The sequence below is a fragment of the Saccopteryx leptura genome, chromosome 1, assembly GCF_036850995.1.
Source record: "Saccopteryx leptura isolate mSacLep1 chromosome 1, mSacLep1_pri_phased_curated, whole genome shotgun sequence".
NCBI classification, from domain to species: Eukaryota; Metazoa; Chordata; class Mammalia; order Chiroptera; family Emballonuridae; genus Saccopteryx; species Saccopteryx leptura.
Window position 1 is genome coordinate 292,274,127 of NC_089503.1, and position 144,179 is coordinate 292,418,305.

General features: G+C 45.4%; 1 protein-coding gene across 2 annotated transcripts; it reads left to right on the forward strand.

The window, feature by feature from the left end:
• Nucleotides 1-38,090: 38,090 nt before the first annotated feature.
• NUAK1 (NUAK family kinase 1) lies at nt 38,091-115,566 on the forward strand. 2 transcript variants are annotated; one of them, XM_066356101.1, is made up of 8 exons: nt 38,091-38,338; nt 38,680-39,819; nt 74,670-74,790; nt 92,029-92,180; nt 95,055-95,120; nt 105,360-105,479; nt 107,425-107,557; nt 111,127-115,566. In XM_066356101.1, exons 2-8 carry the CDS (start codon nt 39,565-39,567, stop codon nt 112,278-112,280), a joined length of 2,001 nt encoding a protein of 666 aa, XP_066212198.1. In that variant the 5' UTR covers nt 38,091-38,338; nt 38,680-39,564; the 3' UTR covers nt 112,281-115,566. The 2 variants fall into 2 exon arrangements, with proteins under 2 accessions (XP_066212198.1, XP_066212193.1); XM_066356096.1 differs by having other exon boundaries at nt 38,091-39,819.
• The last annotated feature ends 28,613 nt before the right edge of the window (nt 115,567-144,179 follow it).

The window sequence follows — 144,179 nt, forward strand, 5'->3', positions numbered from 1 at the left end:
TAGATAAAATGGCTATCTACCACAAAATCCCATAATACAGTGAAAAATAGATGATACAAAATTAGATGTATACAATTTAAAAATCTACAATACAGTGTGACTGTGAAAAGTGAACCGCAATATGGCTATGAACGACTGTACTTTGAAAGTTAACTTGTCAGGTATCCTGAGCCAAAGGGATGATTGTTATGTGTGTCACACAAAGTTTCATGGGGGATACAACCAGCATTTATTGAATGAGTGCTTACTATGTGCTGGTTACTCTATACATGTAATCCTATTTATTTCTTACAAAAGTCATGTGTGATTTTACTGACTGAGAAACTGAGGCTCAGAGAGCTCAAATAGTCAAGGCCAGGTAGTGATGGCCCTTCTGGGCTTAACACTCAACTTGAGGCTGACTCCAAAATCCATACACTTGGAGTAGGGGGATGAGCATCAACTTTAAGGATGTCAGAAAATGAAAAGTAATGTAGGAAAGAAATAAGCAGCTCCTTGGGCAATAAAATGGGGGTAAAGGAGCCGCATGTGAGTTAGCTGGGCCCCGTGCGAGTTAGCTGGTCTCCACTCTCACCTCTGGCTGGAGCACGAGGGCTGGGGAGATACCTGAATAAACGAAAAACAGTTTAACTTTCCTAAAGATTGACAAGCCAATAAAATGACAGTCTTTGTCTAGATTAGAGGATGGAAAATGGGGGTAATTGAAAGAAACTGGCTATTTCTGCCGCCTTCAGCTGAGCCCTGGCAGACCTTCCATGTGTTCCATTAGGATCAATTGTGATTTTCCTGCCCTATTTCTAGTCTTTATTTTGTTTTTTTCTAATTTCTGAAAAACGACTTTGAATCCATTTTCTGAGAAATGACTTTTTTTCATTTTATATGAGGTTGCTTTAATAACTTAATATTACTTCTTATTTGTGGTAATTCCCTAAATATTGGAAAGAAAATCTTTAGGGGACAGAAAAACTTTCCTCTCTCGCATTTGGGACAAATAGTTCTTTTTTCATAAAAGAATGAAATGGAACTTGAGAGAATGAAGAAAGAGAGGGAAAATGGAAAGTGGGCTTGAAGTCAAAGCATTTGGGTTCTGGTCCTTGCAGAACTAGGATGAGAGGCACCACCTGCTGTGTGACCTTGGGCGAGTTTATTAACTTTTCTGGGTATCAATCTTCTCATTTGTCAGACTGAACTAGGTCATCTCTCAGACGTCTTCCAACTCTAATATTCCATAACTATGAGTTTTTGAGTGGGTACAGCACAAGTAAATAGACAATAAAAACTCAGGAATGCTGGTGAGATCAGGCTTGGACTGGTGGGCTCAGGGAGTATTGAGGGGGTGCCTTTGGGTAGGCGAGATCTCCTTCCTGACACCAACCTTGAGGCGTAGAGGGACTCTCCAAACTCTGGGTCCTATACCATAGCCTGCAAAGTGGTTAGGTTTGTGTCTCAGCTTAGCCATTTTGCTAGCTGAGGGACCTGGTCAAATGACATTTCCATATTTTAAAAAGCATCCCTAAGTTTGTGATACACTGTTAGTTCTGGAAATCTCTGATATCAATGAACTCACAGGTGTTTTCCACCTCTAAACTGGTTTCATAGCAGTTTTTTTTATCAACTTGTAAAACTGAAACAGTAAAATGTACAGACTCGCAATAAGGGTGAAGTGAGATAATATGTGAATAGTCCTGAACATAGAAAACAGTAGGTGGGTGCTCAAGAAATAACTGTCTACAGCAGTGGTAGTCAACCTGGTCCCTACCGCCCACTAGGGGGCATTCCAGCTTTCATCATGGGTGGTAGCAGAGCAACCAAAGTATAAATAAAAAGATAGATTTAACTATACTAAGTTGTTTTATAAAGATTTATTCTGCCAAACTTAGCACAGATCTGACATAAAGAACTTGGTAAGTAATTATTATTATGTGCTTTAACTTGCTGTAACTCTGCTTTATAAATTTTATAAAGTAAAGTTACTTCCCTACTTTATAAATCACCATTACTGTAGAACCAACCGGTGGGCGGTTAGGAAATTTTACTACTAACAGAGATACAAAAGTGGGCAGTAGGTATAAAAGGTTGACTACCGCTGCCCTACAGACTCCATGTGTGCTCCTGGTTTGCCTGCTCCTATCGCATCTTAGGTCCTTTCTGCAGCACCCCCACCCCCAAAACATCCTTCTCCCTTGCAGATCTTCCTGTTGTCCACCCTGCTTTTTCCTTTGAGCCTTTGTCCCGGAGTAGCTGGCCCTTTCCCTGGCACCTGCCTATTGGGCTGGCCCGTGGGCAGGGTCCATTTTCCAGTTTTCCCAGCACGTTCTAGTTCCATGTCCTCCTTGTCTGCAGCTGGAATTCTGAAATTCAGGGTTTCTTTTAAATAAAACCAAGTGTTTCCTTTTTATTATAGAAGTGATCCATACTTATAAGTGCAAATCTGGAAAATGGAAAGAAAAAACATTAAATTCGTATTAGTCTAAAACTAACAGCCAAATACAGTGACTGCAAGCTCTGAAGTCATATTTTCTTGCATTCTTTTTGTCCAGTGATCATTATATATATGTAATGGTGTACTTGGCATTTTCCTATAAATTATAACAATTACTTATTATCACAAACTCTTCTTAATTGTACTTAGAAAAGGACATTTAATACTACTCCAAGTTTAAGATTATCTTCTTGGGCAAGGTTTCCAGACACTGGAGGCAGTTGACTAAGGTTAATAGAAAGATCATAGGTCTTCGAGTTGGACAACTAGCTCCACCTTTCTGTAGCTGGTTGACCCTGGATAAGTCATGTATCCTCCTCTACCTTTGCTTTGTTAGTTTTAGCCTCCTCCCAGCATTCAGGGAAGGATTCAGTGGTAAGTGCTGGAATGAGGCATGGTACATAGCGATGAACAGCAACCACCACAACAGAATATATTACATTATTGAGTTTGCGTGTATGAACACTTCAGATATTCTACAGGCTTTTTCTCAATCATAGGTCAAGGCATGTCTTGATTGGTGGTCCTCTCATTTCAGCTCCCTGAGGGCCTGAAAAGGTCTCAGTGAACCTCTTCTCTCTGTTCATTTGCCCAGGAAGGTCTCTCCATGAGGCCATAGGAAAGGAAGTGGGCTATGAGATATAAAGAGAACCAGTTATCTGCCCTTGTAAACTGCCTCCCCAGCTGGCCTCCCTTGGTACCCAATATCTTCCCCAATGGGGGCTTCTCTGGCCCAGAGAGGAGCTCTGGACTTATTATCAAAGGGTGCAGTTTGAAATCTGTCTCTGCCCTGGAGCACCCTGGGTTGGAACCTCTCTGGCCCCTCTGACTGGAGGGGCAGCGTGCTCTTCCCTGCAAAGCTGAGAGCAACCAAAGGGGCCTGTGAAGGCCCCAGCCCAGTTGAAACTGATGACATCTGGTGGCAGGGTCCCTTCACCTGACACTTTCTCCTCTGCTCAGGCACAGCGGCCCTGCACTGAGGCCAGCCGGCTCTCTCCCAGTATTGCCAGATCATCTGACTTTTTGAAAGATAAACCAATGTATCTGGATTTTAAAAAACATAGAATAATCTCCCAAGTTTTAATTAGCAATCTCTTTTCCTTCAAGACTTTTTCCAGCTATCATCTCTTCTGGGGGGGTTGTCCAAGACCCCCCGTTTCCTTGGTGCCCTCCGCATACCTCCGCTTCGCTCCATCATCACACCTCATCACCTTGCGTAACCTATCATGGCTGCTTACTTGTCCATCTCTCGCATTTGTCCCTCAGTTACTTGAGAATGGCCACCTGGCCCAAGTCATGTACCTAGCACAGGGCCAGGTACTTAGAGATGCTCTACAGACATCTGGAATGAGTGGATACATCAATGACTGGTGAGCTAAAGCAGGAAGATGTGATGTTATGATGTGTCGTTTGCAAACTCAAGGACCAGGCTGTTGAAAAAGAACATTCCTAAGCTGGCCATATTTGAGATAATAGGTGCCAGACTGTTTGTAATGTGAACAATCCAGTTTCTGCCCTATCATGTGGGTTAAGCAAAGTGCCCAACAAAACGCCCCTGGGGCTGGTATGTTGCTGTCCTTGCATATGCCTAAGTGGCAATGGATTGCACACTTACTCTGTGAAATAGCTATGCGCATGTGTAAACACAAGAAAAAAAAAAAAGAAACAGGATATCAATGATATCAATTGTTAGGGCAGCAGGATATGGTGAAGTTCTTTCCATTAAAAATTTTTATTGTGGTTATAATAAATAATTTACTTAGATGGAAATCATTTTGGTTGTGAAAATACAGAAAGGTACAAAGAATACCGTAACAAACATCCCTATACCCCCATATGAAATTGCTGCTAACATTTTATCTTATTTCCCACAAATATTTTTATATGGCTGAACTTTTAAAATTACAGATAAAGTTCGAATTCTCTTTCTCTTTTTTCTTAGTCTGCTTCCCCCTCCCTCCTTCTTTCCATGTTACCCCCCTCACACGCCACAGGCACTGCGACCCTGTGTTTAGTGGGGCCCCTTCCCAGCTTTCTCTTACACTCAGCAGTTTTCTGAATATAAGAATAAGAAAACAAAAACATTTTATCTTTCTATATCCAATCCTTATTCTTTCAGATACCAAGATAAGAGGCCTAAAAACTCAGTTTTTTTTTTTTTTTTGTATTTTTCTGAAGTTGGAAATGGGGAGAGACAGTCAGACAGACTCCCGCATGCGCCCGACCGGGATCCACCCGGCACGCCCACCAGGGGGCGACGCTCTGCCCACCAGGGGGCGATGCTCTGCCCCTCCGGGGGGTCACTCTGTTGCAACCAGAGCCACTCCAGCGCCTGGGGCAGAGGCCAAGGAGCCATCCCCAGCGCCGGGGCCATCTTTGCTCCAATGGAGCCTTGGCTGCGGGAGGGGAAGAGAGAGACAGAGAGGAAGGAGGCGGGGGGTGGAGAAGCAGATGGGCGCTTCTCCTGTGTGCCCTGGCTGGGAATCGAACCCGGGACTTCTGCACGCCAGGCCAACGCTCTACCACTGAGCCAACCGGCCAGGGCTAAAACTCAGTTTTGGCACCTAGAATATTCTAGTAGGCATCCCTAGGAATAGAGTGGTTCTGAGACCAAGGTGATGCTTCACAGGGCAGTGGTTTATGTTCCGTGGGATTATACATGCCCCGCGCAACCGGAGAAATGACGATGCATCTAAAGGTTATCATATGGTGGGTACTTTCAATACACACTCTCATTTAAGCTTTCCAGAAGTTATCCCTATTTTACAGATGAGGAAACAGGTCTGGAGTAGTGACGAGGTATCCCAGGCTACTCAGCCAACAGTCACAGCTGCATTTGAACCCTAGTCTGTCTGACTTCAATGTTCATACAGATGAGAGACAGCTGAACGACACAGGCTGCAAATGGAGTCAGACCTACTGGCCAAGGTTCTTGTTCTCATTAAATAGGGCTTCTATTCGGTGCACTGTTTTATGGTTTTTTTTTTCACTCACTCATAATTTTTCTGAAAATTTCTCTCCTTAAGGGATCATTTTCCATCACCAAAGGTGATTTGTTTTGGAAAAGTTTGAGTAAAAACAGCTCTATATTTCTTGCTTTCGAGAGAATGGAAAAACACATGCTGTTCAGTTGGGTTTTTAATAGCTCCTTTAAGAAGCAACACACAGACACTCTCATAAATTATTTCTTATTTGTTAGTCATTTCAAATGCCATCCACAGTGTTTTCAAAAAACAGTTGGGAACGTGAGTGAAGAAAGAGTGTAATTTTAAAAGACATATTTATTTTCCTTATAAAGTCTGTATCATCTGCTTTAGAAAAATATATGTGCTGTGATCTCTCAACTTGAAATATTTTAACATTTTCCAAGGACCAGCAGGCTTCCAGGGAAGTTTCTGGGCATTTAAGTAGACACAGTCCCAATCTATGGGATTTTCACTAAAAATCTCCTAAGATGATCAAAGATATACAAAGATACATAAATGAATAATGGCTAGTATTTGTATCATATAATGCTTTACAGTTTAAAAGGTAGGTTCACAGATAGTATTTCACCGATGACCCTGGAGAGTGAGGTAAGAAACATTGCTATTCCCATTTTACAGAATAAGTAAGTGGGGCACTCAAGTGATTGAGAGACTCGACCAAGTCACATGGCTGGGAGTGGCAGGACTGCCCCTCCAACTAGGGTCTTCTGACTCCTGCTCCGTGCTCATTCCACAGGGAGACAGATGACCAGGGTCTGAGTTCTGACTTGGAGGCTTACCAGATGTGTGCCCTTGACGGGACACTCAACCTTTCTAAATGTCACATCTTCATCTGTCAAAGAAGGAACCAGAATACATAAAATCTGAGGGACAGGAGAAGAATTAGTAAGTCGAGGAAACACCTGGAAGAACAGATGTCTTAGATCCGGCTCACCGGGTAGCTTCAGCGAGAGGGGGGAGCCAATGGGAGGATCCTGGGGTTTCTTTTTTTCTTTTGTTCTTTTTTTGCATTGGTCCTTTTAATTCTTATTTCTTTAACTTAAAATTCTTTTTCTTTTTTTTTTTTTTTTTTTTTTTTTTTTTTCTTTTTCATTTTTCTGAAGCTGGAAACAGGGAGTGACAGTCAGACAGACCCCCGCATGCGCCCCCGACCGGGATCCACCCGGCACGCCCACCAGGGGCGGTGCTCTGCCCCCCAGGGGGCGATGCTCTGCCCATCCTGGGCGTCGCCATATTGCGACCAGAGCCACTCTAGCGCTTGAGGCAGAGGCCACAGAGCCATGCCCAGCGCCCGGGCCATCTTTGCTCCAATGGAGCCTTGGCTGCAGGAGGGGAAGAGAGAGACAGAGAGGAAAGCGCGGCGGAGGGGTGGAGAAGCAAATGGGCGCTTCTCCTATGTGCCCTGGCCGGGAATCGAACCCGGGTCCTCCTCACGCTAGGCCGACGCTCTACCGCTGAGCCAACCGGCCAGGGCTTAAAATTCTTTTTCAATTACACTTTACATTTAATATTATTTTGTATTAGTTTCAGGTGTACAGTATAGTGGTTAGACAATCATATACTTTACACAGTGTTCCCCTGATATTTCTTGCACCCACTTGGCATTGTACATAGTTACTACAATATTATTGACTATACTTTCCACTTGGTAACTACCAATCTGTTCATCTCAATCCCTTCACCTTTTTCATCCAGTCCTCCAACCCCCTCTCCTCTGGCAGCCACCAGTCTGTTCTCTGTATCTGTGAGTCTGTTTCTGTGTGGTTTGTTTATAATGTTCTTTAGATTCCACAAAAGAGTGAAATTGTATGGCACTTCTCTTTCTCTGACTGACTTATTTCACTTAGCATAATGCCTTGTAGGTCTATCCATGCTGTCACAAAGGGTAAGATTTAATTATTTTTTTATCGCTGAGAAATATTACACTGTATATATGTACCACAGTGTTTTTATCCACTCATCTGTTGATAGGCACTTGGGTTACTTCTACAGCGTGGCTGTTGTAAATGATGCTGCAGTGAACATAGGGGTGCAGAGATTTTTTCGAATTAGTGTCTTGGGTTTCTTCAGATGTATTTCCAGAAGCGGAGTCACTGGGTCAAAGGGCAGTTCCATTTTTAATTTTTTGAGGAATCTCCCTACTGATTTTCACAGTGGCTGCAACCAATCTCCATTGGATCCTGGGGTTTCTTATGAAAACCAAGTGTGCTTTCTTTTTTCCTTCTCCCTCCTTTACTTTCCCCTCAGTTCCTTCCTCTGCTACCCTCCTCCCTACTCACACCCCAATGTCTTCTCATCTTTTCCACTCTGCCTGCCCATCTTCCCCCCACCAGGCTTTCTCTGCTTTTCTGGATACAGGACATATGATGGCCATCTCAGTTTTTGCTTGTCATCTTGGTTCAAGCACCAACAGAGAAGAACCAACATTTCTGAGTAGTAATTACAAATTTTAGAAAGACAAAACCCCACTGGCCCATTTGGGTCAGGGTTCTTGGAGAGGGGCCGTGGGGGCAAAGGTCAAGTAGTCAACAGGCATTAAGTAAGTTCTTACATACCAGGCAATGTGCTTGCTGCCATGACCCGATCAGGTGTTTTTTTTTTTTTTTTTTTTTTGTATTTTTCTGAAGCTGGAAACGGGAAGAGACAGTCAGACAGACTCCCGCATGCATCCAACCGGGATCCACCCGGCACGCCCACCAGGGGGCGATGCTCTGCCCCTCCGGGGCGTCGCTCTGCTGTGACCAGAGCCACTCTAGTGCCTGGGGCAGAGGCCAAGGAGCCATCCCCAGCGCCCGGGCCATCTTTGCTCCAATAGAGCCTTAGCTGCGGGAGGGGAAGAGAGAGACAGAGAGGAAGGGGGGGGTGGAGAAGCAAATGGGTGCTTCTCCTGTGTGCCCTGGCCAGGAATCGAACCCGGGTCCCCCATACGCCAGGCCGATGCTCTACCGCTGAGCCAACCGGCCAGGGCTCGATCAGGTGTTTTATACTACTGTTAAGTGAGTGTTTCTGTAAGCCATGCACCCGTGACATTATTTCATCCTCACAGCAAAGTTTTGAAAGAGGCATTATTACCCCCACTTCCTTACCTATGAGGAAACTGAGGCTCAGAAAGATTGAACCACTTGCCTAAGACACGTAGGTGAGACAGAGACAAGAGTCAAACTCAGGGCTTCTGACTCTGCAGTGGGCACAATGTAACCACAAGGCATGAGTGCCTAGAAGACACATACTGCTTCCCTGAATGTGCAGGAGCGAATGAAGGAATGGGGGACTTAATCACCGTGATTTGAAAGATGTAAGAACAGGTGAGGGTCAGGTTTCCTCCCAAAACTTTCCCAAAGCCTCATATGCTCTACCTCATGTAACTGTCATTCCTGAGTCCTCATTTAAAGTATTTTTTGAGCCTGTCTTGGTATGTCACCTGCTGGCTCTCCAACTCCCTCCTACTTCAATTCCAGCCCCAACTCAAATGATAACCAGAGCCCCAAAAGCACCCTGCTCTCCAGCCTGCACTGAAGTCCCAGCTTGTGTCTTTGCACCCTTCAACCAAGATAAATGACAAAATAGGACTTTAACCAAACATAACTGTGCCTTTTTCAGACACTTGCATTAGGGGTAAGGGAGAAGTCTGTTCATTGACCACAGAATGATCTAAGTAACCCATGATATTCATGGTTTCAGCTACTGAGCCATGCTAGACCCCTTTAGAGAGCCATGCTTGGGGCAGTGGAGGTGACCTAGTTAAGGTGGTAATAAAACCATGGAGAACACTGTTGTCTTAGCAGCTGATAAGAATTCCTTTTGGGGAGCACACTGTTTATTTGTGAAAACATTGATGAAACTGATTGGGGTGTGATCCCTTGGAGCTCATACCAGGAGTATTAGGGACTCGCCAAAAGCCAGGGTGGATCCTTTTTCTAGGCTGGGGACAACTTTGAAATCTTTTGAAATAAGTAACTAGGAAGAAGCATCTATCCACTAGGGGAGGCAGCAGCCACCCCAAGATTGTTCTCAGTGTTAACTCAGACTAACATCTGGCTATTACCACATCACCTCAGTCCTCGGCCTGGGACATGTGTTCTTGTTTTAATCTGTCTGGAGAGATTTCCTAGTTTGGGTGGGGGAAGACCCAGAGAGTTCTTTCCTACTCACCACCCCACAAATGGTTGTCTGCTTTGAGAAGGGGATGGCATTTTTATAAAATCTTGGGGAAAAATATTATTAGCAGGATGATATTAGATTGTAACTCCACATATTCAATTGAGGTGGCTTTAATGGGTCCCCCTTGGCTTTTTTTATTTAGTGAGAGGAGGAGAGGCAGGAACAGACTCCTGCATGCACCCCAACCAGGATCCACCTGGCAAGCCCACTAGGGGTGATGCTCTGCCATCTGGGGCCCTTGCTGCATTGCAACAGGAGCCATTTTTTAGCACCTGAGGTGGAGGCCATGGAGCCATCCTCAGTGCCCAGGGCCAACTCACTCCAGTTGAACCATGGCTGTAGGAGGAGAGGATAAGAGAGAGATAGAGAGAGGGAGGAATGAAGAGAGAGAGAGAGAGAGAGAGAGAGAGCAAGGAGTAGAGAAGCAGATGGTTGCTTCTCCTGTGTGCCCTGACCAGGAATCGAACCTGGTACATTCATACACTGGGCCGACGCTCTACCTCTAAGCCAACTGGCCAGGGCTCCCCTTGGCTTTTAAAAGTTCTAACCTAATTATTGAATAATTACTACTTATAAGAATGTTCCTATATGTTATGTTTAATTTGCTTTAATAATGGAAAACTTATCTTTCTGAGAAAGATGCACACAGATCTTAGTGCTCCTCACTGGAAGCAGAGGGAAATATTAAATCTATTCTCACCCTTTTCCTGAAAGAGGAAAACATATATTGAGTTTGAAGCATTTCAGTCAGAAAATTCAAAAAAAACCATAGTAGGTATTTCAAACAGAGGGTATTTAATAAAGGACATTGTTATAAAGATGTTAGAAGGGCTGAAAAACAAAAATGAGAAGTGGGAAGGGACCAGGAAGAACAGAAGGGAAGACACCTGGGCACCCAGAGCTGCTGGTGTCACTGCACTGTTGGGGAAGTTGCAGTGACATCTGGGTCCTTTGGAGAGGTGCTGTGATGCCGGTGGCCAAGGCCAGGCAGGTCCACACTGGATTCGGGCAGACAGTAGAAAAACTGTGGAGCCGGAAAGGGTTGGGCCATTCGGTTTCATAAAGTCTCACAACTGCAGACAAGCACACAGACGGGAAACAGACCCTCAGGCAAATAAACAGCAAAAATGGCCCCTCACAGTGGCAGACAGGCAATCCGTGCATCCGCAATCCCTAATCTCCCGTGAGCACCCGTAGTTTTATATAGGCCATACACATGTGGTGCAGCCATGCACTCATGTATCAATCAGGCAAAGTGTTTGCAGCTGGTAATCCCAGCCCTCCACCCCTCACCCCCACTCCGAGCAAGCCTAACACAGCTGCCCCACAGGTGACTCCTTAGGTTAGGCTGGGGCTGCTAACATGGGGTTGTTCCTGCCACAGTGTCTGGAATCCAAAATCACCCAATCTCTGCTGTCACCAGAGCAAGCCCCAGCAATTCCACCTGTCTGAGCGTCCAAACCAGAAGCCTCTCATGTGGCCCCATCACTGGCTCATCTCCCGCCAGTGCCTCCCATTGGTGGAACTAACCAGGAAGCCAGCTGGTAAGGGAGCCTGGGAAGTGTAGTTTGCATACTACCTAGCTCCAGGTGTACAGACCAGAGCAGAGAAAGGCGGCTGCAATCCTGCAAATCAGTAGGCAAATTATGGGCCCAGGCCTATCAAAGGTCTCCTGGATCATCAGGGCTTCAAAGAAGGTGGTGGAACTTGGAAGGGAGCCGGGTAATGAGACTATTGAGATGGTCATTCAGGAGAGGTATGGTCCCTCCTTACTACCTCTCTTAGATAAACATTTTACTTACTTCTTTAGGAAACAAGTGAAGAGTTTTATATCCAATTTGATGTCAGGGTGTGCCAAGACAGCTCCTGAAGGCCCAGGATTCTCGAAGCAGAGACAGGATAGCATGGATAAATGAGTCCTTGGGAATGTGCCCACATTTTGGAAAAGACTAGTGTCCTTTAGCTGTATCTGTGACCTAATGGCAGTCCTATATAGGTCTCAAGATTTAGGGTCCCCAATTTATTTCTAGGTTACAAAGAGAGCCTTTGCTTGGACTCAGAAGACCTAATTTGTGCCTCTGCTCTGCCTCTTACTAGGTCTGTGACCTTTGACAGAAACTTGTTTAAGTTACTTAACCTCTCTATTTAGCCTCTCAGACTCTGCCTCTCTGAAATGGAGATAATTATGATTGCTTTGCAGGGTTGTTCTGAGGATGAAATGAGATAATGAATGTAAAGCTCTGAATGCTGCTCACTGAGCATGCTTTTTTCCTTTCCTGAAATTCCCTCCTCTTCTGTCTACTTTGGAAATGTCTCTTCTGTTCCTTAAGACCCAGATCCTGTGTCACCTCATCCAGGAAGTCTGCCCAGCTCTCAGGCAGAGTGAGAATGATTTTTTTCTGTGCTCCTACTGTCCTTTATGCTTTTCTTTCTTGGCGACCTCCTGACAAGGTGTTCTAAGTGAAGTCTTTGCTTTTATGACTGACCCCTGAGCTCACTTGAACTCATTGAAAGGATTAACTTCACTTTAGTGAGAGGCTTTTTTCTTCTTTCATAACAGTAAAGTGACCAACTTTTTTTACAATGGAAAGAAAAACATAAAGAAATTGAAAAAAAAATATCATAAGTAAAAGAAACATATTATTCATTGCAACAATAGTATACTATAATATAATAATGCATAATAAAAACATTTGTAATATTTTATATTGTAATTATGCTTACAAGCTTATTAATTTTTAATAATTGTAAGAAAAAAGTACTAATTAGATAATACTATCTAAATGAATACTTTTCCACTGAATGAATATTTTTGTCAATGTATCATCTTGTAACAATATATTGGAAATATCTGAATAAGAAATATCCTTCATATTGAATTTTACGGCAAGTGCTGCAGCTAGACTATAAACATTCAATCTCGATTTCTCACTTGTCCAAAAATCATTAGCAATTGAAAGAACACTTTCCACCGCTGCATTGGTTCCAGGGCAGCGCAATGTACATTGAACAAGAATAAATATAAATCTTCACATGCAAAATGTTCATTTTTGAAATGGCTGAATATTTCCACCCATCTTTTATCAATTTCGATGTGTTCATTTTCCCATTGTATTAATTTTTCAGAATTTAAATATACATTCAGTCTTCTAATTTTTTCAAAGAGACAATTGTCTATTTTGATGTCTGGCATTTCTTTAGATAAAAACTCAAGACAAGATTCAATATCTGTCCAATATACTTGTGATGAAGTCAAAAAACACCATTGAAAACTGTTATTTCCTGTGATGTTTGTTTCAGACCATTCTTCGATATGTTGAAAACATGTCTAGTAAAAATTCCGCACTTCTTTGATAAACTTTTCTGTTATGCCCAGATTTGACTCCTCTAAGTCTGACAATTTTTTTCATAATTAAAGAAATAAATTTTTTCTTCAAAACGAGCTTTATATAGAAGGATAAAGTCATTCAAAAGAAGACTAACTTCCGTAGCTGAAATGTGTTAGCCTTCAATCTTTTGAATCATTTTGTGAAAAATAGATGCTTGATTATGTACAAAATATATTAATATCTCAGATATTTTATTATTGAAAAATGATTCCATGATTTTAGGACATTTGTCTAAACTTTAAAAATATGAACAGAGAGGCTCAAATAATTGTAGAACATGCTCTATAGCAGGTGTTAGAGCAAGCCATCTAACTTTTGAATATCTTAGAAGTTTTTTGTATTCAACATTTGCTTCTTCACAAAATTGTTTTAAAGTAGCAACACAAATGGTAAAACGACTAAAATGCAAATAAATTGTAGTTATGATTACTTCTACATCAATTGGCATGGCACATGACGCTGTGTGATTGCATTTGACAAAATATGTGCATTACAACCCATTCCTAGTATTTCCTTTTGGAGTAACTCTTGTAATTTTACATACATGTTATTCACCCCTTTGCGTCTTCACCCACCAAAATTTGTATTTGTATTATCAGCTATTAGTGCAACAACTTTGGATTTCAAATTGTTTTCATTTATTACTCTGTATAGATGGTTTGACAAAATTTCAAAAGTTTCACCCTCAATGGATTCTAAATTTAAAATTTCTACTTGAATGCCCTTGTAACATTAAAATATCTTACTATTATTAGGTATAATTTAATTTCATTATGATTTGATATGTCAGACAAAATTGTTACAAATGCTGCAGTTTCCAAGTCCTCTGTAAGTATTTTGTCACAGTAATTTTTAAATACTGATTTCAAAATAGCCTCACATTTTGTCCTGGCACATGAAAATTTTGCATTGTGAAACTTTTCCAATAATTTAGTTGTACAATCCATACTATGAAAACTTTGATTGTGAATTATGGTATGAAATGCAAATGTTCCTTCCATTGCAGCCAACTGTTTTTCATCTTCAGAATAATTTGAAGTTTTACTTTTTTTTTTGTATTTTTCTGAAGCTGGAAACGGGGAGAGACAGTCAGACAGACTCCCGCATGCGCCCGACCGGGATCCACCTGGCACGCCCACCAGGGGCGACGCTCTGCCCACCAGGGGGCGTCGCTCTGCCACGACCAGAGCCACTCTAGCGCCTGAGGCAGAGGCCAAGGAGCCATCCCCAGCGCCCGGGCCATCTTTGCTCCAATGGAGCCTTGGCTGCGGGAGGGGAAGAGAGAGACAGAGAGGAAGGAGGGGGGTGGGGGTGGAGAAGCCAATTGGCGCTTCTCCTATGTGCCCTGGCTGGGAATCGAGCCCGGGTCCCCCACATGCCAGGCCGACGCTCTACCGCTGAGCCAACCGGCCAGGGCCTAATTTGAAGTTTTAAAAAAACTTGTTACTTTACAACTGGAAGCTGATATATCTAATAATTGCTTATGTTTGTTGGTGGTCAAGTGTTTCATTATCACTGCTCTGCCCCCAACTGCAATACAAAATTCTCTGCTGCAAATATTGCAGAAAACAGTGGTATCTTTTTTCGATATGAAGAATGGAAATTTCTTTTTCAACTTATCATTGAAATGGCATTCTCTCTTTTTTTTGAGTTTTCCATCCCTTAAATAAAATTAAAAATTAAAAATAAAATATAGAGCTACACGAGCAATGCAAACACATTAGGAACTGAAAACATTACATCATTGTAAGTGAATTTTCCGGAAGCTAAATTAACAAAACTAAATATCAAACAAAACCACTAATTTGAAGTGATATTCAGGTATATTTATCATTTTTTAATTAAAAAAACATCTGTTTGCCTGACTAGGTGGTGACGCAGTGGATAGAGCATTGGACTGGGATGTGGAAGACCCAGATTCAAGACCCTGAGGTCGCCAGCTTGAGCACAGGCTCATCTGGCTTGAGCAAAAACCTCACCAGCTTGGACCCAAGGTCGCTGGCTCGAGCAAGGGGTTACTCAGTCTGCTGAAGGCCCGCGGTCAAGGCACATATGAGAAAGCAATCAATGAACAACTAAGGTGTCGCAACGAAAAACTGATAATTGATGTTTTTCATCTCTCTTCGTTCCTGTCTGTCTGTCCCTATCTATCCCTCTCTCTGACTTTCTCTCTGTTTCTGTAAAACAAACAAAAAAACAAACAAAAAAACAAAAAAATCAATGTTTTATGCAACTATTTAATCAAAATGCGTTATTAATAGATATGGTTTGAGGTTAGATTTCCACTTTAAAACTCAAGTTTCAGGAAAATACTTGTAAATAAAATTATACGTATTTGGAAATTATTAAATAGATAATGAATTAATAAAATGTGAATTGTGCTTACCTGTCTATGATTGGATATTCACTGAGAAAGAAACAATCATGAGTCTACAATGTCGTATTGTGTTTCAGTAAGAAGTACACAAAGCCATTTGCGCTCTCGGTATAACACACGCTCTCTCAAGGTCTCCCATGCGGAGCGCATGCATCTCATAATTGCATCTCGCCTCACTGTACTGATCCTTGATGAATCATCATGTCAAATACAAATATGTCACATCACACGCAATGGATCAATTCTGCATCTATCAAATATGGACATTTACAGATTAGTCTTCCAATATAAAAAAGGAGGACATGTCAGAGGACACTTTTTGAGGGAAGACGGAACTTACAAAAAAAGAATTGTCCTCCCTAAGGGAGGACAATTGGTCACCTTAATAACAGTCCTTAACTGGGCACATGGCTGTCACAATGGAGACTTTATTTCCCAGCATCCTGTAGCAAATGCCACATGATCAAGTTGTGACCAATGGGCTGATGTGAGGGAAGAGGTCTGTCCTCCTTCCTCTTCCTTTTTTCTCCTTTCCAATGGCTGGCACGTGACATGGCAGTAAACCATTTTGGACCATGTGGTTAAAGGTGACATGTTTAGTCGCCTAGTTTTCTTGGGCTGCCGTAACAAAGTCCCACAAACTTAGTAGCTTAAACAACAGAAACTTATTGTCTCAGAGATCTGGTGGGCTAAAGTCCAAGATCTAGGTGTCAGCAGAGTCAGTTTCTTCTGAGGGTTGGGGAGAGAGCCTTCCACGCGTCCTGCCTAGCTTCTGGTGGCTTGCCGTCAATCTGACATTTCTTAGATTGTAGCAGTGTCACCCTAATCTCTTCCTTCATACCATTCTCTCTGTGTGCATTTTCATACTAAACTTTCCTTCGTGTAAGGACGCAAATCATATTGGATTAGGGACCCACCCTACTCCAGTGTGACCTCATCTAAACATAACTAATTACGTCTACAACCACCCTAGTTCCAAATAAGATCACACTGTGATGCACTGGGGGTAGAACTTCCATATATGCATTTGTGAAGAAGACACAATCCAATCCCTACCATCCTCACAATGAACACTGTGCTGGACTGCTCAGATCCCTTTTCATGACCAAAAGATTTATTCCTACAGCTGCCAGCCCTCAGCAATCAGCCCTCGTGGAGAACTGCTCTCGGTTGAAGAGAGTCTTCTAGTCCAAGGTCACATCCCTTTCTGGGGTCAGCCAGCATCCAACAACCAGTCTCTCTGCATGTGAATAAGGCTTTGCCTCAACTTGGACAACTCTTAACAGCTTCAGGGCTCCCCTAAGGGACAGCTGAGTCTTTGGCTGTGACCGCATCACAGCCCAACTCCCCACTCTGCTTCATCCAGCAGGTACCCTTTTCCATAAGTATGGACCCTGCATGCTAACCTCCATTTCAGAATCTGCCTTCTGGGGGCCCAAACAGCAATACTCCCCAAAGATCCCAGAGCAGAGAGGAGTCCTGTGTCCCCGGCCCCAGGGAGCTTCCCTATTAGCCTGTACCATTTACATCTGGAAGATGATACAGGAAAGAAATTGACCCTCCATTCAAGGTGTTACTATTTGTGGTCTCTGTCACTACAGCAGAACCTCTGTCCTAAGCACCCGGGGAAGCTGCAGACCGGTGATTTGTGCTGAGCTGTTGATTACACTCAATGAGCTCAGATAGTCCTCGTAGCCTGGAGTTTCCAGGATTCCAAGATATTGTGGACACAGCATAGTGTGCTTCCAAACATGTGCATCACTAGGGAAACTAACAAATACTTCTTTGGAGTTACATCCAAGTCTTCTAACATCAGTGTAGTGGTTGTGCTGGTTGACACAGCCAGCCGGGCAGCAGCTGCCGATGGTATTTGGGATGTACTGGTGTGGGGAGAACTCACTGGATTATGCTTAGGGGACTTAGGTCCAGGTTGGAATGTCTCTCTTCTCACCTCTGTTATTTTTGGGCTTCAATTTCATCATCTCTAACACAGGACTAAGGTATTTGAAAGTTCCTTGCTCCTCCTTCAGAAAGTTGCACAAGGCCAAATTGAGCCCAGATGAAGGGCTTCGAAAGGTCAGCAGCGCTGTCTAAACACACGAGGTGTGATTATCATGATTGGTATTGACATTAAAAGGCTGTTTTGGTCACAGGTTGTGCGAAGCGATGCTTGACAGATGGTATTCCCATAATGCTCCCAGCGGCCTTGTTACTGGGGGATTTTCCACTGAGCGCAGTTCTCTTTCAAAGTTTTGTTTTGAAACCAGAGAGCCAGTGAGGATCCTTGGTTAATCCTGGATGCAGGCTGAACAACTCAGCTAGCTGAGCGTGGGGCAGGCCTTTTATCTAGGCCAGGACCTTTTGTTGACATGGGGAGAGATGCTCTTTCAGTCCCTAAGACAGCTGGACATGGTTGACCAAATGTGAACTGCAGGCTTATTGCGGTTCCCAGAAGTCTCTGGGCTGAGTTGAGCCAAACTCTCTGCCTTTGTCTTGATGTGCATTATTTGGAGCAGGTGTGTGTGTTTGTGTGTGTGTGTGTGTGTGTGTGTGTCTGTGTGTTTGCATGTCTTGGGGAGTGGGAAGAAGGTGGAGGGGGAGAAGATTATAGCACACTGGAGCTGGAGGGGTCCTTACAACCATCTAATCCAGACTCTTCATGTTGCCAGTTATAACACAAGGTTCAGAGAGGTTTAGTATTTTGCCTAACACCACACAGCTAATTAGGAGATAGCTAGGTGCAGAGCACAGGATTTTTTAAACTTCTAGGCCAGGGGCTGTCCCCCACTTCCACACACACACACATCGCCCCCTTCTACCCTATGCAGGTGCTGCTGACCGCAGCTATCTCATGGACTTAATGCAGCTGGGAAATGGGGTGGAAGGATTGCACTTATTGATTTGGACCCAGTTTTACTTCTGAATAACTGGTTCCTACCCCCCCTGAGGCTGGATCCTTGAAAGGTTAGCAGTGGCTAAGAAGCTGCCAAGGGCACTGACCTAGCTAATCGCGGTTGAACCTACTTTGAAATGCAGTGGGAAGTTGATTGTGGTCTGGTGCAAGGGCAGCACGATGCCCTCTGCTCCTCAACAGACTGTGCCCACCGCTGCTGGAATTCCTCCATTAAAGGCCCTTTTTGGGGTCGCTTTTCTGTGATTCCTTGATTTCAGATGTAAATACCCCTGGGAGAAGCAACACTTTTCCTTCTGGCCTGCTATTATTGTCTGAGCGGGTCTGAGATCTCAGGGCTGGTCCTGACAGAACTGAACTGAGCGCGTGGGGAATGTGGTGGGGTGGCAGGGACAGGAGGAAGCAAGGACCCGGGTCGTGGGAAACACATTGTTCTCATGTACAGTTGTAGTGAGGGCTGGGGGCTCTGTTGGCCCAGCCCCTACTGGGTCAGGGGCATTTGACCTTCTTGCTTGATAATCTTCACCTGATCCTAGTTTTATGTAGCCTGTCTGGAAGTCCAGTCTGTCCTCAGATGTGGCTCCTTCTCAGCTGGGGAGCAGGGAGCTGGGGGGGGGGCGTGCCTCACACCTGAGAGTAGAGGATCCCGGGGGCAGGGGCCCAGGCATATGTCTAGCTGACACTTTTGGGCATTTGGGGAGAATGAAGAGCTCTTGAGGCCTCAGGGTGGCCTTGGTGAGAGCAAAGACAGGTCAGTGGTCCCCATGGGAGGGCTGGGGGGGGCGGACTGATGCATAGGCGGGGCGGCCACTCTTCCTACTATGATCTTAGGGGAATGAGAATCTTCTGACCTCTCAACATATCCCCCCCCATGCATCTCCATTGGCTTTGCCTTCTCACCCGTGAATCAGCATTTCTTTGGGGAAAAAATAACATTAACAGAAATAAAGTCATAGAAAATACAAACCTGCATAAAGAAAAAAAAAACCAATCACCAAAATCCTACTGCCCAGAGAAAATCACTGATGGCATTTTGGCTTGCGCTCTCCCTGTATTTGGTATGTGTGTGTATACACGTGTATACATGTGTATCTATGTGTAAGTGCATGTATATATGCATGTGCATGTGTATATGTGTGTGCACATATATACGTGTGTCTGTGTATATGTGAGTGTGTATTGTGTGTAGGGTCCAACAAAAACAGCCCTTCTTTGCTGTCTGATATCTGAACCTTCTGAGAGAGTCTGCAGAGCCTGTAAGGGGTCCCCAAACTTTTTACACAGGGGGCCAGTTCACTGTCCCTCAGACCGTTGGGGGGCCACCACATACAGTGCCCCTCTCACTGACCACCAGTGAAAGAGGTGCCCCTTTCCGGAAGTGCGGCGGGAGCTGTATAAATGGTTTCAGGGGAACACATGTGGCCCGCGGGCCGTAGTTTGGGGATGCCTGATGGAGCTTTACAGAGGTGCAGGCAGAGATAAGGAATAGACACCCTGAGGTATGGCACCCTAAGGCTAGCTAGCAACTGGAAGGACTACCTCCCCTAAGGATGCCAGGGAAGCAGAGGTTTTCAGTTTGGAGATGCTGTACCACGGAGGGGGCTACAGGGCAGTCTCCCCGGCCCCGGAAGGATGGATCAAAAACTGCCAGCAGTGGGACACTTTTCACGTTATGTCCCTTGCTACTGCCTCTCATTGGCTGTGCCCAACTGGAAGCCAGAGGTCAAGGGGGCCTTGGTGTGGCCCATAGCAGTTAGCCTCCCCAGGCCAGAGAAAGAAGAGAATGGATTGGTGTTGGGGGGAAGAGCAAACAAATAGACAACATGAACTTCTTTCTCTAGTTCAGGGGTCGGGAACCCATGGCTTGCGAGCCAGATGTGGCTCTTTTGATGGCTGCATCTGACTCGCAGACAAATCTTTAATAAAAAAATAATAACGTTAAAAATATAAAACATTCTCATGTATTACAATCCATTCATTTCCTACCGCTCATGTTCATGGTTGCAGGTAGCTAGAGCCATTCACAGCTGTCCTCCCGGAAAACACCAAATTTTTATTGGATAATGCATAACGTACACGGGTCGTTGTATAGTTCTCATGGAATTACATTTTAAAATATGTGGCATTCATGGCTCTCTCAGCCAAAAAGTTTCCCGACCCCTGCTCTAGGAGATGTGAATGAGGAGCCACAGTGAGGCTCATTTTGATAGTAGAGCTATTCCACAAGGGAGTAAAATCAGGCAGGATGGAGAAAAAGCCCTTCCATTGCCTTCCCCTATCTGTTTCCTATCTATCTATCTATCTATCTATCTATCTATCTATCATCATCGTCCATCCCTCCATCTCCATCACGTATTCCTGTCTCTAAATTCTTCTAGGAGAAAATTGGGGGCAGCATGAAGTAGCAGTTAAGTGCAGGCTTTGGAACCAGACACTGAGTTGGATTGCCGGCTGGACCACTGACCAGTGGTGGGAGTATTTCAGCTCTCAGAGGATCAGTTTTCTTATCTCTCAGTGGGACCAGTAGTGGTTGGGAGGATTAGGTGAGTGAATACCTATGTGTGAAGTGTTTAGAACAGTGCCTGGCACATGGTAGGCACTCAGTTACTTTATAGCTATGCCCACAATTCATTGCAGTAGGAGATAATGAATAGTTGGTAACACTTTCTGGTCACCAGGTCATGTGGGTGAGGCTGGAACCATCTTGCCCCCCTCTTCTCTGATCTTCTCACCCCAGGTTAGATTGAGCTTTCCCAGTTGGGACCCCCGGGGTGAACCTCCAAAAGGTATTTCTGGGTACCTCTCTTCTAGTTCATGTCTCTGAAAACAAAAATCCTCCTGGGGAGGGAGCCATTTTCACTGAGGGGCTAAGAATTGATCATATTTTGGCCAGAATGGAGTAGATATCGAGTGGCTCAGACCTGAAAGGAGAGAAGAAGAGAAGGAAAGGAAGACAGAAGAGGAGCAAAGTGCTGCAAAAGGCACAAAAGGGAATGCCTTAGACCCAAAGACCACCCCCAACCACCACCACCACCCTGTGTGCATTTCTGGCCGTCTTTCCTCAGGTCTCCACTGCCTGTCTGACATGGAGTGAGGCCAATGTGGTCAGCCAGGCCAGCCTCAGATCCCTCTCCGTTCCTTACTAGGCTGTAAGTTGCAAGAAGAACCTCAGTTTCTTCACCTGTAAAATGGGAACAGTAACCTCTCAATTCAGGGAAATTAAATGCAATACAAACATGCATCTGTGGAGCTTGCTTGAGTACCTGGCAAAAAACAATGCAATGCAGCATATGCTCATGAAAAGCAAAACCAAGGGACATGAATGGACATTTCTCCAAGGAAGACTTATAAATGACCAATAAACACACGAGAAGATGTCCCACATCACTAGTCATTAGGAAAATGCAAATCTCACACCCATTAGGATGGCTATTATATAAAAACCAGAAAATAGTAAGTGTTGGTGAGAATGTGGATAAAATGGATCCCTTGTGCTCTGCTGGTGGGAATGTAAAATGATTCAGCCACTGTGGAAAACAGTATAGTGGTTCCTCCAAAAATTAAATGAAGAATTAGCATATGATCCAGCAATTCCATTTGGCTGGATCATACCCAAAAGAAATGAGAACAGGAACATGAAGAGATATTTGCACACTCATGCTCATAGAAACATTATTCACAGTAGCCTCCTTAGAGAGGAATGCTATTCTGACAAAAGCTATAATAGGGATGAACCTTGAAGATATTATGTAAGTGAAATAAGCAGTCAAAATCATAAAAGTAGAATGCAGGATGCCAGAGGCTTTGGAGAGAGGGAAGTGGGGTATTGGTGTTTAATGAGTTCGAAGCTTCAGTTGGGAAGATGAAAAACTACTGGAGACTGGTCACAGAACACTGTGAATGCAGTTAATGCCACTGAACTAAACACTGAGAAATAATCAAAATGGTCAATTTTATACAATATATATTTTTTCACAAAAAAGTAACAAACAAAATGAAACCAAGGACACTATAACAACATCATTTTAAAACACAATTACTATTATCTTTCTGAAAGTGGATTCTGTTTATATGCTTAACTCTACCCCAGGCTGGTTGGCTCAGCAGTAGAGCATCAGCTGGTATGTGGCTGTCCCAGGTTTGATTCCCAATCAGGGTACACAGGAGAAGTGACCATCTGCTCCACTCCTCCCCTTCTTCCTTCTCTCTCTCTATCTCTTTCTTCCTCTCCCACAGCCATGGCTCAGTTGGAGCAAGTTGGCCCTGGGTGCTGAGGATGGCTCCATGGCCTTGCCTCAGGTGCTAAAAATAGCTTGGTTGCTGAGCAACAGAGCAATAGACCCAAACGAGCAGAACATCACCCCATAGGGGGCTTGCTAGGTGGATCCCAGTTGGGGCTCATGCAGGACTCTATCTCTCTGCCTCCTTGCTTCTCACTTAAAAAAAACCAAACTCTTTTCTCCTCAAGCCTGGTGCAGTGCCAGACTCTCAATACACAAAAACTTCAAACAGAACAAATCAAACACACCAACCGGAGAAACAAAACCCACACTGCTTAGAAGATCTCTGCATTGCATCTTTGTTTTCCTTTTCCATTTCCTTCTTCTTCTGGAAGGCAGGTCCTGTGTCTTTTCCCCATTTTATTTCTACAGCCTAGCACAGTGCCAGCTTACTGGGACTAAACGAGTAAGGCTGGGAAAAGCTTGTCCTTGTCCTCTTGTATTACACTGCTAGGAATGCATCTTGAGGCTATGAACTTGGGTTATATTAATGCAGCTGAGCAATTAAGAAGCTAATTGAAAAGACAGCTCCTCTCTCCTAGGGGATCAGAGTCATCTCCATTTACTGAGATAGAGCCCATTAAGTGAAAATTGACAGCTTTGGGGTGGAGGAGCCAAGACTTGGTGAGAGATCAGCAAGGTTCTCATCCCTTTCTAGAAATGCTGAGTCCTTGTTCACTAACCAAAAAACAGACAGGTGTCCTCTCCAAGATCCAAGTCACTTCCAAAGGGACTGATTTAATTTCCTTTGAGTTACATAAGAGGGTTTCCTGGCACTTTGTTTTATTCATTGAGCATTCCTTTGAAATGTTCTAATTCTGGGATACACAATACTCACTTCTTGGTAGAGCAAGATTTATGTCAGGGTTTGAGAGCCAGTGTGTTAAAACCCTTGGGGGCTGGAATGAAAGACCTGTTTGCCTGTTTGGCTTATTTTCAGAGTATTTGGAAACACTGTGGTTCTTTATCATCTTGCAGGCCATGTGACTTATCTTTGGAGTGACAGCAAAAAGGAAGAGGCAGAACTGTGGTCTTTGACCTAATTGACCAGGAAAGCAGGTAAGCTGGTTGTTGCCTAACTTCATCTTCAAGAGGGTCTGTGCATGGTCATTGCAATTGTCACTACCACCCTATGTACACCAGTATTGCTAATTGTATTAGTTAGCTTTTGCTGTGTAACAACAACAACAAAAAAAACTTTGAAAATTGCTGGCTTAAAACAATAGCCATTTATTTAGCTCTTGAGACTCTGTGTGACTGGTTATTTCTCTTATCTGGGCCAGGTGGGACTTATGGCTGCTGGCTTCATGCATCTGTGGTCAGCTGCTAGATGGCTTGAAGGCTGGCTGGTCTAGGATGGCCTCAGCTGGGTTGGCTCACCTCTGGTGCATGTGGCTTCCTATCCTGCAACAGGCTTGCCCAATCCAGACTTTTTCTGGTGGCAGTGCCTCAAGGCCTCGAGAAAAAGTAGAAGTGAATAAGATCCCGTGAGGTCCAGGCTTCACCTCCATAATATATATATATATTTTTGTATTTTTCTGAAGCTGGAAACGGGGAGGCAGTCAGACAGACTCCCACATGCACCCGACCGGGATCCACCCAGCACGCCCACCAGGGGGTGATGCTCTGCCCATCTGGGGCATTGCTCTGTTGCAACCAGAGCCATTCTAGCGCCTGAGGCAAAGGCCATAGAGCCATCCCCAGTGCCCGGGCCATCTTTGCTCCAATAGAGCCTCAGCTGCGGGAGGGGAAGAAAGAGACAGAGAGGAAGGAGGGGGGAGGGGTGGAGAAGCAGATGGGCGCCTCTCCTGTGTGCCCTGGCCGGGAATCGAACCCGGGACTTCTGCACGCCAGGCTGATGCTCTACCACTGAGCCAACCGGCCAGGGCCTCCATAATATTTTATTGGCCAAGTAAGTCATGAAGCCATCCTAGATTCAGGGAGTGGGGAAATTGACTCAAGCAAGAGAAAGACTGTGGCACTGCCATTGCTCATCTGTAAATTGAACCCAGTAATGCAATGGCATGACTCTTCTAGATGTTATCAGGCAGAATAAAGTCTGTTGCTCTTGTGCTTGTCAGTTCATTCATTCACTCATTAATTCACCATTATCCAGTTATTTTTAGCAGTTCTGATCTGAGAGACAAAGGGCTACCAAAATGCCTAAGGAGAAATTACTGCCCCAACAGTAAAAAATAACACTATCCACTTTTAGTTGAGCAGTTATATGTGCCAGACACAAGGCTACTTTAATATAATCCTCACCAAATTATATTTGTTAGATATTGTCCCCATTTTACAGATTCAGAAACCGAGGCCCAGAAAAATTTAGCTATTTGCCCAATGTCACACAGCTAGCAATGGAAAGAGTAGGATTTGACCCAGAACAGGCTTCAGAGCCTCCGTTCTCAATACCCATGGCCTCACCTATATTGGACTTTCTCTGTGCTTTATTCCTTTCAACTTTGGCTTGACTTGTTCTAGGCAGATGTTGCCAGATGTTAGAGCCACACTGTGAAAGGAGAACTGACAGCAAGTAGGCTCATGACCCAAGCAATATGGTGAGAGCTGCTGGGACATTTTGGGTAAAGGTAGTGGGGGCCCAAACTCTGTGGGTAACTGCTGTGTCTCAGAACTGGGCTGATCACTGTCTCCTGCCTCAGCAGCAGATCCTTACCTCTCTTTACCAACTGCCTGGGTGACTGTCCCTGTCCATTCCTTGTCAGTGTAGGGATCTAGACTCTTGGGCCAGAGACCACTCATCACCTGTTGCCTGTCTGATTTGGAGGAAGCCCGATAGTAACCTGAGAAGGCCAGAGGTGAGAAGCAGAGTACAAGACTGGAAGGAGACTGCTAGATGGAAATATCCCAAGGACACATTAATTTCCCTAAATGTCCTTCTGGCAAATAAAGGCGCCCAGAACCCAATCAACTGCCCTTTTGAAAGAAGACTGAGGCTGCTGCTCTTTTTGAAAGTACAGGAGGCCAGGCTGAAGCCAGGCTGGGGTTCTTTGTCCTGTTCTTTTTCTGGCTCTTGGTTTTGGCTTGCAGTACTCTTCCAATCGGCAGGCTGAAAATGCCATGCTTCCTGTTACAAAAAGGAGACCGAGACCCTGCAACTAGCTACATATGAAGATTGTACATATGGCTTTCATGTACGTACCTTTTAAAAAAATTTAACCATATCCCTACGTTGGAGGGTATCATTATCCCCATGTAATAGATGGGGAAACCGAGGCCCAGAGAGATGGCATGATGAGGGTGGGAGGAAGTATTCAAGATGAAGGGTTGGGAGATTGAGACCAGAACATCAGTTTTTCCATCTATAAAAAGGAAGGGTTGTGGGGGGATGGGGTTCTGGGGTCTGGCTGAAAGAGCAGAAGCGCAGTTTGGTAGTTACCAAATAGTCATGGGGATGTAAGTCCAGCATAGGGATACAGTCAATAATATTATGATAACTGTTTGGCGCCAGGTGGGTACTGGAAATATGGCTAACCTCTATGCTGGACATCTGAAACTAAATACAAAATAATACCGAATATAAACTGTAATTGAGATAAAAAAAAACTTTTTTTAAAGGAAGGGTTGGCCACTTGCAGCCCTAATAGTCAATGAATTGCTGCCACATTGCTTCTTCATAAACAGATTTGGCTGCTTGCCTTCTGCCTGTCCACACCTCCTAAATCTCCCCTGAATTTCTCCACCCCACCTCCCCTTTGCCAAGTTCTTTTTCTTGGTATTTGTGCCTTGGCTCGTCCTGTAGCGAACTAGACTTCTTCAGACTGTTTCATGGTGTTTTTAGCAGGCAGAGACTCAGCCACTTGGTGGCGCTGTGGGAGGGTGTTTGTTCTCATAGAGCCGCCTGGAAGTTTTTCTTCGGAGAACTTCAGGTTTAAAGGCAGGGACTCCAAAAATGGAGCTTCGTGGGGGAAGGAGATGTGGTTCATACTTGCGCATGAGTTTCCAGCATTTGTCCACATCCTGTTAATTGGGGAAGTTGGGGCTTTGAGTTCAGAGGTTTCAGGAATCCTGAGTGAGGTGTTTGTATTGGAGAGGCCAGGGAAAGACAGATCTGGGGAAGGGCCCCATTCATCCCTGTTCCTGAGGGGACAGAGTCGGTCTTTCTCCTCTTTATGTATAACATGCAATTTATTTTTGGAGCTTTTAGATATACAGTCAAATGGCCATTATTTATCCCTCCCTCCCTCCATTTCTTTCTTTCTTTCTCTTTCTTTCTTTCTTTCTTTCTTTCTTTCTTTCTTTCTTTCTTTCTTTCTTTCTTTCTTTCTTTCTCTCTCTCTCTCTCTCTCTTTCTCTCTCTTTCTCTCCTTCTCTCCCTCCCTCCCTTCTTCCCTCCTTTCCCCCCTTTCTTCTTTTTTCCCATTCCATTGATTTGAGAGAGAGAGAGGAAGAGGGAGAGATAGAGAGAGTAAGAGAGAAGTATCAGCTTATCATTCCACTTAGTTGTGTACCCACTGGTTGCTTCTCGCTTTTGCCCTAACTGGGAATCGAACCCATGATCTTAACATGCTGGGACAATGCTCTATCCACTGAGCAACCCAGTGGAGGCTGCTTTTATCTTTCAAATTTCTGACTTTCTGTGACTTTTAAAGAACTGCTGTTTATGAGATGTGGTGTTGCCTGGATATAAGCTCTGTTGTAACCGGAAAACCTGACTTTGAGTCCTGGCTCCCTATTCGTGAACTGCAAGATCTCAGGTAAGGCATTCAATTTCTTTTCTTTTTCTTTTTTTTTTGTATTTTTCTGAAGCTGGAAATGGGGAGAGACAGTCAGACAGACTCCTGCATGCGCCCGACCGGGATCCACCCGGCACGCCCACCAGGGGCGATGCTCTGCCCACCAGAGGGCGATGCTCTGCCCCTCTGGGGCGTCGCTCTGTTGCGACCAGAGCCACTCTAGCGCCTGGGGCAGAGGCCAAGGAGCCATCCCCAGCACCCGGGCCATCTTTGCTCCAATGGAGCCTTGGCTGTGGGAGGGGAAGAGAGAGACAGAGAGAAAGGAGAGGGGGAGGGGTGGAGAAGCAGATGGGCGCTTCTCCTGTGTGCCCTGGCCGGGAATCGAACCTGGGACTTCTGCACGCCAGGCCGACGCTCTACCACTGAGCCAACCGGCCAGGGCCAAGGCACTCAATTTCTTAACACATCAAATGAAATGCGGGGAACATAAAAATATCTAATTCCAAGTAAGATATCATTATGAGAGTTAAAAGAGACCCTTCAGGTGAAAACTGTAAAGCATGGTACTGACAGAAGGTATAGGAAAGTTCCCAAGGGCAGAGGACTGTCTTATCTAACGCTTTGTCTATCCCCAGTCCTTGCACAATAACTGTATCTTGGAGATGCTTAAGTAACATTTGTTGGATGAATGAATGAACAGGTGGACGCCGAGATCATGAAGTGAAGAGCAGATTGAAAATGTGCCTGTTAAAAAAGGGTTTCAAAGGATGAGGCTGCAGAGGGAGCTGGGGAATCAGGCCCTTGAGAGGAACTTGGAGCACGTGCCTCATCTGCCAGGAAGGCAGCTCACTGTCCCTCCCCAGCTGGTTGCCTGGGCAGCCTGGCTCGGCTCACACTCGGCTGCCAAGCCCTGGGCCATTTAAGGTCCATGTGACTATTCCAGAGCAGGTGGGTCAAGAGCTTCTGCCGTCAAGGATAGGCTGGTGACGTGCCTGAAATGCTCACCCTCTCATGCTTGCTCTTAGAGCCTAAGTCCCTGGTGACAGTAAACATAATGAATGCAGAGCCGGACACTGAGCTGCCCTGGGTCTTGGCAGGGTGGGGAGGAGGGACCTGTATCCCATGGTTAGAAATACAAATAAAAGCAGGGCAGGTAAATATAGGCATTATGTAGGCAATCTAGATTGCAAGACTATTTTCCCCTGACCTAGTATTTTTGTTTGTTTGTTTGTTTGTTTGGGACAGAATTACCATACTTGGGAAATTGTATTTGCTTTGCATTATTATTGACCTGATATTGTTTACATATTATAGACCTGGTAGATTAAATCTAATGATATTATTATTTAAACAGTAATAATAACAGTTACCATTTTATCAGTGCTTATCACATACCCATGTAGGTACTATGCTAAACACTTCATAGAGATGATCTTCTTTAGTCTGATAAGGTAAGCATTGACCCTATAGGGTTATATCACTCAGCTCTATAACATAAGTAGAATACCCATATTACAGATGAGGAAACTGAGATTTAATCTTTAATTACTTACTGGGGTTTTAGAGATAATAGATAAAAGAGCTGGAACTCAAACTATTCATGCAACCATTTATTCATTCACAAATAATTAATGAGAACCTATTATATACCAGGTTCTGAGCATTCATAAGTGAACAATGTAGAGAGAAATCCCTGCTTTGTTCAGAAAAATCAAGAAGTAAGTAGATTATATAATATATTACATGCTGGTAAATGCAACAGTGAAGAATAAGGCAGGGAAGGCGGTTAAGGAACAGCAGTGCTGGAAGGAGGGGGGAGAGGTGGGCTGCAATTTTAAACAGGATGGTCAGGACAGACCGCACTGATGGTAGCATCTGAGCAAGGAGTAGTGGTGCCGCATGAGTCAGAGAGTAGGACTTTGATGCACTTGGACTTTGTCCAGTGGAACAAACTGAAAAGTTGGGAGGACAAGGATGATTTCTATGGAATCACCTTTCTCTAAAGTTTATTCTCTCTTTCCTGAACAGGGTAAGAAATCAGAAAGTAAACTAGGGAGGAAGTAAAGGTGGTAAAATTCATCCATCCACCATCCACCCATCCATCCATCCATCCATCCATCCACCCATCCATCCATCCATCCATCCATCCATCCATCCATCCATCCATTTAATGTTTATCTGGCGCCCATTACAAACCAGATCTATACTTAGAGTAAGTTTTAGACTTGTGCTGCTGGATTCAGTAGCCACTAGCTACATGTGGCTATTGAGGACTTAAAATATGACTGGGGAACAAAAACTTTAATTTTATGCAATTAACTAAATTTTAAATTAAGAAACCCTGGAGCAGTGAAAAATATTTTTCTTTTAACTACAATTTCATTGTTTTACTAGGGTTGCATTTCAGTTTAATCATTAACTTAACTATGAGGTTATTTTAAGGGTAAAATACACAATACATTTCAAAGACAGTACAAAAAGAAGAATGTAAAATATCTCCTCAACAGATTTTTATATTGATTACATATTGATTACGTATTGAAATGGTAATATTTTAGACATATTAGGTTAAATAAGATACATTATTAAAATTAATTTATTTTTTACTTGTTCTTAATGTGGCTGCTAGAAAAGTTAAAGTAATATAAGTAGCTCACATTATATTCTTATTGGACAGTAATGTTGTAGACCTGACCATTCTGAAGCTCCCAGGCAACTGAGTAGAGCTGGGCACATGGTTGAATAATTGTAATACTATGAGGTTAGTGCTTTAATAGACTCAGAAACTGAGTGATTTGGGAACAGAGAACTGAGTCAGTTCTGTCTAATGCAGATCAGAGGAGAGGTGACGTCTTAAGCTAGGTCTCCACAATGGGTAGGAAGGAGTTTGTCATCTGGAGGATAGGAAACAAGGCATCCTAGACATTGGGCACGGTGTGCGCAAAGGCGGAGAGGCATGAAACAGTGAGAAGTGCGCCTGGAACGCAGGGTGTTTGGTGGGAAGAAGTGCAGATACGAACCGAGAGTCCTGTTAGGGTCAGACCGTGCAGGGAGACAGCAACAAGTATTACTCAGCAAGAGAAAGTCACATTTGCTGGGCAACTGTGTGCCAGTCACTGTGCCCAAAGCTTTTTCCTACATTAGCTCTTTCATTGTTTCCACACATACTTGTTGAGTGCCTACTAAGTGCCAGGCATTGTTCTGGGCACTGAATATATGATGTTTCTCAATGTATGTGCTAGGCATTGTTCTGGGCAGGAAACAATACAAAGTCCCTGCTCTCAGGAAACTGACATATACGTCAGGACAAATAGGAAAGAGAACAAATCCAGGTCAGAGAGGTCCAGTGACTTGAGCAAAGTCTCATACCTGATGACCAGTCAGCACAGGGTTCTAATCAGGATCTTTCTGATGCTAATATCAATGCTCTCATTGTCCTGTCAAGCTGTGTCAGGCTAAGGAGTTTGGACTCTGACCTGAAGGCCACAGGAGATCAGCAGAATCTTGGAGGAGGGAGACACAGGGTCAGATGTATGTTTTAGGAACAACCTATGGTGACCGTATGGAGGAGGGACAGCACAGAGGAGGCTGACTAAAGTGCTGTAGTTCTTGCTTTATAGTTCTTATAGGTGCCTCTCCTTAGCATTTGCATAGCCCCCTTCCCCAATCACATTCTTCTCTTCCCAAGTCTATTTTCAACACAGTGGATAGAGAGAGACTTTCCAAACTCAAGTCTGATTATGTCACTGCTATAATCAGAGTTGGCCAATAGCTCCTGCCTGACTCAACATAAACCCAAAGTTCTTACATCATTACACATAGCCCTACAGGATTTGGTCTTTTGTTAACTCTCTGGCTTATACTCCTTGTATTCTTCTATTTCACTTCACTCACAATGACCGCCTCACTGTTTCGGGAACATGCTAAGGATATTTCTGCCTCAGGGCCTTTGCATTTACTATGCCCTGTGCCTAGGAGGCTCTTCCCCAGGTATTCACATTGTCCCCCAGATATCCAGATTGTACACTCCCTCGCTTTCTTGGAGGCCTCTGCTCAAATGTCACCTTATCATCAGAAAGTCTTTTCTTTTTTTTTTTTTTTTGAGTTTTTTTTGTTGTTTTTTTTTGTATTTTTCTGAAGCTGGAAATGAGGAGAGATAGTCAGACAGACTCCCGCATGCGCCCAACCGGGATCCACCCGGCATGCCCACCAGGGGCGACGCTCTGCCCACCAGGGGGCGATGCCCTGCCCTTCCGGGGCGTCGCTCTGCCGCGACCAGAGCCACTCCAGCACCTGGGGCAGAGGCCAAGGAGCCATCCCCAGCGCCCGGGCCATCTTTGCTCCAATGGAGCCCTGGCTGCGGGAGGGGAAGAGAGAGACAGAGAGGAAGGAGGGGGTGTGGGGGGTGGAGAAGTAAATGGGCGCTTCTCCTATGTGCCCTGGCCGGGAATCGAACCCGGGTCCCCCGCACGCCAGGCCGACGCTCTACCGCTGAGCCAACCGGCCAGGGCCAGAAAGTCTTTTCTTTACCACCATCACCATCATTCCCTACCTCCTATTATTTTGTTCTTCATACCAGCCTTACCATTACCTGACATTTAATATGTTTATTTGTCCATAGTAAATTATCTATCTATACACAGGGTCTTCATTTTTGATCACTTGTGTCCCCAGTAACTAGATTCACGATGGGCCCATGGTAAGAACTTAGATAATGTGGCTGAATGTATCCGCCCATTCAGGTAGCAAGATGCAGAGAGGAGCTCTTTATATCTCCCCCTGCCCTGCCCAGAATCCCTCATTGAATCTCAATGGAACACATAGTCTCTTCCATTGTAGCCAATCAGAGGTGTTTTCCCCACCTGACCCTAGTACGTTCCTGCATGTGACTGATTTACTTTCTGGTGGCTGCTCTATCCAGGGTGGTATGGTGTTGTTTTCTGCTCCCAGAGTGCTTTCCCTGTTGATGGGGAATTTATCACATTTCAGTTTCTTTTCTCCATAATAAAGCCTTCTAACGAATCCCTGCTGTGTCCTTTTTCCCCCTTCAGGAAGAAGCTATCTTATTTCTTAGTCTAAAGTTTAGGACAGAGAAAACAAAGCAAATGAAACTGCTGCCAGTTGTCCTCTTGCCCCATCGTCTGCACAGTGCACAAAGAAGGTAGGAAAATAAGGACTGTAAAACCGAAATCTGCTGAAGGCTCAAAGTTGTAAGCACTGGAGTGTCATCATACGTCACCTCACCTGATAACATCATTCCACAGAGAGGCATCTGCCCAAGGTAGCACCTGCCCAAGGTGGCACCACCGGGTACCCCAAAGGTCTGAAGTCCTGTCCTTGTCCCTATACTATGGTGGATGCTCAAATTTATGCCTTTCCCAAACAGGATCCTTCTGCCCTCTTAATCACCAAATGGATGAGAAAACAAAAAATAAGATCTCAGTCTGGCTTATTTCAGTGGAATATCCACTGGTTCTATTAATAAATCTGTTTCCTGATGCCATCTGTCAACCCCATGAAAGGCCATGGTAAATTGTCCTTTTAAACACAAAATATAATACCAGTGGGAAGGTGAAGGTGGCAAAATAATATAAACAGTAATATTTATTGGGTTCTAATGCCCACCTCATGCCCATCTCATGCTGTTTTCTTTATTTTTTAAAAAAGATTTTATTTATTGATTTTACATAAGGGGGTAGTGAGAACCATCAAGTCATAGTTGCTTCACTCTAGTTGTTCATTGATTGCTTGACATATGTGCCTTGACCAGGCAAGCCCAGGGTTTTGAACCTGCGACCTCAGCATTCCAGGTTGATGCTCTATCCACTGTGCTACCACAGGCCAGGCCTCATGCTGTTTCTAGTTTTGTTTTCGTTTTTTGCATTAACACAATTGGTATTCAAAAAAAACCCCTTTGAACTAGGTACTGTTAATATCCCCATTTTAAAGATGAGGAAACTGAGAAAACAAAGAGAAAGTTGCCCAAGATGCACAGCTTAAAAATTGTAGAGCCAGGCTTGACCAGGCCGTGGCACAGTGGATAGAGCGTCGGACTGAGATGTGGAGGACCTAGGTTTGAGACCCCGAGGTTGCCAGCTTGAGCGCGGGCTCATCTGGTTTGAGCAAGGTTCACTACCTTGAGCCCAAGGTCGCTAGCTCGAGCAAGGGATTACTCAGTCTGCTGAACCCCACCCCCACCCCCCGGCAAGGCACATATGAGAAATCAATCAATGGACAACTAAGGAACTGCAATGAAGAATTGATGTTTTTCATCTCTCTCCCTTCCTGTCTGTCTGTCCCTCTCTTTGATTCTCTCTCTCTGCCACACAAAAAATATATAATTAAAAAAAAAATTGTAGAGCCAGGATCTGAACTCCGTGGTTTTGATTCTAGAACCTATGCTCTTAACTACTATTCTTACTGTTTTTCTAGCTACTCAGCAGGGAGAAAAACACAGCTTTCTGTTTTTATCTGTGAATAAATTTTCATTTTTATTTTAGCAAGCTATTTCATATTCAAATAGCCTGAATGCTCCCAAGAAGTATGGTGGCCAGAGGTCAGCTGAATGCTGTGAATTGTGTTTATTACCCACAGACTAGAAGTGTCATGAAGATGAGACCATTCCTGTCTTGTCCCAGCACATCCTCAAGTATTCAAATGACTGTTATAATCTTCAGTCTTGCTTTTTATATGCAAATATGGCTTAGTATAAACTGTATGCATTAGTGAGGGCCATACTTGCTGCTGTAACAAAAACACCCTATAATTTTGGGGGCTTAACACAAAACAAGTTTATATTTCACTCATGTACCAGTGCAATGTCCTGATCAGATGGTGGCTTCATTCCTTAAGGTGAGGCAGGGACCCAGGCATCTTTTATCTAGCAGGTCCAACATCTACTGGGGCTTTGGAATCCTCTGCGTCCAGGGAGGCAAAGTGGAGAAGGCACAACCAATTTTTTAACATCCTGGCCTGGAAGTAATGACCATCCCTTTGTTCATATTTCATTAGAGAGAATTAGTCACATGGCCATGCTTGGATGCAAGGGAGGATGGGAAATAAAGCCCCAGCTGAGCAGCTGTCCATCAGCTCCCCTGTAAAAGGAGAAGCATGAATTTTTGGTGGGTAGCTAGCAATCTTCTGCCACAGTGAAGGATAAGCATCTTCTTAGGTTGCTCTTTAATACAAGATGTCTACCAGACAACATGCTTAAATTAGAAATGTCACAATTTTATGTAACTTTTCAAAACTTCGTCTAGAAAAAAATAGAAGACTAGTGTCAATCAAAGCACAGGCATTCACTAATGTGAACTGGGATGTCAGGCATCTTGGAATATGGGTCTGAGCAGAACTTTAAAAGTCACGAATTTGGGTTCAAATCCTGATTCAGGCAGTTACTCGCAGCTGGAACACAAGCAACTTGACTTCTTTGAGACTCAGTGTTCTTAACAGCCAAACAGGGATCATAACACCCAAATGGCAATTTTTTTATTTTATTTTTTTGTATTTTTCTGAAGCTGGAAACGGGGAGAGACAGTCAGACAGACTCCTGCATGCGCCCGACCGGGATCCACCTGGCACGCCCACCAGGGGCGACGCTCTGCCCACCAGAGGGCGATGCTCTGCCCCTCCGGGTCATCGCTCTGCCGCGACCAGAGCCACTCTAGCGCCTGGGGCAGAGGCCAAGGAGCCATCCCCAGCGCCTGGGCCATCTTTGCTCCAATGTAGCCTTGGCTGCGGGAGGGGAAGAGAGAGACAGAGAGGAAGGGGGGGGGTGGAGAAGCAAATGGGCGCTTCTCCTATGTGCCCTGGCCGGGAATCGAACCTGGGTCCCCCGCACGCCAGGCTGACGCTCTACCGCTGAGCCAACCGGCCAGGGCCCCAAATGGTAATTTTATGATGATTAGAAGTAATACATACCAAGGTCATGGAAGACAGTAGATAGTAGATAAATGGTAACTAGTATTACTATGTTTTCTGAACAAAGATTTCTTAAGAAAGGAAAGATACCTTCTTTCTGGCCCTGGCTGGTTAGCTCAGCGGTAGAGCGTTGGCCTGGTGTGTGAATGTCCTGGGTTTGATTCCAGGTCAGGGCACACAGGAGAAGTGACCATCTGCTTCTCTATCCCTCCCCCTCTCCCTTCTATCTTTCTCTCTTCTCCTCCTGTAGCTATGGCTTGGCTAGAGCAAGTTGGCCCTGGGCACTGAAGATGGTTCCATGGCCTTACCTCAGGTACTAAAATAGCTTGGTTGCCAAGCAATGGAGCAACGGCCCCAAATGAACAGAGCATCACCCCATAGGGGGCTAGCCAGGTGGATCCGGGTTGGAGCATATGTGGAAGTCTGTCTTTCTGCTTCCCTGCTTTTCACTTAAGAAAAAAAAAAAGAGAAAAGATACCTTCTTTCTTTTAAATTTTTTTGGAAATAGAAAGTGTAATAAAGAACAAGTAATGAGCCTATGTAAATATATGTTATGCTTCCAACTTCAGATGTTCCAAACTGTCCTCTATCCAGAATGAAGCCAGAAATCAGTCTAAACAAGTAGTATGATTGAACTGCTTGTAATTGCAATTCTAGTAGGAGCCATGAAAATAAAAAATAAGTGTATTAACAGCCATGATTTATTGAGTGTATATATTATATTCCTTAACCCTCACACCAACCCCATGGTACATATTTTTGTTACCACTGCCAGTATCACCTATATTATTACCATCACCATTTTGCAGATGAGAGAACTGAGGCACAGAGAGGGAAAAGAATTGCCCAAGACTACCAATTACTAGTGGTGGAACAGGACTTTGAACCCAGGCAGTCTGACTCCAGAATGCAAACTCTATCTAAAAACCAGGAGTGTGGGATCTTTTTGGAGGAAAAGCTTTATCTATGGAAAACACTTGAATACAATGCATGATAACATTGTGCTGAAGTGTGGTTCAAATTATAAATGCTATAGGAATTCAGTCTGGAGAGGAACACCCAGTGCTTGGACAGGACTGTGTGCCAGGCATTGTATTGGGTGTTTCCATCCTTCCCATTTAAGGAGAAGCAGCACAGCATCTGTGGAAGAGGAAGAGTACAAGGTTTGGGACTGGACAGGTAGAGTTTAAATCCAGGCACTATTTACAGCCTCTATAATCTCAGGCAAATTACTTAACCTTTCTGGTATGGTTTCCTCAACTGAAAATAGGGATTGGCCCTGGCCAGTTGGCTCAGTAGTAGAGCGTCAGCCTGGTGTGCAGGAGTCCTGGGTTCAATTCCCGGCCAGGGCACACAGGAGAAGTGCCCATCTGCTTCTCCACCCCTCCCCCTCTCCTTCCTCTTGGTCTCTCTCTTCCCCTCCCAAGCCAAGGCTCCATTGGAGCAAAGTTGGCCCCGGGGGCTGAGGATGGCTCTGTGGCCTCTGCCTCAGGTGCTAGAATGGCTCTGGTTGCAACAGAGTGATGCCCCAGATGGGCAGAGCATCGCCCCCTGGTGGGCGTGCCGGGTGGATCCCGGTTGGGCGCATGCGGGAGTCTGTCTGCCTCCCTGTTGCCAACTTCAGAAAAATACAGAAAAAAAAAAAGAAAAAAGAAAAAAAAAGAAAATAGGGATTATAACCACTGTAAAGGGTTTACTGTCCTAAAATGGCACCAGCCTATGGTAGGTGCTATTCACTCAACAAATTCTGATAAAGTCCCAGGCACTTGTGGGCAATAACATCAGCCAGAATAAGCAAAGTTATGCTGCTGTAACAAACAACTCCCCTGAATCTCACTCACATTACTTTTCCAATGCAGGTTAGCTAGGACTACTCTGCCATCTTTATAGAAACCCAGCCTGGCTGGGGGAGGCTCAATCTTTGTACTTCCAGGGTTGTCAAGAGAGAATTGTCAAGACTGTACTTTCAGAATTGCCAAGACCTGGGGATTTCCCCATTGGATCTTAACAGTTTCTACTTAAAAGCAATGCTCTCATCCCATCGCCCTAAGCAAGGCATATGGCCACATCTAATTTCAAGAGGTTGGGGTAGTGGACTCCTACCACATCCCTGGGAAGGAAAAGAACCAGAAAATACCTGGTGAACAGTTTTAATTACATAACTGTTTACCTGTAAAACAGATTCGTAATCCATATTTTAAGAAGAGGAAAGTGAAGCTCTGAGAGGTTAAGTCATTTATTTGACCAAGGTCACACAGCCTATTCACTGGGGAGCCAGGCTCAGCCTTTATGTTACTTACTCTCTTTATTTTACATGCACAATGTCTGCAGACTTTGTATCAATGCAGAATACAGTTTCAGGATGGGGGTAGGGAGGTACTGCAAGTGTGGAGGACAGAATAGGAATTGAATAAACATGGCCTTTGTGTTTGTATTATGCAATAACTAGTGTGCTCCTGGGGAAGGCAGGAAGGGTCAAAGGGGTTAATTTGAAGCCTCAGTAGAGGGGAAGTGTGGACAGATAAGACCAAGCACTGGACTGTGGCAGAGGGGCAGGCATGGAGGACGGGATGACTGCTGTGTGTTAGGCCATTACTCTGACAGCAGGGAGGGGGTTTATGGAGAGGACATGCCATTGCAGGAGTCCAGGGTAAGGTGATAGGGGGAGACAGGAGTGTAGACAGCAGGAATGCAGAAGGGATGAACCTGAGAGCTGCAGAGGAAGGCTGAGCCAGCTTGCTGGTGAAAAAGTGAAGAACCACCAGGCGATCTGCAACGCACCAGACGTTCTACATACCTTACTCTTCCTATCCCCGTCTGCTATACCGCACCATTTATAAAAAAAATTCCCTAAGGCCTCTTTTTCTCTTTCCTTATTCTTTATTTTTTCTTGCCTCTTCAAGGTGGGGTGGAGGAGGCAGCGTTGCTGCAGTCGGAGGCCCTCCCAGCCTGACCCTCAGCTTTGGGGGTACTGTCGCAGTTACCATCTCAGGATGGTACTTTCAGTTAAAGTGTAAGTCAAGGCCCAAAGGGCCAAGAGGCCTGCAAGTTGCCTCCTGATGAGTAGGCCCTGGGCTCGGTTCCATCAGAGGTCCCTGGCTTTCCCACCTCCGAAGGCAGTCTTGGCGGACGGGGTAGGCGCCCAGCTCCGTCCTGGAGCCTCTAGCGCTCCAGCTCTTCCACGTCCCTAACCCTCTTCTCCCAGGCGGCTGACCCGGCCGTAGTCTTAGATGGTGACGTAGAACCGGCAGTCCAGCAGCGGGCCCTAGGTTCAACCTCCGAGCCTCCCATTCTCCTTTCTTTGGGGAGAGCGCAGGGCCCGGTCAGTGCACCCATTTGGGGTTCTCTGGAGCGCGCAGCTGCCCAGGCGGGCCTGCGGGACGGGAGGGGTGCGCATGCGGCGCGAGGGGGGCCGTGACTCATTGCCTGTAACCCAACACCCGCTCTGCTTCCCCTCCCCCAACCTCTCCCCCAGCTCCGGCTTGGCGGCCACGGCGACACCTAAAAGAATGAAGGGGCGCCCGAGCCCGTGGCGCCCCCGGCCGGATCGCGAGCGGGCCCAGGCGGCCCCCGGCTCGGAGCGCTCTCAGTTGCCTGGATCCCGGGCTCGGCGAGCAGCCGCCGCCGCCCGGGCGCGAGAAAGAAGGGAGGCCGAGCGGCCGGAGCAGGAGACGGCGGCGGCGGCGGCGGCGGCGGCGGAGGGTCCGCGGTAGCTGCGGCGGGCGAGCCCAGGGAGGGGGCGCCCGGGCTTGGAAACCCTCGGTCCCCATCTCGGCCGAGTGAGGACAAAGCTCCCTTGCCACTACTGCGGCCTACGTCGCGCGGCCCTTACACCGCGCGGCACAAAGGGCAAGTCACGACAGGCACCCGGCCCCCTCCCAGCTCAGGGTAGCCCCGGGCCCTGGGAGGCTGCAGTGAGGTGGGGGAAGCCCCGGCCGTCCCGCCTCTCGCTCCCCCTCCCCCGGGACCGGCGAGCGCGCCGCCCCGCCCCCGTCCCGTCTGCCCGTCCTACCGGGGAGGGGTCGGGGGGCGCGGCGCCCACATAACACTCCCTGTCCTGCGCTCGGAGCCACCCCTCTCCCCTCCCTCTTGCAAACACCACCGCCGCCACCTCGCCGACGCTCCGCAGCTCGCCGCGGCCGGTGGGCGGTGCGCGAACCGTGGGCGCCGGGGGCGCCAGATGTGTAGTCCCAGCTGCTGCCGCCAGTGACCCAGCCGCAGCCCTAGAGGGATCCCGCTGTCTCCCCAATGCTGCGGGGTCGACCTTGAGCGCATTCTGACTTCCCTGGGCAGGGACCCCGACACCCAGAGCGCTGTGCCGGGTCCTGCCCTTTCCATCACTCTCTCCCTGAGTTTGGACATGGAGGGGGCCGCTGCGCCCACGGCCCGGGACGGTCCCGACTTGGGGCCGGGGACGCCGAGCTCTCACCCGGAGGCGGTGGCGGGGGCGACTGCAGCCCCCGCAGCAGTGGTCGCGGAGCCAAAGAAGCCGCACGGGGTGAAGCGTCATCACCACAAGCACAACTTAAAGCACCGCTATGAGCTGCAGGAGACCCTAGGGAAAGGCACCTACGGCAAAGTCAAGAGGGCCACCGAGAGGTTTTCGGGCCGTGTGGTGAGTGGGGGAAATCCGGGGACGCGGCTGGTACCGAGGGGGATGGGGGTTTTGGACGCTGAGGCTCTGTCGTATGAGAGGGTCTTCCTGGGAGCCCCCAGACAGATTCCACTCTCATCCCAACTCCCCGTGACTCAGGCATATTTTTCTGAAACACTTGTTACATCCTGTCCGCGCATATTTTTTTTTATCCTAGCAGCAAAGTAGTGTTTATGATTTGCAAACAGTTTGCAACGTTGGGACCATCAGGGTCTCCCCTCGCGAGCACTCTTGCAGACCATGCCCTGGAATGCCTTATTGCTCTAATTTCAAACCAGACCCACGTCCTCAGTTCAGACCTGGTCCCCCAAGTCCCGTGTCCTGCAGATGAATGCGACCCCTCCACTCATACTCCCTGTCACCCTGATGTTGCTGTCGCTGCAAGGGAGGAAGAACTCCTGCCTGTTTTGCAGAGAGAAGGTTAGGTAGCAAGAGTAAAGGCTGCTGCAGGCATGAGGGTTGTGACAGTTTGGCCTGACTTCAGGGAGGACTGAAATGCCCAGGGCATGAATAGCCACACAGATGCTGAGTTGCAGCAGACTCAATTACATTTCAGGTCCTGGCTGCAGGGCCACTAAATTGCTTTAGGGGTCTGGCCTAGTTGCCCCATTCTTTGTGACTGCTGAAACCCTGTCCGGGTCCCAGCACCATTTGTATAACCCTAAAGAGTGCGTTGGGGTCTAGATTGTCACCTACTTGGTTTATTATCATTTTCCTTTCTGCAGAACGGGCCCCTGAAATTCACACTGCTTATGACTAGAGACTTGGATTCAAAGTGATTTACTATTACAGAAAGATTTTGTGAGGTGTGTGGCAGAAAATTAACAGGTTCTTTGATTTGAGGCCTATTGAATAATATTTTAATCAATTTAGTGCCAAAGTCAGGAACTAATTTTGGGACTCCTTGTGTGCACTATTGGGGGTGTTTTGCTTATGAACTTAACAAATGACCAAAGAAGAGGGAGGATGAATCGTTGAATGAATTTGTAGGTTGATGTTAGTATTTTCCTTTTGCATATGTGCAGGGACTATTCTGTAAAAAAAGAAAAAGAAAAGACATCAATCAAAGTTCAGCTCCTCAATTCTTGTATTTGGGTACCTGGATAACTGTCTCATTATAAGATTCACTATTGGATTGATACAACTTTATCCTATAGCTTTAGAAAAAGCAACTTTATCCTATAGCTTTAAAAAAACTCTGTTGTAGGTTAATTGGAATTTGAAACATTCTACAGTACGTATTTAAGCTTTCTCCAGTAAACATTCTATAGCAAGCAAGCAAGTAGTTGAGAATTCACTCTGTGCAGGTGCCATTTTTGAAGGCTGAAAATTTTAGAGGAGGTGGTGGTAAAGATGTGCTTTGAGGAACACACTTCCAGGTTTGTGGGAGAAGAGGCTGAGAAATGTGCACTTCATTCATGCTTGTCTTCTGAAGTGATATTCCCCAGGCTGGATTTTGAATAAGCAAAAACTAAGCTTAGCTCCTTGCTCGTGTTGTCTTAATAGCTGTTGAAGAATCGCACTGAGAAGTTGGAAAGTGGAATAATGAAAAACAGACGCGGTCGGATCGGCAGGTTGAGGATGTGAGTTTGTGAGGGGTTGAGTGGTAAAGGGTGTGTCTGCCGGATCTGTGAGGCGACACAGAAGCCTGAATGCTGGAGAGCTGCTTCAAAGTGAAAGAATGAAACCTTGTATTATGGTAGTCACCTTTATGAGCTTCAGTGGAGCTTCCTGTCAGACGTTCTGTCTCTCTGTCTGATCCACAGAGTAGAGTGAAAGGGACTGCATCAGAAGAGGGGAGCCTGCCCTTCTCTTTCGGTGGGTGTCTCCCTTTATTTGCAGAAACTGAACATTCCGGCGGGATTTAGTCGAATGCCCACTAGGGGGCACCCTGAGAACAGAAGAGGCTCATTTTTCAGCGGCAAGCCATCATTCGTCTTGCTGTTATTGTCCAGCCCTAGTTCAGTTTCCCATTGTACAATTTATTTCAGCTCAATCTCATGTTTTACTCAAAAATTAATGGAAAGATTTTGAATCTGGTAGCAGATCAAGACCCAGAAATTGGCAGTCCCCAAACTGCCCTCTACTGGGTAGGTAAGCTTACCATGTTAGTAAAATCATCTGGTGAAAACCTTGCATTAAATAGATGGGAAAACTACTGGGTGAGATTGGGTGAAGGGAAGACTTCCTTGGCCTTGAGTCCTCCCCCTGCTGAGCACAGTGCTTACAGATGGTATAAGAACTTAAGTGAGAAACAGGAATTGTCAGGTAGAAAATTCCCTGTGCCTGGCTGAACAGAAAATAAAACAAATATAAAAAGAAATTGGTCAGCAAGTTGTTCTTGCCATATAGTGCTTGATGACTCAGAATCTGTTAAGAGCAGCAAGAAATTTTCATTTAAACTGGAAGTTTTATTCTGGTTCCAGGAAGTACTAAACAGCCTCAACTTGCCTTGAAGGTATAATCGGGAATTGAAGAGCACAGTTTCGATTCTGCCCTTTTGGTTTTCAGGGAGAATTATGCAGTGATGCTTTATTGTCATTTGTAGCCACACTTTTCAGAGCACTTCTCAAGAGGTTCAGTGGATTTAAGCTGCTTTGCCAGGCGAGGGATGCTGGCTGCAGGAGATGCTATGAAATCAGCACCCCTGTGACAGAGAAGTGCTTAAAAACAAGAATGTTGTGGCTTTTAATTACATGTCTGGAGGGCCTTCTGCATCAAACAAAACACCACACAGAGGCATCTTCTGTGTTCTGTGAAAGGCAGTTCCAAAAAGAGTTGCAGAATCAGGAAGTTGGAATCGGCTGGTCCAGCCCTCTGCATGGTCCAGGCATCCTCCCCTCTTCCATCCCAAATGTGGTCTTGCGGCCACTGCTTGAGCACATCCACGAGACAGAGGCTCAAAGTGGCTTCTTCCAGAGATTAACAAGCCCAATAATGAGGCACTCTTGCAGGAGAGCGAAAAGCCTTGTACAAACTATATAGCTTTTTGAAACCTCAGCTTCCTCATCTGTAAAATGGGCAACTAATGGTACCAAATGCACACACTTATGAGAATCGAGTAAAATTATCAACTGAAAGCCTCAAATAGAAAATTAGCCAATTTTAATTATTTCTTTTAGCAGATTTTGTTTCTCATCTTACTTGGGCTTTCATTTACATATATTTTTTTCATTTAGATTTTAAGACCATCAGAAAGGCATGATGCTTTGGACAGTTAGCCTTGTATTGTTCAGAGAAAGGTAGAAGAAATAATCAACTTATCAGGTTAATTAGGGAATGTTATGGGCCATGGCCAGTGGCTTAGTGGATAGAGTGTTGGCTTGGTGTATGGACATCCCAGGCTTGATTCCCGGTCGGGCACACAGGAGAAATGACCACCTGCTACTCCCCACCCCCCTTCCCATTCTCTCCCTCTTCCCGTCCTGCAGCCAGTGGCCCAATGAGTTTGAGTGTTGCCCCGGTACTGAGGATAGCTTGGTTGGTGGTTGGTCTGAACACGTTAGCCTCAGGTGCTAAAAATAGCTTGGTTGGTTCAAGTGTCAGACCAAGATGGGGTTGCCAGGTGGATCCTGGTCAGGGCGCATGCAGGAGTCTGCCTTACTCTCTTCTCTCCTCTCACCTAAAAAATAAAATAAAATAAAAAAGGAATGCTAGGGCAGTGTGCCCATAGGAAGCCAAGGCATCCAGATTCCAATAGGCTCTGAATTTAGACTTTATTTATTGCATAACTCTTGTTTTGCTTCAATTTTGGGCAGGGCTGTCGAATGGACCACTGTGTCATAACACGGCTTGCATTTTGTTTGAGCCAAACTCCCTGGACCTTCAGGCTCCACACAGTATTGACAAAAATATCAAAACCAAAAACAACATTTTGGGGAGAGGTGTCATATGATCACCTCATCGCCAAAGGCCAAATTCAGTTTTCCCTGTGCAGCAGGTTATCTGTTGTACTTGGTGTTATGTAAGCAGGAGGGAAGGTCTGTGGGAGAGGTCTGGCATGGGTGTGACAGGTCCTGTACGCAGAGTGTGCCCCAGGTCCCAGAGCTTGAGTGACAGCCACCCTCACTTGGCACAGCTACTGATTTGACACAAAATGAATGTTTTAAGCGTTGGCCTTGTTATTCACAGCCTGGTGCTGGAAACCTGCAGATCAGAGGACGAACTGCAGGTTGGCCTGCTGGGTCAGGGCATGTGTGGCTGTCGCATGCACGGTGTTGGAGGTGCCATGTTACAGCTAAGACCCAATGCGTCTTGGAGCGAGGGACCTCGGTAAACATGTGGTCTAAACTTCTCATCCTGGAGGGGGGAAGAGTAAGGCACAGAAGCGTTAAAAAACTCTTCTGAGGTTGCATGTACATCTCGTAAGTGACTGAGCTGGGTCTGAAAAACCTGAATCTGGGTTTGGTATTTTTCCATCACTCATTTAATAAATCTTTCCTAGAGCAAGACATGATCCTCACTCTTAAAGAGTTTATAATCTTGTAGCAAAAAATGTAATGTACTTACAAATATTGAATGAATTCTGCTCAGTTCAACAAAGATTTATTACCATCTGCCATATGCTTCTCACCATGTTAGACATAGACAGAGAACCTACTATCTGGCAGAAGAGACAGAATTAAGCAGTTGCTAGGCCATGGATTCTTCTATATAGGACTCAGTTCTTTCAGGTGATCTTCAAGTTGGAAAGGGAGTCACTGAAGCTGAGTTCATTATATTAAGTTCAATCCTGGACAGGACACCCCCCCCCCTTCGTGGTAGCCCTGCTGGCATTATTACAGCCAGCTGATATTTTGGAGAGCCTGGGGTGTCTGCTTTACAGACATTTCCTCTGATCCTCTCAATGATGCTAAGAGGCGTGCGCTCTACTTAAACCCATTTAAGCGATAGGAAAAGTGATGCTTTAGGGAGGTTTAGTAACTTGCCCAGCAGCATACAGCTAGACTGTATCAAACAAGTCTACCTGTTTTGAAACCATTGCCACTAGATAAATGGAGAGCGTTGGTTTTGTTGTCCAGCTAGTCACTTCTGGACTTTGGCATGGTGCTCCGTTCATGGTGTGAGAAGACCAGCGACAGGGAGATTCTTCTCCTAGGGAATTTCTTGTTGTTGTTCAGCAGGGAATATAGAGAAGGGGACACGGATTACTGGCCAGGATTAGGGACAGCAAGTGCTGTGGATGATGACCTTTGATTTGAGTTTCAGAAGACTGAGATATGGGGCGTTTCCGCTAGAGGGCAGACTCTAGGGTGAGCTGGCCAGACTGCTTGCAGTGCGAGTGCATGCTGGGACCTGGTGGGAGGCGAGATGGCAAGTGCATGCTGGGACCTGGTGGGAGGCGAGATGGCAAGTGCATGCTGGGACCTGGTGGGAGGCGAGATGGGTAAAATAGGCTGGGAGTGATAGTAATATAAATTAATAAGAAGAACAGCAGCTAGTACTTCTTGAGTGATTATAACATGCAGGTACATTTAAACTGATTTAACCCTCTTAACAATTCTGTAATGATCTTGTTTTCCAGATGAAGAAACTGAGTCACAGAGCAGTTCAGTAGCCTATCCAAGGTCACAGGCAGCTGCAGAATCAGGGTTTGGACCCAGGCAGCGTGAATGCAGAGACCTTGACCATCTCCCCTCCTGTAGAGAGCTGGGTTGGGTTCTGCTCACAGGGGGCTCTGAGCCCGTCCGTCTGGTGGGCTGGCTTGGAGCAGGGAGGACCATCTGGAGGTTTTTGCAAGATTTGAGCTATGAGAGATAAAAATCAGAACATGTTGGGGAGAGGAGATATGTCTGCTTCTGGAGAACTATCTGCTTGTTGAGCCACAAGTATGTTTTAATGAATAAAGTCAGGGAGCTCTCCACCTGGACACACTCTTAGTTTTTTGTTCCTTAAGTATCCTCAGACTCTGGAAGCCCTAGGGGTCCTCGGAGATCAGCCCGTTTTTGCTTGCAGACAAATGCACCCACACCGCAGTGCAGGTCTTCATGGTATCATTTCCTCCTGGGAGGCAGAGGAGATAAGGGTTGAGTCAGGTATCTTGTCTGTTCTGTTGGTAAGCCCTGTCTAACTGTCTTGAACCTACTGTCAGTGCCTTGCATAGTGCCAAGTACATAGTAGGTCCTCCGCAAAGGCTTGTAGAGTGGAATTGAAGTGAATACATTGAGCCAGGGACTATTTTAGGAGGTATAGAGGTTGTAGGTCATCATCTTTGACCTTAAGGAGCTTTTTGATTGGTTGGGAAGAAAAGACAATGGCTGGAAATGAATAGCAAGGTTTTATAGCAAAGTCTGAAAAGCCAGGCCGACCCTCTTCTGCACAAATTCCCTTTCTGTTGCATGAGCTCATGCAGTCGTGTGAGAGAGAGAGAGAGAGAAAGAAAGAGAGAGAGAGAGAGAGAGAGAGAGAGAGAGGGAAAGGGAGGGAGACATGTCTATCCAGGCTTGTTAGCTTCCTGGCCACGGCTTCCTGTCCTCAGTGGCTCTGGAGTCAGACAGCGTAAGTCTCATATGTCTTTCCCACATGAAAGTCCTGGAGCATCTGTAAGTTATGATTTGTGAAGTATCTGCTTTAAAGCAGAATGCATTTATCATTGTGCTGGCCCAGACGACACTGTGCAGTGCAGGAATGAGAAGATCCCAGGCCCCAGAAGAGGAGGGGCTGGGCCAGATGACCCACCCGTGAGTGGTGTCTGGCTGTATTGATAAAATTCTCTGGAAACAGCCCAGGAGCAGCCAGATGTTGACTTCACTGTGAAGCTCTTTGGTAAACTTTCAGCTGCATGTTAAACTGGGGCTGGGCACTTCCACTCTTAGGACAGCCCAGGAGGGATGAAAGCTCATGTCCACGTGGAAATGTGCACACAAATGTTCACAGCAGCATTATTCAGGAAGGCCCCAAACTGAAAACAACCCAAATACCCATTAGCTGGGGAATGGATAAAACGTGGCAGGTTCATTTTCTGTATGAATGTTATTTATGATCAGTGCCCTCATTTATTTATGGAATATTTCTGGACTATTACTCAAGAATAAAGTGAAACAAAATATTGATAGATGCTACAGCATGAATGAACCTTGGAAATATTATGCTAAGTGAAAGAAGCCAGTCACAAAAGATCATATATAATTTATGACTCCATTCCTACGAACTATCCGAAGCAGGCAAATCCATAGAGACAGAAAGTGGGTTTGTGGTTGCTGAGGGCCAGGGTGTGTTGGAAGTAAGTGGTAGTGGCTGCTAACGAGTATGGGGTTTCTATTTGGGGATTAAAGTTTGAAAGTTGGTTGTGATGGTGACTGCACAAGTCTGACTATACTAAAGGCCCTGACTTGTACAGTTTAAATGGGGAATTGATCATATGTGAATTAGGTCTCAATAAGTCTGTTGTAAAAAGCAACTGTAGCTCAGGGAGGTGGTTTGGAAGTGAGAATGGGGTAGAAGCCTGTATCTATTAAGGCCCCTGAGATGCCAACCCATGGGGCCACGAATTGCACATGCGTATTTTGTGTCAGAAGTGGAGAGCACCGTCCTGTGTGCTGTGGTCCAGTGAGAGAGCGCCCTGGAACCAGGCTGCCTGGGTCCACGATCCATCCCACCCCTTGATAGCTGTGTGATCTTGGGCTAGTCACTAGTCTCCTTCAAACCTGTTTTCTTGTCTGGGGCTCATAATAGTTCTTATTTTATGGACCGTTGAGGGGATTTGAGTGCTGTAGCTAAGCCTTTAGTCCGGTGCCTGGCACAGAGTAGGCAGGCAGTGAATGCACCATGGCCATGGCTAATCTAACAGGCACATTGGTATGAATTAAAAAACAGCCTTTCTCTAGGTGGGTGGATTTGAAAAAGACTCCTTCTTTGGCCTGCAGCAGCTCCCCCAGACTATGGCTCTGTGTGAACAGTGTGGGCTGGATGCCTGTCACTTGCCCCTCCAAGGGGTGGCTTTCATCCTTGTTCTTATCAGCTTCCGTGTGTCACTACTCTGCTGAAGATTCCTTATAATGAAGACGCAACATACTTTGGGGGTTGTTACACTTTCTTTTCCTGTCTCTCTAGCAGTAAACCCAGTGCGTTTAATGAGTGCTTACTAAAGTGCCTAGGGCTGTGGGACATTTCAGGGACTTTGACAAGACCTGCCATGGAGATGCTGAGACGTTAGTTGGAGGGCATAGTTAACACACTGGAGTAAGCTGAGACCCGTGCAAGGTAGTATATAAGGCAGGTGCAGAGTAGAACTCATGCTGTGGAATGAGACAGACTGGGGTCAGACTCCTCCCTGCCGCTTGGCAGCTAGATGATCTGGGCAAGCTCAACGCTCCCTCGCTCCCTCCAGCTTCTGTGTCCTCATCTAGAGAACTGCCGCTACCAAGTGGGGTTTCCATGAGAACCCGGGGCTTGGAGCCTGCTGCATAGTTGGCTCTTGAAAACTGGAGCCAACATTATTATTTTGGTGAGAAGTACTAGCATTGAATACCAGGTGACCTTCTTATCTTAGGTGTGGTTCTCTCTGCTTCAGACTCTCTCTTGGTTGCAAAGGGATACTAATTTCTGTATTTTGCATGTCCTTTGTGGCTCCTGCCTGAGTGCCCGAACTCCCACTTCCTTACTCCTCCTCCTTGGACCTGTGTCTGTTCCCTTTAGAACACACACACTGTGTTGGATTGATGATTTGTCTGTATACACTCTGCCCTTGTTGCCCATTAGAAGGGAAACAGGGCCACTGTTTTACCACTGCATCCTGGCCTGTAGATCGGTGCCAGGCATATAGTAGGTGCTCAGTAAGCGTGAATGAATGTATGAATGAATTAGTGAACAAACGAACAAGCAACTGCGTGAAGAGTACACTAGCAATCCTGAGAGGAAGGAGTTTTGTGAAGGTTGGAGGCAGCAGAGACGGCCCCATGGGACCTTCCTCCCCCTTTTCTGGATCACTCCTCTCACCACTGTGAGGGCGTCTGTGGAGAGCCCAGCATTGCCAGGTGCTTCTTGGTTGCACCATGAGCCTGGATAGGAGAGGGGACCTCTTCCCCACCCTTGGAGGCTGCTCCCCTTGGTTTACTTTCATACCCTTGGGTTATTTTTATCCTTCCCTGAGACTCCAGCTCCCCCTCCGAGAAACCCTGGTGATCAACTCTGCGGAGTAGGCAAGCTGTAGATGCAAAATGCACTTGCAAGATTTTCAAAACATTTTATCCCAGGGTTGTAAATCAAGTACTTAAGGAATGATACACTGGCTGGAGTGCAGAGGTAATGTATGTCTGGAAGAAACACCATCACAATTTGCCTTTTAAATGTGAATGCCACTTGTTGACTTTCCTTAGAGATATGAGAGGCAGCATGAGGTTTCCAGGTGGCAGGTGCTAAGAAGCCTCTGTGGTAGGTTCCTCTCTTTCCCAGGAAGGGGAGGGGACTGGCGGTGTTCAAATGGCTCTGGGTGTGCAACTTGAATCTATTTGGCCCAAGGGCAAGTTCCCAGGCATAAAAAGGGACTGCTTCTCTGTCTAAGCCTTTCCTCCTGGCCAGTCCCTCCCCGCTCCTCCAGCTGACTCAGAAGCCACAAAGGCAGCTGATTGCAGCAGACTAGAAGGAATCCTTGCTGGCTGATGTAATTTTACCTGTGATTCACCCCAAGGGCCTAAGGATACTCTGATCCCAGTCTTCTACTGGGTGGTGGAAGAGAAGTGGAACATCCAATGTAGGAGACCAAAGGGGTGCACAGGGGTTTGACAGAGTCCCCCTCACACCTTCTGTGTAACCTTGAGATGGCCAGCTTGACTCAGTTTCCTCATCTATGAAATGGGAGTGTCTTTCAGGATAAATAAGTTGTATGTCCAGTTCTCAGAAAAGCGTGTGGCCCACGGTGAATGTTCTCTACGTGTTCTTGGAAGGCTTTCTCTTGGGATAGGCTGGCCTGGGTCTCAGCTGTCTGTACCTCCACAGCCAGGGCACAGTGCATTGCACATAGTAGGTGCCCCGGTGTTGAACCCCCTTTCTTCACCTGTAAATTGAGTGGCCAAGACAAAATGTTCTCCAAAGTCCCTTCCAGGTCCTTGGAAGAGAATCCTGGGATTCGCCTAAAAGGAATGGGTGAAGTAGACTTCATTTCCTGTGGCCTGGTGTTTGGCAGAAGGACTCCTTGTTGCGGGAGGAGGAGTATGTTCAGCTTTCAAACCCTTTTGAGATTGTTTGGTGCAGGCTCTGTCAGGTGTAAGCAAAGTCTCCCACGTGGAGGGTCAGCCTGTGTCAAAGAGGACTCCCCACCTGCCCTGCTCTCTGCTGCTTTAGGGTCCCGGTCAGATCTAGTCAGGCACTGCTCTTTTAAGCATGTCTGTGAGGTGGACTTTAAGCTAGATTATGTGTAAATTAGAAAATTCTCGCTTTGAAAGACCCGTCCAGCCCTGGCTGGTTGGCTCAGTGGTAGAGTGTTGGCCTGGTGTTCGATTCCCGGTCACGGCACACAGGAAAAACTCCCATCTGTTTCTCCACCCTTCCTCCTCTCCTTCCTCTCTCTCTCTCTCTCTTCCCCTCCCACAGCCAAGGCTCCATTGGAGCAAAGTTGGCCTGGGTGCTGAGGATGACTCCATGGCCTCCACCTCAGGCACTAGAATGGCTCCTGCCTAAATGGAGCAACACCCCAGATGGGCAAAACATCGCCCCCTGGTGGGCATGCCGGGTGGATCCCGGTTGGGTGCATGAGGGAGTCTGACTGCCTTCCCGCTTCTAACTTGGGAGTGTGTGTGGGGGGGAAGACCCATTCATTTTCTCAACTGTAAAATGGGTTGATAACAATAGAACCTGTCTCTTACATTGTTGTAAGGATTCAGGGAGGGTGCTGAGAACAGTGTCTGATGTGTAGCTGGGTCTTGATAGATGTTTTCTGTTCTTATTTGGGGTTGAGAGGAGGACAAGCTCTCATTCTACTGGGTTGCCTAGAAGGATTTTTGCTTATTCCTCAGATACTTAGAGCAGGGGTAGTTAATCTTTTTATACCTACCGCCCACTTTTGTATCTCTGTTAGCAGTAAAATTTTCTAACTGCCCACTGGTTCCACAGTAATGGTGATTTATAAAGTAGGGAAGTAACTTTATAAAATTTATAAAGCAGAGTTACAGCAAGTTAAAGCATATAATAATAATTACTTACCAAGTACTCTATGTTGGATTTTTACTAAGTTTGGCAGAATAAATCTTTATAAAAAAACTTAACTATAGTTAAATCTATCTTTTTATTTATACTTTGGTTGCTCTGCTACCGCCCACCATGAAAGCTGGAATGCCCACTAGTGGGTGGTAGGGACCGGGTTGACTACCACTGACTTAGAGTTTAGGGGGTTCTGTGTTTGGTCCCATGAAGCCAGAGCCTTGTGGCTGCCTGTGCTCTCAGTTGTCCCTTGGGTCTTTCTGGAGACACCATTGTTCTCCCAGAGGCTTTAGCAGTGATGAGGAAATTCAGCATTCCTTCAGTCTGGGTCCTTCATCCTGGTGACAAGTAAGTTGGAGGCAAGAATGAGGAAAAGGCTAAGGAGGAGTCCTGTCCCCAAGGCAAGAGATGTTTTTAGCAGCCTCAGTTAAAAAGGGAGAATTGATCCACTAATATGTTTACAAAATCAATCGATCAAACTCACCTTTAGGAAGCACCCTAGCCTTGCCAGGCCTGAGGGTAAGTGCATTGCCTGCATCATCTCACTACCTTGCTTGTCGACCTTCAACCCAGCCTCCAAGAGAGATGCCACTGTCACTCCTACCCCTCTGGGCAACAGAGGGCTGCACTACTTTTAACCTGGGGATGACGGCAGGAACCAAATTTACTCTGCCTAAGCTCTCAGCTGTGGCCTTAGATAGCTTCCCAAGAAGACAGTACAAATATCTTTGTCATTTTTTTTCTTGTGGCAGGTGTTTCTTCTGTTTCTCCTAGGGAATAATACATTTAAAAATATTTATTCAGGTATTTGTTGGCCAGGCACTGTGTAGGACTGGGGGGACAACAGGGAACAAGATATAACCTCTGCCCCAAAGGAGCTCAACCACCTCTTGGTTCTACAACATGTACCTGCCTACCCCTTGTCATTTCCACATCCCCATCTCTGTGGTCCATGCTTACTTGTCCTTGCTGGTCAATGTAAGGAAACTGATTCCTTTTCCTTCCTCCCTCCCTCCCTCCCTCCTTTCCTTCCTTCCTTCCTTCCTTCCTTCCTTCCTTCCTTCCTTCCTTCCTTCCTTCCTTCCTTCCTTCCTTCCTTCCTTCCTTCCTTCCTTCCTTCCTTCCTTCCTTCCTTCCTCCCTCCCTCCCTCCCTCCCTCCCTTCTTCCTTCTTTTTTAAAAATCTCTCAAATTCATGCCTTTGCCCAAAGCACATCCATTATGTAGCCTTGACTTTCACAGTATCAATTTAAAAAGATGCTAGCAAACTTTGAGAAATTCTCAGCAGTCCTTGATGCAACATAATTACTTTGCATGGGTCTTAGTAGATTTGAAAGTGAACTCTTTCTCTAAGCAGCAGAAGCAGTGGTAGGGAAGAGGCTGACAGCCGGTTTATCTACTGAGCTCAGAGCCCAACACAGAATGTGTTTGGATGGAAAGGCAGGGCAGTGATGTGCTCACTCCAGGAAGAATTCCCCTTTGCATCTTCCTCAAGGTTAATTGATATCTTTTCCTGGGCAGAAGCAAATGGAATGCTCAGGGAGGAACCCAACGTGTGGGTGTGTAAGCAGCTGGTAGCAGAAGTCCTGGAGAGAGGAGGAATTAAGTGGAAATCTCCATTAATCGTATCCACCTTCTCGAATGTGTAGGAAGGTTCAGAGCAGGAGGATCCTTTCCCCAACAGTCCTAACGGCAGGAAAGAGTTAATGACTGACAAGTGAAGTGCATGCCAGGCACTGTTCTAACTACTTCACATGCCTTCTGTCCTTGGAGCCTGTATTATTATTGCATTCATTTTGAAGACGAGGAAGGAGAGACTTAGATCAAATGACTCGTCCAAAGTCATAGAGCTGGGATTTAGGGCTGGGCTGTCTACATCAGTGGTTGTCAACCTGGTCCCTACCGCCCACGGGTGGGCGTTCCAGCTTTCATGGTGGGAGGTAGCAGAGCAACCAAAGTATAAATAAATAAAAAGATAGATTTAACTTTAGTAAGTTGTTTTATAAAGATTTATTCTGCCAAACTTAGCGAAAATCCGACATAAAGTACTTGGTAAGTAATTATTATTATGTGCTTTAACTTGCTGTAACTCTGCTTTATAAATTTTATAAAGTCAAGTTACTTCCCTACTTTATAAATCACCATTACTGTGGAACTGGTGGGCGGTTAGAAAATTTTACTACTAACAGAGATACAGAAGTGGGTGGTAGGTATAAAAAGGTTGACTACCCCTGGTCTACATCACGGTTGTGGTTATAACCACTGGGCTCCAGGGCCTCTCATGGGTGTGGAACCCTATAAGCCTCTGCAGCTTTCGGCTTTGATTCATTGAAACCAGACGTAAAGCTCAGAAAAAGTTGTCTTCAGGCTTGTGAAAACAGCAATTTGAGGAACTTTGTTCTGTAATCTCGATTTTTCTGTGTCTTACCTCCTGCTTGTATTTCTAGTCTTAGTTCAGTGTCTGGCACACACAAAAAAATGCCATAAAAATTTGTTGAATGGCTATGGAGTGTGTTGAGTGTGGGATGTTGTGAGGAGACTTGGGCGCTGGTCCCACCATTGCCATGACTTCAGCTTCCAAGACATGTCCCTTCCACGGCCTCAGCATCAGCTGACATGTCCCTTCCACGGCCTCAGCATCAGCTGACATGTCCCTTCCACGGCTTCAGCATCAGCCGACTTATCTGTGAGACGAGAGCTCTGGGTCTGATTTTTGTTTTAGGATTCATTATTCATTCAACAAATATTTGTTGAATGCCTGTTATGTGTTAGATACTATTCTGCTCTAGGCGGCAGGGAGAGAGTGACGATGACCATGTGACAAATGAGGTTCCTGTTGTCTTAGAGCTTACATTCCGGCCCCTTCCAGATTCTGCACTTGGTGAGGCCTCATGTCTCATCCCCAGATTGCTTCAAAACAGCAGACGCTAAACCTTCCTTGTTCATCTTCCTTCGTTAGAAGGTGTGTTCCACCAAAGCAGGATGTCCCTTGGTTTTGCTTGCTGAAAGATCCCATGTGCCTAGCACAGTGCCTGGCAAGTAAATATTGGTGACCTGTGGCAGGCATGCCTGAATGAATGATTGCGATGTCTCTCTTGCTAACAAAATCTCAGCTCTAAAAATTCTGGGGTTAAAGGGCAAGGAGAAACTTAAAGCTCAAAAGTGCCATTTTCTAGGAAAAACACTGTCTCTGTAAAGGCAAGATGCAGCTGAGATTGGGAGGGTTTATTATCTCCACTAGCTGAGGGATTAGGAAGTCAGGGAGGATTCCTCGATTTTTTTTTTTCATCTGGAGATACTTTTTGCAAACCACAGAGGAAAAAAAGACAAACCAAAACTCTCCCGTTCCCTGCCCTCCCCACCTCCTTTGCTTCAAGCAGAAAAGGCACTTGCTTCTTAAAACAGCTCATGAAGAGAAAAATTATAACAAATATTTTGCATTTCTCTGGTGGCGGCACAGTCTGAATTCCTTTCAGCCCCACAATGAGTTCTAATTTTATGAAATGTTTGGATTAGCCCCCAATTTTCCGGTGGAACTTAGGAGGCTTGTGTTTGTACTTATGCTTGAAGCAAAGAAATCTCATAAAATCTGTGCAGTGTCTCAGGCCCACTGGGACGTTCTAGCCAAGGACAAAATGACCATCAGCAGAATGACGGTGTAGAAAGAAATCTCTCTGGCAGCTGTGGGCAGGCTTTTCGGACAGTACTGTGTTCTTAAGCCACAGTCTCTGGGGTTGGCTGAGCTGCATACCACTTCCAACTGATCATGGGCCATAAAAATTCCAGCCCAAGTACAGTGCCTTGTACCTGACCTTGCTCCTTTAATTCCCGGGGCCTGAGAACACTAGGGCATCTGGTAATTGGGTGTGAGGCATTCGGTAACACATGGTGCTCTACTCCCACTCCTCCCCCGCTCCACCCATAGCACATATTGTCTGTGTTATAATTTCCAGTTTATCTCTTTCTGCCTCTAGACTTGCACTGTCTTATATGGACACGTGGCTGTTAAAATGAAAATGAATTACAATTAAATAAAATTTAAACTTCAGTCCCTTGGTCTATTAGCCACATTTTCAAGTGCTTCAGAACCATTTGTGTCTAGTGGTTACCACTGGATAGTGCAGAAAAGGTCATTGCCATCATCCTAGAAAGTTCTGAAGGACAGCCCAACTCCAGATGCTGAGTTTAGTGATTGTGGTGACACACTCCACCCCTTTGCTTTATTTGCTCCGTACGTAGCACTTGTCACCATCTGTAATGATCTCTGAGCAACCTCATTCATCATCTTTTCTGTATCTCCAGTGTCCAGGATAGTGCCTGGTATGTAGTAAGCACCCAGTAAAGACTTTTAGAATGAATGAATGAAGTTGTCTATTCAGCTTGGCTTAGCATGACACAAAGTAGGCCTTCAAAAAATTGAATGAATTCTTCTAGAGTGGTAACCACTGAATGGATTCATCTGATATTTGTTGAGCACATATTATGTGTCAGGCATTATGTGAGGCTCTGAAGATATGGTGATGAGCACACAGACACGATCCTCTAAAGAGCTTATCCAATCCAATGGTTCTTAAATTTGCAGGGGAATGTCAGTCTATTAGGTGTGCCTGTTAAAATGCACCATTCTTGGCACCCACCTCAGAGAATCTGACTCAGCAGGTCCAGGATAGAACTCAGGAATAATATAAAGCATTTTAACTAGGCAACTAACTCAAATGAGTATGAGGAATTGGTCCATGATCTGTACTTGGAGAAACACAGCAAGGGAAAGCTACTTGTTGTATTTATCTGGGGATATACCACCCCATTTCTTTAGTTCATACCTTCTCTTATGATAACTGGAGGGTCCTAAGACCCTGGGTCCTTAATTTGGTTCTGAAGCTGGAGGTCTCTTTGCTGTTATCCTTCTATGGTATAATAATAATAATAATAATAGCAAGTGGTTGCAAAGGCAGTGATGGTGCCAGGCAGGAGTCTGAGCATGTTAGATCACTGACCTGAATTCATCCTGATGGTAACCCTAAAAGGTACACACCATTATTATTCCATTTTATAGTGGAGAAACTGAGCATTAAGAAAATTAAGTCACTTGCCCATGTTTGCACCACTCAAACAGAAGTGCTGCTTATGGTCACTGAGCAGCTGCCTCCCAAATGCTGAATGGGGCCTTTATCTCCTTTGCTGCCAGTTGCTGAGAATCAAAGTTCAAGTATATTTATGAAATGCCTGTTTTGGGGATTAACACATTTGGGCATTATGAGCTCTTGATCTGTAAGTGCCCATCCCTGGGCCCAAGAAGAAGAATTCATTCATTCGGCAGGCATTCCCGTGGGCTTACTGTGTGCCAGCCCTGTGTGGTGCTCCAAGTGTGAGCCTTGCTCCTGGCTGAATGGTGGTGGTGGTGGTGGGGGGCAAATACAGAGGCAGGGACATCCCAAGGAAGTGTCATACCCAAGATGAGTCTGTCATCTAGACAGGAAAAGCAAACCAAATCTTAAAAACTAGGAGTTCCCTCATTTGCTGCTTGTGACTCAGTTTTTATGTACTTTTGCCATAGAATATGCCTGTTTCACCTAATAGGGCTCAGTGTTTGCATCTGTGATGGGGGTACAATGTAAGGCAGCATATGTCTGCCTTCTGCCCTTTATGAATCACTTAGAGAGGCAGGAAACCCCATAGAGGTGAGCGTGCTCAGAACTCCAGACCCACATGGAGAACCTGGACAGAAGGGGAGTGGAAGGGACAGGAGTGAATGTCCACAGAACACTTGGTGTGTGCCTTCTGCCAGACAGTGAGGCCGTTAGGCGTCCTCTCATTGCACGGCAGCTCTGTGACATGTCATGACTATTATCCCTGCTTTGCAGTTAAAGAAGCTAATGCTCAGAAAGAGTAATTCATCTGCTCTGGTAATTGTGGCGGCACCGGAGTTCAAAAGTCAGGTCTGTCTCTCCCCACCATGGCTCTTCCCGCTACCCCTCTGGTTCTCAGTTCTGGCGAAGCATTAGAATAACCTGTGGACCTTTTAAAAGCTCTGTGGGGATGGGGCCCAGGCATTAGTATTTTTGAACTGCCCCATAGGTTGCTGTCATGCACTGTCCAAGTTGAGAGCCACTGGCTAAAGCATGGTGACCACTAAGGTCCAAGGGTCTGTATCTCTGAGGGTGTCCCCCATCCATGACTGGTCAAGCCTGGGCCTGGCCCGCAGGAAGGTGAATCCCCTCCCCCATTCTTGCCCAGTGTGCCTTCGTCAGGGAGGCCTGGTGTGTCCAAAGCCATCCTGCCGGACCTGGGCCGGGACCTTTGGCTCTGTTGCATCAGAGGCTGCCCGTAAATTGGCAGCCGCTTGTTTTCTTTTTAGGCCCCAGTTGTAGTGACCTTTGTGTGTCTGCTTGTTTCAGGGAAATAATCCAATTCTGCAGTTGATTCCCTGAGGGCTACAGAAGGACATTTGGAGGGACTTCTTTTAGTGGGGTGACCTGAAATGTCCTCTTAAAAGAGGCCACAGTACAGCTGTTCCCTTTCTCCCAACCCCTGTCCTCTCTGTCACCATCCTCTCAGCCTCACATTCCAAGGATCTCACTGTTGTGTCCTTATGTACACGCATTTCTGCATAAGGTCTGTTTGTTAATCATAGTAACTTAAAAAGTGGTGTTGGAGCATATGCTGTATGTTGGGCACACTGCTGGGCATTTTCTGTATATTATCTCACTGTATTTTGCCTTTTCTTGGCAGTAGTGGGGGTAAACACAAGTCTGAATTCTGGAGATTCGTATCTGGAGGAAGTTACAGTTGTGCTACGATTTGCTGGCCTTGTTGGAGAGTGAGATGTTCCATGGACTGTAGAGGTCACCACACTGGAGACGTCGGTCTGGCTGGGGAGGCGGAAGATAGTTGGCTGATTGAACAGAAGGGTACGGGAAATGCAGAGAGGAGCCCAAGAACTGGTACTGTTCAACCTGGCATGAGCCTCAGTCAAGGAAATGGAGAACACTGGTTAATCTGATGCCTTAAGTGGAAATAAGTTATAATATAGAGCTTTAAATATATTTTTCCAGGTAATTGAAGTCCACCCATTAAAGAGTCAGTTTTTAAAAAAGTTGTATTCATTTATTATGGAAATCTTTCTAAGTAGATATATACTTTCTTGCTTTCTTCTTCTTTGTTTTGAAAATTTTCCATTGATTTTGAAAGAGAGAGAGAGAGAAACATCAAATCATGGTTCCACTTAGTTGTTCCATTTAGTTGTGCACTCACTGATTGCTTCTTGTATGACTGTGATTAAACTCACAACCTCTGTGCGTTGGGATGATGCTTTATCCACTGAGCAACCTGGCAGGGCCATTTCTTGCCTTCTTAAAACAAAATACCTTGAAGGTAGTTAAACCTTATCTTGATGTCTTTGGGTGAACTCTTAAATGGTCCTCAGTACTGTGTTTTGGAGTTCTTATGTCTGCTATTTATAATTCATCTATCTTCTCCCTCATCAACTCATTCCTTTTTGTGGCCTTTTTAAATGGCAAAATTCTTCTTTTCCCTACAGCAAAGAATACCACAGGCTCAATACTGAAAACTCCCAAGACAAGATTAAAGGTGAAGTTAGAGGTCCTGTCTTCATTCTGTCAGTGAGTCTGTCTCCAGTGGCTTTCTGGTTCTGTTTTTCCACTTTTGCGCAGATTTGCTGTGACCAAGCTTGTTAGAACTGTTAGTAGGAAAACTGTGGGTAACCGTCTGCAGGGGCCCAATGCATGGATTTGATGACATTTCTTGGCTTTTCTAAGGGTTTATTGCCCTTAATCATAGTCTTCACAGTTGAACTGCCCATGATAGTGAATCTAGTGAAGCCTCATCTTCCTTATATTGATATAATAAGCTAAGCCACTTTGAGCCTGGTCAGGGCCATCCAGTTAGTATGTGGCCAAGCTGGCTGGGTCTCTTGACTTAAGGTACAATGCATTTTCCATTTTGCCACCTCATTTTTTTAATTGCATTTATTGGGGTTACACTGGTTAATAAAATTATATAGGTTTCAAGTGTACACTTCTTTAGTACATCAATTGTATATTTAATACAATTAATGCTCACCATCCAAAGTCTAGTCTCCTTCCATCAACATCTGTCCCCCCTTTGCCCTCTTCTCCCTCCCCCCCCTCCGTTCCCTCTGGTGATCTCCACACTGTTGTCTGTATCTGTGAGATTTTTTTTAACTTAATCCCTTCACCTTTTTCACCAGCCCCCAACCCCCTTCCCCTCTGACAGCTGTCAGTCTGTTCTCTCTATCTATGACTCTGTTTCAGTTTTGTTTATTTTGTTCATTACGTTCCATGTATAAGTGAAATCATATGATATTCGTCTTTTTTCTGACTGGCTTTTCACTCAGCATAATAATCTGTAGGTCCATCCATGCTGTCGCAAAAGTTGATTTCCTTCTTTTTTTTTTTTTTATAGCTGAGTAGTATTCCATTGTGTAAATGTACCACCGCTTTTTTATCCACTCATCTGCTGAAGGGCTCTTGGGCTGCTTTCACATTTTTTACCACCTCTTACCTGTGTTCTGGATTGTGGGTGAAGAGATAAGGGTCATTGGAATAAAGGAATTATTGCTATATTTGGACAACTAGATCCAGGAAAAACCTGTCTTTACCTCAATCATCTACATTGCTCAGGTGACAGATTTTGTAATTTCTCTCCTGAAAGAGTAAGAAAGAGAATGTAGCTTCCTCTTCAGTAGGCCAGACCCATTCTCTGTTTGAGCACATTTAAAAGCAATGTGCTTTGCTATCCGCACATAGCTTGCATTTTATGACCTGCTTAAAAGATGCAAGGAGCATAAATCTGGGGGAGGTTTGTCTTATTTACTTGTTTGTCTTTCCTGCAGATGGGATGCTTGCATCAGAGCTGGGCTGGCTTCAGATGTCTGCTCCAGGATATTTTAGCTGAACTGTATGAGTCCATTAAACAAATGTAAGAGTTTTGGGGAAAGAAAGGCTGTGTCTCAAACCAAATGTTTTACATGGAGAACATCTGGGGAATACTGGTATTTGTGTGTACAGTACATCAGAAAGCAGCTTGGCGGGGTTCAGCTGGGATGTTTCTGGCCTGTGGTTGCTGGATTTGACAGTTTTGTTGTAAGAGAATGGTTCTTATGAAGTGTTGCCACAAAGGCAATGCTTGATCCAGGAAGGGGTGTCCTTGTTTTGCCGCATTCCCAAATTGTTCTGATTAGCTCCCTGGCCAGGTCGCCCACGACATTTGAACAGTCTGATCTCTGAGCTAGTTTTCCACAAGGTCTAAGCTCCAGAGAAAGGAAGCATCACAACGGCAGGACTCAGGGTGTTGCTTCTTTACTCCGTGTTTCCACAGGTTTGATGAAATGGGGAAGTAGGTGTGGTCTGGCAGAAGCTACACTGGCCACAGAAGTCAAGTACCTGGGTTGAAACTTGGGTGTTGACTTGATGACATGTGAGGACTCAGGGAGTTCTTTTCCTCTGTTTGTGTCCCTCTCCTGCCTGTCTCATGGATGGTGGGGAGAGGGAAATAGGGCGGCATTGTATACATAGGAGTTGGTTCTTCACACCATGGTATTGTACCCATGGATTTGTGGTCTTACCCACAAGTACAGAAGCAGTGTGGGCCAGAGTGGAATCTGGGATATCATCTGGGGGGGGTGGGGGTGTCTGATTTCAGCAACTTGTAGTTACTGGGCCAGGTTGGTGGTAGTGGGTGGATGGGTGAGAAAGGAGTCATCCTTATGAAAATATTTATCATGTTTGATTCAGTTCAACTCAACAAGTGTTTATGAAGTATCTGCTGTGGGGCCAGACTCTCTCCTGGACGTTGGGAACACGGGGGTGAACAAAGCAGTTAGGGCTCCTGTTTGGCATTCTCTACTCGCTGTGCCTGGTATTGACCATGAATGACTCTCCCTTTTGTTAGTTTACTTATTGACTGTGTTTTAAGCAGCATGGAAAATGGCCAGTGTCTTAGTCTGCTCAGGCTGCCATAACAGACTGCCACCGACTGAGTGGCTTAAACAAGAAAAATTAATTTTTTTACAGTCCTGGAGGCTAGAAGTCCAATATCAAGGTTCCAGCAGGATTGGTTTCTGGTGAGACCACTTCTCCATGGCTTGTAGACAGCCGCCTTCTCACTGTGTCCTCACATGGCTTTTCCTAGGTGTGCGTAGACTCCTGGTGTCTCTTCCTCTTGTAAGGACACCAGCTCTGTAGGACCAGGACCCTACCCGTATGACCTCATTTGACCTTAATTGCCTCCTTTTAGGTCCTTTCCCCGAATGCCGTCATGCTGGGGGTTAGGGCTTAAACAAATGAACTTGTGTGTATGTGTGTGTGTGTTGGGGGGGGGGTGAGGGAATAAACACAATTTGGTCAGTAACAACAGTAAATATTTTTTGGTGTGAGCATTATTTGGCAGAAACTATGGCTACTAGTAGAAGGGTGAATGGGTGCAGGGCAGGAAGGAGGTGCCCATGCCCATTGCTCTTTTCAACTGGCTTATAAACAACTTAAGGAGTAGGTCTGGGTCACATTTTATAGCACCTGGATCAATGCCTTATTTGGAGTAGATTTCCCAAAATTGCTTGGTGGAGAATTGACTCATTATTGCATCATTTTAGGGACATGCCTCCCAAACCCTGCTGCCCAGTTCTGCCAACTGCATCAGCTGGCCTCAGAGAGCAGCAAGGAACACCAGGGGGTGTGCTTTTGAAGATGGAAGTGGTTTAAATTTTAGCTTAAAAAAAGACAAAGCAGAGTGGATTTGGTGGGGCCTTCACCTCCCGAGACTGGCTGAGTTTGCATTCATCAGACACTGACCGTGTGCAGGCACCGTGCGGTGTGCTTTGTCAGTGTGGTACGGAGGTGGAGGGTATGGTCTTTGGGGTTTTTAATGAGACTCAGTTCTCCTACCTATTAGTTGTGTGCCCCAGGGCAAGTTACTTAACCTCCTTCAGGCTCAGTTTATATTCATCAACTCTGCAAGAATTTATTGAGTAAATGGTTGAAGCCTTTAATGGGATGATGCCCAGGGCCTAGCACAGGGGTCCCCAAACTACGGCCCGGGGGCCACATGCGGCCCCCTGAGGCCATTTATCCGGCCCCGCGGCACTTCCGGAAGGGGCACCTCTTTCATTGGTGGTCAGTGAGAGGAGCACAGTTCCCATTGAAATACTGGTCAGTTGGTTGATTTAAATTTACTTGTTCTTTATTTTAAATATTGTATTTGTTCCCGTTTTTTTTTTTTTTTTTTACTTTAAAATAAGATCTGTGCAGTGTACATAGGGATTTGTTCATAGTTTTTTTTTATAGTCTGGCCCTCCAATGGTCTGAGGGACAGTGAACTGGCCCCCTGTGTAAAAAGTTTGGGGACCCCTGGCCTAGCATGTACTGAGGGCTTGATGACTGGTTGATATATGATTACTATTAGCTGTTGTGAATTATCTCCCAGCCCATCTCCATTTTCTTTTCTTTTTTTTAAAAAAAAATTATTTATTGATTTTAGAGGAGAGGAAGGGGGAGAGTAGAGTGATACAGAAACATCTATCTGTTTCTGTGTGTGCCCTGACTAGGGATTAAACTGGCAACCTCTGTGTATCCAGATGATGCTCTAACCAACCTAGCAGCTGGCCAGGGCCCATCTCTATTTTCAAGAAGAGCTGTTTAGGCTAAGTGATTTCAGGACAGGGCAGATTGGATTCAACACTTGAGAGATTAGTAAGTAAAAGAAGACTCGGTGACAGGTACCTGTGTAATAATAAGATGTCCTGCTATTGTTTTATGGTTTTTAAGGGTCCTCTCCCCAGTTTTATTGACACATGTTATGTAAGTTTAAGGAAGACCAGGTGTTGATTTGATTCACATATATGTGGCAAAATTATTATCACAATATGGTTAGTTAATACTTCCATCCCCTCATGTAATTCATTTTTATCTTTCGTGTGTGTGTGTGTGTGTGGTGATAACATTTAAGATTTACTCTCTTAAAACTTTCAAGTATGTAATACATATTGTAAGGTATTTTTTCCCACCGAGAAGGAAGGAAGGGGGTCCGAGCCACAACGTGTGGAGTAACAAAAGGCTTTATTGAGTACAGAGCATGCATCCCACCTGGAGGTTCCCTGGCCCCAAGGAAAGATGGAGGCCAGGGAAGTCGCAAGTGGTGACCCGTGTGGGAGATATTTAAAAGGTCCCTAGGGTGGTCAAGCTAATATGACGTGGTGAAATCTCACTGGCTGGCAGATGGTCGCTTTTTTCCAAAGGGCTCCTGGGAAGTTTCTTTTGGCGCGCTGGGTTTTTGGCGGTCCCAGCCAAAGTTCCGGGCCTGACCTTTCCCCATTATCCACCGACCTTACACATTTTGTTACTTGTACTCATTATGCTGTAATTAGGTCCCCAGAACTTCCTCATCTTACAGTTGAAAGTTTGTATTCTTTGACCAGCATCTCCCCGTTTCTCCCCGCACCCCCAAGCCCCTACTCTCTGTTTCTCTGAGTTTGGATCTTTTATATTCCACATGTAAGCGAAATCATACATTATCTGTCTTTCTCTGTCTGACTTTTCATTTAGCATAATGTTAAGAGTCATTTTTAATATGTGGGGTCCGTTTCAGCATCAGCTTTTTGGCATGTAATACATGCACCATGCCCCTGTTAGGCACTGGAGTTGTACTGAAGGAAATAGACGATAGACGTGTTAGAATGAAGTGGTCTCTATATGAATGAAACCTACCTGTGGTGGCGAGTGAGGTTATGAAAGGGGACTGTACGTGCTTTATGGGGTTCATTGCAGGGGCTGAATGTGAAGGAGGTGGTAGCGGAAGTCAGTCACAGATGACAGAGGTCCTGGCAGAGATCCTGATCCGGGCGGCAGGAAATACCTGCCTGGAACTGAGCATGCTCCTTGGGGGTGGGGTTGTCCTTGCTTGGGGGGCTGTGCATTTGTAGCCGGAGGTGCTGCCTTGACAAGCATCCCAGGCAGGTTTGTGGGGCAGTAATTAGCTGGCTGATAAGCATCCAGATGGATTTTGCAATGGAGCTGTGGAGCAGGAACCAGCCTGTTAACTCTCTGGGTAATGGACAATGAGAGCTTTCCTTGGAAGGAAAAGAAGCTTCTGAGTGTGAAGGGATGATGAATGAGGCCTCCAGGGGGACAGACTGCAGCCGGGCCATTGTTCCTTCCTTGTCTGATATGTCTTTGCACTTTAATTGCCATAAATCAGTTTTTCGACTAAGAGGGAGTCTGTCAGGATAAAAATAACTTCTGAAGAATCTTCTCTTTCACTTAGCTGTGAAATCACCCATGTTTATATTATATTTAAATAAAATGTAAAGCCATGCCCTTTTTCTGGTTGCATGTTAAATGTATTTTACCATCTTAAGAAATTAAAAACTTTTTCTTCTTCGTTCTGTTCATCTGGATCGGCTAAACTCCACTGACTAATTTTCTTTCTCGGTGGAAAACTCATTTTGTTTCTTAGGTCTTTTGTCTTTCTGTTCATTGCTCCCAAGGTCAGTGATTCAACAGCAGCCTGAAGTTAATATTTAAAAGCAGTGTTTTCAAATGATTAAGAAATAATGGGATAAAAACCTCCCAAGTATGCCTATTCATGTGTGATATCAAATCAGCCTTCCGAAGTTGGAACAAGGTTTGGACTGAATTGGACTGAAAACAGTGTCCCCAGCGTGTGTGTGAGGACAGCCCCCGGCACTCGATGGAGTGGAAATAATGCACCACGCTGCGAAATGGGTCACAATTTGCCTGCATGCTTAGGTGTGTCTGTCACTCCTCATCTCCATGTGTCCATAATACGGTGCTTCTGGGGACTTGACTGCGCAGGAGCCTGACTCAGGTGTGAATGTTGAACCTTGCTGAGGCAGAGTCTGTCCTGCTGCCGGCTGTGGCTCGGAATTTAGGATTCCTTGCCCAGACTAATAATCCAGGACTGGAGTGAGACTCAGGACTCTTTTTGATTTATTTATTTATTTATTTATTTATTTACAGGGACACAGAGGGGAGGGGATAGATAGGGGCAGACAGACAGAAATGGAGAGAGATGAGAAGCATCAATCATCAGTTTCTCGTTGCGACACCTTAGTTGTTCATTGATTGTTTCTCTTATGTGCCTTGACCGCGGGCCTTCAGTGGACCGAGTGACCCCTTGCTCGAGCCAGTGACCTTGGGTCCAAGCTGGTGAGCTTTTTTTTTTTTTTTTTTTCTCAAGCCAGATGAGCCTGCGCTCAAGCTGGTGACCTTGGGGTCTCGAAGCTGGGTCCTCCGCATCCCAGTCCGGCGCTCTATCCACTGTGCCACTGCCTGGTCAGGCAGACTCAGGACTCTTGCTGCAGTTCCAGTGATGCTGTTAACTTGGGACCTGTGCTTCAACCTCCTTGGGACTCAGACACCTGCAGCTCTAACATCTGCTGGTGATAATGGTGCTCATTATGCCTCTGCCCTAGAGACTCTTGGCCTTCTCTGCCCTCCATCATATGCATAGTGCATAGCTGATATGATTTCTGCATGTCCCAGCTTGCGAGGTTGTGCTCTTATCTTCTTCATTGCAGATGAGGAAACTGAGCTTGTGATGTGCTTTCCTGAGGACCTCTCTGTGCAGGGGCACCTGGGCCAAGTACAGGCCTAAGTGCTGATGCCAGGTTTCTTAGCGGTTCTGGCTGGGCTCTCTGCTGGGCTTGGAGGCTGATAAATAAAAGTTGCACAACCCTAAGCTTATCCAAGCCGTGTTATAAACAGAGTCAGACTGATCAGATGCTACCAGTTGAGGCCCTCCAACTTGTGAGTAAGCACAACCCTCAGGTCCAGCCCCCGTGCCCTCCCCCCCCCCCCCCCCCCCCCCCCCCCCCCCCCCGCAGTTGTAACCTGGAAGAAAAGCAGCGGCACTTGAGAATTGAGATTTGGTCTTGCAACATCAGATTTTTTTTTTTTTTTTTTTTTTTTTTAAATTGTGATCAGTGTTGACTTTATTTTATTTTTTTTTTTAAATAAATTTTTATTAATGGTAATGGGATGACATTAATAAATCAGGGTACATATATTCAAAGAAAACATGTCCAGGTTATCTTGTCATTAAACTATGTTGCATACCCCTCGCCCAAAGTCAGATTGTCCTTCGCCACCCTCCATCTAGTTCTCTGTGCCCCTCCCCCTCCCCCCAACCCTCCCCCTGTCCCCCCTCCCCCCACCCCTGGTAACCACCACACTCTTGTCCATGTCTCTTAGTCTCATTTTTATGTTCCACCAATGTATGGAATCATGTAGTTCTTGTTTTTTTCTGATTTACTTATTTCACTCCTTAAAAGCAACATCAGATTTGATGTTGCCTTTAGGTAACATCAAAGACCGCAAACATCTGCTTGGCCACTTGAGTCCCAGCTAAAAAGCCTTGCATTTTCAGTGTGTCTGCCACTCTAGTTGCCTGTGTGGCATCTCCTTTGCGACAAGAGACATTTTCGTGCAGGCGGCCGTGAGGGTGTTTGTTAGAGCAGAGAGCCCCGAGGGACTTACAGAGGGTCCCGGCAAGAGAAGGCTCCCCAAGGCTGCAGACGTGGCCTCCGGGGCTCACTTTCTTTCTCCTTTGTTGGACACATTCACTTCTACCAGGCGTGGGCGCCCCAGATTGGGTGCGCAGAGTGAATCGGCAGCCAGCTCCCTGCCCTGTGGCAGCCATAGGCCTGCCTTGGGTGAGGATGGGAGGAAGAAGCCTTCCATTTGCCTGGGGTGAATGAATTCAAGTCCAGGAAGCAGATTGTTTTTCATTTTCCTCTGTCTAGATGTATAGCTCATCAGTTTCACTGATCATCTAGTGTTTACTATGACTGCATCATATGAAAGGTACGGAATAATAAGGGCCATCATGGCCATAGTTACTCGGGTTTAAGGTGGCATTTCTTAAACTTCAAAGTGCAGCAGAATTTCTGGGGAGGCTCATAAAAAATGCTGATACCAGCTTGCCCCCACCCTCAAAATTCAATAGATCTGGGGTGGGCCCTTGACTCTGCGTTTTGACAGCTTCCCCTACCTGCACTCTTCCCACAACCAGGGGCTCTGATGCACAGGGTGTGCTCACCACCCTCTGGCAAATCGCTCTAAGACGCTCGAGAACCTAAGTTTGTGCTCCGAGCTGGTTTGTTGCTTGCTTCTGGCATGGCCACTGGTGTTAACTTTCCCTTGGCCTTCTTTTCACTGCTTGGTCAGCCATGGCCATTATCTCATGTTTACAAACCTCAGCGCCTGCCATACAGGGTGTGTAAATCTGCCAGAGATTTCTTAGTCTTAATTCCACTTCCTTGTGGCATCACCACGTGCAACAGTGAATCTTAGCTCAGTCCTTGGAAGGGGGGGCGGTGGAGATCAAAGACTGACTGTACACGCAGGGAAAAAGTCCCAGACCTCTCTGAAGTCCCCCGAAGCAGGCCCTGGTGCCGTCAAGTAAAAATCTGATTTGCTGCTTACATTCTGGAAATAGAACACATTTCTCATAGCAGGAGAAAAATCGGTCTCATCTGAGGAAACGTCATCTCTGATGGGGAGTTTTGGGAAATAGAGGATTGAGAACTGAGTGACAGAGGATTATATTTTTAGAACCTTTTACAAGATTAAAGGGCTGGTGGTGGCAAATGGTGGGATGCCATTCTTTGAAGAAGAAACCTTTTTTTTCTACACGTCATACTCCCTGGCATCGGGATGCCTCTGCTCAGAGCCTGTTGATACAACTCTTGGCTTCCAACCGGCTTCTGTCTGAAAAAACATCCATGTAATGACATGAATCAACAGGCCGAAGAGGAAGAGGCCTGTGGGCCCCGCGGCAGAGCTGGCCTGGGGCCCTGTAGGGCTGGCTGCATCATTGCAACTTGCTGGAGTGTTTTCCTGAGTTGGCCAGGCTGCTCACAAAGAGCCGGGGGTCATTTAATTAATCAAGGGCTTTGGCTACAAGGTTGTCTCTTGGGTGGCATCACTGAGGTGGTGGCTGGGCACAGGCCTTCTGAGGGAAAGCCATTTGGTGTTCCTAAGGAGCTTTGGACCTGTGTGGAGCTCAGCCTTGCTGAACTCTGACCATCAACCAGACAGGAACAGGAACCTGTACACTGGCCTCCAACTTGGCTGCCTAGAGGCCACTTGCAGTGGCCCCTTCGTTCAGAAGAGGTCCCTAAGCTGCCTCTGACTCGGCTTCCTGCAGCTCCTGTGGAATGTGGCTGGGTGTGAGATCACACCTTGTGAATGGCGGGGAAGCTGCCAGCTCCTGTTGCCAGATAACTGCAAGCTTGTCCCCACTAAAGTGATACTAATGCCGCGTTTACAGCCATGTGTCTTTCCTGCTGCTCACTCCCCAAGCCCCCTCCCTGCATCTCACCTGTGACCCTGTAAAACTGCATGTGCTTGGATGGGCCCATCACATTGGCCTTGGGAGATTCTGCCAGCTGTCCATCCTAACTTCCTCCACAGCCTCAAGAATCAGCAGCCTCTAGGCTCAACCTGCCTGGGTTCAAGTGTGACCTCCATCATTTGCCAGCTGTGTGACTTTGGGTAATGTTTATGTCCTCTGTGCCTCAGTTTCCTCCCCTCTAAAATGGGGTTGTAGTTAGGATTAAATGAGGTAAGGTCCACCGGCACATGGTTCACACAGAGTGAATGTTATAGTCACTGCTGTTGTTAAGAATGTTGTCACTGATGTAAAAATGTTGGTAATGTCGGGGCCAAAGGCAGAGCACTAAGATCTCACTGCTCAAGGTGGGTCCTTGAACCTGCATGACTGGCATCACCTGGGAGCTTCCTAGAAATGCAAGGTCCCAGGCCCTTCCTTAGACTTTGGATTCAGGATCTACATTTTAACCAGATGTCTATGATCCCTGTGTGAGAGGCACTGTTTTTGGAACACTTCCTGCAGGCTGACATAGGGCAGGGAGGAGCACCCATGGGAAGGGGCTGCAGAGGGTCAGGGCAGTAATTCTTCTGACTGGAGGCTCAGATACGCACATCCTGCCCAGAATGTCCCCCACACCCCAAAGCAGGCCAGGGAGACTGCTGGCTGTCTGCCGCATGCAGACATGCAGGCTGTATGTGAATTTCAACCTGCTCTTCCATCAGTATAAATGTGGGGAGAAGATGTGTGGGGGAAACGAGGAGGGGGGAGGTCTGTGAAACGATGTGCTGTGGGCTCCTCACCCCTAAAACATGGTCCAGGACCCTGTGTCTGATAGACCTCATTTATAGTCACCTCCATTCAGTGAGCACCTACTGGGTGCCGGGAACTTTACATACACGATTTCCACTCCTTACAACAGCTCTGGGAGGTCTGACTTGCTCACTCCATTTTACAGCCCCTGAGGTTCGGGCTTGCCTGAGGTCAGCCCTCCAGTGAAAGCTAAGCTTTCACCCCGCTGCCCTGCTTCCCCATAAGCCTGCCAAGGTCACCGAGCTCCTACTGTTGACAGCTGCCGCGGTGGCAGGCTGCAGAGCAGGTGGTTTGGGGTGATGATTCACAAAAAGGAAACCCTACCTCTGTGGAAGAGGAGGCTGGGCCCGCTGTATTTAATAAGGGATGGAAATTGGCCGGGCTGGTTTTTGCCTCTTTATAGCGGCAGGCAGGCACCACAGGGCAGCGTTGGCAGGTCCCTGGCCAGACCTGCTGCTGCATATGGTTTAAACATTAAACTATGGGGTGGCTTCATTGAAAAGCAGATCGTTTTATAAGGCACACGGCGCTGTCTAGACGTGAGGATGCTTATGAACATTGCTGTGCTGAGTGTCGGGCTCAGACACCTGACTTCCCGGCTCTAGTCATTTTGAAGGCAGAGTGAAATCTGACTCGTGCAGAAACAAATTAGTTTTTTTTTTTTTTTTGCTGGGGGGAGGAGGGTGCATGATTTCAGACATTTGGTAATCTCTTCCTGCTGAGCTCTTTACTTATCTCAGTCTTTCTTTGTAGATGTGGTGAGGATGGAGGAAAATTGGAGAGCAGCTTTTTTTCCTATAATGTTGGCATCTCTTTGCGTATCTTTGGTAACATTTGGCCATGAGGGAAATTATGTAGTTATTTATGTAATTTTTCTCCTTTGTACCCTGTGCCCCCAACATTGAGCTCTGGGGCAGAATGCTGGTGGCTGCCTCTTGTGTCATCTCAGCACCAGTGGTGGGATTCAGATAATTTAACAACCGGTTCTCTGCCCTAATGACCATTTTACGTATAAAAAAGTGAAACTGTATACTGAAAGGTGGTTTATTATCTCATGCATTTTATACTTAAATAAGAACAATAAAAGAGGTGCACAAAGCTAGAGTATAAGAAAGAATTTTAAAATATTAATGAAAAAATATTAAACAATACCTGAATAAAAACAATAAAACTTTTATTTAAGATATTTCCATATTGCTTCTTGATTGGCATCCTCATTTGCAATTTTTCTCACCTACGGATGGAATGAACATTACTACGGGCGCTTAGAATACGCTGTTGCGCAGATGAACGTTAGAAAGAGTTAGGAATGTAAATTTGTGATTTCCACAATCGGCAGCTGCCCAGGCACTCACGTTGGAGAGAACCCTGATTACAAGTGCCATTTTAACAACCAGTTCGCCGAACTCAACAAAAATTAGGTATCGGTTCCGCCGAACTGTGTGAACTGAGGGACCCAACTGAATCCCACCCCTGCTTAGCACTGTGCTTGGTACCTGATCAGTGCTCAAAGGAGTAAGTGGATGAACAAATCCAGAAAAGTGGCAGTGGGTCACTGGAGCCAGACTTTTGATTCTGAGGAAGAAGAGTGTACTCCCTTGTTCACCCGGATGGGTGATCATAAAAGGAGATGGATGGGGAAAGATGCTCTTAGGGTCAAGCTGTTCACCTGCTGTCTGGTCTCAGACTCCGGGGCCCCACCTGCTCTGAGCTTCCTGGCATTGCGGATGAGGGTACAAGTTGAAGACCCAGGAGAGAGATGCTCCAGCCCTTTGTGTTCTTTGGGAACAAATATGGTTTCCACCCCAGGCCTTTGCTCACTGCCCCAGGAGAAAGCAGGAGGAATTCTAGGTTTGCTCTGAGGATGAAAGTAAGAGAAACCCTATTTATGGGCACTCTCCCTGGGTTAAACATAGTTGACATTTATTGAACAACTGCCCTGGGCCAGGTACATTCTAAACACTTGACATGTAATCCTCACAGGGAGGGACCCATGAAGCTGGTACTGTTATTTCCCTACTTGACAGATGAGGAAACTGGAGCACAGAGAGTTATGTAACCTGCCCAAGGTCACACAGCTAGTGAGGGATTTTGGCAAGGACTGAAAACTATTGCTAACCATTAGGCAATACTGCTTCCCATGTGCCCTGGCTCAGTATATCCTTCAACTTCATGAAGCGGGCACTACCTCCCATTACGAAAGCTAACATTTATAGATCTCTCTCTCTCTCTTTTAATATGTCCATTGATTTGAGAGAAAAAGAGGAACGGAGAGAGAGATTTAGTTGTGTACCCATTGATTGCTTCTCTTATGTGCCGTGCCGGGGGGTTGAACCCATGACCTCTGGCATCTGGGCCAATGCTTTATTCACTAAGCCACCCAGCCAGGGCCCTCCTCCTTTTTCCTTTTAAAGAACTGTTTAAAAATATGACAACAGCCCTGGCAGGATAGCCTGGTTGGTTAGAGTGTTGTCCCAAAGCACAGAAGTTGCTGGTTTGATCCCCAGTCAGTGCACATACAGGAACAGATCAATGTTCCTGTCTCTCTCTTGCTCTCTCCCTTCCTCGCTCTAAAATCAATAAAACAAGTATTAAAAAAAAGTGACAACTATTCTTAGCTCTCTGAGTCTTACAGAAACAACCTCAAACTGGATTTTAGCCCACAGGCTGGATGAATAGACAGCAAAGAAGCAAGATATTTCAGATGGTACAAAACACCCCAAAAAAGATAAAATGGGGAAAAGTATAGAAGAGGTGGCCAAGGGGCGGCCTTATAATCAGGGGGCCTGACGCTGAAGCTTGAGTGATGAGAAGGCTGTGGAGATCTGAGGTGGATAAAGCACTTAGCGCAGTGTCTGTACCATGTAGAAGTGCTCCTGCAATGCCTGCTGTTATTGTTATTGTTTTGTTTTGGTGATTACCATGAACTGCTCTGTGACCCTGGGGAAGTCATCTCACTGCTCTTGGGAGTTGAACTGAAAGCCTTCCCACCAGCCTTGGCAGTTGCACAGTTCTAAGTGATTTCTAGCGTCTGTCTTCTCCTGACTTCTACCACCCTTTGAAATAGGGGATAGAATGCGTCCTTTTTTACATTTTCAATAGAAGATTCATTGCTGGAAGAGGGAAGCTTTTGTGGAGGGACAACCACCGTGCTTATTAACATTTATGGAGCCCTTTTTGCTTTCTTAGTGCTGAGCGAGGTTGTGTTAGAATGTGGGCGCTTCCCTTTTCACGCTGGAGTAGAAGCGTCCCCCGGCAAATGCACTGTGGGCCTCTGGCTCCTGTTGGGGAGAATTGACAAGTGGGCTTATTTTCTTTACCCCCCTCCCCCCAGAATGTCACTACCCTCTCCTGACCCTGAATAGTGAAAGAATGTATTCCTATTGTCATTTGACAATAGGCCCTCCTTAGGTCCAAGTTCAGCCTGGTGCATAATCAAAGAGATGGTTTCTCCCCTCCTCCCATCTTTAGTTCATGGAGGAATGTAGGAGTTGGTCCAACAGCCACCCACATCCTCCAGGCCTGTGTGTGTTCACTGTCTGCTTCCTCCAAGAACCGGCTCTCAGGATCGCCAGCCCTGCTCACATAAAATAAAGCCTTCCAGTCATATCTTTACGTTTGACGTAAGCGCACAGAGACTTTTCTTGCTACATACTGAGTGCGGCTGTCGTGAGGACCCGGGGCAGCTCCGAGCCTAGCTGCGTGGTGAAAAGGGGTTTTGTCGGTGAAAGCTCATTCATCTCTGTGCAGCGCTTTTTGTCCAGCAGAGTGTCCCCTGTTTCCTATCTGCTTTCTTCAGTCCTCGGATGCCCACAGAGGGAAGATGTCCAAGAAACCCTAAACCATCTTCCTGTCGTGCCTGTCTCGGCAGTGCTGTTTGTCAGGAGCGGTCCCTTCCTTTTTGCTCTAATTCCACTATCTGTTCTCTAGTCTGGGCTCTCGTCACCTAGTAGCACCAACCCTGGCCTCCCCCTCTCCTCCTTCCTTCCTGTCTCCTCTTTTCTCCTTCCCATTCTATCTGTCTACCTGCCTGCCTGCCCACGCTCTTTTCTCAGACCTGCCACGTGCCAGGCATGGTGCTAAGCACTGAGATAAAGCAGTGAGTAAGATCCCCACTAGTGTAGCGTCAGGTAATGACACAAATACTGATTTAATTGCAACTGGGGAAGGTTCTACAAAGAACTACAGGGAGCAGCTAGTTGACTTCCTCTGACTTTTGGGGAGGTCAGTAAATAGCAAAAACAATAATACAAAGAGCTTCCCAATTCCTGTTGAGTTACAGAGGGACTTTAGAAATGTTCTCATGTATAGTGTTTGGTGGGGATCATGAGTGTTCACAGACGTGATGAGAGCCCTGCTGAGGCCCACTGTGGCACACCCTGGGAAAGCGGAGAGGTGACCCTGGGCTGTTGATAGCAAGAACGTTTTCTCTCTGGAGCTTCAAGGCTTCGGAATCCAGAGCAATGGTTTAACCACCTTTGTCTAGGAAAGGGTGGAACAGGTGGGTTAATGCCACAGGCACACCAGGTTGAAGGTGACCTGGCAGGCTTTCGGAGTGGGCCGCAAAATTGGTTGGCTGGCAGGCTTCCTTGTTACCCATGGATACCTCCTCACCTTAAGTAGTTTTTGTACTATCCCCCCCTCCAGAGCCATGGAGAATCAAATTACCAACCAACTTGTTCATGAGTAAAGATGAACCTATCAGCAAACATATGTTTCCTTATTAGATTCCCATTGTTGTATAATGCCTTTTTATTTATGGAATTCTTTTGAGTCATTGCTCTGTGTCCTGGCCCTGGCCCTTGTATATGGTTTGGATTTGCAGGCGACATTGGTTTGGAGCTTTTGGAATCCACTGATGCTGGACAGGGAGTCTAGCTGTCACTCTGGTTTTACCCTCATTTCCTCTAGCAGAGCCTTTTTTGTCACTTCACGTGCTGTTGCTGGTGCCTTGGGCAAGAGGAAGGGTGTAAGAAGAATTTGGCTTCTGAGCAAGTGCATAAAAAAGTACAGCCTGGAGTATTAAAACCCAAGGTTTGGGCAGAAGTGGCCTCCAGAGAGGGCTTTCTGTAGCCATCGCCTGGGCGGCTGCCGGAGGAGCTGAGTGATGCTAATTTCACCTATCCATGTTTAATCATCCATACCCTGTAAACTGAGCTCTTCATTTTTCTTTTTTCAAAGGATCAGCATTCCTAGAGTAAATGAATTTGGCCACATGAAGTAGCCTCCGCTTTATGGGGGGGAAAAATCCACAGTCCCAAACCCCAGGCTGTTAAAACCTGATGTTTTCTGTTGTTGGGAGAAGGGTGTTTCTGCTATAAATGCAAGACATGACAGGGGGTATTTCGAAGCTTTGTTTTGGTTATTGTCGATTCTGCCAACAAGTAACATCTGTATTTATTTTCCAAACTCCCCCAATGGCTGATTTGCATCTGTTTAGTTCTCCAAGTAACATTTCATTTCCTGACTTTACAGGTTGCTATAAAATCCATTCGTAAGGACAAAATTAAGGATGAACAAGACATGGTTCACATCAGACGAGAGATTGAGATTATGTCATCCCTCAACCATCCCCATATCATCAGTATTTATGAAGGTCAGTGATTTTTTTTTTTTCCATCCTCGTATCAGTTACCATTTCTCATACCACAGGGCCTGCCAAGATTTTTAGGTAATTGCCTTTCTGGGCAGAAGCCAAGTATTTTTCCTCATGATGCAAAAATAGCCCAGTGTTATCTCTTATTTGGTTACCTTGAATGCAACCAGACCCATGTAGCACAGCTCACTTTGGTCATAAAATACCTCTGGCGGGTGCCTTCTTCCAGCTTCCCAGTTCCTTGGTGGTTGCTAAGCATCCACCTTATTGAAAGCCAGTATGTCAGACAGCTGTGGTTTCTGAAAAATGGTGACCAAGTAAGGGTGGATGCATTGTCCATGTCACTCCACAAAGCTGACCGCTCAGGGGGTGGTGTCCTGAATTACTCAAAGGTAGGCTCTTTGAGTTAGGTATCACCTTTGGAGCAGCAGGTCCTGGAAACTTGGAGGGAAAAGGGGGAGCTATTGGCGCTGATGGAGTCCAAGTTGTAGCTGGTGTTTATAGAAGGGCTGGGGTGGGGAAAAGCTTATAAAAAAGCTCATGCTTCAACTTCTTTGATTCCTCGTGGGAAGAAAAAGAGAGTATAAATTTCCCACAGCTTATCATTTTTTTTTAATACCCTGGACAAATTTTACACAAACAGTTTGTGTTTATTGCTGAAGTTGATTAAAATACTAATGTTAAAATTAAAAAAATAATTTCTGTTCTAACTTCCAGTTTGACAAAAAGCTCTCTATCCATATTTATGTTTTTATCTATTTCTCTGTATCTGTATGTGTCTTGATCCAAAGTCAGATCATACAGTTTATACCGTTTATTAGCTTGATTGTTTTCATTTTTTTTGTAAAATGCATCTTTTCCTATGTCAATAAATATTTCCCTATGAGGACATTTTAAAATACTTTATGGTATTCTATTTATGGAAATAACGTAATTTATTGAATCTAATTCCTTTTGTCAGACATTTCAGTTGTTTCAAGTTTCTGGTTATTATAAACTGGACTTTAGTGACCCTCCTTGGACATCATTTTTATGTTCATTTCTGATTATTTTCTTATGAAAAATTCCTAGTCTTGGATTTTCTGAGTCAAAGTGATTCTTGAGAATGTATGGTATTTTTTTTTTTTTTTACTTTCCATGTATTTGTTACATAGCTTTGTTTTTATAAAATTGACATATGATTACAGTAAAAACAAGTTCACATATTATACAAAGATACAAAAATTATAAAGCTTATGGAAATCTCAACATCCCTTAGTAAGCATTATTCGTGAACATATTTTCAGGTATTTCTTTCTACATTTCTGCATCTCTACACATAAAGAGAATATTTTTTTAATATGTGGCTGAGTCAGAAAAATGAACCTATTTCTAATTTCTAGTCTGATTGTGAGAAGTTCCACAGTAAGAGCTAAAAGAACACAAAATGGTAACTAAAGTTTTTCTGATATTTAAAATTCTCCTTCTTCTGTTTCCCTGTGTTTTTTTTGTTTGTTTGTTTGTTTTTTTGCTCTTTACCGACAAGTAATTGCTGGTAATATTGTTTATCTTGATTTTAAGGAACATTTTCATTCAGTAATTCATTCATTCACTTACAGACACATCTTGCAGCGCTTCTCAAAGTGTGGTCCCTGGACCAGCAGCATCAGTATAATTGGGATTATTAGACACACAGGTTCCTGGGCCTCCCACAGGACCTGCTGAGTCAGCATCATTGGGGTTGGGGCCCCATCATCTGTGTTTGGGCAGGTTGGGAACTATGGGTCTACTGAGTATCTGCTTCTTGTGAAGCCATGTGAAATTTAAAGAGGGATATAGTATGGGTCTCGTGCTCAAGAAGTGATGCAGATGTGATAGGAAAAGTGCTCTGGAGATGTGTCAGCAGCATATTCTGGGACCGTGGAGGCCTGTGTGTGAGAAGTTTTCATGGAGACTTATGCCATCCGAGCTGGGTCTTGGAGGAGTTGTTTTGAGGAAGAGTCAGGCTGATAGAATAAATCTGAATCTGCCTGGTGAATGAGGGCACTTTCTAGAACAGGCGTTGGGAAACTTTTTGGTTGAGAGAGCCATGAATGCCACATATTTTAAAATGTAATTTCATGAGAGCCATACAACGACCCATGTACATTATGCATTATCCAACAAAAATTCGGTGTTGTCCCGAAGGACAGCTGTGATTGGCTCCAGCCACCCGCAACCATCAACATGAGCGGTAGGAAATGAATGGATTGTAACACATGAGAATGTTTTATATTTTTAACGTTATTACTTTTTTTTATTAAAGATTTGTCTGCAAGTCAGATGCAGCCATCAAAAGAGGCACATCTGGCTCGCGAGCCATAGGTTCCCGACCCCTGTTCTAGAAGTTAGAAGTGAGTAGATATACAAAATGCAGGATGAGAGTGACCTTTATCAAATTCTGAGTGTTCTTGCCCACTGTGATCTGGTTACTATGGAAACATGAAGGCAGTAGTGAAGGCTGACCTGTATGATGGGACGGGGCTGGGTCACATGGCCTGTGAGCACTGATGTGTTAGGGGTTTCTGACCTGGAGAAGGAGCCTTCTTTCCCAGGAGGCACAAAGCATGTTCTCCAGCATGAAGCTCCCTGTTTCTTTATTTGGGAGGCGTCTGTGGCTGTCAGAGTCTCGCATAGAGAAGCCTGACTTCATCACTAGCAGCGTGCCCTCCTTGGCCTTGGGAATGCCACAGGCCAAGTGGAAACTGGCATCTGTTCACCTCCCAAGGGCAGGCCAGAGATGAGCCATAATGGGAGAACATTCTATTGTCAAGGTTGAGGCGGCTTCAGTCCAGTCCCTGCTGGAGGCTTCAAGGAGAAGAGAGGCCCTTGCTCAGATGGGTACCAGTGTGAATTAAAGTTCTTTGGGTAACTCGAAATAAGTTCGCTCAATTCATATTAAGAAGCCCTCAATTCATCTTAATTCATAAAACACTCTGACCTGGTTTCAGGGAGTCAGAAAAGAGCTGGAGTTCTCACATCAGACACTCCTCAGTGGGCTAGATGTGAGACATCAGGCAGAAAGGTAGGCCTCTCAGTGCCTCAGTGGAATAGGGTGAGTCCTACCCCGGCAGGATTAAACGAGATGGTACATGTGCTGGCAGGTTCCAAAAGGATAATTACTTTGAAGACAGTGTCATCATCATAAGTAGCTCTTCACCTGGGGTCCACGGACCGGGGTATTTCACGGATGGGCTACAGAGGATCTGTCACTGCATTGTGTAACACACGAGCCAGGAGCCACAGATGAGGATTTAAATGAAAAATAATGGACATTTAAAAATCTAGAAGTTCGGTTCCTCAGTCGCACTAGCCACATGTCAAGTGCTCGGTAGCCCCCTGTTTTAGTGGCTGGCCCGGTGGACAGTGTAGATAGAGAACATTTTCATCCTTGCAGAATAGGCCCATGCTGGGATATAATGTTTTCTGTGGTGAGTGTGTGGGTTACTTTTTATTGGGGAGTGCATAGCTTTCATCAGACTCTCAGAGGGATTCCTGACTTCAATAGCTTAAAAAAAAAAAAAAAGCTACTGCCATCAGGTGGTTTGTGACCTGCAGAGTACCACACAAATAAAAGGCATTGTTTTTATCCAGAAAACTCCCAGAGGCTTAACTGTGGTCCACTTTCTTTTTAATTTCTTAGAGATTGCCAGTTTCTGTTTTGTTCTCTTTCTCCTCTCCCACACAAGTTCTGTTTCTCCCACATCCACTCAATCACTGGGGGGGGGGGGGCAGCTCCCCTCCTCCCTTCCCTGAGGGGTAAGGAGCAGGAGGTGCCAGGCCATTGCTCCAGCTCCTACACCTCTGACTGGGACCCTGAAGTCTTCAGGTCTTACGACTTTATCTGCTTCACTGCCCATGACCTCAAGACCCCAATTACAGTACTAAAAAAATTTTTTTTTTTTAATTTATTGACTTGAGAGAGAGAGAGAGAGAGAGAGGAACATCGTTCTGTCCCCGCATGTGCCCCAACACTGGCAACCTCTGTGCTTTGGAACGATGCTCTAACCAACTAAGCCATCTGGCCAGGGCAGCCCAAGACCCCATTTTGAGAGTGAAGTCAGACAGCCTGATGTCGGCCGACCAGGTGTTATGGATTTGGCAGTTGTGGAAGTCTTGATGGTTCATATCTTGCTGGTTGTATGAGTTTGCTAGGGTTGCCACTACTAAGTACCACACCACAGACCGGGTGGGTGGGGAGGTTTAAACACAGAGATTAATTGTCTCACAATTCTGGAGGCTAGAAGTCCAAGATCAAGGTACTAGTAGGGTTGGTTTCTTCTAAGGCCTCTCTCCTTGGCTTGTAGATGAATGTCCTTTTCCTGTGTCTTCACATCACCTTCCCTCTGAATGTATCTGTGTCCAAATTTCCCCTCTTTATAAGGACACCAGTCACATTGGATTAACACCCACCCTAATGACCCCATTTAACCTTAATTATGCCTTTGAGAACCTGTGTCCATATAGGGTCACATTCTGAAGTATTGGGAGTTAGGGCTTCAGTGTGTGAATTTGAGAGGTCCCAATTCAGCTCATAACACGGTGTCATAGCTAGTTGGTGGCCCTAGCACACACCTGACCCCCGTTGTTTTCTTCCCTCTGCCAGGTCTCCATCCTGTATTTTTTTTCTTTTTTTTTTTTTTTACCTCCTGTCTTGTTTTGCTGGCTCTGCAGCTGATCTCTGTGCCTCAGGCATTCCCCTCAGCCTGCTTTTTCTATCCTTCTCAAACCTGGAATGAGGTGGGGACAGTGAGGTGGCAGCAATGGTGGTGGGACCCAACTCTGTGAGTTAATGGGCTGGTTTCTCTGCCCCTCACAGAGAGAAAGTAAACCTTCTCTTTGGAAGCTAATTGGTTGTTTGACAGACCAATAGAGAGCCTTAGCAGAGTGCAGAAATGCATTAATTTGCTTAATGAAAAATCAATACCATCTATCTGAGTGGCTGTTTGGACATTAGCCAAGTGACTAAAGCTATTAAAGAACATTGTAATTTCTTTTTCAATAAAGACCTTTATAATTAAACACACACACACACACACACACACACACACACACACACACACACACCAGCAGCAGCAGCAACAATAACCCCAGCAACATGACAGAGCACTGGTGCACCTCCCTGTATGTTCAGGAACTTTGGGCTTTCTTGAGGAAGAGGCACCATCTTGGACTGTATTATCTGGTGATATTGAAATACTAGTTCCAGAGAAAAAGTAATTCATTCATAAAAAAATATCAAGTGCTTAATATGTACCAGGCCCTGTTCTAGGTACCAGGAATACCAGGGCGAACAAGATGAGCTCTGACCCCATGGAGCTGACATTCAGTGAGTAGACAATTGAATAGATAAGTAACTTTTGAGCTGAGACCTGAATTAAGAAGGGAGTGACCTCTGTGGAGGGCTAGGCATTCCAGGCAAAGGGAACAGCATGTATGGATGTTCAAGAGGAGGAGTTTATGCTAGGATAAGTGACAGAGGGCCTGTGAAGATGAGGGTGTCACTGAGTAGGATGGTGGCAGCAGAAAGGAGGTTGGAGAGGAGCAGATCTTGCCCACATTGGCTAAAGGAGAGAAGATGGATTTTATACCCGGAATAAGGGCAAATCATTGATTTTGAAGAGTGAAATAGCTTTTTTTTTTTTGTATTTTTCTAAAGTTGGAAATGGGGAGGCAGTCAGACAGACTCCTGCATGCACCCGACCGGGATCCACCCAGCATGTCCACCTGGGGCATCACTCTGCTGCAATCAGAGCCATTTTAGTGCCTGAGGCAGAGGCCACAGAACCATCCTCAGCACCCGGGCCAACTTTGCTCCAGTGGAGCCTTGGCTGCGGGAGGGGAAGAGAGAGACAGAGAGGAAGGAGAGGGGGAGGGGTGGAGAAGCAGATGGGTGCTTCTCCTGTGTGCCCTGGCCAGGAATCGAACCCGGGACTCCTGCATGCCAGGCCGACGCTCTACCACTGAGCCAGCCGGCCAGGGCCATGAAATAACATTTTTTAATTTTACGCTTTGAAGTAATACTAATAATAACTAGGAGTTATTGATTGCTTTCCCTGTATGAGGATGTATACATGTAGTATCTCACTTAATCCTTACATCCATGATATACAAACTGTTAACGTTCTTGCTTTATGGTAAGGAAAATTTAGTTTTTCCCAAGCTTGCACCAACTAATAAGTGGTGGGTCTGAATGTGAAATCCAGTCAGGGATGTTTCAAAGCTGGTGCTTGTAAAACTAACCAGGTCATTTGGTGGTCTGCAATGAACGCTGACTGGGGGCATTGTCCTGGACCTGATGATGTGGAGAATTTCTGGCCTGCACAGAGATTGCTGTCTTAAATACATGAGAGCATTACATCTCAGCTTTGTGAGTTTTTAGAAAATATTTCTGCATGCGTGTCATGAAGAAGCTTGGTGTCCAAATCCAGTACACTCCTAGGGCAAGTGTTTTCCACACAGCAGTCCATGGAAATATAAGTTATTTATATACATTGATATATTATTCATAATACCTGCAGGCTCATAAAATCTGCGACCTGGCTGGATCAGTGCATGTTGTTCACTCAGTCTGAAACTTAATCCCTTTCAAATGTTCCTATCTTAAACTAGACCCTGGGGTTACTCTCCTTATTGACCCAGTGTGGGGAGGAGTTTAACCCTCAAATCTGTCCACACTGTCAACACAAGCCGTGACTGGCTTCTCATGCTCAAATAAAAGAGGATGAGAATCCACCTTCCAGTGTGTGATACGAAGAGGAACCTAAACGTGAGAGAACAGGAAGAAATCTCTGGCACCATCTCTGAGCCAGACCCCTGTTTCCAGTCAAAGGAATTCCATTCTCTCAGCAGGGAGGTAATCAACAATATGGAACAGCAGCTGAAAAGGAAGTGCCGGCCAGGTTGCCTAGGATGGAAGAGATAAAAACAGTTTTTGCCTGAGGTTCTGATTTCAGGATCTGAGTTCAAACATCAAAGGCCTGTTGTGCCCCCCCCCCCTTTCAGTCTGCACAACCATGAGAATGAACATCTTGCCATACCTTAGGGAACCTTGGCACCCCATCTGGTAATAGTCCCACAGGTAAAAGGGAAAAAGGGGAGGGGGTGGGGAGGTTGGGCTGATGCCTTCCCTTTTATGCCCTCAGCTTTTGTTCCTGGAAATCTCTCTTCCTGGCCCTTCAAGATTAGATCTCTTTATTGGCCCTTTGCATTGTGATATGCTAGAACTGGCCGACCCTTTCAACACGGTTCCTATCTTAGGTAAAGGTGATCCTTGCTCTCTGGGACAAAGTAGGAAGCCTATGTGGCATTTTCCAGCTGTGATCTTTTGCTTTTGGGAGAGTTTCTCAAACTTAAAATAACAGAACAAAATTGACAAGCCGTCTTTGATAAGCATGTGAGTGGTGTGCCCTCGCCCTATGATCCTGAAACGTGCTGTCTGTGAGAAGGCATAAAAGAGTCTGTATTCTAGAAAATTCTCCCAAATCCTACCATTAAGACACTTTGGACAAACTATCAGTTAAAAGCTTCTCTCATCTTCTTTCTTCTCATTTTCATTGTTCTCTTTCATTCATTCACCAATTTAGTCATTTTTTCATTTATTCAATCCTTTTATAAAAATTCACTCCTTTTATAAAAATTTATCGAGCACTTATTTATGTTCCAGGTACTGTTCTAGTAGGGTGAGTATATATTTATTGTACAAATGGGCTCAGATTTGAATGAACCAGTTGCTCTACCAATTGCCACTATGTGATCTTAGCCTAGTGACTTAACTTCTTTGAGGCTCAATTCTCTTACTATAAGATCCGGCCAATAGCTAGCTATTGTCTAGATAAGGTTGTAAAGATTAACTCAGATAATGCATAAAATTGCTGAGCACAATGCTGGGTATATGCTTAATAGATGCTACTGATTCTTCCTGATGCGATTGATCTTTAGGGCCCTGAGAGGTCCTTTTTGGCTCGAGTAGAAACTTCTATTGGGAGGTGCTGGAAGAGAAAGTTGAGGCCAGATTGCCTAGGTCAGTGATTCTGAAAGCTGGATGCACGTTAGAGTCTCATGGAGTGTTTATAAAAAATTCTGATACCTCTGCCTAATCTAATCCATAGGGATTAGATTTAATTGGCCAGGCTGAGAAATATGGACTTACCCTGCAACTATGGGGAAATGGGAGCCCTGCTCTAGAAACTCATCTTAGTCTGATCCTTTGTCAGCAGTGAATCCAGAGAGGAACGCTGTGTCTGGCAGCAGTCGCCAGTGACCAGTGTGCGATACCTTTGGGCTTGGGTTTGCTCATTTAGCCATTTGCTTGCTGTCCTCATCAGGGACTCAGAACCCCATGAAACAGTTTGTTGAACTTGGCAAAGTGGTGTATTATGCTTGTGTTTACTCTTTTGAACCCATGGCGAATTGCTAAGACTTTTAACACACTGCCTTTGCTGCCAGATTCACAGGTTTAAGTTCTACACGAAGTTCTCTGCAGACTGGATCCAAATGAAGGCCCTGCCCCTGTTAATAACACAGCACCAGAGAGTTGTCTTCACGTTTAATCATATGAACTAGCTCTTCAGCTGTGAGTGTGTCCAGCCACATTTCTAATGAGTTTCCTATTAAGTTAGCTATTTGACCTTCAAGTGTATTATTTTCATTGTTTTCTTTTGATTACACCCAACTCATTTTTCTGAAGGCCGGAGATTAGAAATAAAACAGCTAAAAACTAATGCTACTCCCTGGTTGTCCTGCCTCACCCTCTTGGGTTTCCTGGAATTCAGTATTTTCTAGTGCCTCAAATAATACCGCTTGTACTTGAAGCTAATTTTTAAAGGAAGAAAATGGAATCGTGTTGTTGTTTAATATAGGATCTTTGGGAATTAACTGGGATGGCTCTGTGAATTTGCCTGGGCAGTCAACAGCATGTGTTTAGGAAGGCTCAGAGAGTATAGAAAAGGTCCTGCCGCTTGCCCTGACTTCTGACAGTAGGTTCCTGCGGTAGGTAGGACTCTTGATTGCTGTCTGTGCTTTGGAACCTAGTGAAGAGATCTATGCTTGCCTCTACCTCAGGCTTCACTGTCTTTGAGTAATAGTTTACTATCTCCTTTATTCTCCCAACTCTCTCCCATCCTTCAGTGGCACATATGTAATCTCAGGTGTGGGTGTTCATTCTTAAACTAATACTTGTTGCCTGATATTAGCAGGCTAACAACTTATAAATATGCTTACTATTGTGTGCTATGATAAACTTTACAATAAGGATAGTCTTTATTTTAACAGATGAAGAAACAGGCACAGAAGATTAAGTAACTTGCCAAGGTCACTCAGCTGATACGTGGCAGAGCCTGGATTTGAACCCAGGTAGCCTGGCTCTGGGAATCAGGCTCTTAACCACTACACTGTCTTGCCCAGTGAGGTGGACTGGAATTTATAGTTGACAAGAAGAGCCATGCATGGTGGTTCAAGCAGAGACTAGAAGCAGAGATGTGATAACTGTAGGCTGGTTATCGACCACTCTGACTGGTGGGAAGGGTGGTATAGGCCCCTGTAGTAAAGCCCTCCATGGGGAAGGAAGACTAAGGCTACTAAGGTTGCTTTCCCAGAGGGAAGGATTTCTACCCCCTTCATTGCCTGAATTGGGGGAGCATGGTTGTTTTTCAGAAGTTTACTGTGTCAAGTAAAAGAGGCCTTAGCTTCATTCTGGGGTGGTTCTGAGATGTTCTGATCAATTGTTGTTGCTCTCTTAGATTCAGGATTGTGTGCATGTGAGTGTGTGTGTGTGTGTGTGTGTGTGTGTGTGTGTGTGTGTGTGTGTGTAAGACAAAAAGGCTGAGACAGAGTAATAGAGAAAATGATCAGGGAGACTGTGGATGTGGTGTGGCAATGGTTGACAGAGCCCATACCCTCAGTCCTGCTGGTTTCCATGGAAACACTGCCAGGAATGGTTCCGGAAGAAGGATGGAGTCCCATGGCTGGTCAAACATTGTGTCTTTGATCTCTTCTCCCATGCTATTCTTCTCTCTTTCCTGGCCATGTCTGTCCCCTGTCCTTCTCGGACTTGATATTGGGCCCCCAAAAAGCACTGATGATTTTAGCAGGAGTGAACGGTTCTGGCAAGCCTTCTGCATCTGTGTCTTCTGTTGGTTTCTTATACACTTTCCTATCATTTCTTCTGCCTTCTGTGGAGTCTGCTGCTGACAGTGGGTGGCCTGGTTGGCTCTGGTTCCCCTTGGACATGCCAGCCAACATCTAGAAAGAGTTTTGGTTTAAGAAAAGACTATTAGTGAACTACAGAGCCTTTTATTGTTCAAACCAGGAAGCACATTGACTTAACTCCAACCAACTCATTGACAATAAGGAATGACAGCCTAGTTGATTTTTCTCACTCTCACTGCCCTGCCTGGGCTTTCAGACCTGAGGGAGCAGAGGATCGTTTTGTGAAGCTGTGAGCCCCCAAGGTGTTTGAAATTTAGTTCTGGGGAGGAAACTCTTGAAGCATGAGTCTCATATTGACTCAGTGATGTAATGTTGCCGACAATTCTTGCAAACAATTCTTGCAAAGGAAACATCGCTCCATTTGTAAAATGAGAAGCGATTGTCTGTGAGAGTTCTACTGACCTTTAAGGAAAGAGCACCCCTGAGGAATGGAATGGTACTTCTGTCTGAGGTCTTCAGAAAGTAGTGAAAATCCTGCTCTGTGGGGAGGCAGTGCTGTGAAAGGAATGGCAGCTTCCTGGGAATTAGTGGGAGTTAGTGTTGATGGATGGCAAAGGCATGGAGAGAATCCAGACTGGTCCACTCTGGGTCCTTGGCCTTTTTCCTTAAAACCAACAAACTGATCTTCCCTTCTTGAGGTTACATGTAAACCAGAAAGATACCCTCCACTTTTTTTATAACCTGCTTTTCATGAAGGATCCCATAAATCAATTCCTACCCTCTCCCTTCCCAAGACCATTGTCTTCTTAAATGGCCTCCTGTACTTGGCTCTAAAATGGCCAGTGGATGGTTAAAATCCCAAGGTCTCCGCACTCACTAGCTTTTCTCCCTGGCCAGAGTATTGTTTTTATAATATGCATATTCTCAAGTTATACAGTTGTGTTATTAACCCTGAGGGCAACAGGAGGCAAGCGTTAGGAGTTGGGTAATTAGAGTGGTTGTGAAAGCCAGGCAAATCAGAAGGTAGAACTGGACTGTCAAACTGAACATCTGATGAAATTCAGAATTAATTTGGAGAAGTAGCTGTTGCTATAGCAACCAATCCCCACTCTCCTTTGAAATTGAAAATAAACAGAAAACAAGGAAAATAATTCAAGTTGGTGTCTGGGAAGAAGGCCCTTCTTTGGAGCCGTAAAAGAAAACGAGAGTTTGTATATTTTTTCAGATAAGCTGACACAATGGCAAAACCCTCTCGTGCAAACAAAACCCAAGTCATTTGTTATGGGTCAGTTCCACACCTGTTTTCTCTAGGAATCTTTTCAGGCCCCTTCAAGTGACCTCACCAGTATCTTTCTGATCATCTAGGTACTGAAAGTTTGTATGGTACAGGTATGCACAAGATTTATTTTTTAAGTACTAGTGTTATTTAACTGGATAGCAAGTCTGGAGGACAAAGACTGTATCTTATACTATGTTTGTGTCCTCTTTAACACACAGCATAAGGCTCAGATAAATGTTTCGGATAGGCTAATAAAGGAGCCTTTTCAGAAGAGGCGATGTTGGTTTTCTTTAATGAAGGAGAATATAGGCAGTCCCTGGGTTCCGAACAAGATAGGTTCTGTAGGTTCGTTCTTAAGTTTAATTTATATGTAAGTTGGAACAGGTACATTTACCTATTAAATGCAACTTAAACAGATGTTTGTCTTAACTGTGCATATAGATGCTTAAAACATTTCTAAATCTACAGAACCTATCTCATTTGTAACTCGGGGACTGTATTGAGTATTATGTAAGGAAAGTAAATGGATGATGGAGGAAGGTGGTATGGAGTTGTGGCAAAAACATAAGCTTTTGAGGCATACACATTTGGGATCAAACCCAGTAAGGATCTACCCAACAGAAATGCATCAGATGAGCATCAAAAGTCATGTGTAAGAATGTTCATGGTCACAAGGACCCTCACCTTGCAACAATGCAAATGTTATCAATGGTAGACTGGATCGCTAAACCATGATGTAGTCAAAACATGGAGAACTCTACAGCGATGAAGGTGAAACATGGAACAATGTGGATTATTCTTACAAATATAATGTTGAGCTAATGAAGCCAGACACAAAAGAATATGTAGTGCATAATTTCATTTTTATAAAACTTGATATGCCAAACTAGTCTATGTTATAGGCTTATATTTATGATATTCATGATACTGGTACATATATATGTGTGGTATGTCTCCCACACACTTGGGGAGATGGATAGTGACAGAAAGAGGACATGGGAGTACCTGCACGGTGCTGGCCACATTGTTTCTTGATCTGAATGCCGGTTTCCTATTTATGAGGTAGGAATAATATTAATACCTATCTTACAGGGGTGTTAGTATTAAATGTGACAGTCCATGGCATGCAAATGTTAACTCTTGTTATTATGAGTAAGCTTTCCAGAGAAGGAGTAGCCACTGTCCAGAGAGGCTCTTGGGGAGAAGTGAGGCCTGGACTACTTCACAGGTCCAAGGTCCTGGATGGTAACCTGTCCTTTGTTCCACGTAGCTATTCTTGGCACTGTCTGGTCGTGTGTCTGACTCCTCCTCCGCAGAGCTCCCTGTGGGCATCCGAGGCCTCTGTGCTGCACACACGGCCTGCTTCTTTCTCTTCTCCTAATCCCTTGCACCTGTGGGCTGCTGCTAGTTCTGCTCATGGTGCTCCCGTCTCTGCCCTCACTCACTTTCTCCTCTCCTGGGCCAGCTCTTCCTCCCCTTCTTAACCTCATAAAGATTCCCTTGAGAATCCCCAGTGCCATCCACATAGTGGGTGCTTCATAACAATTTGTTATTGTACTAAAAATCCAGGTTTGCCCCAAATGGACATAGCCCCAGTTCTGCGGGCTAACTCCAACTGAGCTAAGTTTCTATTCAGGGCATTCGTTTTCCTGGTGGGCCTGGCATGTCAAGGGCCATAGTTTTCCTTACCACCCTGGGGCCACCGGGCTTCTGGGTAAAACTGTCTGGCCAAGAGACACAGGCTTTCATTTTTTGGAAAGGAAACCCTTCCCAACTGGTGGAAAATAAGCTTTTGCTTAGTGACTAATAACATAAACACAGACAAGATTTCTGGGTTTATAAATAACCAGTTGTAAAAGTGCCCAAGGGAAGCAGCCCTTTTGCCATAAGAATGACCGAGAGAGTTCCTGTCAACCTCGCTGATAGTGACCGGACTGCAGGCAGGGGGCTTTGAGCCAGGGGCACGGATGCAGCGCCGGTCATTCTTCAGAGCAGATTACCAAGGCCTTGCTCTCATACATGATAAATTCTGGGCTATTCTGAAAAAATAATAGTTGATCTCTAAGGTTCTTTCTGTTTGAAGATCTGGTGGTTCTGCAGCAGCTACAACATGTTTTAAAGAGCGATGCTGGCGAGGAGAGGCCAGCCTTAGGGTATTGTTTTGCCAGAGCTGCCTCTGAAGCAGATGAAGTAACGATGAGAATAGCTTCCATTTATAGAGCATGGGCTGAGGAGCTGTGCTGAGGACACTGGACCCAGGAGCTCACTGAATCCCCTGTAACTGTGTGAGGAAATCGTTAGCCTCACTTGACTGATGAGGAGACTGAGGGTCAGGGAGGTTAATGTGTGTGTGAATAAATAATACAGTGGCTCAGAGCAGAGACTGTGCAGTTGGACCGCGGGCTCTCTGGCCATGGCAGTTACTAACCTCACTGTTCTCAGCCTTTCCTATCAGTTGAATATGGATACTCATAGGACCAAAGCCATATGACATAATTCATGCAAAATGCTGTTAGCACAGTGCCTGCACATAGTAGATTTTCAATAAATGCTGCTTTTATTAGGAAGGGCTCAAGAAACTTCACGTATGGACACCACATGGTATTCTTGATGAATCATTGATGTTTCATATCTAAACTCTTTTTGCCTTTAGCTAATCTAGAGTTATAATCAGGGCCTTGACCATGAGACTCCAGCTGCTTCCTGTGGGAGGAATAAAGGTAGGGTTCCAGACCCAGGCCTGGCCACTTGGACATTTCTCCCACCTGGCCGCCCACCAGGCCCGCCTGCAGCTGTGAGGGGCTGATTTTATCGCTCGAATGCCATCTCCTCCATACCGTGTTTCCCAGATGGGCTCCTGGTTCGTTCCTCTGGATTTCAACAGGAATATTGACATGACTAAATCAACCTACAAAACTCTGGTGTTAAAGAAATCAGACTCTCCAAGGGCCATCAAGTATTAGCATTTTCTAAACATGTTACCTCTGTTTGACCACGGTACACCTTTTTTCCATCCAGAATATGTTGTAGGGCTAGCCAATGCTTTGGGCAACATGCATTTTGGGACTGTTCCCCAGAACCCTCCAAATGCAGCCAGCAGAGCAAGGGTTGACCAGGGAGATGAGACAGGTGGACAGAGTTTGGATGTATTTTAGAGGTAGGATCACCAGGATTTACTGATGGAAGCTGCTTAGTGAAATATTTGGCGTATTGAAGTGTGTTGAATTGAACTGTGTTCATGTTTTCTGGATACCAAGTCAGCCAGTTGGGAAAGGAAGTAGCCAGTCGCTGAAGCAGTCCTTTGGTCTATATGAGGCAGTGACCCACACCTTCTGATAGTCACTGAGGGGACTGCTGGCTTTGGCCTCTTTTAGTCTTTGGCTTCAGACTTTTTGGGGTGTAAGGCTCCTTGTTTCTTTCTCTGTAGAAGTAGTTTTCTTCTCTCTTCCTCTCCCCACCCCTTTTAAAATGAGAAAACCCTCTGCCCTCTTCAGGGGATATCACTCTATCGTTGCTGGAGCCCGAGCCATACATCCTGAAGCAGCTTTCCCAGTTTCCAAAGTTTATTGTTAATGAAAAGTGCAAACCAGGCTGAAATCCCTGGCAGGAGCCAGAGCCGTGGGGTACACCGAGGCCAGCAGATGTGGGAGCAGCCAATTTTATCTGGCTGTTCTCTCTCTCCTCCTCCTCCTCCTCCCTGCCCTCCTCCTTCCCCTTTCATTTTATCATAGAGGTTTGGCTGGACTTGAAGGAGCCGAAAAGGAACTGGAGGGGCCTGAGCTTCTAGCAGCCAGTGACAAGGTGTGGGAGGACAGGGGCCCAGGCCTGGGGCACAGTCCAGTCTAACTCAGTCCTCAGTGTGTGTGTGTGTGTGTGTGTGTGTGTGCGCGCGCGTGCGTGTTTCAGTGGTAGGCCCTGGGATCCAATAATAATGATATCAACAATAATAGCTAACATTGAGTACATGCCATAAGTGCAGGTCTTGTTCTAAGCATTTAACATACCTAATATCAATAAAGTCTCCCAGCAGTTCTAAGAGGTACTAATATTATGCATATTTTATTGGCTAAACTGAGTTACAGAGGGGGCAACCCACTTGCCCAAAGTCACATGGCAAGTAGGAGACAGATCTAGGAATTCTACTTAGTTCTGCCTGGTTCCCAAACTATAGTTTTTAAGTCTAAAAGCCCATGCAGAGGAAACCAACAAATAAATTCATGTAGTTTGAAAGTCCTATGATGCAAATATCGATTAGTAGAGAGGCAGAGGGGAGGCAAAGTGGAAGCTGTATTTGGGTTCATTCTTGACTGATGAGTTGGGAGTTTTCCTAGCAGGAAAGACCGGTAGGAGTAGAGGCAGAGGGAAGAGCATAGAGGTGGGAAACAGCAGGGAAACAGCAGAGAGAGAGAGAGAGAGAGAGAGAGAGAGAGAGAGAGAGAGAGAGAGAGATAATGAGGAACAGCAAACAGTCCCGCACTGATGGGCACAGTGGGCCAGACAGGGACTAGTAGAAGTTGGTGAGATGGAGAGTGGTAGGCAGGGGTCCTTCAGGGAAGGTCTTGGGTAGCCTATAAAAGTTTTTTTTCTTTTAAATAACGTATCACTTGAGAGTGATAGATTTAAAAACAATTACTATTTATTATCTCTTTGCTCAAAGGACATCTTATGTGAAAGCCCAAAATATGGAACATAGCAATGGACTGAGTACCTTCGGTTGAGGCAGTGCTGAGGACCTGTCCCTCAGGGTTCTGTTAGCCCCACCCCCACCCCCAGCAGGGGTCTCCAAACTTTTTACACAGGGGGCCAGTTCACTGTTCCTCAGACCATTGGAGGGCTGCCAAATACAGTGGTCTTCTCACTGACCACCAATGAAAGAGGTGCCCCTTCCAGAAGTGCAGTGGGGGCTGGATAAATGGCCTCAGGGGGCCGCATTGCGGCCCGCGGGCCGTAGTTTGGGGATACCTGGCCTAGAGCTTCAAGAACTCAGATGAACAGAGTTTGGAACATCACTGCTAGAGAATATCAAGGTTGGGGAGAAAGAAGCATTTAGTGATATGTAATTATTATTCTTGTCCAGAATGCATTTGTGAGGTTTTGAGTTCACTCATTTAATAAATATTAATTGATCCCCTATGTCAACTAGCGCCTTGAGTGCGGGAGGGGGGGGGATACATCAGTGAATTAAATAGAACAACCCTCATTTACATTAAAATGGAGGAGAGAAAATAAAAAAGTACACAGAAGAGATGTGTAGCAGAGCTAAGAAAGGTCCGTGGGATCATGTCAGAACTGGTGGGCCACATTTGGAACTTTGGGTATTATTTTAAGTAAGATGGAAAGTCTGGAAGGTTTTGAGCAAAGAGGTGACAAGATCAGCCACCCACTTTGGGTCAGAATAGATTATGAGGTCCGGGTAGCTGGTCCACTTTATATGGTTATAAACATTAGTTGTGTTTGTTATTAGCTGTTATCCCTTCTATAGGGGTGCTGTTCTGGTGGGAGGGGCTTGTGAGCATGATCCTGCTAACGGAAGTGGGATCCTCAGAAGAGAGAGGCATGTTCCCTTGATGTGATCAAGGTGTGTCCAGTAACAATAGTGATGTCATTGTCCACGTGGCTGGAAAACTTGTACAACTCCTTCTGATGTTGAATAGCCCAGCTGGTGTCCTGGTTGGTAGCTGTTTGCCTGCTCCTCACTCAGTGACATCTCCGTTGTCCTCTTGCACTCTCTGTATTCATAAGTGAGATTGTTGGATAAACAGGGTGTTTGTATATTGCTGTTCCCCCCACAGTGTTTGAGAACAAAGATAAGATTGTGATCATCATGGAATACGCCAGCAAAGGGGAGCTATATGATTACATCAGCGAGCGGAGACGCCTCAGCGAGAGGGAGACCAGACACTTCTTCCGGCAGATCGTCTCCGCTGTCCACTATTGTCACAAGGTATTGGCCCGCCAGAGCTTTGGCCGCAGATGGTTTTTATGACATCACATGATTTTTTCTTTTCACATTATAAGGATGAGGTCTGTTCATTGTAGTACTTATGGTGAACTTACAAAATGGAAAGAAGAAAATTACCACCACCTAAAAATCCAAAATTCAGCAGTTATCTGCTATTGACATTTTTGTTTGTTTCTTTCCAATCTCCTTCCTCCTACTTTTAACATTTGTTTTTTTAATTTACACTTTTTATCTTGAATAAATTTAGATTTGCAGCAGTTTTCCAAATAGTACAGAGAATGCCTATATACCCCTCACTCAGCCAACCCTATGGTAACATCTTATCAAAATAAATTACAGTAGTACAAATATACCAACATTTGTACATTGCCATGAACAAAACTCCAGATTTCATTTGGAGTTCATCACGTTTTTCACCAGTGGCTTTTCTCTGTTCTAGGAGTAACACATGGCATGATTTGTACATAGTTTGTGTCTTGCCTTTTCACTCAGTATTTTCATCTAAACATATTTCCCGTGTTACTAAAAATTCTCTGTAATTATTGTGAGTGTTGCACATTTAATTTAGGTTGGTCCCAATTTCTAGTTATTATAAATAGTGACCAATATCTTTCTACATTAACCTTTTCCTCTCATTTGAATAATATACTTAAGAGGAATTCTAGAAGTGGAATAGCTGGGCCATGGGTTCTGAACCTTTCTGGGCTCTTGCTACCTTTTGTTGCATCAGTTACATCCACATGGGCTACTTATATGTGCAACACACCTAATGGGATATGCTCATAGTATGGCTGCCGTTTAGCCACCGTTGGTCTCTGGAGAAGGCAATGAAGTGCCCAGATAATTCCAAGCCACATTTTAGCCATTATTGTTACTAGTCATCTTACTATACTTTTCCTCAGAACTAATATACCTTGAACAATCCTGCACTTTAAGGGCAGCAGTGACTTGAATCCAACATGTCATCCAAAACAGATTCAACTTCTTCATACAGATTGTAGTGTGGGGTCTTCTGGTTTGTTGAATATTCTGTTTAGTTGATAGTGGCTCTGGGAGTAATTTGGAAATGATTATTCAGATCTAAAACCTGCAGCCCATGTGAACATTATTTGACTTCTCCTTGCTGACTCAAGGCCCTGGTGATTCAGATCACAGAACATTTTGTGTTTTATCATCAGGCATCATCAAAAAATGTTACAGACAGTATTTTTATTATTTGAAGTGTCTGAGTACTTGGATTTCCTATGTATGGGACTTTCTTAGACTCATGCCATCTTATTGTGAAACCAGGAATGCAGCAGTGTAAACCAAACTACTCCCAGTATTTAAAACAGAACAGAATCAGTGCCTTTTGTTTTGTGCTTGGGTTTGTGTATCGCACAAAATACATCCTTGAAGGGTTGAATTAGAAAAAGAGTTGCAGAAATATATAAATACATTTTTTTTTCTTGGTCATCTCTCCAGTCAGTGCTTTTGGGGATGTTGGGAACTATCAGATGGCAAGGGGAATAATAAAGAACTGTAAACAGGAAGATTCTGAACTAAGGAAATTTTTTTTATATTTTCATTTTTTATTGAGAGAGACAGGAAGGGAGAGAGATGAGAAACATCAGCTCATAGTTGCAGCCTCTTAGTTGTTTATTGATTGCTTTCTCATACCTGCCATGATTGAGGGGGGGGGGAGCACCAGTTGAGCCAGTGACCTTTGGGCTCAAGCCAGTGACCTTTGGGCTCAAGCCAGAGACCTCAGGGTTTCGAACTGGGTCCTCTGTGTCCTAGACCGACACTTTATCCACTGTGCCACTGCCTGGTCAAGCTGAACTAAGGAAATCTTGACTGAAAGACAAAGACTTTCTAGCCAGTTCTTTTGCTTAAAAAAGCAGCTTCAATTGTAAATGTCCTTTATACTGAATGGTGTGAAAAACTTTCTCCCTGCTATTGATCTGCCCAGCCCAAAACAGTCGGTTCCACTCTTTCCCATGCCCACCCACACCTTTGAAAGATCTTTGGATTTTAAAAGAGAATTGAGCACACCAGTTATTTCTGCTGGATAAACCAACAGCCTATTGGCTGAGGACTCCTTTATACTTTTCAGCTGGCTGTCTGCTTGTCACTGCAGCTCAGCTGCCAGCCTTTGCAGAGTGTGCCTGCATGGAAAGGTCACCCAGTGTGGCAGTGACCTGCTTTGAGTAACCCAATAGCTATGGTCTCACTAGCCTCTCCCACCTTCACCCTTCACCTATATTGAATCCCGTGGAGCAGAGAGGGGCTTTTAAAATCTTCCCTCCTAGCTGCTTAGGAAACACCCTAGGGTAGCATGCCTTTGTTCTCCTCAGAACAGATCTGGATTGTTTCCATGGATCAGAATAGATTGAATCAGACTTCTTTCCAGCACTGAGAAGGCAGGCAGGCTTGCAGACAGACAGACAGACCGACAGACAGACAAGGTCTGGGAGCCCTGCATTCTGAGTCCCCAGCAGAGAAATCTGCTTCTTCCCTGGGAATCACATCACAGACAGACATGGTTTGCCACCGCCTGGGACTATATTGCTTTCACACAGTGGAATGACATTCCGACAAAGGATCCCCCTGCTGTTTTACAGGCTCTGGGGGAGAATGGATTCCAGTCATTTTTCCCTTAACCACACAGCAAGTGACTAATGCTCTTCTGTCCCTCGGCTCTCGAGAGCTCCATGACAGTAAGAGCGGCCCTGAAAGATGGGGACAAAGACCACCGGGCTGGGGCATTTCTTTCATCTGTCAGACATTTCCCTTTGCTCTGCCTCCGCCTTCCTCTTTCTCTCTCTCTCATCCCATCCACTCCTATTCAGTTCCCTGCCTGTCTTTTCATTTCAGAATGGTGTGGTCCACCGGGACTTGAAGCTGGAAAACATACTGCTCGATGACAACTGCAATATTAAGGTAAACCTCTTGCCTCGGTGATTGATATGCGGGGCCTGGGATGGCATCCAGTGGGGGGCTGAGCGACTCCAAACTGCAGCCTGCAAGTAAGGAGGCCACTTGCTTCCCTGGCGGGCGGCTGGGGAAAGTCCCTGGGCTTGAGCTCTCAGTTCAGTTTGAACAATTGAATTCGGTAAGCATTTACCCATCTTTAACTACAGGCCAGAATTTCTCCTTCATACTGGGATAATTAGGTGGCTAAAATATGGTCCCTGTCCTCAACAAGTTCATGGTCTGCAATCATTGCCATAAAAATACTTATAACAATAACACTTTGCGTATGTGTTACATATCTAAGTTGTCTGATATCATTTAAAGTAACAACCCAAGGCAGCACAACGTTGGGATGTGGAGTTGGGGTTTAAACCCATGTCTGTCTGACTCATGAGCCCAAGTTTGAACCACTACACTTGATTTGCCAGCAGGGCCCCAAGTTGTTTTAGAGCTGGGACTCTATCCCTGCCACTTTTCTGTCACTCGCACCCCACATCTCTCTCCCAGCCCTCCCACCCCTGAAACCTTCCATGGAAGGGGAGGAAGCTGATTGAAATGATGGTGGTGTTCGTGGTTGGAAAAGAGCATCCCGTCAAGTGATGGAGTTTACTTTTATGGAGAGTATTATTGCTGGCTGCCACTGGAGCTGGAGAAAGTTCTCCTGGCCAATAGGATTCAAGTGCCTCCTGCAGAGCACTCCAAATGTCCTTTTGATCACATCTGCAAAATAAGCAAATACGATTTCAAAATAAACGGAGCTCGCTGCATGGGTTTCATTATGAAATGGCCTTAATACTCCCGGCACCAGGAGATCCCTCTACTTAGCCACTAGTGACGTTAGTGCCTCTTCCCTGGTCCCCAGACAAAGCCTGGGAATGACCTTGCATGGTCCTCTTTTTGTTGTTGTTTTTGTTGTTGCTCTAAGTTGAGGGGTGCTTCACGGGGGGACTGTTTCCTTGCTTGGAAGGGTGAAGTTGCTTTGGCATTTGGAGTCTGTTTGCAGATCATAGTGACCGTCATTAGTCACCATCATCTTTTGAAAGACCCCAGGAAGCCATGTCCGGTGGCTGTGGTCACATATTTCTGTGTAGTCCTTAGAATAAAGAGGAAACCATTGGTCAAGGCAGTTTTCTCTAGAAACAGGAAGTGAAATATCATGGTCCCTTCAATTCTGGCAAAGTGGCTGGAATATTTGAGAAGGCACCTAAATGCAGAGTTAGAAAATCCCATCCTGTGTGGCTTATTAGCTCCTTGACATTGGGAAATACACTTTACCTGCTTCCTCAACTATAATGCGGGGTAACAGTAATGCCCACAGGCTTGTTTGGAGGAGTAAAGGAGATACTCTATGTTTTGCTTTATAAACTGCTGAGCACTGTGCAGTGAGTCCAAGTTAAGAGCAATGGCTTTGGAGTTGGATAGCCTGGGTTTGAATTGCAGCCCTCCCCATTGCCAATGGTAGTATTTTGGATAAATTACTTGCCTATCTAAGTCTTGGTTTCCTCATTTGCCCAGTAGAGATGGATGCCAGTCCCTGTCTCTGATGCTTGTTTATTTGTTCATTTTTTCAGTGAGTATTTCCCAAGCACTGTCTGTGTTATCCCTGTGCCAGGTCCTGAAGAATCAGTGACAAACATGAGGATTTTAGACAATATATAGTTAAAGCACTTAGCATTTAACTGTTTATGTCCGAGGTGCCTACCTAAATGGCCGGCTAGTGGAGAGAAATTAAAAAGAAGTCAGTTGCACCGAAGGCACCTGGTGGTCAGGCTATGGTGAGAGGATTGGGTTCTGGTTTGAGGGACACATTCTAAGGGTTTGTGTTGTCCACCCTCGTAACTTTATCTGCAGATTCTCCCTTCCACCTGCCCCCAGAGCCCTCCAAAGTAAATGTAGTCTTTACAGGGCCTGGAATGTGAGCCTCCCACTTGGGGATTGGGTTCTGTAGCACAGTGCGACCTCTTGCCCCCATGATGTAGTCCCAGAAGTGATAAGGCACATAGCTTCCTAGGGAGTCATTGCTCAGTGGAGAAGAATGATTAGAATTCTGAAAGCAATTTGTGCCGGGAACAATAGACAGGAGCCCAGGAGAATGGCTCGTTGGCAGAAGCAATAGGACCATGATGTTGGACTTCCCAGCTCCCAGGACCAAGACCGTTCACTTAGGACCCCTGTTGATTAGGTGGGGAAACAGCAGACACCTAGCACATTATAAAAATGAAGGTGTTAGTAATATCTTTTTCGTTAGGATTCTTAATCTTTAAGCTTTTCTGTTTCTGGCATTTACCAGGAAAAAACACACCACACACATCCCAAACAAAAACCAAACCTTCCCATTCTCTGACATTAATCCTTCTTCTTCTTCTTCTTCTTCTTCTCCTTCTCTACCTCCTTCTTTGTGTGTGTGTGTGTGTGTGTGTGTGTGTGTGTGTGTGACAGAGACAGAGAGAGGGACAGACAGACAGGAAGGGAGAGAGATGAGAAACATCAGTTCTTCGTTGCAGCACCTTAGTTTCTCATTGATTGTTTTCTCATATGTACCTTAACCGTGCCTATAGCAGAGCGAGTGACCCCTTGCTCAAGCCAGCAACCTCAGGGTTTCAAACCTGGGTCCTCTGCGTCCCAATCTGATGCTCTATCCACTGTGCCACTGCCTGGTCAGGCCTTCCTCCTTCTTATTTGAAGGAATGCTGCTAGGTTCTGAGAATCCTTGTGTTTTTTGTTTTGTTTTGTTTCTGTGGCAGAGACAGAGAGAGTCAGAGGGACAGATAGGGGCAGACAGGAATAGAGAGAGATGAGAAGCATCAATTCTTCGTTGTGGCTCCTTAGTTCATTGATTACTCTCTCATATGTGCTTTGACCAGGGGTGCTACAGCAGACTGAGTGACCACTTGCTCAAGCCAGTGACCTTGGGCTTAAGTTGCTGAGCCTTGCTGAAACCAGATGAGCCCGCACTCAAGCTGGTGACCTTGGGGTCTCGAACCTGGGTCCTCCACATCCCAGTCCATGCTCTATCCACTGCGCCACCGCCTGGTCAGGCTCCAGTGCCTTGTTTTAATGGTTATTGTCCAGAAAGTCCAAGTGATGTGCCCAGGATCACCCACAGTGAATCAGTATAGATGAACTTATTGTGTCTGTTTCCCCGGAGTGTGGCACAGCACTTGCCACACAGTAGGTGCTCTTCAACTGTTTGATTTGGAGTGAAGGGATGACAGCTGGGATGAGAACTGACACATTTGAATCCAGACGGATTCTGTTTTCATCATCTCACACCCACTTCCAAGGTTTTTGAAAATGTGTTTCAGCTGGTGTTGCTTCGTCTTCCAGCTGGATATGCTCAGCTCTTGCCGAGTCAGCATGTTGCTAAAAACATATTTGGAAAGGGCACTGGTGACAAAGGCAGGCAGGCACAGACACATGGCCACAAGCTGGTCTCCAATTCAAAGAGAGCCCATGTCATCAGTGTCTGGACTGGGGGACCATTGACACTGATAACCTATGACCAACCAATGGGATATGAGCAGTGAGGGGCCTCTTGGAGCCCCCTTTTGTATCTCCCTAAATATGGGCGTGTATTCCCTATTCCAAGGGTAGAAGGCTTTTTGCCCATGAAGTCTGTAAAAATGCTACTGGTTTAAACTTGTCACTTGTCGCTGCAGTTTTGGTGTGAGCTATGCAGCTCTTCTCCTTCCCTCCCCTGCCTGATGTTGATTTGCAAAGAGCACATCTGGCATTGGGAATTACTTATCTGGCCACTGCGAGAGGGTGTGGCGTCTAAAAATATTCATAGTCGGTTGGACGAAAGAATGAGAGCAATGTGTTTCTTTGGGTTGCATTCCGTACTCCGTGGAGAAGCATGCCTACCAAAATAGACACCCATTATAGCATTAACTTGCAATGAATGAAAACGGACCAGAGTCACATCCTATTTTCTGGGAGAACGGAATGCTGACAATTCCCATAGGAGGCTCCCGTAGAAATGCTTTACAATGAGAAGAGGTCCAGGCACCAGGGTCAGCCGACCTCTTCAAAGAGGGATGAGAATTTGGTGAGCTCCCAGGACTCAGAGTAGAGTGGCATAGGGGAGATGGCCTGTTGCCCCTGATGACAATGGACTCCGCTGCTGCGGATAAGAAAAGGAGCTTTGAATGGCGAGGGCTAAGGTGAGGCAGACGCCTCTGAGGCTTAACAAGAAAGACCAAGTGAGGCAGCTTGGGATGTGTGCCGCTGGGCTTTGAATGTACGAATGTGAGAATGTGCATTCATGCATAATTAATCCACCCATTTGTTGATTCATCTGTCCATTTCTGTAAGTGAACACATATCTATCCATGCGTTTTTAGATTCACTCATTCATTCCTGCACTTATTTATTCAGCAAATTGAGTCTCTTCTTTGGGCAATATTTATTAAACCACAGATGTTTACTGAGTTCCTACTGGGAACTTATCCTGGGCTTGGGCTGGATTCTGGGAGTTTAATAGTGAACCTGATGGCCAGGTCCCTATCTTCTTGGAGTTCAGAATCTAGCACTTGTTAACCCATCTGTCACGGTGAGTCATGAGAAGGATACAGAGGTAAATGAGGATGATGAGGTATCTGCCCCAATGGACTTAGAATTTCAGTTTGGGACACAAGCTATAAATAAAGATCTATCTATCTATCTATCTATCTATCTATCTATCTATCTATCTACCTATCATCTATCTATCTATCTAATATAATTAATTATCTGTCAGTGAAGAACATCTACACAGGGTTAAGTTAGAGAATGGCACATACTAATTTAGCTAGGATAGTCCCTGGCACAGGACTTGAACTCCTCAAACCCACCAAGCTTTCTCTGGATTCCAGGCCTTTCCACATGAATGCTTTTCCCGGTGCTTTTTGCCTGTCTTTTGAGTCTCAGCTTGAGCACCTCTTCTTCCAGGAAGCTTTCTCTGTTCATTGTTCCTTGTCAGGGCCAGGTGGCCCCCCTATGTCCCTCGTGTGCCTTACGTAATATGCTGTGGAAATGCTGATCAAGAAGTGGTGCATCTATTAGCTGGACAGACCAGAAAGCCTTTGCCGAGGAAGTGCTGATTGAACTGGGTTTTGAAGGGTAAGTAGGAGTTCAACAGAGAGAACTGTGATGGTCTTTTAAGGGGAAGGAGCAGCAAGTACAGGAATAATAGGGCATGGAAGCTAGAAAAATAGCAACTTTTGTTGAGCCCTCGCTAGAAGCCAGAGTCCAGAATCAGACCTCCATATGCTTTCTTTTATTTGATTCTTAGATTGTCTCCGCTGGGGTGGATCTGATTACTCTGATTTTACAGATGAGGATGTTCCCACCACTAATCAGTGACAAGGCTGGCTACAGCTAAGGCTGTTTGACTCTAAAGACCAGGCACCTGATAAAGTCTACCTTTTACCACTCCCACCCAAATTTGCCCTAAATCCAAGAAAGCATCACATGAGGACACTTTTCTGTCCTTGCTTCAGTTGGCCTTACCTTGTCTGTAGCAGCTGGTATCCAGCTGTCCCTGGGAGAGACTCTCCAAACACAGGGTCCCCATGTTCCCTGAGAGGCTGCTTCTTGGAGGTTCCTTCAGCTAAGAGCTTCCCCAGGTCAAGTGGACTTGGTTATTTCCAGTCCATGGTCATTTCTAAGTCTCTCTTGAGAGGCAGTGTGAGCTTGGATCTTTTGAAGATGAGAGCCAACCCCATTCCCTTTTGCTCACTATCCTACTGTCTACCTTCACTTCCTGACAGCTCAGGAGTGAGGCTGTCATGGGTTAAGCATCACCCTAACAGCTGTGATTTATAGAGTTGGCTGGAAACAAGATTATTTTAGGGCTTTACGTGAGTGTTCTCTGATCTTCACAAACACCTTTATGTGGTGGAGTCTGTTATTGTTTCCATTTTCAGATGAGGGAACTGAGTAATTGGCAGGTCTCACTGATTACCTAGTGGTGCTAAGCCCAAGTTCTCCTGGCTCCTAAACCTCCGATCTGTTCACTTTACTGCATTTCCTCTTACACACTGCAAATGACTGTCAGACCATTGCTGACATTGTCATTATCATCAGTATCCAAACTGATACTTCCCTTTTCATCCGGTGAGCTCACAAAGATTATTCGTGAAATTTCAGGTTAATCCTTTTTTTTTAATGGTAAAATATATGTAACATAAAGTTTACCATTTTTTGGTGTGTGGTTCAGTGGCATTGAGTGCATTCACACTGTTGTACAACCAACACCACCGTCCATCTCCAGAACATTTGTGTCTCCCCAGCTGAAACTTGGTTCTACAGAAAAAACAATTCCCTATTTCTTCCTCCCCTTAGCCCCTGGAAAACACCGTTTTGCTTTTTGTCTCTACAAATTTGACTGCTCTGTGCACCACAGATAAGTGGACTCATAGCATATTTATCCTTTTGTGTCTGGCTTGTTTCACTGAGCACAGTGTATTCAAGTTTCATCCATGTTGTCGTGAGGTTAAATCTTTTGAAATGTGAATAATCATTTCCTAGTTTATCTTTCTCACTTGGATTTGCATCCAGCAGGGCACACTTCTAGAAAGGCTTGGTAGAAACAAAGAACTCCACAATAGTTAAAGACATGAGTTTTGACTTCCCAGTATCCTTTGCAGAGTCCGGGCTAAACTGAATTCAGTGTGGGGACAGAGGGTGGTTCTGAACTAGTACTGGGAGGGGAACAATCCATTGCCAGAAAAAAAATGTGGAGTAGTTAGTTACCTTGTTCCTAAGTGTGTCAGCAAAATACGACGCTAAAAGCCAAGCCCAGATGCCTCCTTGGTGGCGAGTCACCCTCGATACCCAACAGATGTTCTGTTCCAGAGAAAGCACACACACTGCAGGGAACCCAACACTCATGGGGTTGTCCTGTCTCTGTGATCTTCAGTAGAGCCTTTATGTCCTCTGACCTCTGCCTGTTGCACTTGCAGGACGAGGAGTAGGATTAGTTCATCTTTTAGGGCTCTTTCAGGTTGAAACCATTTTGGAGATTTGGTTATTTTTGTGATACATTCAAAATCATTATCCCCCATGTTGTAGGTTTTCTACATTTTCCAGATTTCTCTTCTTTCACTCTCTACTTGGATTTTGCCTCTTTCTAGTATCTTCTCTGCTGTTTTACTTAATAGTTTTAATTCAATTTACTTTTTAAAAATATATATATTTATTTGAATTGGAAGCCTTATGTAATTCCCATAAATGGAAAACCAGTATCATAAAGTTACTAAAGTTATTTCTATGGATTTAAAGGTGGGAAGCAAATATTAAACTGAGCCTAAACTCTGTGCCGATTATGGTTCTAAGCATTTTACATACATTGCTATTTAATTTTTACCACGACCTTGTGGGGGTAGGTACTGTTCCTCCCTCCATTTTACAGATGAGAAAACTGAGGCTTTGAGAAGTTTCATACCCAGTGGTCACTTATTATCAGCTCTACATGGCATGAGACGTTAGAGCCACAGCCCAAGTTTATGTGGCTCAAGGTTTGATTACTGTGTGTGTGTGTGTGTGTGTGTGTGTTGATTAATATTGCTTTTCTGTTGAAATGCCAAGAGCACAGACTAATCTAGATTTCTATTAATCTTCTGTCAGCGGCTCTGACAGTTTTACTGGGAGAGGCTGATAAACATCAGTCTGTGAGGATGGGCCTGGGTACAACATAAACATGCTTTTCAGAAAGGCTACAAAGAAAGCAAGGATGCTCAGAATTGGAGAACTCCTGGTGTGAGTGTGTGCATGCAGGAATTTGCACGTGGAGCTGGCTGGTGCCTCACACACGTGTGTGTATTTGGAAGCTCACAGGTGCCCAGATGCCACAGACATTACGGGGTGGGAAGGGACGTATGTTCCTCGGGATGTGCGCTGTGCTCTGTCAGTTCCTGCCTTCACTGCAGTCAGAGAGGATGGCGCCTGCGCCTTCTCGGCCTTGTCCCAGGGCTGCAGCCATTTTATTTGTCTTTGGATGGACAGGGCACACTCCATAGAGCTTCCAACCAACTTCCTGCAAGCAAGCCGGGCTGGGGCCTTGATAAGAAAGTGGAATTTAGGGCAATTAAGTGCAACATGAACCTCAAGAATGCGTTTTCTGAGGGTGGTTTTTCACCAGCCACTTTCAATGACATTCCATTCATTCAGGGCTGCCTTTTACAAAATAGGCTTATTCTGGGGGCTGCGTTCAAAACAGAGCCTCGGCGCATTTGCGGTCAGGCTGGGCGGCTCCCTGGGCATGTGAATCAGCCTGTTTATAAGCCTCAAATGGAAATCAGCTTGGGGACTGGCAGAAGCTGCAGTGGTTCAGCTTGCAAGGCTGGAGTGGAAGACTTAGAATGGAGTGAAGTTTGCTGTCCCCTGGGGCAGAGTGGCTCAGTGTTTAGAAACTTTAAAGTAAGGTTCGGGAAACATTTTGGCTGAGAGAGCCATGAACGCCACATATTTTAAAATGTAATTCCATGAGAGCCATACAACGACCCGTGTACGTTACGCATTATCCAATAAAAATTTGGTGTTGTCCCGGAGGACAGCTGTGATTGGCTCCAGCCACCCACAACCATGAACATGAGCGGTAGGAAATGAATGGATTGTAATACATGAGAATGTTTTATATTTTTAACGTTATTATTTTTTTTTATTAAAGATTTGTCTGTGAGCCAGATGCAGCCATCAAAAGAGGCACATCTGGCTCGCGAGCCATAGGTTCCCGACCTGGGTTTACACTGACGCTTACTCGTTAGCTCACCTGTGGTGAACCACCTATCTCTCTAAATCTGAGTTTCCTCATCTGTTAAATGGGTTTTCTTTTTTAAAAAAATGTGGTAAAATATCCATAATATAAGATTTACCATTTTAACCCTTTTTAGATGTATAGTTCAGTGGCATGACGTACATTCAGTTTATTGTGTAAATGAGATTTAGGATAGGATTTGATTAGAGAGGGTGAGTGCTTAGAATAATGCCTGATACTTGGAAGTTGTTCAGTAAGTGGTAACTAAGTATATTATTATTATTATTATTATTATTATTATTATTCTGTGTTATCTACTAATTATCTTCCGCTTTTCAAAATATCATATAATGCCTATTCTAGTGACAAGTATTTCTGGGATGAGGGCAGGTGCTAAGTAGTGGGCGATACAAAGATGAGGGGAAGGTGTGGAACTTGCCACCTGCCTCAGGGGACTCAGAGTCTAATAAGCAAGGTAAATTTATATATATGTGTGTGTGCATGTATATATATATGTGCATGCATATATATATCCATATACATATGTATATACCTGATATATATGTGAAAAATATACACATGTATATATGTATATATAGATGCAAGGAAGATTGCTGCCATTAAGATAATAAATAAAACACTTCAAGAAACTAAAGGAAAGAGAATGACTTCAAGGGGTGTGCAATACAAGAGAAGCAAAGTTAGGTCAAACATTAGCATGGGACATGAAGACTTGAAGGGTATAGAACACTTTTGCATTCGTGGTCTCATCTGGGTGGATTTTTTTTCTTCTCAAAATAATCTTGTGATCTAGAACAGGATAGGGATTATGGATTCCCATTTTATGATGGGTAAACTGAGGCACAGAGTAGCTAAGGGACCTGTTCCATGTCACACAGATGGCTGAAATATGACTCAAAACCAAGTGCCTTAAGTCCGTGTCATTTAGGGTCGCATGGCAGGGAAACTAGGGTTTTGATCAGAATGTGGTAGATACAAAGGTGGTGGTATCAGGTGCACAGGTAAGGGTTTTCCAGAGTGTGAGATGCACACCACTGCAGTGCAGTGAGGTCTGCTGCAGATGAACACTTTCCAAATTTATAGTTCTGCATGTCCGATTCATCAGAAACATCAAGCTTGTGATTCTGTGGCTATTTCTCAGGCAAGTCTAAATTGAAGTGAAGATAGAGAGTCTGTGTTAGGAGTAATTTTAAGTAAGTAATAGAGTCTGTAATGTGTAGGTATGGCCGAACTTGTGTTGGATGCCAAGAACCGCAGTTGAGAATCACTGGACCAGTTGTGTTGACTGGTCTTTATATGAAGACCCAGGGCTGGACAGAAGAGCGTGACTCAGCTGGCAGCCCCAGCCAGGTGCCCTCAGCTGCTGTAGTGCAGGGTGGTGTGATTGTCCAACACAGACACTAACTGCGGCACTAACCAGCCTCCCTGAATCTTACTTGTTTTCGTAGATTGCTGACTTTGGGCTTTCCAACCTGTACCAGAAAGACAAGTTCTTGCAAACGTTTTGTGGAAGCCCGCTCTATGCATCTCCTGAAATTGTCAATGGGAGGCCTTACCGAGGGCCAGAGGTAAGCAGGTTGCCAGTTGTGCATGGTTGGGTGGGTAGGCGGGCAAGAAAAGGCCGGAGGGCAAGAGCTGAATCTAGAAAATACTTAAAAAATAATCCCCCAAACCAGCAAGGAAAACCGTTCCTTTTATGATTATAAAAGCATAACATAAACACCTAGGAGAAAATTTGGAAAATTTAAAAAAACCTAAAAGAGGAGAAAATAGTTACCTGCAATCTACCTCAAAAGAAATCTAGTGAATATTTTTGTGACTTTTTTTTTTTTTTTTTTTACAAAGACAGAGAGAGAGAGAGTCAGAGAGAGAGATAAACAGGAACAGACAGACAGGAACGGAGAGATGAGAAGCATCAATCATTAGTTTCTCATTGCGCATTGCGACACCTTAGTCGTTCATTGATTGCTTTCTCATATGTGCCTTGACCACGGGCCTTCAGCAGACCGAGTAACCCCTTGCTCAACCTTGGGTCCAAGCTGGTGAGCTTTGCTCAAACCAGATGAGCCCATGCTCAAGCTGGCAACCTCGGGGTCTCGAACCTGGGTCCTTCCGCATCCCAGTCCGACACTCTATCCACTGCGCCACCGCCTGGTCAGGCTTTTGTGACCTTTTTAAAGACCTTTTTTCCAGTGTAAATCTCTGCATTTCAAAAGCAATTGAGGCCCTTGTATATCTGTATATACATACATTGCCTTTTATTAACATTATATTGTGACATTTTCTGAATTCGTTATTAAAACATAGTTTTTAATGTCAACACAAAGTTTTATTGTATGAATAAATATGCCATAATTTAATCACTCCCCAATATTTAGGTAGTCAGATTATTTTCAGTTTTTCCTTATTATCACAAAACAGATAAAACAAACATCAAACCAAAAATTCCCTAACTCTCGGAGTGACTATATTTTTGCAGATACTTAGACAGCCTGTCATTTTTGATGAAGGAAACACATTTTAATTTTATCTCCCAATTCATGAGAAATGCATTTCTCTCTATGCCTAAAGTCTTCAGGGCCACTGAAAAAGATGTGTTATGTGGAAATGTTATCTTGAAAACCGTTGAGTTGTGAGTGACTCTTTTCTTTAAAAAAGATGGTTTGCTTTACAGAGAGATTTCATCTACTCGGTATTCTTTAAATAGCAGCTGTTCACTGGGTTGAAATGTTTCCTTCCAAATATTTATCTGTTTGAAAGTGTTTGGGGGCAGGGCTAGAGGCTGAAGAGAAGGACGCCAAGAACCTCTGCCAATTACAGTGAACAGAATGTCTTTCTGAAGGAAGAATGTAAGGGAGGAGCATAGGATTCCACTTACAAAACTGCAGAAACTCGACACTGTAAATTTATCATAGATAATGAATGCTTCTTTGATCTTTGAGAATCTATTTCCGAGGTTACAAGATGGCAGCTTGTGATCGGGCCAGCAGGCATGCTTTATTTGGCCACATTAGTCTTTCTAAAAAAAATTGAACAAACATTTAATAACTGGGAGATTTTACATAAAAATCTGGTTTCCGACTTCTCTTGAAGAACCAAGGGATCTAGCAGTGTGGGGCATGTGTCACTGTGAGGCAGCATAGCCAAGGGGAGGCTGCCTCTTGATGATGGGTGAACCATCACCCCACCCTCCACAGTACAGGAAGGAATTGATTTCTGGATTGGGAGTGAAGAGCTCTGTGTCCCAGTCTTAACCTCTGAGAAACCATTGAGGTTCTTGTGCCTTAGTATTTTCCTCTTGTCATGAGGATCAAAGAAGATAATCTATTTGAGAAAGTCCCTATGCCCAGCTGCAGTCCCTATCAGTTGTCAGGCTGCCATGGGAACCTGCCTGGCAGGTGCGAAATTCAGTTCCTGGGGTCACTGGGGGTGGCTGCTCATGCTATGATGTGAATGGTTTGGAGGGCATCTGGAATCTGCTTCCCAACTCTATATGTCCTGTCTCTGCTCCAGGTGGACAGCTGGGCTCTAGGCGTATTACTTTACACTCTCGTTTACGGAACAATGCCCTTCGATGGTTTCGATCATAAAAACCTCATTCGACAAATCAGCAGCGGAGAATACCGGGAGCCCACGCAGCCCTCAGGTGTGTGCTCAGGGTGGGGCAGAGGTGGGGTGGGCGTGGTCCGCTCACCTGCCCTAGTGCATGCCTTTCTGCGTCTGTTTTAGTGTCTGTAAGGAGTCTCCTGCTTTTCCTTTCTTTTCTCCAGGTCTTTGCCTGTGGCAAAGCTGGCTTGTTTGGCTGCTTTACCCAAACTTTCCCAAATGAAAATTTTGGAATAAGCGCTCTACATCACGGGCAGGCTAGGAGTCCTGTTTACTTGCTGTGTGAACTTGGGCAAATCCAGGAGCCTGTTTAGATTCAGTTTCTCCACTAAAAATTAAAATTTTGGAAAACGTATTGCATGACATCCCTTCTGGTCCATGTAGACATACAAACCAGCCTAACTAGACTGAGTGCCACGAGGGTCACAGATGCCCTTCTTCACCACTGTGCCCTGCCCCAGGGGTATGGTAAATAGGCGCTGTTTCTTTCTTTCTTTCTTTTTTCCTCATTGCTTTCAGAGAGAGTGAAAAGGAGAGAATATATATATATATATATATATATATATATATATATATATATATGAGAGAGAGAGAGAGAGAGAGAGAAGTATCAATTCATTGTTCTACCTGGTTGTTCCATTTAATTGTGCATTCATTGGTTGCTTCTCCTTATGTGCCCTGACTGGGGATCAAAACCATGGCCTCAGCACTCTGGGATGACACTCTTATCCATTGAGCCATGTGGCCAGGTCCTGGACCCAATTTCATTTTCTTTTGCTGCATAACAGCTCTATCCCATTCCCCCAAAGAAACTCAGAGGTTTAAACAACAACCGTGTAACCACACCTCTCAATTCCTGGGTTGGCTGGAGCTCTGTTCTTGCTTAAGATCTCTTCTGCCTTTGTAATCACATGGCAGCTGGGGCTAGAGCTGATTTTGTGACACTTCTGTGTGGGCTCTCTCTCCATGAGATACCCTCCCTGGCCTCTCAGTCCAAGAAGAAGCCTGGACTTCTTATGTGGCAGCTTAGGGCTCTAAGAACGAGGAAGAAGAAGCTGCCAGGCCTTCTTAATGTCTGTGTTAGGAAGCCAGATAATGTCACTTCTGCCACATTCCATTGATCAAAGCAACAACAACCATAAACTCCATCTCTTGATGGGAGAGTTGCCATATGTGTATGGGGAGGGTGTGTCCAGGTGGCCATTTTTGGAATATAATTAACATAGATACTTCGTGTATATATCATACATACTCTATATGCCTGTACATAGACATACACATAGGCGAGACTCATTATTCATAGTAGTTATGTTCTATAACGTTGCTGTGAACCCTAGGCTAGTAAATACTGAAGCATTGCTCCTCAGGGAAACGCAGGGCTCAATTCCTGTGAGCCTCTGGTCACAATGTTTTTTGCCAACTGAACAAAACATCACCTTATTTTATGTACGTTTATGTTTAAAGACACCTCACTTAAAGCATACTGATTCATTAACATCACACTCACGGCCAGCAACACTGTAACACATGCCTGAACGAAGCTTGTATCTAACACCCGTATTTTCTCCATGACGCGCATCACAGCCTTCTTGCCCTTAGGAACTCTAGACAGCAACTTCAGCACTACGCCCAGGGGACATTGCATACAATTCAATCACCAACAAAAAGTACAAAACTGTGAAACACATGGACCGAATAGACTGAAAAGGACACTTGCTAGTATTAGAGCAGAAACACCAAGGCAGAGTGTCATCCCATGTTGGACCTTGCCTGGGAACACACATGTGTGTTGGAGCAACTCAAGTTTTTTGCCACTCTACAAATGTACTCAGATGACTGAGTAAGCACCCTGAGTATTGATTTGGAGGTTACAAATACATTTTAATGAATAGGTGAATTTACAAGTACAGAATCTGTGAATAATGAGGATTGACTATTGTACAGTGTTTCCGTAAAGTCATGGTGCACTTTTGACCGGTCACAGGAGAGCAACAAAAGACGATAGAAATGTGAAATCTGCACCAAATAAAAGGAAAACCCTCCCAGTTTCTGTGGGATGATATGGCAGTATGTGCGCATGTGCAGATGATGACGTAACACCTTGTTTACAGCAGAGCAGCCCACGGCCATGCCAGTTGAGATGTGGATGGTACAGAGGAAAGTTCAGTGTGTTCTGTGGCTCGCTAAATTCGAATCCATGACCAAAGTGCAATGTGAATATCGGCACGTTTATAACGAAGTGCCACCACATAGGAATAACATTACTCGGTGGGATAAGCAGTTGAAGGAAACAGGCAGTTTGGTGGAGAAACCCATTCTGGTAGGCCATCAGTCAGTGACAAGTCTGTAGAGGCTATACGGGATAGCTACCTAAGGAGCCCTAAAAAGTCTGTGCGTGAGCCCACATCGAACTGCACTGAATAGGTATGAAACTGGGAGAGTTTTCCTTTTATTTGGTGCAGATTTCACATTTCTATCATCTTTTGTTGCTTTCCTGTGACCAGTCAAAAGTGCACCATGACTTTACGGACACACTGTATATGTGTAGTTAGATAGATTTGTATCTCTCTATTTTTTCAATAAGCCAACTTGATTTGTTTGTTTTTTTTGAGAAATTTTAGGGTGACCTCTATGGCAGTCTTATTTGCCTGACCAGCTAACTGGAGTTCCTGTATTGAGTGATTGAATGAACATCTTTCTGTCACTTTTCAGGGGTGCCCCCAGTTCATTAGCCCACATAAGTGGCTGGGGAGAGGTGGCGCCTTCCCAGGATATAATTTAGCCTCCATGAGAGAAGCATAGTTTGATCTTTGAAGTTGGTTTATAAGCTGTGAGAGCCACTTGGTTCCTGGGCATCCCTTTGGGGCTTTTCCATGACTCTCTGGCAGCAGCAGTTTGCACGTGGAGTTCTTCAGACAGGCAGTAAGCGGACGGTGGACAGATCAGCTCTCTGATCTGACGGCTCAGCCTACCGTGGCTTATGTCAGCGAGGAAAAGGAGGTGAGCTCACGGGATGTGGGTCTCAGAACCTGGCCAAGGCCACCTGGGGCACGGCTCCCTTCCCTGCTCAGGTGTGCCGGGTCTGAGCTTCTCTTCATCCTTTCCTGTCTTTTACTCTCAGATGAGGAGCCTTTTTCTCAGCCCCAAATTTCCTTTTTGTGCCTACACGCTTTCCTGCTGACCCCGCTCACTGTGTATTTTTGCAGGCCTATCTTTGGAGGACTAAAGAGAGCCATGGTAATCTTGACCTGTTTTCCCTTTTGGTGAAATGACATTCAGCACAGGAATAGTGGGGTTCTGCTGGGTGTTTGTTGGGTCTGGATTCTTTCCTGGGTACCTGGTTGTGCCCATTTTATAAAGACCAGATTTAATGGGAGCTCATTCCTTCCCTCAGGGAAAAGCATGCCGGGATGTGATGGCATGCTGGCCTGTGGGTCTGAGTTTTGATGATGCTTTTGAGGTGCAGTCTGGAAGGGTTTGGCTGGTCCAGCATTCCAGTTGGAGTTTTCCAATAGTATATGTTTCCTTAGCCATGCCCGAAATGTCATCCCTGTCACAAAGCCAAGAGCTGCCAGCAGGGCATCATCCTTCTCTTTTCTTGTCCCGTAGATGCACGAGGACTCATTCGGTGGATGCTGATGGTGAACCCTGACCGCCGGGCCACCATCGAGGACATCGCCAATCACTGGTGGGTGAACTGGGGCTACAAGAGCAGCGTCTGTGACTGTGATGCCCTTCACAGCTCCGAGTCCCCGCTCCTGGCCCGGATTATCGACTGGCACCACCGTTCCACAGGGCTGCAGGCTGAGGCCGACGCCAAAATGAAGAGCCTGGTGAAACCTGGGACCTCTGAGGTCATGCTGGAGCGGCAGCGGTCTCTGAAGAAGTCCAAGAAAGAGAATGACTTTGCCCAGTCTGGCCAGGACTTGGTGCCTGAAAGCCCGTCCAAGTTGAGTTCCAAGAGACCCAAAGGGATCCTGAAGAAGCGGAGCAACAGCGAGCATCGCTCGCACAGCGCTGGCTTCATTGAAGGTGTTGTCAGTCCAGCCTTGTCCTCTGCTTTCAAGATGGAGCAGGACCTGTGCCGGACTGCCGTGCCCCTCCCAAGCTCCCCTGAGGTAGAGGTGCCCGGTAAGCTCAGCCCCAAACAGTCGGCCACCATGCCCAAGAAAGGCATCTTGAAAAAGACGCAGCAGAGAGAATCAGGTTACTACTCCTCCCCGGAGCGCAGCGAGTCCTCGGAGCTGTTGGACAGTAACGATGGGATGGGCAGCAGCGTGCCGTCCCCTAGCCCCCCGGACCCAGCCAGGGTGACTGCCCACAGCCTCTCCTGCCGCAGGAAGGGCATCTTGAAACACAGCAGCAAGTACTCTGCAGGCACAATGGACCCGGCCCTTGCTGGCCCCGAAATGCCCACACTGGAATCCTTGCTGGAGCCCAGCGGCCCCGCCGAGGGCCTCTCGCGGAGCTACAGCCGGCCTTCCAGCATCATCAGCGACGACAGTGTCCTGTCCAGCGACTCCTTTGACTTGCTGGATCTGCAGGAGAATCGCCCCGCCCGCCAGCGCATCCGCAGCTGCGTCTCTGCCGAAAACTTCCTACAGATCCAGGACTTTGAAGGGCTCCAGAACCGGCCCCGGCCCCAGTACCTGAAGCGGTACCGGAACCGGCTGGGAGACAGCAGCTTCTCCCTCCTCACAGACATGGATGATGTGACTCAGGTGTATAAGAAAGCACTAGAGATCTGCACCAAACTCAACTAGCTCCCCGGAGATCAGGGGTGGGTTGGGGGTAGGTAGAAAGGACTAAGGGAAGCACTGATTTGTGCTGATGAGCTGGTTACCTCTTTGCTGGCCAGGATAAATAGACTGAAAAGTGGTTGGTGCCATCTCGCTTGGCCAAGTTTGCAGCCTTCAGCCAGCACCTATGAGGGAGAAGTGGGCTCTTGAATAGTTCTGTCAACTGCCAATCAGAATTTGGGTCCTAATTGGCATTGGCTTTATGGCAGCTCCTGGAAGACCAGCTGTCTGGGGGAGTGGTATTGGCCAGCACTTAAGAGGTGGGAAAGAAGCATATGGGAGAGGGAATATTTCCCTAGAAGTAGTCCAACTGCTTCTGAAGGAGGGGCAAGTCTGCTTTTGGTGAACTCAGAGCCTGTGCCTTCTCTCCTCATGTTAGCAAGCTTGGTCTGACTGTGTGGTGTTGGCAAATAGATTTCAGCAACTTGAGCTTGCATCAGTGATCGGTTGATAGTGACTGCTGGCTGTGCTGGTGTGAGTAGCCCAGGCACATGGGAAGAAGTGCTGTGATTGAATAGTCATGGCTGCCACAGGGATGGGAAGGGGGGCAGTAGCACTCATGCCATAGAGTTGTCATTCTTGATCTGGCTAATCCCTGGGAGTTAGGTTAAAGCATCCTGTGGGATCTACATTGTCTCTTAATGCTTCTGGTGTGGCATTTGGTAATTTGCTACTCTACCTTGAATGGAAGACAGGGCCTTGGTCAGAGAGAGCATGCTCTGAACTCGGACTTAAAGTAAGTCCATGGTGATTTTTTTGGCTTCTTTCCTGATCTCTGCCTTGCTCTTTAGGTGTATGGGAAAAAGATGGTGGTGTCAAAGGTCAAACCTTTGCTATATAACAGAGCTTGGGACACCTCTGTGGTCTTGCACAGATGAATGGAAATTGACCCACACCAGCAAGGGGAGTCAACTTGTCAGTTTCTTTAACATCTCATTATTAACTGGAATGCCACCTCTTGGGCTATTCTCACCTGCACGAACGCTCTAGATTGGGTGTGATATTGTCCATAGTCTCCAAAGGAGTAACTGGCTCAATCATTGACCCTACTTAGTAATAGCAGATGGCTTCCCCATCCACCAAGTGTGGAATCCTCAGAGGTAGGCAGGTTTGCTTCTAGGGAGTTAGTGCGCAGGTTGGAACTTAGAATGAGGAAAGGAAAGTCAGGCAGAAGGTGGTTTTCCCCCAGATCTAGATATCCTGTGTTATGGGTTTGAACTCCTAGGCTTTGGGGGGAAAGAAAGTTTTACTCATTCAAATGTATAAGGTGTTGACAAAGCAGAGTGAGTTGGGAGGAAGCATACAGAAGAGGAGACATTTCCCTAGAAGCTGTTCATAGGGTTCTGAAGGAGACAGAGACAAGGTCTGATAGGACTCTTGTCTAAAAAGTAATGTAACTAGGTATTTAACCTCTAGACACCCAGATTACAAATGACAAGACGTCACTCCCACAATGGGACATCTGATACGAGGTTTGGAATTAATGCTTTTATTTGTGAATTTGGGATGACTTCAGATTCTACTGGCCTGGGGAAATTGAAACCCTTGTTTCAAGATGGCTGACTTCTGATAGCCACCTAGAGATATAAGGAGGACTAGTCTTGGAGGTATTTTTGGGAAAACTAACAGGCAATAATAGCCCCTAGGGAGATGAGAAAGAATTCATCTTAAGGCACTAAGAACATTAATTAGAACAAAACTACCCCTTCCCTAAGGAGATGGCTGCATGTCTCCCTTTTGCCACCAGCTTGGGGTTTGGGCTTGTGCATTCCTTTAGGTTGTGGTCTAGCTGAGTACTGTATTGTGGGAAGCTTCTCAGTTTCCTTCCATTCAATTTCACCTCCTTCCTGAACTCCAGTATAGGTTCAAAGGGAAACAAAATCAGTAGGTGGCAAATTGTGTGTGGAGGGCATGTGGGTGCTTGGAGGGCATTCTGCCACCTCTGAGCTCCCTCCCCACTGCGTTCTGTGCAGCCCTTTCTGAGCACCCTGTACTGCCACACTGCTGGTCCTCATGGTGGCAGCTGCCTAGTTGGTAGCTGTCAGTGTGACTTAAGTATATAACACCTACTTACTGGTTTAAGTGTTTTCTCCTTTTGCCAAGTGATTACCTCTCTTTAGCATTTTGCAGCCTTTTAATCTTTAAATAAAAATGACACTATTAAGGCCCCCTCCCCATAAAAAGAAACACACATGTATGTCCTCTTTTGTCAATAAACCCAGACTGGATTGTGGCAAAGATAGTCCTCCACTCAGAGGCAAGGATTCTGAGTTGAGTCCTGGTGTGCCACAAACTAGCGTGTGGCCTTAGGCACCTGAACAGTTTTGGGGAGGAAGTTTTCCTTTCAGTGAGAGCCAGAGGGAGGGGTGGATTCGCTGGTCTCACGGGCCCTGCCTAATTCTGGCATTCTGCTAAATCCTTGGTGATGTTATGTGATGTTGACTCTGTCTTTTCAAGGGAAACCTTGAAATAGAGGGAAAAGCCCAGAAAAGCAACTTCCCTGCTTCCCGATTAAGTCCTACCATCCGTACTAGCCAATCCCCAGCCAAGGAGGTCATGCTGATTCATTTTCACGGAATCCCAAGTGAGAGACATTTTTATGACCTGGTGGACCAGGCAGAAGATTCGATGTCAGGTCTCCTGGTCCTTTCGTTGCCTCTGTGGGCCTTTCAGTGTCTTAGTTTACACATCTGCCAAAAGGAGTAGAATGATACTTCTTTTACAGGTAAATTTCAAGGCATGATCAGTTTTCAGGAAGTGCTTCAAGACCCCAGGCGAAATGAAAATGCTAAGAACCCCCTGAATTTCCATTCCTGGTATAAGGCGCTGCTGCGTCAGATGACAGGGAGCACTTTTCAGGGTGAAGTTCAGGTGAGTGTTGCCCAGGCCTGCTGTCTTGAGGACAAATGTGAATGACCGACTGACTGCTTATTGCCAAACTGGAAATGTTCTGTAGGGATTAACTGGCATGGTATCATTCCTAGAAGAAAAAAAAAGAGAGAGAGAAACTTGACTGCACATTTTTTTTTTTAAATCCATGTTGTGACTTTTATTTAATTTCTATTTTTTTTTTTTTTTTTTGGTAATAAAAAGTTGACTTTTTTTATTTGAATTTGTCTTTTCTTATTTATTGGTCTGAAAGGCATTTCAAAGGTATTATAATAATATATAGGTGTAATTTAATTGGTGCAACATGCGCTATGGCTCCAGTCAAAATTGGTTTTCACTCATTTGATTGGTTTGAGCCCTACAGGGAAAAAAAAGCTGGATAACCACCCAAAGTGTTTGTATTTTCATTGGAAACGGATTTCTGTTCTGTTTTTTTGTTTCTGTTTTTATTTTTAAATTAAATAAATTGCAATGAACTGAACAGAACTGGGAACTTGCTTCTTTATTTGGTTGTTTTTCTTTTAGTTGAGTAAGCAACAAAATGCGTATAAGTTACAGAAACCCACACAAGTTAGCTTAAGTTCTCAGAAGGTGGAAAGCCGTTGGCAGTGCCGCCGGAGCCCGGAACTAGAGGTGTGGGGTCTCAGAGAACCATGGGCCCTCTTTTCTGCTCCTCTTTGCTTATCTGCTTTATTCTTTTTATAGCCTGGCTTCCCCACCTCTCACCCCCAATTTTGTGACCCACCATGGCTTATTAGATAACTTTCAAATTTACATGTTTTCAGTTCCAGTTTCTAAAGGAGACTACTGGCCCTGGCCGGTTGGCTCAGTGGTAGAGCATCGACCTGGCGTGCAGAAGTCCCGGGTTCGATTCCCAGCCAGGGCACACAGGAAAAGCGCCCATTTGCTTCTCCACCCCTCCCCCCCTCCTTCCTCTCTGTCTCTCTCTTCCCCTCCCGCAGCGAGGCTCCATTGGAGCAAAGATGGCCCGGGCGCTGGGGATGGCTCCTTGGCCTCTGCCCCAGGCGCTGGAGTGGCTCTGGTCACGGCAGAGCGATGCCCCCGGAGGGGCAAAGCATCGCCCCCTGGTGGGCAGAGCGTCGCCCCCTGGTGGGTGTGCTGGGTGGATCCCAGTCGGACGCATGCGGGAGTCAGTCTGACTGTCTCTCCCTGTTTCTAGCTTCAGAAAAATACAAAAAAAATAAAAATAAATAAAGGCGACTACTGACCGAGTTCCTTCAACCCGGACTAGACACAGCACCAGAAGTTAACCCAGCCATGCTCAGGGCCTGGCCTCAGCCTCCTCTGCTGCCCCCCGCCCTCCCCAAATCACCGTCCTCAGCACCTCCATCTATCCTAGGAGCAGACAAATCCCTAATCTACAATAATTGCTCAGAGTCCAAGATCCATGGGCCGTGTTTCCTAATGGGGAAGGCCACTGCTCTGCTTATGGTAAAGTGACATCATGAGTCACATTTTGCCACTGTTCCTTTTGTGCACAGAACCTTCATGAAGCTCTTGGAAAGAGGGATGAATAATGGGGGAGTTGGAGGAGTTCCTGGATCCCGGTCACAATATCAAATGATATCAAACCCTTTCCTCGATTCAAACTTTAGGGAGTCATGCTCTGTACTGATGAGAGTAGTGTTACAGGATTCATGCAAGAAAAGTCTGACATTGGCCTGACCTGTGGTGACACAGTGGATAAAGCGTCGACCTGGAAATGCTGAGGTCGCCGGTTAAAAAAACCCTGGGCTTGCCTGGTCAAGGCACATATGGGAGTTGATGCTTCCAGCTCCTCCCCCCTTCTCTCTCTCTGTCTCTCCTCTCTCTCTCCCTCTCTGTCTCTCCCTCTCCTCTCTAAAATGAATAAATAAAAAATAAAAAAATTAAAAAAAAAAAGGAAAAGAAAAGTCTGACATTCCAAAGAAATTGCAACTTTTATTCCTTATCTGATCTACTGGGAGAACATCTGATGTGGCATTGTCACATTTAGCAAATAAAGCTCTAGGACACCCATTTAAACAATGTTTGTTTGTTTTTAGTATAAGAATGTCCTATGCAATATTTGGGTTAAGTTTATACTGAAAAAATTATCTAAAATTTAAATTTAACTGGCATTCTATATTTTATCTGGCAGCCTAATCTGATGGGCCTTAATTGGATAAATTGACTGGATACTGGCAATGGTGGAGGGTTGGGGAATGGACACTTATAATTGTGACCTGCCAAATTAGGACATGCCTGTGCCTTGCAAGATAGGCTGAGATGGGGAACATAAAGCTCAACACAGAGCTTCACAGGGTGAATTTCTGGTCCATTGGCTGGGATCAGGTGTCTCCCTCTGGCCCAGTCACAGAATGCAGTTAGAGAGATGCCCTGATTGGCCAGCCTGGATCATGTGCCCACCCTTGCGGTATATGTATATAGATTGACAGGTCTTTCAGAATCGCACCGTGGAGGAGGGCAGCACTCTCAACAGAAGGGACTGAGAGCCAACAAAAAAGATACCTTTTGGGCCTCGTCTATAAAGTAGCATTAAATCATCCCTAACTTTCAGAGTTATTGTGAAAAATTAATTCCTGGTACAAAGAAGACTAATTTTATACAGCTAGTATCAGGAAGACAACAATATAGTGCTATTGAGAAGAAAGATATTTGTAAAATCAGCTATAACATGAGAAAATCCAGTTGAAACTTGTTTAAGCACTATAAGGTCTTTATTAGCTCATCTATCTGGAATTCTAGAGATAGGGTGGATTTCATGGTTACTTAGGTCCAGTGGGAGAAACGGATAATAAATAACTAAACATCCCACCCCCCACATACAGATTGGAGTAAGTGCAATGAAGGAACTTGATAGGGTGCAGAGATAAAGAATTAAGGGCGGAGGTACCTTTTATAGAAAGAATAGTCTGGGAAGGCCTTTCAGAAGAGGTGACTTTTGGGCAGAGGACTGAAGAGGAAGCATTTCGGCTGTAGGAACAGTGTGCAAGGACCCTGGGGTCTTCAACACAGAGCTTCACAGGGTTAATTTCTGGTCCATTGGCAGAGGACAACCATGGTCCAGGAGTGTGCCATTTTGCTAAGCAGATGGTCACATTCAAATGTGGACTGGCTGTAATCATTTATGACTTTGTGTAGCCTCCGTGACAGATGGCTGCCTCCTTCCTTCCACAGGTGGTCCCCAGACGAGGTATATGCCATGACATGCATTGCAAATGAGAGTATGTTTCCACTGTAGAAGTTCACTGCCACTTTATTGAAATTTATGGAGAGGATGTTTTTAATAAACAGAATCATGCAAAGTGTGGGATATGGAAGTGAAGCAGCAGTGACGCTCTATAAAGATCATGTCACAAAACCTGCCCCAATCTGTCTGGTTCCACTAGGGAGTTGTATGGAAAATTAGCAATCAATTTTGTTTTTAAATTGTGACCATTATTTTTCTACTGATAAAAAATGTACACTGCCCACTTCTACCTGACTGGGAATATCTACTATTTTTTATCCCCCCTCCCACTCTCTTTCATTTGTAAATTTGTCTGGATAGACTATGTTATGCTAAAGTGACAACTAAGCCCGGAAATGTCAGGGGTTCAATATGATAAACAATTATTTCTTACTCTCACCATGTTCTCTACAGGTTGGGCAGCTCTTCTTATCATGTCGTTCCCATGCAGAGACTTGGGGGCCTAGCTTCTTCCATCCTGTGAGTCTGTCATCTTAGGGCCCTTCATTTCTGGCTGTGCAGATAAGGGAGAGAGAAAACACAAGTCAAGATCTTTTAAGAATAGGCCTGGATGTGATGTACATCATTTGTGCCCATATCCCATTGGCCAGAACTCAGTCACCTGACACCAAGCTAAGTTCCTGGATAATCTTCAAGTCTATAGTACTTAAGAAGGAGAAAATAGAATGGAGTCAGACGGACACATAACAGTGTCTCTGTCACAACTTATGTGTGCTTCCCATGGGGATGTCCCAGCCTAAATGAAAATCATTAATGCTAATTCTAACCAAGTTCTATCTGAGTTGCAGGCAGTGCTTCATCATCTCTTTCAATGCTCCTCACATTCTCTTATCTCCATTTATACAGATGAGGAAACTGAGGGCTGGGAATGTACAGTAACTTGCCCAAGTTGCCTAACTGTTAAATGTGGAGCTGGGTTTGATATAGGCCTGGCTGACTGGCTTCTGAGCCCAAGCTCTGAACTGCTTGGTTGTGTTCCTGAGATGGTCCTTCTTCAAGTCAGCCTCCTTCACCATAAGCCCGGTCCTGTCACTATTCCTGTTCATGTAAATGGTATTTTCCTGCAGGAGCTAAACATGTACCATCACGAATGAAGACACCGGCCCAAATCAATGCACTCTCCCAAACAAATACCGGAAAAAGCAACTGTCTCCAAGGACCCCATTGGTTTTATGTTCTAAGACCCAGGCTAAGCAGATGGAATGAACAGAATTGATCTGGTTTCTTAGTTCCTCTGGAGTGGAATGGGATGAAGGAGTGAGTCTCCATTCTGAGCACCTGCTGTGGCTCAAAACTCAGTAAAGAGACAGAAGGCTGTCACTGCCTAGGTCCCTCCTGTCCAAAGCTGTGTTTTCTTACTCATCTCCCAACAGGGCTCCATGTGCTATTTCCTGTGCTGGCGACCTTAGGGGACCCTGCTTCTGGAGGACTAATGGCTCAAAGCAGCTGCTTGGAGCCATATGGAAACACAGGATACCAGGCTGGGCCACATGCATCTGCCAGGGACCAGGCATTGCAACAGCAACCACGACCACACAAAAGGGAGAGTATTGCCACGTCTTCAGAGCCCAGAGCAGGATGATGACACAGGTCTGGTCCCAAACTGAACTTCCAGCGGAGTATCTCTCAATCAAGAGAAACCAAGTATGGGGAACTGTTCCTTTTGGAGGCAGCTGGAGAAAAGGGGCTCCAGAAAATAGCTATTCCGAGAAAGTTCTGAAAATTGGAATTTGTGAATCACTGAAGCTGAAAAACATCAGATTCTGCAAGGCCTAGGGCATTCCAGAAGCTTCAGCCATCAGGCTTTGGAGCTCAGACAAAAAGATGTGTGCAAAGCAGAAAGCCAGATGCAGATCTCAGAACCGGATCTGCTGGTCAGCTCCGAAGAGGCCATGGTTGTGGGTTCAGTCCTCGTTAACTGCAGACGGTCCCTGGCCCTGGTTGCTGCTTAGATTGGCTTTTCATAAGCATATACACCTGTGCATCCTGATGAAGTAAAGAGACATGGGGGGGTGGGCTCAGGAGAACATACCTCATCTTTTAGAGAAACAACTTATAATCACGTGCTCAGGTCCCTTGGGGATCCAGAATAGTGCTGCCTATGAGGGTGAGTACGAGTTAATGGGAGTCATTGAGAAGAGAATTCAAAGTGAAGGAACATGATGAAAAGAGACAGTCATCCTCCAAGGTTACAGTGCAGTCACACCTTGGTGCTTTAACTGTTGTTACACCTGAGGTCTTCCTGTCCTTGTAGCTTCCACTCTGGTTGATCTCATGATTCTGCCACTATAGCCAAACACATTGCTCACAGGCAATGTCCTGGCCCTCAGTGCTTTGTTCTTTCCTCTGCCTCACCTGCTGAAACATGTTTCCCTTCTCCTGGCTCTTGGAATCTTGCTTGCCATTGTTTTTATTCTCATGCTCATTTCTTAAACATGAGCACTGCTGTGGCATCCTAGCGTGGACCCCTGGATCGGCCTGCACCCTTCACCTGCACTAGGTGACCTTGTTGACTGACCCAATGCCTAATAAATAATTGGGAATCATCCTTTCAAGCCAAAGGAAGTCAGGGTCTTAGTCCAATGTAGATGCCAATGACAAGTTGGGAGAACTTGGTGTTTGTGATCTTGACCCAATTGTATTCTCCTTCTGGATTTCATTTTTCTCATCTGCAGAGGGAGGCATTGGATTGGAGCAGTGATTTTCAAGTTGTGTTCTTGGGATCAGCTTGAAGTATACCTGCCTGAGTCAAGAAGAGTGGAGAGAAAGAAACCAGAGCTCCTGGGATTTAGAAAACGAACCCACATGTTAACTTAAACTGTTCCATTTCATCAGTGTATTGTGCCTTTTGAAAGGTTTTTGTTTGAAGACTGAAATTCATGGCTAGAAAAATTTTTTTTAAAAACACTGAGCTATATAGCTTTAGTCAGCGGAGGGCTGGTAAATAACTTAGAACTGGCTCTCTGAGGTCAGGTAGTGGGGTAGGGGGAGATGTGAGAAGAAGCACTAATTTGTAGAGTTTGCCCATTTCCATAGTATAAATTATCCCACCATGATCAATTTCAAGAGACTGATGTGACCTCAATGAACTAGCAAAATTCCTGGACATTTAACAATTGGCTCTTGTGAGCCAGTATGTGTCTCCTCTAGCAACCTGCTGGTCTTAGTGGTCACACAAATGGAGAGATCTACTCCAAAGCACTTCACTCAGTTTTTTCACTGCATTACGTGGATATATACTGGTTATTTTTATAGCATTGGTCCTTATTTCTTTTGGGAGCAGAAACCCTCTGTCTATTTTTATGAGAAATGCTTCTTGCCCCACTTTTAAAATTGATTTAAGCAGCATATATGTATTGCATATACTGTGGAAGATGCAGGGGATTCAGCCATGAACAGAGAGATGATTCTTAACTTTATGGAGATAACCTCCTGTGTTTGGGAGAGAAGACAGACAATACCCAAAAATAGATTATTTTATCTGAATTTTTAGCTGGATTCTCACATCTGCTTCTGCACTCACTGTCATGTTATATGTTGCTTTACTTGAAGTATATAATCAGATTTGCAGTTACAGAAGATCTTGGGGATTTTCAGCAAGGAAAAAAAGACATTACAAGGAAAGAGAAAAAGAACTCTCTCTGTGCTCCACAGTTGGGCTCCGTGGCTTGGGATGTCCCTGGCTGCCACTTTGACATCTCCAGCCATTTTTCCTGTCCTCCCTGTTCCAGCCACCTTGTGTTTTATTTCTTGAACCCCTCAAGTGTGTTACTTACTCATGGTTTTTGCACTTGCTGCTTCTGCTGGATGAAGACTTTTCAAAACACATCTATAGGCCCTGGCCGGTTGGCTCAGCGGTAGAGCATCGGCCTGGCGTGCAGGAGTCCCGGGTTCAATTCCCGGCCAGGGCACACAGGAGAAGCGCCCATCTGCTTCTCCACCCCACCCCCTCTCCTTCCTCTCTGTCTCTCTCTTCCCCTCCCGCAGCGAGGCTCCATTGGAGCAAAGATGGCCCAGGCGCTGGGGATGGTTCTATGGCCTCTGCCTCAGGCGCTAGAATGGCTCTGGATGCAACAGAGCGACGCCCCAGAGGGGCAGAACATCGCCCCCTGGTGGGCATGCCGGGTGGATCCCGGTCGGGCCCATGCGGGAGTCTGACTGCCTCCCCGTTTCCAGCTTCGGAAAAATGAAAAAAAAAAACAACAAACAACAAAAAAAAACACATCTATAGGGCTAACTGCTTGAGTGTCATCTAATCAACAAAGCTTTCTCTGAACACTACAAAAATACTTTTGTCCCCCCCCCCCATTCTCTTTGTCCTACTTTATTTCTTGCCCTGTCTTATCACCATCTGATATTGTTATTTTTGTATCAATGAAACTCTACTTATTGCAGGAATAAAAGGAGGACAGAAATGCCCAGACAACTTGATGAAGAAAGTAGGATTTATTAAAACCAGTGGAGCATGTGGAGTTTGTAGCTCCAAGACACGTGGTCCCTGAAGTTGACTTTCTTACAGGTTATATACCTTTACAGCATCTAATCAATGGGCATGTGATTTCTTTGTTTAAGATTTCCCAAGACTTAAGGAGAGGAGAGGGAAAGCTTCGGTGGGGTAAGCAAGGGGAAGGGGTTTCCAGATCACTGGCCATAGTTACATACAAATCTTGCTGTTCTTGTTTTGCATTGTAACTATGGGATATAGATAATTTATCACTGGCTGACCCTGTTACCCCAGCTGGCTCCTTTCCCTTGTATTCTTTTTGTTTCTTCCTTCTAAGCCAAGAGGGGGCCTGCTCCTCCTTCCACACTCCCCTCTTTGAGAATTCAGAATTTCTTTTATACGGAAGTCTCACATTCTTTAGCTGATCCTTAGGGGAAGGCCTGATAGTGGTGGGTAAAGTATACATGGGTCGTTGTTCATTGCTGTACTATTGCCTCTATCATGTTCCTTATGCTGTTTATTAATAGTGGCAACAAACACGGACCTATTAAGCAAATTCCTAGGAGAGGTAAGGCTGCTCCTATTAGGGTTTTAAGCCTACTAAAGGCTGAGAACTATCCCCTAAAAAGGCTACTGGAGTTTCCTTTAACTTTGGTCTGGACTGTTGTTGGTCTTTCTATCTATTTCCTCTATCCTCCTGCTGCTATTTTTACTTTAAATATTGTTGTAGTAAGAGGATTTTTAGGATCATAACAGACATAGGGCTGTTTATTCCCTGGGTCACACACTGAATATTGAGTCTGATTATAGGTACAGGTCCCTTTCTGAGTTCCCTTATACTCATAGAAGCTATAGAAAAGCAAGGTGGTGGAGACCTTTGGCCTTCCTTGGTGACATGGATACACAGTTCACGGTCCTCTGCCCTAGTGCCCCTCCCTCCTCAGAGTCCAATTATAAGGATTCCCATGGCGAGATTCCTCAGGCTTTGGTCGTACGTTGACCAGCCAGCTCCCAGTTAGTGGCTGGAGCAGGGCATGTTGTCTTCTCAGGGTCAACTTACAAGAGTTGGCAGTGTTAGTCTCTCTGTCTACAAAGGTATCTCCACTGGGGCAGCAGGCTTCAGCCAGCTATGATGAATCTAGGTGGATATGCCTTCTACCTTGGCAGCATTGGGAGTGGTCAGGATCATGGTATAGGATCCCTTACATGAGTCAGAGGGGAGCTGGATTCTAATCCTCAACCCACACCTGGTTTACTGGGGGAAAAAAATGGACAGGGGCGAACAGACTAATCTGAGCTCTATCTAGCACCTACTTGGATATGGTACCAGCAACCTTGCCTGAATATTTTAATTGCCTATGTAGTTCTGTTTCTCCTAATTCTCAGGGAGTCCCGGGTAAGCTACGTAATATTGAGGAAGTCTATTGTATAATATCTCATAAGGTGAATACCCGGTGTTCTTGGAGGGGGTGCACCACCTTCCTCGAGCTCTGAGGTCTGTATGTGTGTGAAGCTTCCAGGTGATGTCTAATACTTGAGCTTTTTCTTGTACTACCCTAACCACAAAGGCCAGGCTGTGGTAGGAGCCTATCCAAAGTGGCAGTCCAAATCTTGGAATCACTTCTCTGAGCAATGCCCTTGTTACTTCTCTGGCCTTTTCAGTCCGGATAGAATAAGCTTCTACCTATCCTGCCTTCTGGAGTCCTTGGCAGTGGATTATTGCTATCTGTTTTGGTTTCTAGACTAATTTCAGCAGCTGAAGAATTTCTCCTGGATATTTGAGGTCTTTGCCCTAGCTGTCAAGAGCACTCTTTCTGGCTCTCTGGACTTGCAGAGTAAGAAAGGCAAAGCAGAAATCGATACATACCCTGCTTGCCTTTCCCCTGGTGAGTTGACAGAGTTGCTTCTATCTATATACAGCTCCCAATCTGGGTCTCTTATGGGTTGATCCAGCAAGTCCAATCAGCTGGAGTATACAGCATTAAGTACTCCTAAGCAATTGTGTTGTGGCTTTCCCTTATTCACTGGGAGCAGTGTTGCTGGATTCGAACCTGTGACCTCAGTGTGCCAGGTTGACGCTTTATCCACTGCGCCACCACAGGTCAGGTTGTTGCTGGATTTAAAGTGGTACACACCTCTATTACTAGTCTTGGGTTTTCATATAATAAACTCTGGTACTTAGTGAGGTGGGCATTTGTGAGCCAGTGATGTCCTTTGGCATTCATCAGAGTCACTACTGCATGTGGCACCTGCACTTGTAGGTCTTGTCTTAAAGTTAATTTGTCTGCCTCTTATATCAGCATGGCAGAGGCTGCTAAGGCTCTTAAGGATGATGGCCAGCCCTTTGCAACCCTGTCTAGTTGCTTGGAGAGGCAGGCCATCAGTCTAGACCATGACCCAAAATCCTGGGTTAGTACACCCACCGCTGTCTTGCTCCTCTCTGAGACACACAGCACAAAAGGTTTTGCTAGGTTAGGAAGACCTAGTGTTCAGGCAACTTGTAATTCCTTAAGAGTCTGAAGGCACAGTCCTGTTCTGGCCCCCAGTCCATGGACTCTTTTTCTCCCCCCTTTGTGACTTCATAGAGGGGTTTGGCCAGTACTGCAAAGTTGGGGATCCACAAACGGCAGAATCCCATTGCACCCAGGAACTCTCTAACTTGTCTCCTCGTGGTGGGATTTGGGATGTTCTGAATAACCTGTTTCCATTCTACCTCTAGCCTCCATTCCCCCTGCTGGAGAATGAATCCCAAGTATCTTACTTGCCTTTGGCAGATCTGGGCCTTCTTCTTCTCCAGATGATGTAGAAGCTCGTCCATTCCTCAAGCACATCCTTGGAGAGCCTTATGACCTAGCAATAGGTCATCTACATACTGAAGGGAGACACATCCTTTGTCTGGTGCTGGAAACCTCTGGAGGTCCCGAGAGGGCCTCTCCAAAGATGGTAGGGGAGTTCTTGAACCCTTGTAGGAGCCTAGTCCAGGCATACTGCACCTTTGCCCCTGTAGCCGGGTCCTCCCATTGGAAGGCAAACAGCTTCCAGCTTTCAGGAGCCAGTCTTGTACTAAAGAAGGCATCTTTTAAGTCCGAGCAAGTGAACCATGAGACTTAAGCAAGAAGGAGGCTTAGAAGTGTCTAAGAATTTGGTACTGTCGGTGCAGAGTAACTTCTGCCTCATTTACGACCCTCAAATCCCATACTGGCCAATAATCATTGGTCCCTGGTTTTCTGACAGGGAGCAAAGTTGTATTCCAGGGTGACTGGCACAGCTCCTTGAGCCTTTTTGTAAATGTACCTGGATTCCTTCCCAGGCCTCCCTAGGAATTGGGTATTGTTTCTGGCTGACAGGCAGTGCCCCAGGTTTTAACTCTATCTGCACTGGCACTTGGTTTATTGCCAGCCCGGGGGGATTTTCTTCAGCCCAGACTCCAGGGTATTTTTGAATTAGTTTTTGGCTTGGAGGCTTCCCAGACGTGGCAGAAAAGATCCTCCACTCCTCCTCTCTGGGGACGGTTAGGGTTAGAACAAGCCTAGGCTTAGGCACCTGTTGTAACCTCCCAGCTAGGGGAGAAGAGCCTGGGCCTGATTCTGGCGATGCAGTGGGGGTCACCTCTGGCTCGGGGTCAGGCGCACTCATGCTGAGACCTGATAAATCTTATGATGAAGGGCCTGAGTCAGTGGCAGTCTCTGGAGTGAACAGAGAGTCAGGTATGGACGGGTAGAGCCTTGCCGGCATGTTAGGTGGAGGAGCCAAAGTTTCTGCTTCTTCTGGTTCACTAGGGGTTAAAATTCTGGCTTTGGCCACTGCAGTGGCTAGCTGGGTCTGGTGGGACGCTTCCCTGCCTCAGCTACCAGTACTGTAGAAGCCTGACCTCTAAGCCAAGTGTTTATATAGGGAAACTGGTCAGGGTGGCCTGGATCTCTAGTGACAACCTGCTACACCTTCTGTAAAACAGACTTATCCAAGCTTCCTTCTGATGGCTACCCTACCACAGAAGTGGGCCATTCTAATTTACACAAGGTCCTCAATTTCCCTGAGGACATAGTAACCCTGTAATCCCTTGGGAATCCTTTCTTAAAATTCTTGATCATCGTGGCTAAACGAGTGGGTTTTTCCTGTGAACCTCCCATACCTCCCGCAACAGACAACAGTCAGGCCACAAGAAGGAATGGGGGAAGGGGAGGGGAAACTTGGTGGGGACGCCACTCGCTTCAGTCCCTCACCGACTGCTCCCCTTGCGGGAATGGCGGGCCCTCTTGGCTTATGGCAAGCTGATATGAACTGTCAGCACGCAATTCTGCCTCTTAGTCCTATGAGGCGCCCTAAGGAACAGCGGTTCGGGACCCAACACTCGCTTCGGCCCTGTAGGAGACAGTCAGAACCCTCTCCTGGTGTCTGTCTAGTTCACTCTACACTCACTCTCTTTCACACAACCTCCCACCCACCAGTGGAGGGTGATGAGTCACCACTCCTAACCCATGGAGAGTGACAAGTCACCTCTCCTAACCCTGTGGGGTCTGTTCCCCACAACCTGTGGAGGGTGACTAGTCACCACTCCTGTGGGGACCACTCTTCACAGCCGCTGCTTCTAACCTATGGAGGGTGATTAGTGACTCCCTGGAGGGTGATCAGGCCTCCCTTCTGCCCAGGAGGGCAGGACTCTAGCTAGCTTCCCTTGCCCGGTTTTCCTTACCGTGGCTCTGACGCGCCCTCTTCCCTCGTTCCTTCTTGTCTGGTCCTTGCTGGGACTGGTGAAGGGGATCCCCCCCTCCGTCCTACAGAGGAGCCTATGCTCAGCAGGCGCCTCTGCAGGGCGGCTCAGGGGCTACCCATTGGGGTGCCTGAAGTCCACCAATTGCAGTCCTTCCTCCTTGTTTCTGGGTCAATGCACCATATATTGCAGGAATTAAAGGAGGACAAAAACACCCAGACAACTTGATGAAGGAAGTAGGATTTATTAAAGCCGGTGGAGCACGTGGAATTTGTAGCTCCAAAACATGGGCTTCCGAAGTTGACTTTCTTACAGGTTATATACCTTTACAGTATCTAAACAATGAGCATGTGATTTCTTTGTTTAAGGTTTCCCAAGACTCAAAGAGAGGGGAGAAAAAGCTTCGGTGGGGTCAGCAAGGGGGAAGTGGTTACCAGATTATTGGTCATAGTTACATACAGATCTTGCTGTTCTTGTTTTGTGTTGTAACTATGGAATATGGATAATTTATCACTGGCTGATTCTGTTACCCCAGCAGGCTCCTTTCCCTTGTATTCTTTTTGTTTCTTTCTTCTAAGCTAAGAGGGGGCCTGCCCCTCCTTCCACATACTGATCTACATATTTATTAATCTTGTTTTCTCTCTTTGTTTCTTCTATTTTTTTTTTTTTTTTTCATTTTTTCTGAAGCTGGAAACAGGGAGAGACAGTCAGACAGACTCCAGCATGCACCCGACCGGGATCCACCCGGCACGCCCACCAGGGGGCGACGCTCTGCCCACCAGGGGGCGATGCTCTGCCCATCCTGGGCATCGCCATATTGCGACCAGAGCCACTCTAGCGCCTGAGGAAGAGGCCACAGAGCCATCCCCAGCGCCCGGGCCATCTTTGCTCCAAGGGAGCCTTGGCTGCGGGAGGGGAAGAGAGAGACAGAGAGGAAAGCGCGGCGGAGGGGTGGAGAAGCAAATGGGCGCTTCTCCTATGTGCCCTGGCCGGGATTCGAACCTGGGTCCTCCGCACGCTAGGCCGACGCTCTACCGCTGAGCCAAGTTCTCTGACTTTTTTTGGAGGGGGGAGTATTTAATCTGTTCTGAACTCCATCTAGTCAAATTTTATTTCAGATATTGTGTTTTTCATTCTTAAAAGTCCCTTTTGGTGTGCGTGTGTGTGTGTACACATTCAGCAACATCTCTGTACTCTGGCTGGTGGGAAGATGACATTTTCAGTTCTTGGTTGGGCCTGAAAATTGTTTGGCTTGCAGCTCTCATGGGTTTTTGTTTGTTTGTTTGTTTTTGGTTACTTTTCTTTGCCCAGCTTCATAGACTTTCCCCTACACTAGCATATTAGTATTTAATTAGAAACTCACAGTGTTCTATGTAGATTTCTAGAGCTCTGTTTTTGTCTAGTGGCCTCTCCAGTACTCTATGCCCTCCAATCTAGCTGTCTTGACCTTCCTGATTTCTGTTACTTGTTCTGTTTGGGTTCACCGTCCTGGTGATTCTCACCAGAAACTTTTTCCAGGTTAGGTGAGGACAATTGTACGATTTCCCTTGTTTTTTTCTTCTTGACTGGGATCATACTCTTATGTTGCTTTCTGAAAATAATTGTTCAACATATTTTGTTCTGTCTTGTAGGGTTTTTGGTTTTTTTTTTTTTTTACAGTGGGACAAGGGATAGTCCATAGGTGTTTCTCCTGCATGGGTAGAAGTAATTGTTGACATTAATTCATTTGCTTGACAGCAGAAATAGTTGATGGTGAAACTAGGTGGTAAACTCAGATATGACAGACTCCAAAGCCTGTGCTTCCACCATTACCAAGATCCTGTTCTTCTCTCCTACCCCACTCCCTTTAAAAAATCACGTTCCAGCCTGACCAGGCGGTGGCACCGTGGAAAGAGTGTTGGACTGGGATGCAGAGGACCCAGGTTCGAGACCCCGAGGTCGCCAGCTTGAGCATGGGCTCATCTGGTTTGAGCAAAAGCCCACCAGCTTGGACCCAAGGTCACTGGCTCCAACAAGGGGCTACTCGGTCTGCTGAAGGCCCGCGGTCAAGGCACATATGAGGAAGCAATCAATGAACAACTAAGGTGTTGCAATGCGCAATGAAAAAAAAACTAATGATTGATGCTTCTCATCTCTCTTCGTTCCTGTCTGCCTGTCCCTGTCTATCCCTCTCTCTGACTCTCTCTCTGTCTCTGTAAAAGAAAGAAAGAAAAAAAATCACGTTCCAGAAAGAAGGCACATAAAAATCTAAGGCAGGTGAAGAGCAAATTAGTTATTTTGTTTACTGGTAAGTCCAGCGAAGGGATTAGCCTGGGAGTGTGCTGTTGTAGTTGGTTCTTTCTCAGGGGGGCCCTGACAAAGTAAGCTTTGGTTTCTTGTCTTCTTTCCAAGTTAAATGGAGAATGTATGGGATAGCTCTTCATTTATCTGTTCACTCATTTCATCAATCCTATTGTTTATTCGCCCACTCAAGATTATTTATGGAACACCCACTGCATTCCAGACTTTTTTTTATGTTGGAAAACGAGAAGTAACTTCCAACAGCTTTTTTTTTTTTTTTATCCTCTCTTTGCTCACCTTCCCACACCTTCACATTCACGATCAGGTGGGAAAGGCCCAGATAATGACATCTTCAGGATGTTTCCCTGGACCTTAGTGGAGCTTCTGCATAATTAGGAGAGAAGTTAGGGTCTCCTTCCCTATTAAAATAAGTGCCAATACTCCTGGGAGGACTCACATATTAAGCCATTCTCAGCTGTGTCTTAGCTGGCCATTAATATTGCAAGAGAGAGTTATTAAGTGGTGACTGAGAGTAAGACTGGAGCATAACACGGGCCTCTCGGAAAAGGGACAGGATGGGAAGGCAGGGGAACGCTCCCAGGAAAGGTGGCCAGGACAGACTCTGAGACTCGGCCTCCAGCTGAGCCACTTAAGTACGTCTCTTGTCTCCTTTGGTTTGAATGTCACAATGATAACAAAGTTGAATGATGTTTGGTGGGTTACAGTGCACTCCCATCCCCAACTAGTTTTGTTCCCTCAAAGCTGCCTCTCAATAAGCTCTGGAGGTAAACATGGAAGAAGCTTGGAGAAGGGAAGTCATGGGCTCAAGTTGTGCGGCCAGAAAGTGCCTGGCCTGATTCTGAACTCAGGCCATCCATCTAACTCCAGGGCTTCTCATTCTAATTCCGCTCTGTCATCTAAGCAGGCGAAGTGGGTTGCTCTGATGGAATGATCTCTGTCTTCATTACTCATGCCATCAATTTCCATGTGCATGCACCGCTCCTCCACTGAGCTCCAAGTGTCTGTGCCAAAGGTCATCTGGGCTCTAGCATGCCATCCAGATGTTTGCTGCCGATCTTGGAGATGAGTTCTTTTTCATGGAGGGTTGATTGGAATGGAAGTGAAAAACAAGTCTGGCCAACTACTGCCTGGAAGACCAAGAAATGACACACAAAAGGACACACAGATGCCTTCATCTTAAAGCTCTGTACTGCATCTGGGCGACTAAATTGGGAAGAAAAGACTTTTGAGGAGAAGCAGGAATGGAGCGATATCCTATGATCAGGTTTGCCGCTGCTGGAAGACAAAATGCAATGTCTTCGCAGGGCGAGGGAGCAGGGCTGTCCCTGAGGGAGGCACCAGCAGGCCTTAAGTGAAGGCTAAATGGGTTAATGAAATAAACGCATTTCCTGCTTCGCATGATTTATATTCCTAAGGCTGCTCTACATAGTAATTCAATAAAGCCGAAATGGCAGGAATGTCTGGCAGACTTTTTGGGAATATGATACTTGGCTCATTGTGGTGGTTCAATTTTAGTATCTGGGTAAAAGTGAGTTACAAAGGAACATCAGGAACAATCACCCCCCCCCTTTTAGTCTCTACTGCCTCAGCACATCTCACTCCTCCCTAACTTTATTCATGTCTGTATAATATAGGTTATTTAATTAAGGCTTCATGAAGCTATGGTCTATTTGAGAATGATGGGGTATTTACTGCCTGCCAATTATGGTTCTCACAATTAGGAAGTTGACGCTTCGGTTCATGGTTTTGCTTTATATTCTTTTTTTTTTTTTTTAACTGAGACAGAGAGAGAGTCAGAGAGAGGGATAGATAGGGACAGAGAGATAGGAACAGAGAGAGATGAGAAGCATCAATCATCAGTTTTCCATTGCGACATCTTAGTTGTTCATTGATTGCTTTCTCAAATGTGCCTTAACTGCGGGCCTTCAGCAGACCGAGTAACCCCTTGCTCGAGCCAGCGACCTTGGGTCCAAGCTGGTGAGCTTTGCTCAGACCAGATGAGCCTGCACTCAAGCTGGCGACCTCGGGGTCTCGAACCTGGGTCCTCTGCATCCCAGTCTGACATTCTATCCACTGCGCCACCGCCTGGTCAGGTGCTTTTTATTCTTGATGTAACAAAGAGACCTTAGATCTGTGCCCCTAGTGATACTGGGATAGATCCTCATGGCTGTTTTCCTCTGGTAGGGCCCAAGGGAGTATCTGAAATCTGTGTGTGTGTGTGTGTGTGTGTGTGTGTGTGTGTGTGTGTGTGTGTATGTGTGTGTGTGTGTGTGTGTTACGTGCACGCATGTAACAGAGAGAAAGAAAGGGCAGGAAGGAAAGAAGGGAGGAAGTAGGAAACTCCTTACTCCTTACTTGATTTTTATTCTAGTAACTTTTTTTTTTTTTTACAGAGACAGAGAGAGAGTCAGAAAGAGGGATAGCCAGGGACAGACAGACAGGAATGGAGAGATGAGAAGCATCAATCATTAGTTTTTCGTTGTGCATTGCGACACCTTAGTTGTTCATTGATTGCTTTCTCATATGTGCCTTGACAATGGGCCTTCAGCAGACCGAGTGACCCCTTGCTCAAGCCAGCGACCTTGAGTCCAAGCTGGTGAGCTTTGCTCAAACCAGATGAGCCCGTGCTCAAGCTGGCGACCTCGGAGTCTCGAACCTGGGTCCTCGGCATCCCAGTCCGACGCTCTAACCTCTGCGCCACCACCTGGTCAGGCTATTCTAGTAACTTTTATTGAATATATACTTTGTGCTGCTTAGGGTTCTGTAGTGGAAATCTACTCTTTTTGCCCATTTGCATTACTTCCTTTGGGAACTGTTTCTCCTAATGCAATGGGACTCCAGTAGGGCATCACCTAGCCGTAATCATCTTCCACATTGCAGGGGTGAGATCTTCACCCACTCTAACTAGTTGGATTTCTTTTTCCTGGACCCAGTGATTGGTCTGGGATCACTCTAAAACACACATAGGGCCAATTGGTGCCGTGTGGTGGTCACATGTGGATGTTGGAGGAGAGGGGTTTGTGTTCTTCTTATTTCTTTTCTTTCTGGAATTACCAGGAGAATGATGTAAACCTAGAGATACTGTTGGCGGCCTGTTTTGGCACCAAATGATAAGAAAGATGGCCTGAGAAGGTAGCCAAAGAGATAAGAACAGAACAAAGGAAGGAAAGAAAATGTGACCTGTAGCATCATTTGAACTTCTGGGCCCAACTGTCCCTAAAGCAAACACTAACCCAGGTCTTAACCATTTTGAGAGTTAGTACTTTTTGTGGGGGTAATGAGTTTAATGTAGGTTTCTGTCACTTGCAATGGAAGGATTCTTGACTGACACAGTTTCTGAGACTAACACGGGATAGAAAGCCAGCAGAAACTCTTAGTGGTGACAGCGGAGATCAAGACGAACTTGGACTCTGCTCTCATGTGGTTCATGGTCTATAGGGCAGTCATTTCAACGGCTACATTAGTTCAGAATTCTTAACTTCCAACACTAGAAACAAGTTCTGGTTCTTTTATGCAGAAATAGAAATTATTGAAGGTTGTTCAGTGAACACAGAGCTGTCAGGAGAGCAGGTGTGGAAACAGAAGTCTATTGTAGAACTTATCAGGCAGAGACACAATCAGGCCAGCAGCCCAAGTGGTCACAGACAACCTCTGCACGGCAGACAACTGACAGGGTGGTGCTGGGGACAGGCCACTAAATGATACATTTTTTCATCAGAGCTGTCTCTGATAAGTGAAGACATCTGCCACCACAGAGACTCCACGTGCAGTCTGCATGTCACTCAGAGCTAGGCATGAGCTTATCTAATTGGTGGGGACTGGGTCACATGTCTGGGCCCTTGGGCAAGGGAAGTGACTCTAGTAACTTCTACCTTGCACTGAGCCCCATAAGATGGGGACTTCTGGGGACATAGTACAGGCCTTCAAAGATGTTAGGCATTTAGATAAGATGACGAATGTCCACAGTGTTTTAGGGAAAGATGAGTTTGAACATACAGCTTCTTGAGCCCCAACTACAAGAACGGTAGTGTATGCTGCAACCTCGTCTGGAAAAGGCTTTGCAAAGCAGGCCCATGTGGCTGACTTCCCCATGGAGCTATGTGATAAATGTTGTTTTTCTTTTGCTTGCAAGTTATCTTTTAGTAGAATAATAATAATAATAATAATAATAATAATAATAATACAAAATCAACTTCTAGTTTAGGATAGGTAACAATTTCACTTTTTCTGCTCTAGGTTCTGACTCCATTGAGGAACCAAGCCAGCTGTTAGCTTTATTACTAGCTTTCTTCCTGATAAAGCCAAACTAGAGACCTGTACTCTACCCCATATTGGGCTTTGGTTCCTTCTCTCTTCAACTGAAGTCCAGCAGTGAGAGGCAGAGAGCTGGCTGAACAGAGTCTCTCCACACAGGGTGACATGCTTGGGACCAAGGGAGCCAACTGAGACTCATGAGGGCGAGAGATTGACTCCAGATGGCCTGGGGTGAGCTTACCCTGTGCTCCTTTCCTGGTCTCAACAGCTCGGTCATCACTCTGCGCCAAGAAGAGAGGGGCACGGAGAAGGAGGCCGGGTGTCCCTCTTACCAATAGTCCCTTCTGTTAATACAGGAGGAATAAACATTTTCCTAATACCATCATCAATCAGGGCCTTCCTCTGCATCACACACGCCAGTAGCACTTTATAAAAACGATCTTATTAAATTTTCATCAAAACCCTATGAAACAACATAAGAAGCCCTAACTAACACTTATTTAGTGATTATGCCAGAGCATTTTCTAAGCCCTTGGTATATATGAATTTGTTCCCTCCTTACTAGCTGTAGGCAGGGGCTTGGCATGAAACAGGGTAACTTGAAAGTTGTATGGAAAGAACCATTTCCAAAGGTGTGGGCAGGGAGTACGGCGGCCCCAGGGAGCAGCAGTGCCCAGGGAGAGCAAGCCGGTGTGAACAAGGGAGCAGTTCCCAGGCTCTGGAAGGACAGAGCCATGGTACGGAGACGGCCTCCTTGACGGGAGCTGGCAGCAGGGGAGCAGCTGCCCAAGGTGACTGGTGGCGAAAGCCGGCTCCTGCGTGCGGTCTGTCAACCTCCACGTGGCTGCGTAAGAACAGGTCCTCTGGGATCTGGAACACTTTCTTACAAAGAGATAAAGGACTTGTTGCCTTGGGGGACACCTTTCCCTGTTTCAGGTATGATGAGTGCTCTTTCGTCTGAAATATGTGTGTCACATGGCATCTGTTGTATCTGTCCTCTGTGTGGAAGGGACAGGTTCCTCCCACTATGGGCACAAAATAGGTGTGTGTAGGCCAACAGCCGTGCCTTGGCTGCTGAGAGAGCGCTGGCCCCAGGGGACTCATGCCCACAATGGCAGCTGATCTTGCTTGGCCTCTTTTCTGTGTCAGCAAAGGATTTTTCCACTCACTAGAACATCCTGACTGCATTGTGTTCTTCTTGGTGACTCTGATACTAAGCAGAACTGTTTAGAGTCCTTTCTTATGACTGGTAAGCGGTGTACATGTTCTGCTCAACAGTGACCTTCCAGGGAGTGAACTCAGAAATGGGACCTTGGTCTCCCCATTCTCCCAGTGCATGCCCTCAGTTGTACTTCAACTGCAGCCAGAGGGCAGGATATCCATCCGTTGATGGAGTTGACACAGGGCACCTCCCACGGCAAAGCAGGTAAAAGGTGGAGAGTACATTTCCTCTAGATGAGGAAACCAAGGCTCGGAGAGGTTAGATAGGGGCCCAGGAAGAAACCCGTTAGAATGGCAGAGACAGACTACAGCTCTGTTCCCATCATCGTAAAGCTTGGGCTCCCCGCGGTCATTCTGGCCACACCTTCTTGCCTCTGAAAGTGCTCCACAGGCCGTGTGCCATGCTAGGGGAGGGGCATCGACACCAACTGAGTTTCTACGTTATGCCAGGTCCTGTACTAAGAGATTTACTCACTGCAGACCCATGGAGACCGGCGTTACTGATTCCATTCTATGTGTGAATAATCTGAAGCTCAGAGAGTGACATAACTTGCTTGAGGCCACACAGATGGTTAAGGTACTAAGGCAGGTCTTTCAGATTCCAGGGCCATAATTTTCCCACTGGATCATGGGGCTCGGGCTCAGGCACGAGGAAGGAGAGGTGGGGAGGATGCGAGGGAGATGAGGAAGAGGCTGCTGTGTGGGATGTCTGGAGATGGTAGGCAGGGCGGAGAATTCAGGTGGCAGCGATACTCTGGGGCATGCGAAGCATAAGGCATGTGGGCAGGAATCCCAGAGTGCCATCTGGAGTCCCAAGGCAGCTTTATCTTTGCAAAATCAGGAGAGCAGGCCTGTGCTGGGCTGCAGCTTCTCAGGGAAGCATAACAGCCTGATGCTTTGGAAGCAGAGGCCGATGTGTCTGATTATGCAGCAGATGGGAAGGTGTGATCACATGTAGCAGTGGGCGCAGCCAGCACAGCCTGTCCCCTAACAGAGCTGTCAGTGTGTCTGAGAAGCTTCTCCCTTGCCTGTCTATACTTCCCACTCCATCTGAGTGCCTTCTCCCTCTCTCTTCTTTGCTTTCATTGTTTTTTTGTGGGTTTTTTTTTTTTTTTTTTTTTTTTTTTTTTGCTTTAGCTTTAGTTTTCCCAAGTTCTCTCTGCCTCCTCCGAGGGCTGAGGATGCATTTTCACTCTGATGATCTTCAGGTCTCTCAAATGCAATGCCTTCAACTCAAATTCACTTTATTTCTACCCAGCAAGCTCTCTTCTCTTCCTGGTTAGTTTCCTATGTTGCTTAAGGGCACGAGATGGGCACGATGAAAACGCAGGGAGAGCCACATTTGCCTCCTGCCCTATCTCTTTCGGCCCTCTCTCCGCCTCCAGTTGGTTTCTTTATCACTCTCAATGTCAAATGTGCTTCCTTGGCCACTGCCCTGGGTCTCACCCTCTTCATCTCTCATGTGAGCTCATTTCTCTGCCTGCTTTGTTGTTTCTTCACTCTCTCCTGCACACTGACCCCTGAGTCTTCTTAAAATGCAGATCAAACCACACTTCAAAATATTTTTGGCCCTGGCTCAGTAGATAGAGTGTCAGCCCAGTGTATGGACATCCCAAGTTCAATTCCCAGTCAGGGCACGCAGAAGTGACCATCTGTTTTTCCTCTCCTCCCTTTTCTCTCCCTCTTCCCTTCTGCAGCCAGTGGCTTGATTGGTTTGTGCATGGCCCCTGGCACTGAGGACAGCTCTGTTGGAGCACATCAGCCTCAGGCACTAAAAATAGCTTGGTACTGGAGCACCGGCCACAGATGAGATTGCCTGTGGATCCTGGTAGGGGCATGTGTGGGAGTCTGCCTTACTATCTCCCCTCTTCTCACCTAAAAGCAAAAAAACAAAATACAAAAAAAAACCCCACATTTTCTTGGTGATATTAACAATCTTAACAAGGAGAGAAATTTAGGGCTTTGGGAAGGAGGGTAGACACAATTTTGGTTCTACAAGATTATAGCCCTAGTGGCAAAAAAGGACTTTGCAGACATAATTTAGGTTAGAATCAGCTGACCTCAAGCTAGGAATATTACCCTGGATTACCCAGGCAAACTCAATGTAGTCACACTAACCCTGAGCAGCAGAGGGCAGGAGGGAAAGTCAGAGAGACCTGAAGTACCAGAAAGATTTGAAAGCTATTGCTGGCTTGAAGACAGAGGGGCCACAGGTCAAGGAAATGGGAACCTCAGTTGTACAGCTGCAAAAAACTAAATTCTGCCAACACTCTAAATGAGCTTGGAAGTGAGTTCTTCCCCAGAGCTTCCAGAAAGGAATATAACTCTGCTAACACCTTGATTTTGGTCTTGTGAGCCCCTAACCAGAATTCAACCATGTCAAGCCAGCCATCTGAAATACAGAGGTGCGAGGTAAAAAGTGGGTGTTGCTTTTTAAGCTCCTAAATTTGTGGTAGCCCATTGTCATCATTAGTCCCTAAAAAGACTCTCTCTTCCCCTCCTTTTCCTAATGCCCATCCACATCCATTCTCTCTCCCTTCAATAGGTAGGTGCTCATCCTAATGGGAGATAGATGTCCTTAAACACGGGTGTGTCTTTGTAAAACATTACTGATGTATGTGCTTTTAATTTTCACAAATAGCATTGTTGCATAAATCTTATTCTTTTCTTATTTTCTCACTCAATACTATTTTTTTTTAAATGAAAGCACAATTATTACTAACAATGAGGCTACTGAGTGAAGTCTGAGATCTCTGCAAAATTTTTGTGTTCTTGTGTAGTTCTTAGACTATATCCCACTAAGGATAAATAGTTAAATATTGTATTCAAAAGTTTGCTCTCAATTTGGGAGTTTGTCTTTTCTGTTGTCTTTTTTGGTTTAATTGAATTTATTTTATTTTTTGAGTCTGTAACACACATTGTTCAAACGACAAAAACTAGATTAAAAATTCCACTCAGAGATATCTCCCTTCCAGCCCTACCCCACCATCCCGTTTCCGGCCCCCTCATCCATAAGGGTAGCCATTGTTATTAATTTCTGGCTTTCCTTTATGGTGATATTTTTTGGGGGATGGCAAAAATAAACACATATACATACATATGTATATATATAGTCTTTTTTCTCTTTCTTATTACATGAAATGTAGCACCTGTATAAACAGCGTTCTAGACATTGTTTGCTTTTCATTTAATAATGTATCCTGGAGTTACTCCCAGTCAGTAGATAGAGACCTTATTCCCTGTTCCTATGGATGCCTAGTACCCGTTGTGACAATGTACAATAGTTTCCTCAACCACTTTCCTAGGTTTGGAAACTTAGTGTGCTCCCATTGTTTTGTCCTTTTAGACAATGCCACAGTGAATCACCCTGCACATATGTTGTATGTATGGAGGTGCTGGTTTAGTGCCGATTTCTAGAAATAGATTAAAAGGACAGAATCAAAGGACAAATGCTACATCCCTTTATGAGAAAATTTTCAAACTCCCCACCACAGGGAGTGTAGCATTGATGTGATATAATATACCACATTATGCCAGTCAATCCACAGTCCTGCTGAGAGTGAGGTCAAATTTTTATATTTTTGACAATCTAATAGATGAGAAATGGTATCTCAGTAGAGAGTTCATTTGCATTTTTTTCTTGTTATGAGTTAGGTTTTAGGTCTCTTCATGTGTTTCCAGCTGTTCGCTTATTTCGTATGTTAACACTGCACCTTTGAAATTCGTGCACGATGCTCTAGGGAGGTACAGTCCGTTGCTTCTTCTGCTGCATTGCACTCCAGAGAGTGCATTCATTACCGTTAACTTGGTTATTTCTCCTGGCCTCACCCATTACCATAAATCGTTACTGCAATCCTGGAGGACATACACACATTTCACTTCACTTAGAGCTGACAGTTTGTTTTCTGAAATGTCTATAATCATTTACCTTTTCACTTTATTACTTGGCATAGAGATTTTACTTCCGGATTTACTCATTTTAAAGATAAGACAAGGAAGCCTAGATGGAGGTCATAAAGTTTTCCAGGAAGAGCCAGGATTCAAATCCTGGTTCTTGAAATTCAAAGTCACCGTTGCTGAGTAATGCCTTAGCCCAGGGGTCCCCAAACTTTTTACACAGGGGGCCAGTTCACTGTTCCTCAGACCGTTGGAGGGCTGGACTATAAAAAAACTATGAACAAATCCCTATGCACACTGCACATATCTTATTTTAAAGTAAAAAAAAAAAACAAAACGGGAACAAATACAATATTTAAAATAAAGAACAAGTAAATTTAAATCAACAAACTGGCCAGTATTTCAATGAGAACTATGCTCCTCTCACTAACCACCAATGAAAGAGGTGCCCCTTCCGGAAGTGCGGCGGGGGCCGGATAAATGGCCTCAGGGGGCCGCATTCGGCCTGCCGTAGTTTGGGGACCCCTGCTAGCCCATCAAAATTGATTAATTCAACAACCCTTTATGGAGTGCTTATTGCATATCAAGAAAGGTACCGGTCATTGGAGATACAAAGAGGAGGTTATAGTCCTGGAGGGAAGATCAGTAAAAAGCACATGGCCACAGCCAGAATTTATACATTTTCATCTACAATGTGCACGGGTCACGTGGATGGTCTGTGTGATCTGGCCCAGCCAGCCTTTCCATTCGTGCTCAAGTCTGAGCAGGATGAACGGGTCTGGTGGTTTTGTTCTGCTCTCTCCACATCTCCCTGCTGGTCACGTGCTAATTTAAGAGGCTCTGTGTGACTGTTTCCATATCTAGAGAGGTTGGTCTGCCACAGAAAGAAATTCTTTGGAAAGTTCCACCATGCAGAGTTAGAAAAAAGGAATACATTTGTGTGGGCACATCTTCTTCTGACAGTGTTCCAAGGACTATGAATTTAGGAAAATTTAGTTTTTTTCTTTTACAGTGTTGTTCAGCTTGATTTCCATAATTTTCCATGTTCCTTAAAAGCAACTAGATTGGACTAGAGCAGGTCTCATACTTTTTTCAATGCCTGAAGCCTTTTTATCTTAATTCCTTTTCTTCCCATGTTTTGAAAGATAGTGTCTTCTTAATAAACTATTTATTAAATAATAACCAATATTTTTTTCCTGCTACTTATGATTCAGACATATAAATATTTCTAATTATGTGATAAAACTGCATTTTAGGAATTCTATTGATGACTATCACAGCCGATTACGGATTCTAATCACATTTGGTAAGCAGAGTTGGTGGACCTGTTCTCCAGGATGGGACCCACAGCCCTCAGTAATATCTTAAACCCTTTCTGGTTCCATATTTCTGATTCTGTCTCTCTATATATCCAATTATCTATCTATCTATCTATCTATCTATCTATCTATCTATCTATGTCTATTTCAGTCTCCTATGATTAATACCAAATTCAGCACTCAGTTGATGAAATCTTATACAGGATCAGTATAACATCATGGTTAAAAGTCTGGGCTGTGAAGTCAGAATATCTGTGCTTGAATCCCAGACATGCTCCTCACCTCTTGCTGGCTGTGTGACCTCAGGCAGGTTACTTAACTTCTGTGGACCTTTGTTTATTCACCTGTATCTCTGATACCAGTTCCTCATATGGGGCTGTTGTGAGGCTTACAATAGATAATAAGTAAAATGTGACAAGTGCCTGGTAGCATACAATACATGTGCTACTGTGCTATGATGATGATGATGATGATGATGATGATAATGATAATGATGTAGAAATGCCTTACAAGTTGTTTTACTTTTATCTATGTTGGTGCTCTCACCACCATCATGTAATTTGCATTTTCAAGTTGTCCATTAAATCCTCCAAACTTCATACTGCTTGTGTCCTTGAAAATTTGGGGGTCTTTGAGTTTCACATTTTACCACCAAGATGATTTAGTGGATTGGACATTCGTAGCTTTGGTCTAGAACAGCAGTTTACAACTGGGATGACCCTCCACCCACCCACCCTGGCCCTTACCCACGGACACTTGTCAAGTCCGGGAAGATTTTTGGTTGAGAATTTCAGAAAAGGGCTCAGAATGAGAACAGACTCATTTCTAAACAACTCACTGTGGCTACAGGAATTTCATGCTCAAAGCATTCGAGGCTCTGTCAAATGCCCACCTTGGACCTAGGGGTGAGGTCAGCTCTACAACATGGCCTGGCACTGGAGGCAGGTGATTCCACAAAAATAAATCAAGAGGTGTTACCAGAAGTAGGGCACGGATATTGGCCTTGCGGAAGAGATGCTGCGTCCACTTTCTTCACAGGTGAGGGACTGAGGAGAACTTAGACCGGGAGGTTTGGTCACAGCTGGGAACCGGAGCTGCCACGTTTCTGGCCGAGGTCTCTCTTACTTCGAAGCTCCTGCTCCTTCTGCCAAGCACTGCTGACGCCATGCTGTCCCTCAGGCCCTTTTCTATGCCTTTCCTCACCACACTCTGTCTACGCCTGGTTCCAAGGTCCTGGGATGTCTGCATTTTGTATTGATCACGTTTTCCTCCCTCCAACTTTATGAATAGGGCCTGAGGGGTTGTGGGCCACCTTGCTGTTCACTGTCTTATTTCAGCTGCTTCTCACAACAGTCAGAACTAAGATGAACTCAGCTTTTACCAATGTGCAAACCACAGCTCAGGGGACCTATGCAGAGGCATCACCCTCAGAACATTAATTGTCCCTCTACAAAGTGTTCGCCCACTATTTGTTCCTCAAAGAACAGCAGGAGGTGAGTTAGCTGTGGATCAGATGAAAGACTTGTGGGGGTCCTAACACTAACCTTGGAATGGATAACTTGATCCTCCAGCGATAGGCAGCTCTGGCCGCCAACCCTAGTGAGGTGGGAGCCTGAAGGAGGTCGGGTGCTGCATGTGGAAGAGGAAGGGAAGGAAAAGAGAGGTGACAGGAGGGATGGGCAGGGGAGGGAAAAGGGCTTCCTTTTAACCTCACCCCTCAGGTTAAGTCACTCCTCCCCTGGGGCATGCAAGAGAGGGGGGAGAGAAACTAAGAGCTTGCCCTAGGGAGCTGCTGCCAGGTCTGAAAGGCACACCCAGAGAGGAAGGAGGCTCTCCCAACATTCAGGATTGCTCCTGATGCGGAGTCAGGGCTCGGAGGTTTGTGTTAGGGACTGGGGTGGCTGTCTGGCTTTGGCCCTCAAATTGTTCACATGCTACAGACATTTGAGGGAAAGAGCAGAGGAATGAGGAGGGACAAGCAGCTGGAAGGGCGGTGTGCGAGGAGGACAGAGGAACACACAGAGGTGCTGTAACCGCTAAAGTCCCCTTCTTTTACCCAGGGGAATGTAGAGATTAGCTACACGGGCTTTGGAGTCCGACAAACATGGATTTAAATTCCAGCTCTGCCATTTGCTGTGGAATATAAAACACACCCTGTAACCTCTCTATGTCATTGTTCTCATCTATAATGTGGTGGGCATGACATTGACTTAGTGTGGTTACCATGAGGACTTAAAGAGATAATGTCTGTAAAATGCCCAGAGCATAATAGGTGCTCAGTAAAGCTATGAGCAAAATCCATGTCTTCATCATAAAGCTCCATGTGATCTGGCCCCTTGTGTTTCTCCCATCCACTTCCTGTCCTGTCCCTGTGGTTTACTGCATATGGTGCAGACACAGCAATCTTCTCCTTGTTTTGAATTTATTTATAGATCTTCAAGAGAGAGGAGGGGAGAGAAAGAGAGACAGAAACATTGGTCTGTTCCTGTATGTGCTCTGATGGGGGTTGAACTGGCAACCTCCACATATTGGGCCGATGCTCTAACCCAGTGGTTCTCAAAGTGTGCACCAGGGTGCCCTATGGTATTCCAGAGAAATATGTGCCTGTTGGGGACCAAAAAACCAACAAGGTTTTTGGAGTTTAGATGTTTGGGGGACAGAGGTGTGGGGAATTGGCTGTAAGCTGACAGTCTGCCCAACCCCCCACCTCACTTGCTTGGTTATGTTGCAAAAGGCTGTTAAGCTGTGGTGCTGGATTGTTTACACTACCCCCCATGTTCCCTGGAAAGACTGGAGGCAAGTTTCTTCTATCCTTTGTTTGGTGTCAAGTTCAGATGATATGTATGGTGGGGGTTTTCTGTACTCAACACAATTAAGAATAAAAAGAGAGAAATTCTTCAATGTATTGATGAGGAAATGAGAGTTTGCCTTTAAAATATATGCCCAAACATTTAAGGAATTGCTAGGATGCATCAGGCTCATGTTTCTCATAAACACAAGAACGAAAAAACTTAACACATTCACGTTGGGACCTGCCAAATTTACTAAATCTTACTAAGAATGTATCTATATATATAAAAAGATAAATTTTTTGTCATTTTTTAAATTTTTTAACCCCTCTTTTTTACAAATTCTAAAAAGCATAACTCAAAAAATGTAACATAAAAATGTTTTTTAATGTCAGAATAAATTTAATTTTGTCGTATTTATTTCATTTAATTACCATAGAAGCATGCTTGAACTTTATTTTTTTTTTAATATTTGACTTAACTATTATAACATATTTCTCAGAAATTTGTATATAGTGCACCTACAATTATTTGTAGGATTTTAAATGCACCCTGACCTCAAAAAGTTTGAGAACCATTGCTTACTTATTGAGCTATCCAGCCAGGGCCATGCTGATCTTCTTTTTTCTTTTTTTCTTTTTCTTATAAAGTGAGAGGCAGGAAGACAGAGAGATAGACTCCTGCATGTGTCCCTATGGGAATCCACCTGGCAACCCCTGTCTGAGGCTGATGCTCTGCCCAGCTGGAGCTGCTGCCCTGTTGCTTGGCAGCCGAGCTATTTTAGT

What these genes read in the sequence shown, in the direction of transcription:
- NUAK1 (XM_066356096.1), top strand. Translation starts at nt 39,565, where the DNA reads ATGGAGGGGGCCGCTGCGCCCACGGCCCGGGACGGTCCCGACTTGGGG. An exon ending in AGAGGTTTTCGGGCCGTGTG is followed by an intron (nt 39,820 to 74,669) that starts GTGAGTGGGGGA and finishes CTGACTTTACAG; the next exon opens with GTTGCTATAAAATCCATTCG. An exon ending in ATGACAACTGCAATATTAAG is followed by an intron (nt 95,121 to 105,359) that starts GTAAACCTCTTG and finishes TTGTTTTCGTAG; the next exon opens with ATTGCTGACTTTGGGCTTTC.